The sequence below is a fragment of the Aedes albopictus genome, chromosome 2 (assembly GCF_035046485.1).
Source record: "Aedes albopictus strain Foshan chromosome 2, AalbF5, whole genome shotgun sequence".
NCBI lineage: Eukaryota > Metazoa > Arthropoda > Insecta > Diptera > Culicidae > Aedes > Aedes albopictus.
The window spans coordinates 396,975,121-397,119,299 of NC_085137.1; the positions used below are offsets into that span (position 1 = coordinate 396,975,121).

The following is a 144,179-nucleotide window of genomic DNA, read 5'->3' on the forward strand; positions in this document are numbered from 1 at the left end:
GATTAACGATGCGTCATGTATGAACGACATAAATAGTATTATAAGTGTATCACAATACATCTTATATAACTTGTAAGATGTTTTATAAGCCGCCATTTTTTGCGCTGTTTTGATTTTATAAGTGTCTAAAATCAAGTAAATAATGCAAGAAAAATACAGCAGATTATGTATTAAACGTTGATTTTATACTTTTATATAACAAGTGGTGTTACTTGGGTCAAGAAGTTTTTTCTAGAACTCTTCAAAGAGCTGCTTCCAAGATTTTTCCATTCGAGGATGCCACCTTCTGAGATTTCTCCAGAAGTTCTTTCTTGGACTCCTCCAAGATTTCCTTCACGGAAAGGTATTCCTTAAGAAATCCCAGGAATAGTTGCTGGAAGAATCTCAGAAGAAATTCCTAGAGCAATCCCAGAATGAATTTCTTGTGAATCTCAGAAGCAATTTTTGCAGAAATTTCAGAATGAATCTCTTGTGAAATCCTTGCAGGGGTTTCTCGAGGAATCCTAGATGTATCTCTTAAGAAATCTTAGCATAACTCCTGGGGAAAACTCAGGTAACAAATTTTGTATTATGTTCAAAATAAAAATTGGAACAATCCTGGAATTCCTGGAGAAATCCCAGAATAAATTCTTGGAGAAAACCCGGGGGGAATCTCAATCCCGGTGGGTCTTCCAAGTGATATTTCGGAAACATTTCTTGAAGGAATCCCATATGAAACCTCTTTTGGAATTTCCTCGGAAACTTCTGGAAGAATTCCAGAGAAAGGAATCTTAAATAATTCCTCGGATCTCATGAAGAGCTCCCTGAGGAATCTAGGAAAAAAATGAGGGAGAAACTGAGGACGGAAAAATATCTGAAGAGTTTCCAGAAGATATTCCCGGAGGGATTTTTAGGGGAATCTCGGAAGAAAGTCTACGAGAACTCCCAGTTGGAGCTCCTGGGAGTACCCCACCTGAAAGACGTAAATTATCACACTTCTCTACGCTCGCTAACCCATATTTTGAATTCATACGACTTATTGACTTCGCTCGCGAGTGAGTTTTTGGAGGCAAAGTGTACAGGCCGCTTTTTCGGAATTCAGTGTGCGGTGGACGCGTCGTGACTCGAGTCGGTTCCGAATTTTTCGCTTCCCGTCGGCGCTAGTTCCCAATACACTTTTAGTTAATAATAAATATTTTCTTTCATTTTTTGCATTTACACAAACAATCCGGGCGCCGACAAGTGAGTCGCGTTCAGTGTATTTCTGTGTGGAATAGACTAAAGGTTTCTGCTCCCTAGTGGAGTGGAGACGCGCGATAGAATTTTCTTTTTGGCTAGTTTTCGCGCCGAAAAGTGGTCGGTTGTTAACGGCGGGTTGTGTATATTGATCCATTGTCACCAACCATCACCAACCATAGGTGACTCCCGGACTGACAATGTACCCACCCCTACTAACAAAAAATTCCTTCCTGAGTCAAACGTGGAGATGCAGCGATTCGCGGTCTTTATAACAACGTTTGTCTTACTAACATTCCCTCCCATCCTCGATGACCGTAAGGACGTGGCCGGCGCCGTTATTGACCTTATTAAAGTTGAGGGCTCTCGAACTGTGTACATTGAGAATAGTAAGCTAGTCCCAAGCCCTATTCATTGATTCCTTGTGCAATTTCGATTGCTCTGGTCAATCACGGAGTAGAAACTACGAATTGTGCGGTCATCTATGCTCATGCTGCTCATGCTCATACGACTTATTGACTTCGCTTGCCTCCCTTATCGTTACACCTGGAGATCATCATAGCAGACGGAATCGCAAATGGACTACGTTCCAATTGACGGACGGCACTTCTCCGACGTTATCGATGTCAGCAACTATTGTGGCGCTAACATCGACTCCGACCACTATCTGGTGATGGTCAAACTGCGCCCAAAAGTTTCCGTAAACAACAATGTACGGTACCGGCGACCACCACAGTACAACATGGACGACTAAAACAACCGGATGTCGCCTCAGCGTACGCGTAAAATCTCGAGGCCCCTCTAGAGGACTGCTGGAGTACAGTGAAAGCAGCCATCAGCGACACAGCCGAGAGCACCATCGGGTACGTGGAAAGGAGTCGACGCAACGAATGGTTCGACGAGAAGTGCAGAGCGATTTTCGAGGAGAAGAACGCAGTACGGGCGGTAATGCTGCAGCAAGGAACACGGCAGAACGTGGCAGAAGTGGAAACATCAGACCCGCCTCTTTCGGGAGAAAAAGCGCCGCCTGGAAGAAGCGGAGTGCGAAGAAATGGAACTGCTGTTCTGTTCCCAAGAACACGTAAGTTCTACGAGAAACTCAAAGCACCCCGCACCGGCTTCGTGCCGCGAGCCTAAATATGCTGGAATAAAGACGGGGCGTCTTGACGGACGGACGTGAGGTGATCGGAAGGTAGAAGCAGCACTTCGATCAGCACCTGAATGGCGTGGAGAACGTAGGCACAGAAGACCACGGCAACGGAGGAAACGACGACGCCAGTGCAGCGGAGGACGAAAATGAACCAACTCCCACGCTGAGGATGCCATTCACCAGCTCAAAACCAACAAAGCAACTGGTAAGAATGGTATCGCAGCTGAACTCATCAAGTTGGGCCCAGAAAAAGTCTGCATCGGCTGATAGTCATGATCTGGGAAACCGAATAGCTACCGGAGGAGTGGAAGGGATAATCTGTCCCATTCACAAGAAAGGCGACCATTTGGAATGTGAGAGCTTCAGATCGATCACTATTTTGAATGCTGGCTACAAAGTGCTATCCCAGATCATCTTCCGTCGTCTGTCACCAAAAACGAATGAGTTCGTAGGAAGTTACCAAGCTGACTTCATCGACGGCCGGTCGACAACGGACCAAATCTTAACCGTACGGCAAATCCTCCAGAAATGCCGTGAATACCAGGTCCCAACGCATCACATGTTCATCGACTTTAAAGCGGTATACGACCGTATCGACCGCACAGAGCTATGGAAAATCATGGACGAAAACGGCTTTCCTGGAAAGCTGACTAGACTGATTAAAGCAACGATGGACGGTGTGCAAAACTGCGTAAGGGTTTCGAGTGAACTATCCAGTTCATTCAAATCTCGCCGGAGACTGCGACAAGGTGGCAAACTCTCATGCCTACTCTTCAACATCGCTCTGGAAGGTGTGATGCGAGGAGCCGGGCTCAACAGCCGGGGAACGATTTTCACAAAATCCGGTCAATTTGTGTGCTTTGCGGACGACATGGACATTATCGCTAGAACATTTGGAACGGTGGCAGAGCTGTACAGTGTACACCCGCCTAAAACGAGAAGCCGCAAAGGTCAGACTGGTGGTGAATGCCTCGAAAACAAAGTACATGCTGCTAGGCGGAACCCAACACGACCGGATCCGTCTGGGTAGTAATGTTACGATGGACGGGGATACTTTCGAGGTGGTGAAGGAATTCGTCTACCTCGGATCGTTACTAACGGCTGACAACAACGAGAGCCGTGAAATTCGAAGGCGCATCATCAGCGGAAGTCGGGCCTATTACGGGCTCCAGAAGAAACTGCGATCGCAAAAGATTCACCCACGCACCTAATGCACCATGTACAAAACGCTTATAAGACCGGTGGTCCTCTACGGGTACACGACATGACCCATGCTCGAGGAGGACCTGCAAGCACTCGGAGTTTTCGAGCGACGCGTGCTAAGGGGCTTTGGGACAGAAGGTCGAAGGACAAATGGTCGAAGGACAAAAGGTCGAAGGACAAAAGGTCGAATGGACAAAAGGTCGAATGGACGAAAGGTCGAATGGACAAAAGGTCGAATGGACAAAAGGTCGAATGGACAAAAGGTCGAATGGACAAAAGGTCGAATGGGACAAAAGGTCGAATGGGACAAAAGGTCGAATGGGACAAAAGGTCGAATGGGACAAAAGGTCGAATGGGACAAAAGGTCGAATGGGACAAAAGGTCGAATGGGACAAAAGGTCGAATTTTAGTAGACCAATTTACCAGCTGGTATTTCTCGCTTATAAGACAAACATGTTTGAGAAGTCTTTGTTGCCGCTCATTGAAAGAAACATTGTAGTGCTGTTATAGAAATCATATGCATTTCAGTCACTAACATTTCCATAGGAAATTTTTCCTTCTTTTGTTTGTAGGCTGTTCTTTCAAGTTCTGTTAATGTAGTATTTATTTAATGGCAATTTAGTTAAGTTTTTTGTTCAGGAATTTTTCCTTCTTAAATTTATAGGCTGTTCTTTTAACTTTTGTTAGTGAAATAATTATTGACTCCTTAGGGACTTATTTTTCAATCAGAAATTTTGCCTTCACTTTTCAATATCTGTTCTTTCTAACTGTACTACAGAAACATTCATTAACTACTTGTGCTTAGTGATCCTCCCCTCTTGGATTGATAGGTAGATCCTAATAATTGTACTGTATAAGTAAACAATTTCATTTTGTTTGCTCATACAGGCGTTACGCCAAAAATTGAGAATTTTCGATCCCCCTCTCCCTGTCGTATACTAACTATATTGCTTGTTACACTTTTGCAAACCACCCTCCCCCTATAATCGTGACGTACTTCATGGATCACCCCTATAATACCCAGAGATTTGTCCTTTTCTAATTTATAGACTGCTTGACTTTATTTAATCGCATTAATGATTGGAATTTCAAATGAGAATATTCCGATCTATGATTCATCCTTCTTCAACCCATAGGCTGTTCTTTCAAGGAATCAGAGATGGCATGCTCCTCAGTGCGAAACGTGTGAAGAGAAAACATACACTCTACACACGACTTTCAACGAGAGCGAGGATGAACTACGCAACTTTTTTCACACACAAACCACCCGCTCACCCTCAAAATGAGTGCTCAAACAATTGTTACCACAAACATGTTTTTTTCAGTTTCTACGTGTACATTTTGTGCGCGCAGAAAATGTGCACACAAACATTCGTATTGAGAGCGCACTCAGTCGTGCTTCCAGTGCAATACTGTGTGTACCACAGGAGTATAAAAGTACTTGCTTGTCTAAGACATCACATAAATCACAGACAAATAGATGTGACACTAACGGAATTTCAATCTCATATATCTCATGATCCTGATTACTTAGAAAGTTGGTGTCTTCGGCAAAGTTGTTTGACTGGTCAAGGACTAACCGATAATAAGATTTAAGATTCAAAATTCCACCGCTAGGCGGTGCTAGTGAGCTAAAAAAAATATTTTTCATAAATATCAGGAAAATTTGCCAACAAATGCAACTAGCGCCGCGTAGCTGTTGAAACTTGAACCAAACGGTAATGATTCTGAAAGCCCTTGATCTACCAAACCATATTGCCGAAGACACCATCTTTCTACAAATTGAGGATGCTGAGATATGCGAAGTTTAAAATTTGTTTGCTCTCTAGCGCCGCCTAGTGGTAGAATTTTAAATCTTAAGTCTTATTATCGAATAGCGCTTGACCAGCCAAACAACTTTGCCGAAGACACCAACTCTCTAAGTAATCAGGATCATGAGATATATGAGATTGAAATTTCGCTAGTGTCACATCTACTTGTCTGTGATTTATGTGATATCTTAGACAAGCAGATGCAACACTGACAAAATTTCCATCCCATATATCTCAGGAGCCTGATTACTTAGAGAGTTGGTTTTTTCGGCAAAGTTGTTCAGCTGGTCAAGGGCTTTCAGAATATGGGCCGTGTGATTTGTGATTTCACCGCTAGGCGGCGCTAAATAGCGTACAAATTTTACATTTCACATATCTCAGCATTCTGATTCTTTAGAAAGATGGTGTCTTCGGCAAAATTGTTTGGTAGATCAAGGGCTTTCAGGATAATTATCGTTTGGTTCGAGTATCTGCAGCTAGGTGGCACTAGTTGCAATTTTTTGCAAATTTTCCTGATATATATGAAAAACAAAATTTGGTAGCTCACTAGCACCACCTGTTGGTGGAATTTGGAACCAAAATATTCTTCAACTGTAAGTCGTTGACCAGCTTAAGACGTCTGCTTGTCTCTGACATCACAGGACTTGATACCCCTTAGCGGGTTTTGGACTTACTGGCATGCTTTCGGTTCACCAAATGCTCAAACAACACTGACCTTTTTAAACACACTGCGTGTGCACTGAGTTCTGTTTTTTCTGCGTGCGCGCAGAAATTGCGCACTGGGATTATGATCTGCGGGCTCTCATTGCTCCCACGCCGCACAAAAACTCTGCGTGAGAGAAACTATGTACATTTTATTGTGCGTTTTTTTCTCTTTCTCTTTTGTAAGGTAAATGAAACTGAGAAGTTCAGTGAAAGATGAAAGTAAATGGGCACAATTTCTGCGTGACATGCCATGCAAGGAATATTATTTTCCATATTTAATCTTAACTTAACATTACTTTTCATCATTTATGGGCATCTATTTCGAATTGCAATGCGGTAAAAATTGCTGCATATAAGCTATTGCAAGTTTTAGAAGATACTTTCCTATTTTCCAATAATGATTGTTTTGAAGTTGTTGAATAATTTTGCTATCACTCGTTCTATTTTTTAATCGTCGTTTTTCTGTCGAATTCTGATCACTTTTTCATGTCTTCCAATTTGTCTTTAGTCTATTTAACCTCTTTACCCTTTTAGACCTTTTGTCCATTCGACCTTTTGTCCATTCGACCTTTTGTCCCATTCGACCTTTTGTCCCATTCGACCTTTTGTCCATTCGACCTTTTGTCCATTCGACCTTTTGTCCATTCGACCTTTTGTCCATTCGACCTTTTGTCCATTCGACCTTTTGTCCATTCGACCTTTTGTCCATTCGACCTTTTGTCCATTCGACCTTTTGTCCTTCGACCTTTTGTCCTTCGACCTTATGTCTTTCGACCTTTTGTCATAGATTCCTCTACGGCAAACCCAGCATCCAGAAGGTGACCATAGCCGAAAGGATACGGGGGACTGGACATGTTGCAAGACTGCCGGACAACAACCCTGCAAAGTTGGTGTTTTCGACTGATCCGGTTGGTACAAGAAGACGTGGAGAGCATAGAGCACGATGGATGCTCCAGGTGGAGCGTGACCTGGCAAGCATTGGGTGCGACCGAGGGTGGAGAGTGGCAGCCACACACCGAATATTGTGGCGTACTATTGTTAATTATGTCTTAGGCGCTGTCCTTAAACTACGTAGACTCATTCTTGGCCATCTTGAACCCCCTGTCTCCCTTCGTAGACTTTGGTCCATACAAAAATTTAAAAATTTGTGTGGAGCGTAGACTTTGAGTCACGTAGTTTATGGACAGGCCCTTATCTTAAATGTGATGTTGAGCAAATAAATGTATGTATGTTTATATGTATTATATGTATATATTGAAATTTATTAAGTCTTGAGAATTTTAAAAGCGTTCCATGGGGTTGCTATGCTGAATGAAATTTTAACAATTCTCACGTAAAACTTCATGCACAATCCGTTGTAAGTAAACGCTTCTCTTTACAGAAAAAAAATGAGCTAAATCCCAATTCCAACAAAATCCCACGCATTACGCATTTGTTATCCGCAATATCCGTCCAGCCCAGCAGGCAGCCCAATTCCAGTGAAGGACCGTCATTTCTCGCACCTTACCACCGCCCCGACTGATTCAACAGCAACAGAGGCACCCCAGTCAGCAGCGGGAGCAGCTTTACGTTTGATGAGTGTTAAGTAGCCGTCTCTTCCCCCACACGACGATGAGGACGACGACGGAGCATTATTCTTCCTTCATTCAATCTCGCTGTTGCTTTTTGTTTGCATTTCAGCTCATAACACCAACTTCGCAACGGTGGCCTGGCCACAACGCCCGGCTTCTGGAAGCAGAAGGCGTGCGCCACGCAATGACTCTTCTTCGTCTTCGCTGCGCTGGCTGGGCAAACATCTCGTCGAGAAGACGGACAGGACAGCATCTCCCGCCGCCGTCGTCGTCGTCGTCCGTTCAATGTGGCTCCGATGAGATGGTTCGAAACTGGGTGGTTCTGTTAGGGGTGCAAATGGAAATCCGTAAGCTTCTCGGTCGCTTATTTATGCATAACATAGAGCGGTTATAAGTGGAAGCAGATCTCTTCCTGTGTGCCCTGTCCGTCCGATGATGAGGGGACGATGAGTTGGCTCCGCGCGGGTGCTTCGGAGAAGCTTCCTTTTTGTGGTGCTCGCCAAGTAGGATTATCGAAGTGACATGGAGACGATGGCGTTCCAGGAATGCCCGATGGCTGGCAATGAGAATGATGACGATGACGAGCATCAGCTAGGAGTCGGAGTGTTTTTTTTCGCTCAGCTAGATGGGTCACCCGATGGATGCAGGGTTTTGTCCACCCGGCTGCTAGGAAGAACAATAGGTAGAGGAGGGATTCTTCAGAAGAGCTCGTTATAAAATGCGGGTGATGGGCAATAGGATGACGAAATTAGCGCCGGACGGATTCCATGGATTCGAAGAAGGAGAAACGTGTTTTTGTTGTCAGCTAATAAATCATGATTAGAAAAAGAGATTATATGATTTACGAGTAAACATTCTTGCAAATCTCGACTAATTTCAATTATCTAAACAGTATTTTGAAGCAAATATTTTCAGGGTAACGTAGCTGTTTAAGTAACAGCTACCAACAAGTCTAACGGAGCTGAATTCGTTTTTTGGAATAATACATACATACATTTATTTGTTCAACATCACATTTAAGACAAGACATAATCAACATTAGTATGCCACAATACTCGGTTTGAGAGTGCCGCTCTCCATCCTCGGTCGCGCCCAATGCTCGCCAGGTCACGCTCCACCTGGTCCACCCATCGTGCAGTCTGCGCTCCACGTCTTCTTGTACCAACCGCATCAGTCGCAAACACCAACTTCACAGCGTTGTAGTCCGGCATTCTTGCAACATGCACTGCCCATCGTATCCTTCCGGCTTTGGCCAACTTCCGGATGCTGGGTTCGCCGTAAAGAGCAGCGAGCTCGGGATTCATTCTTCTCCACCAAACATCGTTTTTCTTGCACGCCGCCGAAGATCGTCCTTAGCACGCGTCGCTCGAAAACTCCAAGTGCTTGCAGGTCCTCCTCGAGCATGGTCCATGTCTCGTGCCCGTAGAGGGCCACCGGTCTTATTAGCGTTTTGTACATGGTGCATTTGGTGCGTGGGTGACTCTTTTTCGACCGCAGTTTCTTCTGAAGCCCGTAGTAGGCCCGACTTCCGCTGATGATGCGCCTTCAAATTTCACGACTCACGTTGCTGTCAGCCGTCAGAGGTAGACGAATTCCTCCACCACCTCGAAAGTATTTATCCCCGTCTATCGTAACATTACTTCCCAGACGGATCTGGTTGTACTCTGTTGTACTTTGCATGTACTTTGTTTTTGAGGCATTCACCACCAGTCCGACCTTCGCTGCTTCGCGTTTCAGGTGGGTGTACAGCTCTGCCACGCTTCCAAATGTTCTGGCAATAATGTCCATGTCGTCCGCAAAGCACACAAATTGACCGGATTTTGTGAAAATCGTTCACCTTGTCGCAGTCCCCGGCGAGATTTGAATGAACTGAACCCTCACGCAGTTTTGCAAACCGTCCATCGTTGTTGCTTTAATCAGTCTAGTCAGTTTCCCAGGAAAGCCGTTTTTGTTCATGATTCTACATAGCTCTGTGCGGTTGATACTGTCGTACACGCAGAAAAATAAATTGTAAACACAATTAAATTCTAGTTCAAATCAACCGATTTTTCAGTTTACTATAGCGACAAAGTGATTTCTAGTTTAAACTGAATTGTTCTATTGTTTGATGATACAAATATTTTCATTTGTCTAAATTTTTGACAGTTTGTTAAAACAAACAGAGATATGGTATTTTCAACATGAAAAAATGAATTGATTCAAACGACTGCACTTTTGCCGCTAACAAACCCGGAATGTGTTTGTGTTGGTGACAGCAGCAACTGCGACAGTTCGGAAATCTATTTTTAGACCGTCGGTAAGCGGATGGGGAGGAGAACGACTAAAAAAAGACAAAAAATGGCGAAACCGATCAACTTTTTGTGGATGCTGTCGTGAGTACCTGCACGTTATCCATCAAGGCCAAAGCTGCATTTGGAAGTTGGCGTGATGGATTTGCTGCACCTTCTTCGTTGTGGCGATGTTGGGGTAAGCATTTTATAGATGTGTGAGTGCTTTCGGGACCATGTTTATGGTTTTTATTTTGTTGAAACAAATGAAATTTTTGACATTATATGAAATGATGGTAATCGGTTGTTTTTATCGATAAACTCTAAATGAAAACAATTAAATATAACTTTGGAATAAGTTAATTCTCAGTTTAAAAATCAACCATGTGTTTTATTGTTTCAAACAAGCGCCATTTTTCTGCGTGTATGCCGCCTTGAAGTCGATGAACAGGTGATGTTTTGGGACCACGGCATTTCTGGAGGATTTGCCGTACGTTGAAGATCTGGTCCGTTGTTGTCGACCGGCCGTCGATGAAGCCGGCCAGATAACTTCCCACGAACTCATTCGTTTTAGGTAACAGACGACGGAAGATGATCTGGGATAGCACTTTGTAGGCAGCATTCAAAACGGTGATCGCTCGAAAGTTGATCGTTGATGGCTGCTTTCACTGTACTCCAGCAGTCCTCTAGAGGGGCCTCATTGAGCTCATTTGACAACGCTGCCTCGAGATTCTTCACGTATGCTACGACGACATTCGATTGCTTCAGATGCTTAAGGTTGTACCGTGGCGGTCGCCGGTACCGTAAGCAGTTGGTGATGGACACTAGCGTGCGCAGGGTTCTTGCTTAGGGGTGGTCAAAACATTTCAGAGAATTGGAGTAGACTCCATAGATTGAGTCAGAATTCCTAGATAGAAAATTTCGATCGGAATCCTTGTTGCAATCTACAGAGATTCCTCCAAGGATTCGTGCATGGATTCCTTCAGGAATTCTTCCGAAAATTTTCTTTCAGAAATTTTTTCAGAAAATCCTCTAGGAATTTCAGTCAGAATTCCTCCAGAGAATCCTGAAAGAATGTCTCCCGGAACTCTTTCAGGAATTCCGCGAGGATTTTCTCCAGGAATTTCTCCTTCGGGATTTTTTCTTAGATAAATTCCTCCAGGGATTCATTATTGAATTTCTTCAAAAATCCATCAGAAAACTCCTCCAGAAATTCTTCGAGAAGTTACTTCAGACATTTATCCAGAAATTCCTCCTAGATGCCTCCAGAGATTTCTTCCAGGAATTCTTAAACGGATTCCTCCAGAAAATTCCAAAAGAATTTATCCCGGAACTCTTGCAGGGGTTTCTCCAGGGATTCCTCCAGGAATTTTACCAGATTTTCTTTTTCAGGAATATCTTCAGGAATTTCTCCAGAGATTCATTAATGACATTCTTCAGAAATTCCTCATAAAATTCCTCCAGAGATCCCTCCTGAAATTTCTTCTAGGAAAAGTCCTCTAGGATTGTCTGCCAGAATTCCCCAAATATTTCCTTCAGGGATTCCACGGATGCCTCCATAAAATACTAAAGGAATTTCTAACGGAACTCTTCCAGGAATTCCTCGAGATATTCCTCCAAGGAATCCTCCATGGATTCCTCCAGGAAATTCGTCCAGGTATTGATCCATCAATTTCTTCAGAAATTCCTCTAAAATCCCCCTAGAAATTTCTGCAGGAATTCTTTCAGAAATTTGTCGAGGAAGAACTCCTCCACGAATTCCATGAGGGATTACTCCATAAAATCCTCTAAAAATTTCTGCCAGAAATTCCTCGAGAAGTTGCTTCAGACATTCCTCCAGAAATTCCTCCAAGATGCCTCCAGGGATTTCTTCCAGGAATTCCTTAAGAAATTTCTCCTAGAACTCTTCCAAGAATTCCTCCAGGAATTCCTCGAAAAATTCTGCGAGAAAATCCTCCAGGGAATCCTCCGGGAATTTCTTCAGTTTTTTTCAGAAATTTCTTCAGGAATTCCTCCGGAAATTTTATAATGAATTTCTCCATAAATTCCTCAAAGAATTCTTTCAGAATTGATTGATTGATTTGTCTTTATCTAAGAGACTTTCAGCTCTTGGCTGGTTTGTCTCTATCTCTCAGAAATTCCTCAAAGAATTATTCCAGAAATTCCTCCAGGAATTCCTTAAAAAAATCCTCTAGGAATTCCTTCAGACATTAATCCAGAAATTTTTCCAGGAAGCCTCATATGTTTCTCGAGATTTTTTTCCTCCAGAAATTCCTCAAGAGATTCCTCCTGAAATTTCTTCTAGGAAATGTCTGTCAGAATTCCTCCAATACTTCCTCCAGGGATTCCTTCAGCTATTGCTCCTCGGATTCCTCCAGATAATCCTGAAGGTATTTCTTACGGTACTCTTCCAGGAACTCCTCCTACAGTTCATTAAAAAAATCCTCAAGGGATTCCTCCAAGGATTAATTAACCCACGGTTAATCCAGGAAAATCTCAAGGAACTTCTTCAGGGATTCATCCATGAATTTCTTCAGAAATTCCTCAAAATTTTCCCCAGAAATTCCTCTAGGAATTCTTTTAGAAATTTGTCAAGGAAGCACACCAGAAATTCCTCCAGGATTCCTCCAGAAAATCCTCTGGAAATTTCTGCCGGAATTCCTCAAGATAATTCTAAAGGAATGTCTCCCGGAACTCTTCCAAGAATTCCTTCAGGCATGCCTCCATGGATTCCTCCAGGAATTTCTTAAGGAATTTCTCAAGGGATTTCTTCACAGATTCCTCCAGGAATTCCTCCACGGAATCCTCCACATAGTTCTAAATCAATTTCTCACGGAAATCTTCTAGGAATTCCTCCAAGGATACCTACATGCAATCTTCCAGAAATACCTCCTGTAATTCTCCCAGAGATTGCTGCTGGAATTTCTCCAGGATTTCTTCCAGAAAATTCACTAGGAATTTCGTCCAGAATTCCTCCAATATTTTCTCCAAGTATTCTTCCAAGAATTCCTCGACGGATTCTTCCAGAAACTCCTAAGGGACTTTCTCTCGGAACTTTTCCGAGAATTCCTCTAGAGATTCCTCCAGGAATTTCTTCGTGAATTCCTCCAGGGATTCATCCATGAGTTTCTTCAAAAATTCCTCAAAAAAATCCTTCACATATTCCTCGAGGAGTTCCTCCAGAGATTCCTCCATAAAGCCCTAAATATTTTTCCTGAAATTCCTTAAAGAATTTCTCCAGAAATACCTCCCGGAATGCAAACAGGGATTTCTCCAGAAAATCTACCATTAATTCCTCCAAAATTTGCTCCAGGAATTCCTCTAAAAATTGCTTCAGAAATTCTTTCTGAAATTCCTCCAGGAATTTCTACAGGGATTCCTCAAAGAATTCCCCTTGGATTTCTCTAGAAAATGCTAAAGGAATTTCTCCTGGAACTCTTCCAGGAATTACTCCAGGAATGCCTAGTGAAATTCTTTCAGTGATTCCTCCATGGATTTCTGCAGGAATTCTCTGGAATTTCTCCTAAAGTATCACCAGGGATTCCTCCCGGAAATCCTCTAGGTATTCCTGCAAGAATTCCTCCACGGATTTCTCCAGAAAAAGAAATTTCCCGGAACTCATCCAAGAATTCCTCTAGGAGTTATTCGAGAAATTTCTCCTGGAATATCTTCAGGAATCCCTCTAGGGATTCATCAATGAATTTCATACACTGATTGACGAAATAAAGTGCCCACCCCATATTTTTTTTCCAATATCTCCCATGTATTTGGTTGAAATTAAAGTAAGCACACTGTAGTTTTTTTTCTGGAACTTCTTTTTAATATTCTTTCCAAGTTTTACTTACAGAACAATGATAAAAAAAGAGTACGACTCAAAGAAAAAAAAAATCAATTGGTATTAAAGAAAAAAAACAGTGACAAAAAAGTGCCCACTTCGAAAATCATTATGTTTTCTATAAGCTTCCATCGAAAGACCCCGCGATTGTTTATGTTCTGAGATTTTGACATGGTTTGAAGCAAACGGCTTGATCTGGTATATTTGTTTACGTGATCGCGTTTGATTAGGTTGAAAAAAAAAGGAAAATGTAGTGGTTTCGAAAGCATTTCCCTTATGAATCCGAAAATTGGTGGTTCGTGATGTGCAAAACGGTGAATCGCACCAGGCTGTCGCTAGGAATTACAGCATTAGCAAGGCAGCGATTGGAAAAAAATTTCTGAAACAAAAAAAAAACATTCGGATCAGTGGTGGATTTTCCACCAAAATCATGCGCGGACACCAAAGATCATGCGCAAAGTAAAGAAAAATCCGAAACACAGACAAACAGACGTAACTCTTAGAGGAAATTCATCTAAAACTTTTGCCCGGTGTCATTTTCATGAGCACACTGCCACCTGTTGGTAGAACCGCGCGCGACACTGTCGGCCATGATGGATTTCGATTTGACGTTTTGCTGACACGCACACTACTACACAAATTGCCTGTAATTTGCATATGAATAATACAGCAACGTGTACACTGGCGAACGTCAAAGCGATTGAACGCTAGCGCCTCTGGTGCAACGATCCCGCAAATCAAATGAAATTTGAATTGATCGTTAAATGCATGTGTCGAGCCGTTTTGAAGAGTGTTACGTCTGTTTGTCTGTGTTCGAAAGTTACTGTCCGTGAGATCCAGGAAACCCTTCAGCTATCAGTTTATGGTCGAACCACGGGGGTGCTACGGTGTTTTTTGCCGCTTATCATGCGCAACCAGTGCTCACTAATACCAACATTCACTCAATACGGCAGCGGGAGAAAATAAAGAAAAACGCACTTCGCTGAACAAAGATTACGAAAAGAGGTGTTGTGTGTATTTTTACAAGCAGTTCCCACTCTCTGTAGGAACTTTACCTAAACATCGACACTCTGAAATTGAAAATTATCAATTTATGCCGCTTTTTCATGCACCCAAAATAATATTCACCTTAGGTTTACGTGAAAGCATACATAGATTTTTTCCACAGTACTTTTCACGTAAAATTTATTTGGGAATCCGGTTATGCAAAGCCAGCCAGATCCCAGTCCATTGTAAACAGTTGTCAGATAATATATACGTGATTTTCCAGTTTATTATAAATAGCTGTCAGATTATCATTACATGAAATTCGAATTAACCCTAAAAGGGATACCTTCATGGCCGCAGTTTCATCACCTCGCTGAGTGTGTTCCATCAAAGACGAGCTCTGAAAGGCGCCTGGGGTCCAATGGATCCCAGGTATCCCTTTTAGGGTTAATAACATTGGATTTCTGTCATCAGTTATCATCATAATGTATAATATTTTGTTGTTCATTTCATCCGGATTGACACACTTGCTAAATAAATAAAAGCATTCCGATTTATTGATCATTTTATGAATAAAAAACAAAATATACATAGTAACACTTTCTCATGCTTATTACAAAGGCTTCTCGTTTTTTTCAGTAACAAACCGGATGCCACCGCTTCCGATGGCATTTGAAGCGCACTTCTGTTGAGCAACATTGTGCATTCTGTTGGCATTCTGTGTTTTCTGAAAATTTAATTTATTTGAAAATTTAATTTATTTGAAAACTAAATATTTTACGCACGAGAACTTACGTTTCGTTCTCTCCGCAAGCTGATTGATACACGAAAAAAGAATCTCCGTACCCTTTCGCTCCAAGTATCTACTCCCAAATCCTGCAGGAACTGCGTCAACAGCTCATTAAGTCCAATATCGCACTCTGGAATAATTGGTGTAATTGGTTTAAAAGTACATTTACGATTTATTTCGATTACTTACGTTTGAAAATCTCCAAAATTTGCGAAAAATGTCCAGGTCCGCAAGGATGTCCGGCGCCATGTTGAGTTTTGGTATTTTTTCACACAGGAAGGTCACTTAAAATCGATATGCCACCCAACACTGAAGTTTTACGTGGCCAATCACGTAGCATGGATATGACAAAATGTGACTCGAATAGGAATATCACGTCGAGATTACGAATGAATTAGAGGCTTTTATCGGAATCCGATAAACTAGGAATAAGGAAGGCAAATTCCAATTCAAGTGATGAATCACGTACATCTAACGGGAATATTTTTATGCGTGTGATCAACACTTTTATGAGATGTATGATGTATGCGTTTTGCACCGATATCCCTCGTAAAAAGGTAAACATTCAAATTTCACGACAGTGTTGGTGAATATTTTGGCTGGAATATAAATTTGTGCTCCACGTAAGGAGGCACAATCTAACCTGTCAAACTCCATAGTGAAAAAATAGGTTGCCGTCCCCGTGGGTCGAACTGTTCGTCGCCGTCTTGTAGCACAGACGCCCATTTAATAGCAAGGCAAACAAAGCCAAACGACTCAAGTTTGCTATTAAGCATGCTGATAAGCCCGTTGAGTTCTGGAAAACAGTTCTCTGGACGGACGAATCGAAATTCGAGCTTTTCAATCGAAAGTGGCGGGTTTGTGTGCGGTGCAGATCGGGTGAGAAGCTTCAGGATCGCTTCATCCAAGGCACGGTGAAGCATGGAGGTGAAAATGTGCTGGTCTGGGGGTGTTTTTCTTGGAGTGGATTGGGTAGTCTCGTGAAAATCGATGTGATAATGATTGCAGATTCCTATACCGACATCCTGCGAGAAAACCTGGAGGTTTCGCTGATCCAGACGGGCCTTGAAGAGAAGTTTCTATATCAGCAGGACAACGACCCGAAGCATACGGCCAAGAAGACCAAGTCTTTCCTCCGGTTTTACTGGATCAAACCGTTGGAATGGCCTCCACAAAGCCCGGACCTCAATCCCATCGAGAATTTGTGCACGATTCTAGATGCCAGGGTTGACAAAACTGGCATTACCAACAAGTCCAACTATTTTGAAGCCCTCAAGCACGCCTGGGAAGAGCTTGATCCACAACACCGAAGGAACCTGGTGGAGAGCATGCTAAAGCGCCTGCGGCTAGTCCTGAAGGCCAAAGGAGGACACATAAACTATTAAAACGCTTTTCTTTTACCTAAATTTATTTTCCCGGGAGCCGAATTGAAGTGGACACTTTTTTGTCACTGTTGTTTTTTCTATAATACTAAGTGATTTTTTTTCTTTGAGTCGAATTATTTTTTAATCATTGTTCTGTAAGTAAAACTTGAAAAGAATATTAAAAAGAAGTTCTAGAAACGGGTATACAGGGCCCATATAGCCGAGGCGGTAAACGCACGGGTATTCAGCATGACCATGCTGAGGGTGACGGGTTCGATTCCCGGTCGGTCCAGGATCTTTTCGTAATGGAAATTTCCTTGACTTCCTTGGGCATAGAGTATCTTCGTGCCTGCCACACGATATACGCATGGTCATTGGCAGAGGAAGCTCTCAGTTAATAACTGTGGAAGTGCTCATAGAACACTTAGCTGAGAAGCAGGCTTTGTCCCAATGAGGACGTTACGCCAAGAAGAGAGAGAGAGGGAGAAACGGGTATACACAAGCTATCCTATTCCCACAGTAGGCCTGCCTGGTATCTCCTGCGCGGCATCGCTAAAGCTCATTCGTATTCTTTGGAGAGGAGCTGAGCGCCCCTCAAGCTGATTCTCAGACTATCGAGAGAGAAGTAATTTTGAGCTGCGTCGAGTAGGATAGACTGTCATCTGTTCCATGGAAATGTGAGCAAACATGGAAGGTGTGGGGGAGAAGTTGTGGGACCGAATCTTTCACCAACGTATACGTGCCGAACAGTCTACAGCCGAGACGCGTCTTCACTGCAACAGGTTCATCAAGCTTCCTTTGCGATCATCCAACACGTGCATCACCCTAGCGTTTTGTACGACGATCAATAACATCGGCTGAACGTTGGAGTAAGGTTCAATTGGCAAAGTCTTTAGATGTGAGTACTTGTCAGCCAGTTCTTTAGCTGGTAGCGATTGTGGCGAAAGCTTCTTCACAGTGTAGATTTCCCTTAAAGTACAGTCGAGACTCTTATAAGATCACTGGTCGGGGGGCGCAATAGGAATTCGCTTAATAAGAGACTAAGAGCTTATGGGATTTCGGCATTTTGGGAGTGTGGCCTATTATCTCGGGTGTGTTAAGAGTTAACGCAATACTTTCTTCGGCAAAGTTTTAGGGCTTGATAAGATCTACCATTTAGAACTTTGGTTCATATGATTAGTTGGCAATTTTGCCGCTAGAGGGACCATCAACAATTTGATGCTAAATTGCACTACAGACAGGAACCATATCAGGTTGTCAAGCAAACGTTACGATATGCGACAGCTCAAGATCCTGATAATTTGGAAGGATAGTGTCTTCGGGAAAGTTGTTGGGTACACCAATAACTTACTGACGATGAGTTGCGAAGTTCGAAATTCCTCCACTGGGCGGCGCTAGTGAGCAAGTAAATTTTCAAAACTTCATATCCCAGAATCCCGATAACTTAGGAAGTTGGAGTCTTCGGCAAAGTTGATCAGTATGACATAAACTTACATAAAAATAAACATTTGTTTCGCAATTCTGCCACTAGGTGGCATTTACCGTTTTTTTTTGTCTTTTTACGACTTTTTTGGGGGGTTTTTGGCTTGGCAAAACTAGTGTCGCTCCCCTCGATAACTTAGAAAGTTGGTGTCATTGGAAATGTTGATCGGAGTGACATAAACTTACATAAAAATGAACACTTGTTTCGCAATTCTGCCACTATGCGGCGCTAGTGAACTTGCACATTTTAGAAATCTCATAGCTCAGAATCCTGATAACTTGGAAAGTTGGTGTCTTCGGCAAAGTTGATCAGTATGACATAGACTTACATAAAAATAAATATTTGTTTCGCAATTCTGCCACTAGGTGGCGTTTACCGGTTTTTTTCGTCTTTTTTCGAGTTTTTTGGCGGTTTTTCGGCTTGGCAAAACTTGTGTCGCTCCCCCCGATAGCTTAAAAAGTTGGTGTCTTTGGAAAAGTTGATCAGAGTGACATAAACTTACATAAAAATAAACACTTGTTTCGCAATTCTGCCACTAGGCGGCGCTAGTGAACATGCAAATTTTAGAAATCTCATAGCTCAGAATCCTGATAACTTAGAAAGTTGGTGTCTCCGGCAAAGTTGATCAGTATGACATAGACTTGCACAACATGGGACACTTGTGTCAGAATTCTGCCTCTAGGTGGCACCAGTAATCACGCAAATTTTGAAAATCTCATGGCTCAGAATGCTGCAATCTTGGAGAGACTGTATTCTTCATTGATGAGATACTTGGTTTGAAATTCTGCCCCAGGGCAGCACACATATTTTATTAGTTGTATAACTTGATATCAGTCGGACTCGAAAGGAATCCTCTGTAGAATTTTTAAGAGTATGCCAGCTAAAACTACTAGACGAGTTAAATGAATTAAAAAATTAAATAATTGCGAAACAATTGTTTATTTTTATGTATGTTTATGTCATTCTGATCAACTTTGCCAAAGACACCATCTTTCTATGTTATCGGGGGGAGCGACACTAGTTTTGCTGAGCCGAAAACCCGCCAAAAAAGTCGAAAAAAATACGAAAAAAAGCAGTAAACGCCACCTAGTGGCAAAATTTTGAAACAAGTGTTTATTTTTATGTAAGTTTATGTCATACTGATCAACTTTGCCGAAAACACAAACTTCCTAAGTTATCAGGATTCTGAGCTATCAGATTTCTTAAATTTTCAAGTTCACTAGCGCCTCCTGGTGGCAGAATTTTGAACCAAGTGTTTATTTTTATGTAAGTTTATGTCATACTGATCAACTTTGCCGCTGACACCAACTTCCTAAGTTATCAGGATTCTGAGCTATGAGATTTTTAAAATTTGCAAGTTTACTAGCGCCTCCTAGTGGCAGAATTTTGAAACAAGTGTTTATTTTTATGTAAATTTATGTCATTCTGATCAACTTTTCCGAAGACACCAACTTTCTAAGTTATCGGGGGGAGCGACACTAGTTTTGCCAAGCCGAAAAATCGCCAAAAAATCGAAAAAAGACGAAACAACCCGGTAAACGCCGCCTAGTGGCGGAATTGCGAAACAAGTGTTTATTTTTATGTAAGTTTATGTCATACTGATCAACTTTGCCGAAGACACCAACTTCCTAAGTTATCGGGATTCTGAGATATGAGGTTTTGAAAATTTACTTGCTCACTAGCGCCGCCCAGTGGAGGAATTTCGAACTTCGCAACTCATCGTCAGTAAGTTATTGGCGTACCCAACAACTTTCCCGAAGACACTATCCTTCCAAATTATCAGGGTCTTGAGCTGTCGCATATCGTAACGTTTGCTCGACAACCTGATATGGTTCCTGTAGTGCAATTTAGCATCAAATTGTTGATGGCCCCTCTAGCGGCCAAGTTGCCAACTAATCATACGAACCAAAGTTCTAAATGGTAGATCTTATCAAGCCCTAAAACTTTGCCGAAGAAAGTATCGCGTTAACTCTTAACACACCCGAGATAATAGGCCACACCCCCAAAATGCCGAAATCCCATAAGCTCTTAGTCTCCTATAACGCTCACCCCTGTCTAGTAGGAGTTCGTTTAATAGGAGTCCGTTTAATAGGAATTCGTTTAATAAGAGACTCGACTGTATGTAGACTGCTACCATCTATTATTCAAAATTTTGAAGGTCATATGATATTCTTTTTCTCTTCAAGGGTCAATTACTCAAAGGACAACTTTAATCCCAAAAGTAACAGACATGCCATTACTCACATTGCATACTATTTCATTCTCCCCATTCAGTGGGGACCATCTTGTTGCTGACGTACTTTCTCATCGAGTACCGCGCCGGCAGCACGCATTACAGCAGCGGAAGCACATAACCCTTCCATTCGCGCGTCGTCGCAAGGCAGCAGCAGGTCCATAATGTGCTAAACATGTAATCTGTCAAAGTCTCGTCTGATAATCACGTACTTCCCGTCTGTTCTGTTGCTGCACGCAAACGACCGATTGTCCCCATTCCGCCCATCCCATTCCATCCCTTGCGGTGTATACGCCTCAATCTAAGGGTTGAAAACTTTCATTCTCATGCCCATTGTCGTCGTCGTCGTCAGCGTCGGTGGTTCTCGCGACAAATGCGGCATACGCTCAACCAACGTCGTCGTGTGTCATCCATTTACGCATTAGGACAAGTAGAACCAGGACGAGAACGACTGCGACGACGACGACGAGGATGGGAATCCTTTAAATGCGAAAGCAAACATAACTGTCACCTACCATTTCCTGTTGTTGTGCCATGCTGCTCCATCCACGCATACGGAGGTTCTCTCTTTGGGGATGATGGGATAGCGGTTTTCCCGCGTGACGTGTGCGTTTATCTACATGTGTACGGGATGGTTGACATGTGGATTAGGGTGGCCCAATTCGGTTGGAAAATACTAACTTTTCGTTGAGTTTGCCAGGAGGAAAATTGCTCTGGCAGTTATCTTGAAGCTTTACGGTAGCTGGGCAATCAGTGGAGAATGTTGAAAGCTTCCAATATCTTGGTAGTCAAATGGCGGTATCAAGATCAACATAGGTTCACGGATCAAGAAGGCGGGGACTGCTTGTGCGAGTTTAAGGACCAACGTCTTGAAATCCAGCTTCAGCAGTGCATCAGAACTTCAGACGTACAAATCTCAGGAAGCAAGCATCAAAGATCAGTGCATTGTAGGTGCCAAAGTCGGCCATTTTGGGATTCTAACAAGTCTGTCCCTAAGAAATGTATGGAAAAACAACAAGATTAGTCGACGCACTAAAATCCGAATTTTCAACTCGAGCGTGAAATCTGTGCTGCTATACGTCAGCGAAACCTGGTGTGTGTCAGTGGAGAACACCCCGGACAACCAGGAATCGCAGAAGGATTCACGCTGTACGTGTACATCGTATAAAGTACTATTTTAAGCACTATCGCATATATGTACGATTGAGGGACAATTCTCATCGCATATGATGTTATTTTTTGAACTTACTGCGATGTATCTGGTAAAATCATATAAGAGTGCAAATTTAATTTTATAATGTATGACTACATCGTAGTGGACGATATTCCGATGTTTTTTGCGACGAACTTTGCTTATTCGCAAAAGCGTTCGAGTGAACTCTTAAAGTGTCAATTGAAATCGCATAATTGCGTACTACGATGATTATACGACTTCGCTTGGTACTTTTCAAATTATGTTAGTTTAACCCGCATTGGTATACAAACTAAATCGCATCAAAGTAAAAATAAACTCGTTCAAATATACATACAAACTCGCATAAGCTAGAATCGTTAAGGTTGGCATATTGCGATGTGATATGTGATAACAATGAAAGAGGTGCTGTCAAAAAGCTACAAGAAAGTGAAAAGTCATCATTGTGGCTACAAAACAAGTTACAAAATCATCAATTTTGTTTGGTTGACCTCATGATTAACGATAGGTGGTGCTAGCAAGAGAAGAGTAGTGGTAACTGTGCGAAAATCATGCTACATCATTTTGATCTCCAGATAGCCTGCCAAACACGTACAGCGCACGGAAACCAAGTACATTCTAACAAGCGCTGAGGTGAGTTAGAATGTCATGACAATTAATCAGTGTGTTTCAGTGTGAAGTGCGGCTCGATAATCCAAAGGTTATTAGTTCGATACCTCGGAGACAAGATTTTTTTATTCCGAATATTTTTAAGTCGCATAAGATGCTATATTACGTCGCAATAGTGCATACCGTGCATCACAAAAAATATCGCTTCAAGTCATATGGCGTCATTATTTTTCCGTCAAGCACGTCAATCCACTTTTGTACGCATAAGGCACTTTTACTGCATCTTATGCGATGTAACTTTACCGCATAAAAGTACGTATAACCTGAACATAAACTTCATTATACGTGCAAATTGGTTGTCTGGGACTCAACGGCTGCAGGTCTTCATCAATAGATGCCTGCGGTATATAATACGTGCATGGTGGCCTCACAATTGGGTCTCCAACGTGGAGCTCCATCGTAGATGTCATCAAAAGCCGATAGCGACAGAAATTCAGGAGCGAAAGTGGAGGTGGGTCGGCCACACTCTACGCAGGGGCGGGAACGAAAACTGCAAACAAGCGTTAGACTGGAACCCAGCAGGACATCGCAGCAGAGGCAGGCCCAGAGGCTCATGGCGGCCCAGCTTCAACAACGAAATCAAGCAAGTCGACAGAAATTTGACCTGGTCACAGGTCAAGGGGATGACTGGCAAATGCCCAGGATGGAGATATTTCATTTCGGTCCTCTGCACCACCGTGGGTGCCCAGGACTGAAAGTAAGTAAGTAGTCTTTTTGAAAAACTTTTCAATAGTTTTTGTAAACAGTTGCTCCAGAAATTCTATCGGGGATCCTTCCAGGTGTTTATAAGGGTATTCGGTAAATTCTGCAGAGCTTTCCTTGACATTTCCTTTATCAATTCCTTTGAGAATTCCCTCAAAAGTTCCTTCGAAAATGGTTCTATGAGAAATGCAGTAATTTTGTTTGGGACTCCCATAGAAATGAATTCTGGATATCTACCAGAAACAAGAGGCTCCTCGGAAAATTCCAGAAGTTACTTCTTTAGAAATTTTTGCTATAACCCTAGAAGTAATTTGGTGAGCAATTTCCCGAAAAAAAAAATGTTGAACGAATACCTTAAGTATTTCCAAAATAGTTTCTGGACGAATTTTTGAGAAATTACACTGTTGAAAATGCTTTGACATCCATGTGCACAACAGAACATGTGCTCGATGAACAAATTGAGATTTGAAATTATGAAAAGAAATCCACGTACTCCGGTGAGACTCGAACTCACGACTCCCAATTCGCTAGACGGGCGCTTCTATTCCTTCAAGCTACGGAGTCACTCGACTATCTCCGTCGCCAGCAGGCCTAGAACTGAACTCGATTCCACATTCGCACATGGTTATCTTCTTTTCACAATCCAAACCCCCTTCGGATGGAATTAGATGAACATCTAACACATTGTCTGTTGTGCACATGTCGAGTCGAGTGACTCCGTAGCTTGAAGGAATAGAAGCGCCCGTCTAGCGAATTGGGAGTCGTGAGTTCGAGTCTCACCGGAGTACGTGGATTTCTTTTCATAATTTCAAATCTCAATTTGTTCATCGAGCACATGTTCTGTTGTGCACATGGATGTCAAAGCATTTTCAACAGTGTAATTTCCCACATGGCTTGGTCAGCCAAAGCAAAATCAAGAAATTGGAATTTTTGAGGTTTTTTCTTACCCAGTGAGCTTCTGAAGTGTACTCCGAAAGATCTTTATCCATAGTAGCCGAAGAAACTTCTGAAAACTTCTGAAACGGCTACGTACTCTCGAATTCTCGAATATACTCATCAGTAGATCCGCCAAAAGATTGTGAAGGATTGTCGAATATTTTCTTGGAAGAGTTTTCGATACAATTGATGGAGAATGTCCTACGGAACTCCTTTGGGAATGTCAAACAAACACACTACAGAACCCCTGAAAAAAATACCGAAGAACTAATAAACTCCTAGCCGAAATGCTTCTTGACTTTCCAAAATATTGTTTTTGAAAATTTTACGAAAAAAAAAACTTCTAAAGGTAAATACTCTTTGAGACATTTTCAATAATTTCTCGACTAACTTCAGAAGGAATTTTCAAAAGAACTTTTGGAGAAGAAATCACAGAGCAACTTTCATAGGAACTTCTGGAAAGCATTTCCGCAATTACTGCTGAAGAATTTCATTAAGAATCAGAAGACACCAGAGCGAAAACTGCTGGAGTGTTACACAGATAAATTTCTGAACAAATTACCGATACAACTTTAAGGAATTTTTACAGGTACTCCAGAAACAACTGGCTCGGAGAAACTTTTCTATGATTTTTTGAAGAAATTCTCAAATTCCGTAAGATTTCTTAGAAAACTTTTAGAATTTCTTTCTGGAGAATTAGTTGTTAAAGGATTATCATGAAGGAATTTTAAAGGAACTGCGGATAACATCGTGAAGGAACTTCTGTAAGTTCTTAAGAATTTTCAAGGAATTCTCCAGATAACTGTTTTGAGGCATAGTTGCAGGAACTTCTGTTAGAATCACTTAAAGATCTCCTGAAGAAATTTCCAACTACTAGCTGCTCCAAGTGGCATAATGAATACATGAGCAAGGTCTTGGACAGTGCTCGCGGAGCACCTAATGGGCAAATTCGTTGAACACTCTCAGAAAATGATCTGCATAAACTCTTCCAAAAAATATTCGGAACGGGAACGGGGATTTTTTAATCGAATTTCTTCGAAAATTCCTTTTGGAATTACTTTGGCCATTTTCAAGAAAATAGATTCAGTTATGCTTTTGATGATTCTCTGATCTTTTTTATTCAAATTTATTCGCTAATTTCGGTTATTGCAATTCTTTGGATATTGCTTCGGCAATCCCTTCGATAACTCTCTCTGCAAATTCTTGTTTTTTTTTTTCAATTTCCGCCTACTCTGTGTTTCAGCAGTTATAATAAAAATGTATTCCAAAATTCCCTTGAGAATTTCTTTTTGATTTCTTTTTGCATTTTTGTTGGCAAATTCATTGTAAAACTCTTGACATTTTCTTCAGTAATTTCTTCTACAATTTTAAATAAATTACACAGGAAATTCCTTTAGAATTAATTGGGCAATTCTTTCAAAGATTATATTGACATTAACTTTTGGATTTTTTCCGGAAATGCCTATGACAACGTATTTGGTATTCTTTTGGAGATTTCTTCAACAACTATTTTGGATAATTCTTCGGAAGATACATCGGTATGTCCTTCGGCTTTTTTTTTTGGATTCTGTTAGGTAATTTTTGTAGCAATTCCTTTGTAAAGTCCTTCGATTATTCGTTAAGGATGCCTTTAGTTATTTCTATGCAATCGTTTTTGGGAATGGTTTTGAAAACTTTTTCGTCAACCTTGATTTTTGAAATTTCCTTCATTCATTCCGTTGTAAATTCTTGTTTTTTTTTAATCGCAAGAGAGTATCTAATAGAGCTCCTAAAAAAAATAAACGGAATTTTCTTAGGGAAGGGAATTATTTTTTAAAGGTTTTCCAAAACAATTGTCAAGAAAACAAAAAAAGTTGCAGACAGTATTTAGAAAAAAATAATTCTGAAGCCATTGCCTAGGCATTTCTTTCAAGAATTTTTTGAAGAAGTTTCCAAAAGAAATGTCTAAGCATTTCTCAAAAGAAATTAAAAAAAAATACGCAGTTCCTAAAAATATGTTAAAAAAATCAAAAAAGAAATTGTGAGCACGTGCCCTCTTCCTGAACGACATAATTTTTGTTTAAATTCGATCCAACTCAAGATAATCAATAATTTAGAGTTCCAGAAAAATTATCTCTGTTTTCTAATAATTTAGGATTCTATCCATAATTATCGAACTTTTTTTTTCTCTCAAAAACCAAAAAAAATTTCGCCAAGTATTCTCATACAAGGAGCAAAAACTCCTGGGATTTCCATGGACACCTTCAGAAATTCCCCCAGGTTTTTGAAGAAAACCTTTCAATAATTTCTTAAGGGACTTCTCCAGGAATTTCTCCTTCGTGAATTCCTCCATGAATGTCTTGTCGATAGTGATTGTTTCAGGGCTTGTTCCACCAAATGCTTCAGAAATTCCTCCCTCTTTTTCTCCTGATTTTTTACAGATACTTCAACAAGGATGAATCAATATATTCCTCCAGGATTTTTCTCCCTAAGCTTCCTTCAGTGATTCCTTCATGGATTGTTTCAGAGATTTCTTCAAGAAAGAAAGGGAATTCACCAGATATTCCACCGGAAATTTCTCCTGGGATATCCTTAGAGATTCCTCCAGTGATTGGCACAGTGCTTTTCTTTTCTCGAAGATTGCCACAGGATTTTCCCAGGAATTCACAATGATCCTCTGGATTCACCATAGATCTGTTCTGAAGGTATCACTTCAAAGATTTTTTCAGGAATTTCTCCATATATTACTTCAGGAATTCTACTTGAGATTGCTCCAATAATTCCATCTGGAATTATTCCTAGTATTTCTGTAGGAATTCCGGAAATAACTGTAGATATGTATTCCTTCATTTTTTTTCAGGGATTCCTATAGAAATTCTGGAATTTCCCAAAGAATTCCTTATGCGATTGCTTTTGGGATTCCACATGTGGTTTTTTCAGGAATTCCTTTAGGTATTCCGATTTGGAGGAAGTATACGACTGGGAGGAAATGTTGAACAGTTGTGGCTTTCTCAATGCTCTTAGACTGAGAAATCCACAACTGTTCAACTTTAGGTATTCCTCCAAGAATTCATCCAGGTATTCCTCCATGAATTCCTCAAGGAATTCACTCAGAAACCTGTTTTGCAATTCTTTCAGGAACTCCAGGAATTATTTAAAATTTTCTCCAAGGGTTCAGGAACACTTTTTGGGATTCCTGTAGAAATTTCTCCTGAAAGTCTTTCAGAAATACCTCCAGGAATTAATTAAGAACCTCCTCCAAGACCTGTTAAGAGATTCTCTTAGGAAGTCCTCTTGGGATTGCTTCCGGGATTCCTGCTGGGGTTCATCCAGCAATTCCTCCAGGAATTCCCTCTGGAACTGCTACAGGTATTCCTACAAGAGTTCCTTCACGAACTCTTCTTAAGATTCCTTCAGGATTTCTCGACGAATCACTTTAGCGATTTATTCAGTATTTCCTCCTGGGATTCCTTTGGTAATTCTACCTGGCATATCTTCAGGAATTCTTTCTAAGATTCTTCATGAATTCCTCAACGGATTCCTCCTGAAATTCCTCCAGAGATTTCACCAAGGATTTCTCCAAGAATTCTTCCATAGATTCGTCTGGGAATTCCTGCAGGGATTTCTCCAGGATTTTCTCTAGAGATTCCTCGAGGAAATCCTCCAGGGGTTCCTGTAGAGATTCCTTCAGGAATTTCTACAGGCATTTCTCTGGGAATTCCTTCAGGAATTTCTCCAGAAATTCTTCAAAGAATTCCTCCAGAAATTTCTCTGGGGAACAAGAACTGTTTAGGGATTCCTTTGGGAAGTCCTCCTTTGGGTTCTTCACGAATTCCTCCAGAGATTCCTTCAGGAACTGCCACAGGAATTCCTCTAGGAGTTTATCTATGAACTCTTCGCAGAAGTCTTTCAGGATTTCTTCAAGAATCATTTCTGCGATTTCTTTAGTACTTTCTCCTGGGATTTCTTCAGAAACACCTACTGCGTTTCCTCCAGGAATTTAAAGGAATACTTCCTGGGATTTTCTCAGAATTTTCTCTGCGAATTCCTGCAGAGATTTCTTTAAGAACTCCTCCAAGGATTCCTCCAGAGATTCTTGCAAGAATTCTTACAGGCATGTCTCCAGGTATTCCTTCAGGCGTTCCTCCTAGATTCCATCTAGAAATTCCACCAGGGACTCCTCCGGGAATTCCTTACTCCAGGTATTACCACATGAAAAATTCATCCAGAAATTCAGAAATTCATCCTAGAAATTTCTGCAGCAATTTCTCCAGGAATTTTTCTAGGAAATCTTCCAAGAATTCTTTCAGAAATTCCCCCAGGAATTCTTTCATGAATTTATCCAGGAATTTTTCCAGAGATACTTTAAATAATTCTCCCAGGAATTCCTGCAGGAATTTCTACTGGAACTCCTATAAGAATCCTGATAGAAATTCCTACAGGAGATCTTGCAGGAGCTCCTCCAGGCATCCCTCCAACAGTGTTTCCAAGAGTTCCTCAGGTGTTTATTTCAGGAACTTCTCCAGGGATTTATCTAGCAATTCCTCTAGAAATTCCTTTATTTATTCTCTAGGAATTTATCCAATCATTTCTTAGGGATTTCATCCAGGAATTTCTCCAGGACACCTCTATGAATTTTTCAAGTGATATCCCAGGAATTTCTTTAGGAATTCCTTTGGAAATTCCTTCAGCAATTCCTCCAGGAATTCATCCAGGAAATCCTTGAGGGATTCCTTCAAAAATTCTTACAGGAATTTCGCCCGGAATTTCTCCAGGGATTTCTTTAGGAATTTCTCTAGGGATTTTCCCAGGGATTTCGCATGTGATCCCTCCAGGCATTCCTCTAGAAATTTCTCCAGACATTCCTCCCGAAATTTCCTCAGAAAATCCTCTAGGCATTACTCCAAGAACTCCTGTGTAGATTTCTCCATTAATTTCACTAGTATTTTGCAAGTTTTTATGGAATTTGTCTAAGAATTCCTTCAGGGATTTCTCCACGAAATTCTCCAGGGATTCCTTCAGGGATTCTTCTAGGAATTCTTCCACAAATTCGTCCAAGGATTGCTCCAGGAATTTCATCAGAAATTCCTACAGGAATACCTCTAGTAATTCCTTAGGATATTTCTTCAGAAATTTTTCCAGCAATTCTGCCAAAAGTTCTTCTAAGGATTACTCCAGGGATTCATCCAGGGATTTCTCCAGGAGTTTCTACCGAAATTCCTCCAGGTATACTTGCAGAAATTTCAGGGATTCTTCCAAGCATTCCTGCGGGTATTTCTCCGGTGATTTTTCAAGAAATTCCTCCGTGGATTACTCCGCGAATTCTTCCAGGGATTGATCCAAGAATTTCTCTAGTGATTACATCGGAAATTTCTTTCAGGATCTCTTCAAAAATTTATTCAGAGGTTCCTTCAGAAAAACTTTCAACATCTTTTCCAAGGAGGCAGCCAATAATTTCTCCAGAATTACCTGATTTTCAATTACCAAGGTTTTCTAGAAGAACTCCGCCTGCTGTTGTTAATTGGAATTCTTCAAGATAATTCTAGAGGGATGCATGCAGGAGCCAGGACATTTTCCAAGAAACCATGCAGGACACAATTGTCTCCAATAAATCTTTTAAGAGTTCATCCAATTTATTCAGGGATCGATTCATGAATTCCTTCAAGAATTCCCCCTACAGTTCTTGCAAACGAATTCCTTCAGAAATTCATCTTGCGATTCTTCCAGGATCCTGAGATTCTTTATTGTCTCCAAGAAACCATTTAACCTTTTTTTCAGGAACCCCTTCAGAGATTTCTCCACGAGTTTTTCTAGGGATGTTTTGACGGTTTTTCTATAGAAAGTCCTTCAGGGATTCATTCAAAAGCTTGTCAATGGACTCCTTCAGAAATTCCCCCGGGAATGAATCGAGGATTTCCTCAAACGATTGTTTTTGACCTTATCCTAGGATTCCTTCTGGTATTTCAACAGAGGTCCAGGGTTTCTTTCAGGAATCTGCTGGAAAATGCTGGAGTTTCTTCAGGAGTTTGTTAATATTAAACTGGAAGCTTCTAAGAACACTAGCGCTACGTAGTGAGTGGTTCTCGAACTAAATTGTTTTCTATGTAAAAGTTCTTAGCAAAGTTGTTCAGCCGAAGACAATTTTCTTCTGAATGGTCCAGAACGCGAGATATTCCACAACTACTGGCAAAATGTAATATTCATACAGGATACTTCAAAGACCCAGTGATGTTTTTCTCCTTGGATCACCCTACTATGGATCCCGTGCATGAGTGTGCCATTTTCTTTGTGTGCAAACGCAGTTCTTATATTTTCCTCAAATTGCTCTTCATTGTTTGGGCAACGTCAGTAGACACGGTGCGGCTCACAGCTCCAAGAAGAGTGCTAGAACCATTAGACGTGGGAAGGAACCGGCAAGAATGCAAACTAAACACATTCAGAAATTCGCACTATTTCGTGAGTGACACAACTATAACAACTCACACGGTGTACGTCAAGTCGTCGGTATTGGCACGGAGAGAAATACTGCGGGAATTTTCGTTATGTGTTAAAATCCTTTAAGTTCAACTCACTAAAAGTTGCCACGGTTTCCACCTGTTACGCAGATACGTTACTCATCTTTGCAACTTCGGCTCAGCATAATTTTCCCTCCGTGCCCTAAATCACACGCATCACAGATTTGCCGGAAGTAAACCATTCCTGATTCGAGTCATGTGCTTAGGCTGTTAGATGTTTGTTTGCTGTAGCAGCCGGCCGACCAAGTCTCCGAGCTGGGCTAGGGGTAGTCGTTTCCAACAATCGTCCGTCCTCCGTTCGGCTGACTCTGTGTGTAAAGTTCATGGGTGAAAATGAGACCGAAAGTCATCGAGCCGTGTCTCGCTGGCGGTGGTGGTGATGGTTCACCCTTCTCACCCATAAAGGTTGTTACCTTACCGCCGCAACACCAGACTTGAGGAGAGAGACCACGACTTGTATGTGCCTTGTTTCACTAAATAGGTCACTTCGTTCTGCCGCAGTTCCATATTACACCACACGGTACGGTACGGCACTGGCACCGGCACTGGTTGGTTGGCTGTCAGTCAGACAGTTAGTCGCTTAGGACTGAGAAGTATAAAAGCCACACGATTCTACCCCAACCATCAACGTGCGTCATCGTGCTGCTGCTAACCGGAGAAGTTTGGTAATAAACGCCAGTTCAATCGATTTCTAATGACACCTGTCAGAGTGAAGTGCCGGCCCATTCATAGCGATGAGGTGGATTTACTTGATGAGGAGGTGGGAATGTTTGTGTATGTGATGGGGAGTGTTGAACGCTGTGTTTTTCGCAGAAGTGCGATTGAAATATTCATGAATTGATTTAACCTGGTCAGAGTATTGTTTATTTGAAATTATTCAGTGTTAGTTTCTGATAACTGGCATTGCGCACTAACTGAGATATAACTCTTCTCTTCACTGTTGCCTCTCTATGCAGTCTGGCAGCCAAAAATATGTGCCGCGCCAAGTCACGCTCCACCTGATTCGCCCATCGTGCTCTCTGCGCTCTACGCCTTCTTGTGCCTACCGGATCAGTCTCAAACAACAACTCTGCAGGGTTGTTGACCGGCAGCCTTGCATCAATCCCTGTCCACCGTATCTTAGATAATTAAAACATAGATATGCAACTTTGGGAAGAAGCTGGCAACAAAACATCAGCGCCTAACTAGGAGCAACGGCAAATGGGTGAACTAGTGTTCATCTAGTGTCCCTGCGCATTTCCCACAGAAAAAAAACACTCAAACAGAACACAGCATGCCAACAACTGTCAACCGCAAATGCATTTTTTGTTTCATGAGGTTGCCACAGAATCACACCGCCGTTCTTAAGAGGAAATGGTGAGATTAAGTACTATTACTATTCGAAGAAATCGCCCGGGGGAACAAAAAAGTAAGATATCTTACTGTTCCACGTTGTTGAGTGTTATAGATTTGATTGGAATACCTGGGAGCCAACTAGCCATGCTCAAAGAAATAAAGCTCACCCCAAGTTCTCTCGAATTCCGGCGGTGTGAGTTTAATTGGAAAAGACCTGTGGTAAAACCGAACGTTGTTGCGGGTCGTATCCCGGAGAAGCCAATAGCAGTTCTCACGAGGTTCAAGGGCATCTACAGTTTGCCAGCGTGATTCCATCTCTGCCATACGGGGGTAGCCTCACTTTAACGCCCAAACGCCTGTTATTTGCCGGCCCCGCGTGGGTCGGTGGCACACCGAACGGTATCACTACTGTCGTTTCTGTTGCCGCGCTTGTCCAACAATCGAGCACCTATCTTGCGGCCGTGACTCCTCGTACCATCTAGTTTTGTTACAGATGGCAGGTGGCAGAATCAGAAGCAAGCACCTCAGCACTTCGGTCGGTTTGCTCTATCTTGCTGCTGTACGTCATCGCCACACTATCCGAACCACCACCACCAATACCATTGATCGCATATTGTAAGTCGTCAGCCATTATTATCCTTCAATCAATTTGATAGGTTTTCACGATCCTTAAATGTCTCCGCGCCGAACGCCCTGAAACCGGAAGCCAAAATTTCCAGACCATGTCATCCAATAGGATGTCAACAATAAATGAAAAAACAATCATTGTGCGCTGGTTACCCAAGGTTACCCATAACAATCATAAATGCGCCCGCCACAAATGCTCAGCGCAGGCTAGTACGCAGGGTGACTAAGATGAAAAATGCGCACTCCATTTCAACTGTATGACATTCTAATAGATGGCGACTAATAGATGGCACAGTCATCGTTGTTGCCGCCTAAATACAAGCACTGATGGGCAAGTGGGAAATCTATGTATTAATTATCTATGACCGTATCCTTCCGGCTTTGGCCACCTTCTGGATGCTGGGTTCGCTGTCAAGTGCAGCAAGCTCGTGGTTCATCCTTCTCCGTCACCCACCGTTCTCCTGCACACCGCCGAAGATCGTCCTTAGCTCGTGTCGCTCTAAAACTCCAGGTGCTAGCAGGTCCTCCTCGAGCATGGTTCATGTCTCGTGTCCGTAGAGGAGCGAGTCTTATTAGCGTTTTGTACATGGTGCATTTGGTGCGTGGGTGAATCTTTTTCGACCGCAGTTTCTTCTGGAGCCCGTAGACTTCCGCTGATGATGCGCCTCCAAATTTCACGACTCACGTTGTTGTCAGCCGTCAGTAAGGATCCGAGGTAGACGAATTCCTCCACCACCTCGAAAGTATCCCCGTCTATCGTAACATTACTACCCAGACGGATCCGGTCGTGTTCGGTTCCGCCTACCAGCATGTACTTTGTTTTTGAGGCATTCACCACCAGTCCGACCTTTGCGGCTTCTCGTTTTAGGCGGGTGTACACTGTACAGCTCTGCCACCGTTCCAAATGTTCTAGCGATAATGTCCATGTCGTCCGCAAAGCACACAAATTGACCGGATTTTGTGAAAATCGTTCCCCGGCTGTTGAGCCCGGCTCGTCGCATCAGACCTTCCAGAGCGATGTTGAAGAGTAGGCATGAGAGTCCGTCATCTTGTCGCAGTCCCCGGCGAGATTCGAATGAACTGGATAGTTCACCCAAAACCCTTACGCAGTTTTGCACACCGTCCATCGTTGCTTTAATCAGTCTAGTCAGCTCCCCAGGAGAGCCGTTTTCGTCCATGATTCTCCATAGCTCTGCGCGGTCGATACTGTCGTATGCCGCTTTGAAGCCGATGAACAGGTGGTGCGTTGGGAACTGGTATTCACGGCATTTCTGGAGGATTTGTCGTAGGTAAAGATCTGGTCCGTTGTCGACCGGCCGTCGATGAAGCCAGCCTGATTACTTCCCACGAACTCATTCGTTTTAGGTGACAGACGACGGAAGATGATCTGGGATAGCACTTTGTAGGCAGCATTCATAATAATGATCGCCCTGAAGTTCACAGCAAATAATTTTGTAATCTCTAGGCGCGTAGCTTCTGGCGATGTATCCATTTTTGAACGTAATTTTATTCGGTTACATCGTTTTCCAACATTTATCACACTCTCTATGTAAACCCTGGTTGGCACTGGAAAGTGTCAACAAACCCATTCCAGCAAACACTCAGAAGCAGTATGATATTTATCATCTACCTCCCAACTCGGTGAAATATCCGAGAGGCAAGGGATAAGCCTCACAATCAGCGGATCAGTGTACGAATCCATGCCAATATTTTACTTATATATGAATCATCTATCGTTCAGGTTCTAGCGATTGCTAGACTCACTTTCAAGCTCCGGCGGCTAATTTGCTGTGTGGAAAGAATGTAATTTGTACATCATTTTTACGACGCGAGTGATGTGCAGTGGAAGTGATGTGATATCACAAGATTTTTTGCTGTGTTCTCACATTCCAAATGGTCGCCTTTCTTGTGAATGGGGCAGATTACCTCTTCCTTCCACTCTTCCGGTAGCTGTTCGGTTTCCCAGATCCTGGCTATCAGCCGATGCAGACAGGTGGCCAACTTTTCTGGGCCCATCTTGATGAGTTCAGCTGCGATACCATCCTTACCAGCTGCTTTGTTGGTTTTGAGCTGGTGAATGGCATCCTTAACTTCCCTCAGCGTGGGAGTTGGTTCATTTCCGTCTTCCGCTGCACTGGTGTCGTCGTTTCTTCCGTTGCCATATGGGCTCCTGGGCCTACGTTCTCCACGCCGTTCAGGTGCTGATCGAAGTGCTGCTTCCACCTTTCGATCACCTCACGTCCGTCCGTGAAGAGGCCTCCGTTTTTATCACTGCATATTTCGGCTCGCGGCACGAAGCCGTTACGGGATGCGTTGAGCTTCTGATAGAACTTCCGTGTTTCTTGGGAACGGCACAGCAGTTCCATTTCTTCACACTCCGCTTCTTCCAGGCGGCGCTTTTTCTCCCGAAAGAGGCGGGTCTACTGTTTCCGCTTCTGTTTGTAACGTTCCACGTTCTGTCGAGTCCCTTGCTGCCCAAGTAACATACTTGTCACCGAAGAGTCACGGCGGCGCAGGTTTTTGTTGTGCAGAAGTAATTGTGACTTACTTCTAGCAAGTAAGTGTTTATTTGTTAGAAGTAAGTCACAGTGACTTCTGCGTAACAAAAACCTGCGCCGCCGTGACTCTTCGGTGACAAATGTGTTACTTGAGTGCAGCATTACCGCCCTCGCTGCGTTCTTCTCCTCCAAAACCGTTCTGCATTCTTCGTCGAACCATTTGTTCCATCGATTCCGTTCCACGTACCCGATGGTGCTCTCTGCTGCGTCGTTGATGGCTGCTTTCACTGTACTCCAGCAGTCCTCTAGAGGGGCCTCATCGAGCTCGCCCTCGTCTGGCAATGTGGCCTCGAGATTCTGCGCGTATGCGACATCCGGATGTTTTAGTCGCTCTAGGTTGTACCGTGGCGGTCGCCGGTACCAAACATTGTTGATGCCAGGGAGTATTGGGCGCAGTTTGACCTTTACTAGATAGTGGTCGGAGTCGATGTTGGCGCCACGATAGGTCCCGACATCGATAATGTCGAAGAAGTGCCGTCCGTCAATCAGATCGTGGTCGATTTGCGATTTCGTCTGCTATGGTGATCTCCAGGTGTAACGATAAGGGAGGCTGTGTTGGAACTCGCGTTGGAACTCGCGTTCGAGCTGCGCGTAAAATGCGTCCTTGTCATCGTCAGTACTTCCGGAGTGTGGGCTGTGCACGTTTATTATGCTGAAGTTGAAGAATCGGCCCTTGATCCTCAACCTGCACATTCTTTCGTCGATCGGCCACCATCCGATCACGCGCCTCTGCATATCACCCATCACGATGAAAGCTGTTCCCAGCTCGCGTGTGTTGCCGCAGCTCTGGTAGATGGTATGATTACCTCTAAACGTTCGCACCATGGATCCTGTCCAACACACCTCCTGCAACGCTACGATGCCGAACCCGCGGTCCTTCAGTAGATCGGCGAGTATGCGGGTGCTCCCAATGAAGTTGAGAGATCGGCAGTTCCACGTACCGAGTTTCCAATCGCAAGTCCTTTTTGTTCGCTGGAGTCGTTGCCGTTGGTCTCGGTTCGTATTTCTGTTGCTGATTTTCCGCTACAATGTTTTTTTACGGCTGGCTCGTAGGGCCTGACACCAACCCCCTACTTTCCGGAGGACCATAGTGCACAGTTGAGCTTAGAGTCCTTCCCTAGCACTCGGACGTAGATTAGCCGCCCTAACATGGGGATCAGACGCTGTTGTGAGCCGCTCCTCCTGGAGAACAGACGCTCAGGTTTGCCAAAGCATATCCCCCCCCCCTTCCCTGTCAGCCTACGCCCAAAGTTCGTTGGTTACCCGATCTTCCCTAAGGTTGCTCATTGTTTCCCGCCGGTACCGCGTGGAGGTAGGGATAGGAGTTGCTGGGCTAGTGGATCACAATGGGATCTGAATTGCGCAGCATACCCAGCCTTTACCGTGCCTTCATGGATTTATCTAGAAATTATTTCCGAGATTTCCGAGGTATCACTTTTCCACACAGAAAAAATATTCATGTAAAATTCAGCGAAAAATCATGCACATAAAGGGAATGCTAGAGTTGGTGCATATTTACATGAGATATCATGTAAAATTACGTTACGTTCGTGTAGATTTCCGCTAAGAGTCGCGTAACCGGTTGGAGTCCATGATTGTTTGCGCGATGGTTGGCGGAAATTTACACGATGGAAATGTAATTTTACATTATATCTCATGTAAAAGTGCACTAACTCTAGCACTCCCTCTATGTGCATGATTTCTCGCTGAAATTTAATTACATATTTTTTTCTGTGCACGCTTGTCAACCACTTAATTAAAGGCTTTGAACTATTGGGTGGTTATTAAAAACAGGCGATGTTTTTTAAATCCAAATCGTTAAAACTGCGATTAGAAAAAAATCCAGATGTTCTATGCGAGGTTATGAGAGTAACAGTATTAAACTGGTTTGGCAAAAAATCTCTGAAGTCATTACAGCATTTCGGATAATCATCGTAACTTCAAGATGTTTCCAATTTTTACTGAATTCTCTTATTCCTGTTCTTCACCAGGTATCAAATCACAAATTCTCGAAACCAGAGTTCAACGATCATTACCGGAATATAAAGCGAAACTTTTGCAATAGCGCTCTTATGTTATTGATAGCCCTAGAAAGACATCATTCTATTGCTCGCCTTGGATTGTTTCGCAGACCAGACAAACTTCAAAACTCTGCAGCATAATCCTGATTCTGCGGGTCAGACAACCAACCACAACTCAATCAATCGATTGCATCGACGGAGCTCTTCTCCTTCGTCCGATCTAACGGAAACTGACATGAGACTAGCATGGATTTTTCTGAGACTGGATAAAAAAAAACAAACACTTTCCAACTCGGCAGCGGTATTTACTCCCCTAGTGCCAATAAATGCCAGAGCAAACGGATGATTGTGGTTCGCTTTAGAGGAAAACTTTATCTTTCGGGTACATATGAGGAAAAATTGCACTTTGGGGAATGTTTATCTAGGACCGTGTACGAATTCCGTTCTTCATCCGTATTCCCACGTCGAGCGTCAGCTTCGAACCATTTTTTGATCGCGACAATTCCTCTACATTATGGCAAAATCGATATGCAACTGACTGCCACGTTACTTTTACTGCTTTGAGAAATCGTAAAGATATCACCTTAAAAGAAACTTTAAAGAAAAAAAAACCAGATTAATCCACCTAGTGGTGATAGCGCCTTTCTCGTCGAATATGTACTCTAAGATATTTCCGTCGCCATAAGCCGAAGTGTTCCTGAATTCTGAAAATACTCTAGAACGGAACATATATCATTTTCTTCGTTTGTCACAGTGCTCGTTTGTCAATGAGGGGGTGGAGTTTGTGCCCTTCCTCAAAATGTTGAATTCCGATCCAAAATTTCGAAGGGGGGACCCCTCTTGACTTGAGAGAAAATCGAAATTAGTGTCAGCCTTGTTCAGAAAAGCAAGAACCTTATTAAAGCCATAATCGATTTTGGAAACTTATTGATGGCTCATATTCCTATGTTATGTATTATGTTAAACGTATAAGCAGAGCTGAAATAGTAGTTTACGCAACAAAGTGTAGAATGGGGATTTTTACAGCACGAGTCGTACATTTATCCAACGAGGCTTGCCGAGTTGGAAAATTACGATGAGTGCTGTAAAAATCGAGTTCTGCACCGAGTTTCGTACAACGTTATTAGCAATTTCATAAATTACCACATAAGTGACTCGATTTTGCAAGCCTCTTTTTCACATTTTTTACTCTTTTCAAAGACTGAAACAGTTTTTCATACTTTTTATCCCTCTATGTTCTGCATCTCAGCAGTAGTTTGATGATAAAAATTACTAAATTGCAAAAAATGTGACCATAAGGTAATGGGAGCAAAAAGTTTTTTGCAAAATAGGGCTGACAAAATCAGGTCCTTACTGTACTTGAGGCAAGATTTGAGGATAATTTTAAACAAAACTTTTTCATCAAACTCCATTCTGATGTTCATAGCCACATGCATAGCCATGTTTAAGAAAGTGTGATCATAGCAGCTTATGCTATGTAGTTGTCAGAAATTTTTAAACCTGCGTCCAGAAGCATCAAGAAGTTGATCAAAACTGAAAACAGTGCTGTAATGGTTCATTACGCAACGCAAATCAGTGCTGTAATGAACCATTATCGCACTGCTAATTTGGTGTGGGAAAGTAAGCCTTTTTCTGTCAGATTTGCGTGAGGGAAAACAGGCTATTACGATGAGAAATTGCAAAAAATATTAAACCTCTCAGTTGACTGCTTGACCACCTTCACTAGCACTGGATGCCGAACATTATCAAGACATTACAGCATTTTTTTTCTGCATAGTTTAGCCTTTACTTTATTATCATTGGTTATACTGCCGTTCTACGCATGATTATTTCATGTTATATGGGATTCCCATATAACATGGGACAATTGGGCGTGGAACGGCAGTATAAGATTCATGTAAAATTTGACAAAAAAGTGCAAGCAAGTAAAATTTCCCATAATAAAACCCATTCAAATTTTAACCGTGTTACAGAGCGCGATGGCTCAACCAGTTGTATCAAAATTGTGCGCAGTAATTTAGGTGCTATAAAATTAAAATTTTCCCATACAACGTTGATTCATCCTACCTTACGCCTCAGGAAAATGGTGTGATTTGCAAGATCGCTTGAATTTATATCAAAATTTTGTTCTTTTGCGCATATGTATCGCTTGCATCGATTTTGTTTTGTTGTAATTTCAGCGATGCACCTAATCCTGATTCTGCAACACTGCCGGTAATCTTAGGTGTGGTCAGAGCTTGGTCAAAGACTATTTTACAACTGCCCGTTTATCTGGTTATCGAACATTTTTGATGATTTGATATTTCGCATGCATGGGTTTGGTTCACTTTTTAAACTGGCCACTTCCGGCTAGACATCTGGAAACGGTTCCGGAACACAACCGGTACAGATATGTTATTTAGAGGATTGATTGGTGAATATTGGTGATATACAGCTTGTTAAACGTTAAGCGTTTCGACCTACTATTCTTCGGTCATCATCAGAAGCATTCAGCAGGATTCATCCCTTCAACTTCGTCAGTTAACTATATTAGCGATTCAGATATGGTCTGAAACTATTTTCCTGCTTACCGTTAATCTGAATATCGATAAAGCCGACATTTGGTGTGTCGCATGTCTGGGTTCGGTTCACTTTTTTAATTGGCCACTTCCAGCGGGACACCTGGAACCGGTTCCGGAACACAACCGGTTCAGATATAGTCCTGCTTACCGTTCATCTGGTTATCAAAAAATTCGCTCTTTGATAAGTCGCATGCATGGGTTTGGTACACTATTATAGTTGGCCTTTTCCGGCGGAACACTTGGAACCAGTTCCGGAACACAACCGGTTCAGATATAAACTGAAACTATCTTACTGCTTACCGTTCATCTGGTTATTGAATAAGCCGCTCTTTGATGTGTCGCATGCCTGGGTTTAGTTCACTTTTTTAATTGGCCACTTCCGGCGGGAAACCAGGAACCGGTTCCGGAACACAGCCGGTTCAGATATGGGCTGAAACTATTTTACTGCTTACCGTTCATTTGGTTATCGAAAAAGCCGCTCTTTGATGTGTCGCATGCATGGGTTTGGTTCACTTTTTTAGTTGGCCACTTCCAGGGGCACCTGGAACCGATTCTGGAACACAACCGGTTCAGATATGGTCTGAAACTATTCTCCTGCTTACCGTTTATCAGGTTATCGAAAAAGCCGTTGTTTGATGTGTCGCATGCATGGGTTTGGTTCACTTTTATATTTGGCCACTTCCGGCGGGACACCCGGAACCGGTTCCGAAACACTACCGGTTCAGATATAGTCTGAGACCATTTTCCTACTTCCCTTTCATCAGATAATCGAAAATGCAGTGGTTTGATGGGTCGCATGCAAGGGTTTGTTGCATTTTCATATCTGGCTTCTTCCTGGGGTACCGGTCCGGAACACCTAAATGGCCATAACTCCGGAACGGCTGGACCGATCTGAACCATTTTCAATAGGAAACAATGGGGCAATATACCGCGTCGAATGAACCATCGGTCGTTGAAATCGGTTCATATTTACTATCTAAAAATGAGGTGACCTTTTTGTACACATACACACACACACACACATACATACACACACACACACACATACATACACACAGACATCATCTCAACTCGTCGAGCTGAGTCGATTGGTATATAACACTTGACCCCTCCGGGGGCTCTATCAAATTTCCGTTTTTGGAGTGAACATATAGCCTTTCGGTACACCTTGGTGTACGAGAAAGGCAAAAAATCAAAATTGATTCCACTCCAGTTCGACCCCGGACAGCAGCGCAGCATCAACCATCATCGTTCCCAATCTGTTGACAATAACCTGCATTTTACGAGTAGCGATTGGCTCAACACCTTATGCCGCGCAGCCAGTCAGTGCTTTGCTGTTTGCCACACTCAATGATACCACCCATTAAAATCCATCCTTTTATTTGGCCATTATGCGTTCCCGTTTCCGTCGGTCCGTCCGTCTGTTAGTCCACCTTCAATGCAGGGCCAGCAACGAGATACCTACGTTTCCGACATTATATTTTTGTTCTTCGCCGTTCAGGAGTAATCAAACACACCCTTGGCGGAAATCTACCGAAAGTGGAACTTTAGCGTAGGGTTACCAAGCTGACTGTCAAGTCTTACCTATATTTCAAACAGGACATACATACTTTTGTAAATAGGTACTATCTTCTTTCTTTAACTCCGCTAGCAATGATGGTTCTCCGTAGTTGCATGTCCGAAAGATTATGAAACTATTGAGAACTTGAGCTACAGGTCCTAAGCCCTGGTAAAGGAGGAAGGTTGCGATGGCTGTTATTCATGGCCATCGTGTAAAGCAAAAATGGATAAAACCCAATGCCAAGGTGTCAAGCAAACCGTGCCGAGGGTTGAATGGTTGAGGGGGTTTTAAACATGCTCATGCTCAACCGCGAACCGAGCCCGGGGTGCACCAGGGCAAACACCCCAGTAAGCAGCCCTTACTGCCCTACGGCTAAGGGAAAAGACCGGAATGAAGCCTTATCCATAATCCTGAATAAGTAGAGCGAGCTCACTTCCTCAAAACGCTAGAGAAACGACCTAGATAAATCCGCTACAGAGGACCCCAAACAAAAAAGGGTGAAGCACCATCTGGATCCGAGAGAGCGCGCCCAACAGTTCTTAAACCGCGCGCCTCACATAAACGTGTCTGGACAACAAAACCCACCCATGAGGGAAACAGCTGGTGTCAGCTATAAGTGATACAGTGAAAGCGTGAAGGTCGGGATAATACCCAAAGACTTTCCCAATTCATTACAGCCCAGCTAGACCTTCTACAAGAAGCACTCCTGCTCAGAGTAGTTCAACAGCGAAACGAGCCAATAAAACTTAAATTCAACAACCTCATCTACAAGTCCGGTTATATGGTTCTAATTTGTAAGGATCAAGAGACTGCTGAGTGGTTAAAGAGAATATTCCCATCCATGAAACCCTGGGAAGGTGCAGAGCTGCTGGCAATGGACGAAGTGGTGATTCCACGTCCAGAGATGATTCGAGCATTCTTCCCACAAAGCTCCAGCTATGACCACGACCGAATAAATGCTCTCATAGAAAGCCAAAATGACATTCTAACAACTAATTGGCGTATTGTGAAACGATCCATTCTGAAAGACATTCATGTCAAAAGGATCTTCATAGTAGAGGGTGCGTCGATGGAAAAAGTTGGGGAAGTCCAAATACCCTCAACTACCGATTTGGTGAAATCCAATTAAGGAACATTACAGATCAACCGACTGCCGCTACCGCCAATCCGACTGGAAGGCCGACCCAAGAGCAATCTGAGGAAGCCTCCTGTTCGGGCAAGGTTAGTAAATCTCACCCCAAAAGCACCTTAAAGGCCAACCTGTCCGCCTCTAAAGTAAAAGCTCGAAGCCTACATTCGACCCCCTGTCTAGTCCTAGTGGTACCAAACCAAAGGTATCTAAACAGGGCAAAGGGGGTGCAAAAAGTGACAGCTTGACCACAGAGGCGAGGTCTCTACAGGGAAGAGAAACAACCCGAACTTTAACACCAAACGACATCCTGATGATCCGCAACATTCAAAACCGGACAGTCGTCGCGGGTACCCCAAAAATGACGACTAAAGTTCTGCAAGTGATCCTCCACCATGCTGAGAGTGTTACGGGTGTGCTCTGTCGGAGGTTCACCAAAGAGAATTTAACCGTGGCCCTCATTCAAGAGCCATGAGTCAATAAATCCAGAATGCAAGGTATTCCATAACACTCATGTAAGTTGGTATATGATGACAGCCAGCTTTCTCCTAGAGCGGCTATTTTCTCACATAACAACTGTAAATACTTTCCAATTTCAGAATTCATAAAAAGGGACATCGTAGCTGTCAGGATGGAGGTATCTTCCGCTAGAGGGAGTAGAGAGATCTTGATGGTCTCAGCATACTTCCCAGGTGACGTGGACGAAATCCCTCCTCCAGAAATAGCTGCACTCGTAGCCTACAACCACCGACACAACATCCACTTCGTCATAGGGCGCGCCGCAAATGCACATCACACCGTATGGGGAAGTACAAATATAAACACCAGAAGTGAGAACCTGTTACAGTTTCTCTCTTCCAAGAACATTGACATTTGTAATGTTGGTCACAAGCCCACGTTTGAAAACTCCATTCGTCAGGAAGTTTTGGACTTGACTCTATGTAGTCGGTCTATCTCTGATTAAATAAAAAAAAAACTGGCATGTTTCTGAAGAAATATCGATGTCAGACCATAAACACATCATCTTCGAATGGGAAGGGGGTCTAACGATAGAAAAAAAAAACGTTTAAAGATCCTGAGAAAACAGATTGGGAATCCTACTCAGCTATCCTACAATCCGAAGAGTACATCATAGAAAATCACATCAAGTCCATAACACAATTGGTAGATGCATCCAAATCCATTAAAAACAATATCCATAACGCCTACCAAGAGAACTGTCCAAATAAATCAACTAGTTCGAGTAGAGACGTTCCATGATGGAATAAAACTCTTGACAAGCTTAGGAAAACTGCGCGTAGGGAATTCAACTGCGCCAAGCGAACCGGCGATTGGAGCCTATACAAAAAGCCCTGCGAACTACAATAAAGAAATAAGGTCAGCCAAACGGAAATCGTGGATTCTAATGTGTGAAAGCATAGCGAATACACCCGTAGTGGCCAGACTCCAAAAAACTCTTTCAAAAAATCACTCCATTGGTGTGGGTAGTCTCTGAAAGACGGATGGTTCGCTCACTGTAGTATATAATGTATATATAAGCATGGGTCATCGGATCTGTTTTCTCAGATCAAAGCTTTTTTCGGTCCGTCTCGGGTCCTGAATATCTGTGCAAAATTTGAGAACGATCGGTTGCGTCTACACTTTGCGCATTGCAGTTGAAATTTGTATGGAATTTTGTGTGGAAAACATACTCTTTTGGATGTTTGCCTTAAGTTAAAAACTTTTTAACCGATACTGTAAAATAATAGCCTAGGATGTTCTGAAAAACTTTGTTTAAGACCGCAAGGCGATCCGATGCTTGTGTAAATAGTTATAATCAACGAAGCGCATGCATGTGTTTATGTTTAATCATGTAAAGGAATAATAATAGCAATAAAATCATGCTGTTTTGGCAAGCAATTCAAACGCTTTAACTTTTTTCACAAGCATCAGATCACTTCGTGGTCTCCGACAAAGTTTTTCAGGACACTCTAGGCTGTGTTTTCACATTATCGGTTACAAGGTTTTAGTAAAATTCGATCATGTCATGAGAGAAATGCAAAAATTACTGAAGTTATTCCTGAATGAATCCCGTAAAGAATACCTGATGGAATCCTTAAAGAGATCATGACCGGAATGCCGGGCAGGCGCTGAGCAGGTATTCCTGCAAGAACCATAGAAGATGTATCTATGATCTAGGATTGCCTGAAAAAAATCTCGGAAGAAATCTATATTTTTTCATATTATTTTTTTTGGGAGGAACACCTTAAGTAATCACAGTAGGTATCCTGGAAGGAATCTTTGAAGGAATTCCAGCACAAATCCCTGAAGGAATGCAGAAAAAAATAGCTTAAAGAATCCTTTCAGGAATTTTCAAAGCAATCTCTGCAAAAATCCCTGAAGAGAACTCCAGAGCAATCAGTAGAGCAATCTCGGAAGTAATATCTGAAGGAATCCCAGGAATAAACCTGGGAAGATTCTCGAAAGGAATGCCTGAAGAAATCCTGGGAAGAATTCCTGAAGTTATCTCGAAAAAACCTCAGCTCATCTAATCTCATCTCAAATCTTCACTCTACTCTAGCCTCTACCCTACTGTCTTCTTCGCCTTTTATTACAACCCTCTATCCTACGCTCTATCATAACCTTCAACCCTGCCATCTGCCCTACCCTCTACCCTATCCTCTACTCTACCATAACCACTGCCCTATCCTTTACCGTACCCTCTAATCTATATTGTGCTTAATCGTACTGTGTATCCTTATCTATACCCTCAACCCTACTCTTAATCCTACCCTCTTCCCTATCGTCTACCCTATCCTCTACCCTAACCTTCTACTCCACTTTATCCTTCACCCGACCGTCTGCTCCACCGTTTACCCTACCCGCTACCCTACTCTTCCCTTATTCTCATAAAGCCCGATCGATAAATACCCATATTGCATGGTATCATAGCTCAAACTACCATTCCGTGGCCGCCATCTTAGATATGGTCTGCCATCTTGGATTTCCAAATGGCGTTAAATATAGATTTTTGGCTTCTACACATCATGCCCGATCGATAGATACCCATATTGCCTAGTATTATAGATCAAACTACCATTCCGTGGCCGCCATCTTGGATTTCAAAATGGCGTCGAATTTCAATACCCCTACTACCACCTCCACATCCTAAGGAATGTGTATGCCAAATTTCTTGACGCATTCCAGAGTTATGTCTATGTTCCGGTATACATATTTACATACGTACATACATACATATAAACATACAAATAGACAAACATACAAACATAAAATCTATATGCTCTGTTAACTCTTAAGCCCCCAACTTCTGGTCTCGGCCACGGAAGTCGTGTGGGGTAGGCTACATCCGCCTCTTTATCACAGGGTCGGCTTTTCTCGAGAGGCTAATCAAGGGCTCTATGAGAGTCCCCAGATAACCACATGTCGTATAACGAAGTGTATGAGGAATCGCATTTTCATTCGCTATAAATCAGCATCGCACAATACGCCAAAGTGATGCGACACGACATCTTAAACAACTTGTATATAAATCGCCGATGCGATTCTTTAACGACTAACTGGAATGTAAACAAACTAAGTCATAACAGATGAAATTCAAGTTCATTGTGAAGTCGGAACTATGAGAAAGATTATATTTCAGAAACAAACTAGAAAAACTTACATATTTAACATGCCTCCCGGGTTCAATTCACCTCTTTCGTCGGTTTCCATACTGCGACAAACGGCGGCGGCGCCAAAAAGTGTGGAGAATGTTTGCCACCTAACCAGACCCATCCGGCTATGCTACAAATGATCTGTTGCCTGCTTGTTCTGAACGACCAGACGCACCCTGCGAGGGCAATCAAACTGTACACATAATCCGGTTCTAGACTGAGGTTTGGACCATTAGTTACATACCACAGTTACAAACAACACCCCCGCTCAACATAATCACTGTGACACTGCATCGCTAGGTATCAACGGAACACTTTTCTTGAAGGTACTACGTGGTGGCGCACTGCCCAAGTAACACACATGTTATATTAAAGTAACGACAGCGCAAGTTTTGGTTGTATAGAAGTTTATTTTACGTTATTTCAACACAATGTTAGAAATACGTAAAATAAACTTCTATACAACCAAAACTTGCGCTGTCGTAACTCTATTATAACATGTGTGTTGCTTGGGGATTCACTCGGTGGTATCACACTTGATTTGGGCTTTCTTCTGCGGTGCAAAGATGTCCGATGCGGTGCCAATACACAGCTATTTTTTGGTCTCTCTAATAATGACAAATCAATCAAAGATAAAAAAAGCTATTTTTTGCCAGAATTCGATGATGGATGAGCGCGAGCGGATTTTATGATCTAAATTACTGCACAAGCGGAATATTTCGCGACACGACGTCGAATCCACACCGAGCGCGTTTGTTTGTTTTGAAGGAGACTGACGGACAAGACGAATTTCCAGAAACTGACAGATCGTTTATCAAGTCTGACAAGTTCCGAACAAAATCGCATGGACTTATAAGATTTGGTTTTCAAACTTTGTATGTGACGTTAAGCATATGATAAAATAACATGAGCATAAAATCAATCAACCTCAAGAGTGAGTTGTTGGTCGCCGTCAAAGGATTGGCCCCAGTAGAACGGGATTCCCGACTAGAAAAATATATCAAGTTTATAACACATTGTGTTATGATGTTATGAAGTTTTTCTATAACATATTTTGTTATAAACTAGATGCACACACTAAAAAAATCTCAATTTTAATAGTGACACAATTGATCGAACTGCCTGAAAAAGCTTTGACATAAACATAAGTGTGCCACATTTTTACACTTTTTGTGACGTACGTATTAAGTTTATATTGTTTGTGTTCTTCCAGCCATAATTTTAAATCACATAACTGATAATTTAGTTCTCTATGCTGTAAATTTAAGCGATATGTTACAGAAACATAATGATTACTGATGTTGAACTGTCAAACAGCACCTTACACAATCAGATGAAGACTGCAGTCGATTGGAAATTTGTTTATTACGAAGATGAAACAGCATGAAAACCGCTCATAAATTTAACACCGAGTTGAGCCACAAACCTGGAAATGACAATCCGTTGCCATCAGCCGATGCAGTGGTAAACGAAAACAACCACGCTCATTCAATCAGAAGGCGGTTTTGTCTGCTTGGCTGCGATGACGGCTGTCTCAGTACATACATACACGCCAGCAGTAGTGACGACGCGACAGCCGAACTGGCAAGTTCGTTTATGGTAGAAGTTGTTCATCTTCGACTGCCATCTTTTCAACGTGGTGAGTTGGCCGAGAGAGCAAGATCGAAAACTAAAACTGTGAGGATCGAAGTTCGATTCGCGAATGGAACTTTTTGTATTTTTTTTGTTTCCAATATTCGGTGCTATAAATAGCACAGTTCTCAATCATGTATACAAGCAGCCGACGCGCTGAGCTGTTGCGGTAAAATTACATGAGTCAAACGTTTTCCGTTTCCTGTAAAAATAAGATCGCACACAATTTTGCGTCAAATGTGTTGCTTTTATATGTCGGACTTATATGACACAATATTACAAGATTTTTTCGAAGTGTGCAGGATGATGTTAAAATAACTAAAACTGTAACAAAAAGTACACCGGTCTAATCAAAATAATAACCTATTTAGGTTATAATCAGATCAAAATTATAACATAATATGATATAAATTTTAGCTTTAATAAAACTAGTTTCTATCATACTTTGATACAATTGTGTAAAATGATGTTCTGAATGTCAAAGAATCAGAACTAAATTGATTCACAATGAGTTATTGAACAACATATATAACACAATATGATACAATTGAGTTACAATATTTTTAAACACCAATGATGTTAAACATGATTATATCACAATGAGTTATACATATCATGGTTTGTTATAATTATGTTATATTTTTGTTAGAATCTTCTAGTCGGGTTGGCGTCACTTTGGCTGTTCCTGGTTCGCTATGGCGAAACTTGGCTTGGATGTGAAACGTGTGAGCCAAGCGCTATTGGGTCCTAGATGCACAAAAGGATGTTAAGGGTTATGTTTAATGCGTTGCTCAGCTACTGGGTTAGAATTACTTTTAGATGCTCGTCTCTGTGCATAGTTAGCATACCTGATTCGTTGTATATATTATAATTAAACTCTTTCCTCAAGGCGATCTAATTTTGGGCACCGTAAAGATTTGCTCAACTTTGCTCTGCGGTTTTCAGCTAATATGCACGTCCACTCCCAGGTAACCACTAAGCACTGTTCTAAGCATTATAATGGTCATTGAACAGCTTTTCGGTGCTAAAAATCTCTATATAAGCATCCCTAAATGCTCTATATAAGCATCCCTAGGCACTATGAACAGCAAGAACTAAAATAAGCCCTGTATGCTTATATGAAGCCTACAAGCTGTAAATAAGTTTATCAGTGCTGTCACAGGGCTTGGAGTACATGAGGTTTATATCTGTCAAAATTGATTTCGACCAAAACAAACAAGCAAGTCAGTCAACTGGCTGGATAACGTTTTAATCCTGCTGATAAACCGTGAAAGATGTACAAGACGCTAATGAGACCGGTGGTTCTCTACGGACACGAGACATGGACGATGCTCGAGGAGGACCTTTAAGCACTCGGAGTTTTCGAGCGACGCGTGTTAAGGACGATCATCGGCGGCGTGCAGGAGAACGGTGTGTGGCAGAGAAGGATGAACCACGAGCTCGCTGCACTTTACGGCGAACCCAGAATCCAGAAAGTGGCCACAGCCGGAAGGATACGGTGGGCAGGGCATGTTGCAAGAATGCCGGATAACAACCCTGCAAAGTTGGTGTTTGCTAACCATCCGGTTGGTACAAGAAGGCGTGGACCAGGTGGAGCGTGATCTGGCGAGTATTGGGCGTGACCGAAGTTTGAGAGCTGCAGCTGCAAATCGAGTATTATGGCGGCAAATTGTTGATTCAGTATTGTCATGAATTTGATGTTAACTAAATGAATGAAATGAAACCGTGAATGCACTCAAAGTGGTTAATCCATTGTAATACGTCTTCTAACAGCTTCTAACATAGTAACCCTATTCTCTACCAAAATACACCGAAGTCGAAATCATTCCGCGACTAAGATCCGCACAAAAAGAAGATATTGCAGTTTTTTTTCTTGCTCTCCATTCCTCAGTCCCCCCTACCAAATGTTCAAAATGCTTCCAACCATCATAAACTGTGGAACTAAACTTACCTCTCGCTACTCCCCGTCCAAAGCACCCACGCCGCAATGCTTCGCTTCTTTCCTATTGAAAAACGACTTTTCGCGCCTCAAGGAGGGTGACCGGACCAACGACGCCTCGCCTCGAAGTCGTCAAAGTTTTACTCCTGGCGCGTAAAGTGGCGACCCACCGCTGCTCGCGTGACACTTTTGCTTGCCAGCAAAAGGCGAACTGAGCACAGGAAATGATGTTTATTTCTTTATTTTTATTTGGTTTTATCTTTTAAAATTGATTTTTCGGTGCGTATTTATTGCTCAATTTTTTTGCGCGAGGGGAAAGAAGCGCGCTACTGGATTCGCAACATATTGCGATCATAGCTACTTACTGAACTTTTTTCCGGCGAGAGAGCGGGGTGGCGGGGAAGGTTTAAAATAAACATTTGACTGACTTGATTTAAATTTGGCCACGTCCACCCGATTGCCAAGGGCGTTTACTTCAATCGCTGTAACCTCAGAAGAGATTCATCCAATTAAAACAGTTATTGCCCCATATCATGCAGCACTACATGGGCTGAATTTTAAGTGGAACTTGTCCTATCGCCGCGTCGCCCAAATGTCACATAAATGTTGTACATTAGTGTCCTTTTGCGGAGCTTGGTTCTATCATATCCGAACGCCACTGAATCGCCGAGTCCAGTGAGAAAGATTTCCGACGTGATCTTGGGACATTTCCGGCCTGAAGCCACCAACCACTGACTGCCGAGTAAGGCGAGATCTGATGAATGGCTGTTTTTTTTTTGTCGGGGATTTTTGTTCCCGCATGCACAGCGGAAAAGCCTGAGCAGATTCACGTTTGGTTGGGATCAGCTTTTCTTACGAAAGTCAACTATTTCATACCGAATAGCAGTCCCAACCAACAATTTTTGTAATTGATTTCCCCGTAAAATATTGCTGCTCCAAAACTATTCATCTCAATTTCAAGAGTCCGCCTTACGGCATAAGAAGAGTAAAAAAAAGTTGCAAGATAAAAGAACACCCAAACACGCCGGAACATCTTTCTCAGCAGCCTTTCGGCAGTGATTTAGGCCGTGACTACGGTATAGATAGGCGGCAGGCTACGCACAGTGAGAAAGACTATCCAACAAAAAATCATTGCGAAGTTCGGAAAAACAGACGTGGTTGGAGCAAAACGGTTTTTCGCAATTTTATCTATATAGAGTGAGAAGTGCGTTATCTTAATATTAATCAGTTTTCGAAAATCTTATTGATACTCGAATTTAACCTTTCAGTACTCGCGCCAATTTTTGTAACGCGAGCTGTCGCGCGTTGTACTTTGAACAACACCCATACATTCTGAAATATATAAGGATCCTGATTGTTTAGAAAAGGACTGTCTTTGGCAAAGTTGTTGTAAATTTCATGGGCTACTTGATGCTGACAAAGTTGATTCGTAATACGTCCACTAGGCGGCGCTAGTGATCAATTTCATGTTATATCTTATATCTCAGGATCCTGATGTATTAGAAAGATGGTGTCTTCGGCAAAGTTGATTGGTAGGTAAACGGCTTACAGATTATTGGCCGTTTAATTGGAAATTCCACCACTAGGCGACGCTAGTGAGCAAATAAACTTTATATCCTATGTATCTCGGGAACCTGATAACTTAGAAAGATGGTGTCTTCGACAAAGTTGTTTGGTAGGTCAAGTACTAACGGATGATTCGCAGTTTAATTTGAAATTTCATCACTTGGCGGCGCTTGTGAGCACGTAAATATTATATATTATGTATCTCTGGGCCCTCATTAATTAGAAAGATAGTGTCTTCGGCAAAGATGTTTGGTATATCAAGGGCTTATAGATGAGTGAGAGTTTGATTTTAAATGCCACCACTAGGAGGCGCTAATAAGCATGTAAATTTTTAATCTCATGTAGCTCAGGATCCCGATTAAAAAGGCACGGGACACCGTCTTCAGCCAGAGGCTGTACAGACTGAACAGAACTTAACACTAGACCATGGACACGACATACATTACATGCACCAGTGGATAGCATGGTGCGGTTACACACTTGGTAACGCTAACCGAACGGCCACGAAGCTCCACTTTACTCAGAAAGATGGTGTCTGTTGGAAATAGGCAAACGATTTCCTTCCGTGTTTAGTGAGTCCCGAGTTCTCCGTTGAATAGTATTTGGATTTCGTTATATTCTGTCACAGACAGAACAGATGTAGAATGTTGTCATGAATGTGATGTCATACACGAAAGTTACTTCGCTGAATATAGCTACGAGATAGTTACTAATGGTGCATAATTGAAGATGTTAGATGAATTGCGTTTTGGAAGACAGATAATGGAACTAAAATGTAAGTTGTAAAGCTAATATTTGTGCAATTCAAATAAATAAAATTGAACTATTTGCAGTCTTGAAGCTGCCAAAACAGTATGCTGCTTTCGAGAAGTTTCGCTCCTTCCAATAAATCGCGTTTCTAACAGTGTCTTCGGCAAAGTTGTTTGGTAGATCAAATACCAAATGGAGGAAAAGTTACCTCTCGAGCCGACCTTCTAAAAGATCGAAAACTTTCAGATAGTTGTCCGTTTGAATCGTAGTTTCACCACTAGATGACGCTAGTGAACATAAAAAATGTATATGCAATAGTTCTCAGGATCCTGGTTACTAGAAGAGAGATGGTGGTTTCGGCAAAGTTGTCAAATAGGTTAAGTGCATTTGGTTGATGGGTCGTTGAAATCAATATTTCGCCAGTAAGTGGTGCTAATGAGTATGCAAATTTTATATCTTATATATCTCCGAGTCTGATTACCTGGGAAGTTGATATCTTTGGCAAGGTTGGTTGGTAGATCAAAAGACACCATCTTTCTCAGTGATCAGGGTCCTGAGACATATGAGTTATAAAATTTGAATACCCACTAGCGCCACCTAGATATGGAGTTTCAAATCATACGGCTCTCCATCAGTTAGTGTTCGATCTACTAAACAACTTTGCTGAAGTCATCATCTTTCTAAGTAATCAGGATCTCGAGATATATGAGTTATAATATTTGAGTACTCACTTGCGCCACCTGGATGTGGAATTCCACATCATATTTGTCTTCATCAGTTAGTGTTTGATCTACTAAACAACTTTGCAGAAGACACCATCTTTCTAAGTAATCAGGGTCCTGAGATGTATGAGTTATAAAATTTCAATGCCCACTAGCGCCACCTAGATGTGGAGTTTCAAACCAAACGGCTCTCCATCAGTTAGTGTTTAACCAACCAAACAACTTTGCCGAAGACACCATCTTTCTAAGTACTCAGGATCCTGAGTTATATGGGATATAAAAATTACATGCTCACTAGCGCTGCCTATCGGTTGAAATCTGAATTTCTCAGATCACCTCGCGAAGGCCCTTGATATCCCAAGTAACTTTGCCGAAGACACCATATTTCTAGATCATTTAGATTTTGAAATACAGTAATTCACATTCAACTGTCTATCTTATCCTAAATATAGTACGTTTTTCATATTGCGATTTTCAATTTTCCGCATTATAAGGAGTTATACTGTTTTAAAAAGGTCTTATAATATTCCAAATAAGATTCCTGTAGAATACATTTGGGGTTGACATCGATAGAAAAGATGGTTTCAAAGTAATAGTCGATAATTCTCATGTGTTGTACATAGTACAACAGCGCGATTAACGGAAGGTTAAGTATTTCTCGCTCTACGTAAACGGTCCAAACATTTTCCTTAAAGAAATGGTTGAAAGTTTTGTATCGCTGTTGACACGAGAAGTTCAAAATTCTTATTGTTAATTTTAATAAACTCCTGTTAAGAAGTGAACCTTGGCGGCGAACCGACCATAAATATCAAAATCACACAGTAGTTACTAGAACTGGGAGGATCAACTTTACAGTTTTGTACTTTTTGATATTGATTTTTCATTGTTGTCAATATAATTCTCTTTGAAAATAGAATTTGTGGGAGTTCAAATGCAATAAGAAGAATAAGATATTACTGTATCCAGACGTTCACTGGATATGTTTCCACTACTGTGCACAGAAATACCAAGAAAAAAATACACTACCAACCGTTCGACAATTAGCGAATCACCTTACTTTTTGATTAAGAACAGACTTGTTAGAATCCTAAAATGGCCGCCACAATGGCCGATTTTGGCACCTACTCTCGACTTCGAGCGCACACATTTCTTCGTAAACAAAACCAGATTTTCCAAATTTATAACGATTTTCTAATTTCGAGCGCTCGAAGCTTATCAACTCAATAACTATCATGCGCCTCCTTGACCTTTGATTGATGCCGGGAATTTGTAGTTAGATGGTGCTCCCTGGTATTTCATGACTAGCAAAAGCCGATAATGTCACAATTGTAATGTGAATAATATAAACCAAAATGCACGCAAAAGTAAATAATTATCTGTTACACTTTCAGAAAATCCTCTAACCCACATTGAGAAATCCTCGCAGAAATCCCGGTAATATTATCCGCAGAAATTGTGTGTAATAAAAATTCTCAAGAAAAACTGTAGGAATAATTCTGGAGTGATCTCGGGAAAAATCGTCAAGCAGAATTTCAAAAAATCTGAAGGAATCCCTGAATAAGAGTATTACTGGAGTAATCATTTAACGAATCTCAGGAGGATTCAGTTAAAGAATCTCGGGAGAAGTTGCCTTGCTTATCAACCAATCAATCAATCAAATTCCTGAAAGAATCCGAGATCTGAATGAAATCGTAAACTCAACTCTTAAGAAATACCTGTATGAATGATGGAAGAAATCTTGATTGAATCCCCAAAAAAAAAACCGGAAAGAATCAATGGAAGAATCTAAGAAGGACTCAAGAATTCTATAAGAAATCCAGTGAGGAAGCCTGGGAGGTTCCTGAAGTAATACTGGATAAATCTTTGAGAACTCCTTGAAAGAATCTCATGAGGAATCATTAACGGAGAAAGCCCAAGTTGAATTACTGTGGGAATTCCGGGAGAAATCCCTAGACGAATCTCAAAAGGAATTCCTTAAGAAAAGCTCCGAAAGTGGAGGGAATCTCTGAAGATGACTGAAGAAATTGTAGATGAAATCCTTACTGTACTGGGAGAAATTTATGACAGAATTCCTGAAGAATACATCCTTACAGTCTGAATGGATCCAGGATGGGATCTCCCAAAGGAATCTTTTTACTAATTGTGGGAGAATCGCAGTAGAAATCCAGAGTGATTTCTTTTAAGAAGTCCTAGAAAGAATCTCTGATCAAATATTGGGAGAAATCTCTAAAGGAAACCTGGGAGAAATCAATGATGAAATCCTGGGAGGTATTACTCATGGAATATCTGGAAATATTCCTGAAGGAATTCCGGGAGAGTTCTTTGAGGAATCCCGGAAAGGGAAAGCGGATCAATTTAGATACCATCCAGTACACAGCGCAACATTTTTTTGTCTCAAGAGCAAACTTATGTGTCTCCGAAGGATTTTGGGCCGCTGAATCCGAATCCGGGCTCAGATTTGCTCCAACACGTCACAATTTTGAGTTATACCTCAATTTATAGGGCAAAATTTGCGATTTTGGGCTTTTTTGACTGCAAGCCATTAAGCTTGGAAATACTTTTTTCAAGCAATCAAAAGGTTAATTGGTCAATAACATCTAAATCAACGACTCATGCAAAATATTTCGTTTTACCTAATCAAATTTGATAGATTTAGGCATTTTATGTTAGTATGAAAACTTGCATGCAACTTTTGAAGGGTGACTTGTATGGGAAATATCGTACCTAACATAAATCGCTTAAAACTATCAAATTCGATTTGGTAAAACGAAATATTTTGCATGAGTCGTTGATTTAGATGTTAATTGACCAATTAACCTTTTGATTGCTCAAAAAAAATATATTTCCTTGCCTAATGGCTTGCAGTCAAAAAAGCCCAAAATCGCATATTTTGCTCTATAAATTGAGGTATATCTCAAAATTGTGACGTGTTAGAGCAAATCTGAGCCCGGATTCGGATTCAGCGGCCCAAAATCCTTCGGAGACACATAAGTTTGCTCTTGAGACAGACAAAAAGTTAATTTTTGTTACGCTGTGAAGTGAACTACTATAGAGAAGTTTTGGAGGTGGAAAAGATATCCCAGAGTAAATTTGAGCAGAACGTTGGAAAATAGACAACATCTGTTGCCTTCTGATTAGAATGACTGACATGCACCAATAATTGTGTGAATTGTGTAATTTCTTGCAGTCGAATAAACAAGTTCAGAATTCCTTTATGAAATCATCTTCGGGTTCCGTCCAAAATTGCTCAATAGAGATTATTCTAGGAATTTGATATTTGAATCTACCAAGGATTCTCTCAGAAACTCCTCCAGCGGTCCTTTCAGAAATCCTTCACGGAATTCTTTGAGAAACATCTCACGGGTTCTTTTCAGTTATTCCCTTAAACATTTTTCCAGAAATTCCTAACATTTTTTTTATGGTTCCTACTGAAACTCTACCGGGGATTGCTTTACAAAATTTCCAGTGATTCTTTTAGAAAATCCTTCGAAAGGTTTTCGGGGATTCCGTCAGAGTTGTCTACTGTGATTCCATCAAACATCTTTTGAAAGTTTATTTGATAAATTATTCCAGTGGTTTCTCAGAAAGTATTCCAGAGATTACTGCAGATTTTTTTCTCCAGATATTCCTCCACTAATGGCATTTCCTCATGATATTTCTTCGAAGGAAAACTCCATGGAGAAATTCACAGAGTTTTCCTTCGATGGATTACCATGAGGAAATGCCATGATTGGTTTTTTTTTTAAAGAAAACATTCTCCTTGGACTTCTACAGGAATCCATTTAGAAATATCTCACGAGTTTTTTCAAGGGAGAAATGATGATGATGATTGTGTACCCACTATCAGCGCAAGCGCAAGGATTATCTATAGCAGCAGAGTCATTCTGAAACGAGTTAAGGTTGAAGGATTCGTCATTGACATAATCGTCATCATTGAAAATTCAAAAGCAGTTTTCTCGTTCAAAACTATAATTTTCGCATTGAAAATGTATTCACTGGAGTGCGGATGGAGAATGGAGTGCAGTGAATACATTTTCAATGCAAACATTCAAGTTTTGAACGAGAAAACTGCTTTCGAAATTTCAATGATGACGATTATGTCAATGACGAATCCTTCAACCTTAATCTACCTGAAGGTTTGCTGTAGCAGGGTAAACTAAATTCGCTGGAGACCTTCGGAATACAACATGATGGTTGTTTTCTCGTGATGTTTTTTTATTGGAGAAATTTACAAATACTCCACATAGTAACTCGAAAAATTTATAAATATTGGAACTTTATCGAAAGTAGGATGATTGCTTAATTAACATGCCAAACCATAGAACAGTTGCAAATTTTCATGTTCTTCAGATTCCGAAATTTTAAAATAGTTTTGAAATACTGCAGGAATTGTAACACAAAGCTATGACGCTTAGTAGTTAAATACTCAAAAACATTTCAGTTATACTGGGAAATTTTAAACTATCTCACTATGGCAGGGATCTAGGCGAAACATGATACAGGGGATAGACAAAATGATCGGGACAGGCAAAATTTTCACTTTTAAAAAAATGTTCAACTAGCTGTAACTTTCCGTAAAGTGCATCAAATATTCTCAAATTTTTACTGCAAGTTCATCAACTAGTTGGGTATCAGTGGTCAAAATTTGAGAAAGATTGGGCCATTTTCCACGAAGTTATAAAAAATCTTAAAAAGGTAAAATTATCCGATAGTCAACTTTGAGCTATTATATCTCCGGATTTAATAAACCGATTGCAATGAAATTTTGATCATACATGACTTATATAATGAACTCTAGAAAACTTTTGACTAAACTTGAAATTTTCAACAAGAGAAAAAATTGTAGCGATTTTATTTTTTTCACGATTTTTTAGCAAATTGGTCTGTTTTTAATATGTATTCCATTACTTTTTCAAATTGTTGGCGGCTATGTTGTTACTTTCCTTCAAAACACGTTTATATATAAGTCAGTTAGCGGGAAATTAATTGAACTATAATTTGCATCTTGAATTTTGAAAAGATGTTGAAGTTTTTGATAATTTGGTGTTTTATGAGAAAAATAATCTAATCGTTATAATTTTCTTCCGTGTTAAGAATTGCAAGTTAAGTTAACGGTTTTTCATAGCTCATTATATAAGTCATAAATGGTCAAAATTTCATTGCATTCGGTTCATTGAATCCGGAGATATAACAGCTCAAATTTGGCTATCGGATAATTTTGCCTTTTCCAAGAATTGTTATAACTTCGTGGAGAATGGTCCGATCTTTCCCAAATTTTGACCACTGAAACACAACTAGTTGATGAACATACAGTAAAAATTTTAGAATATTTGATGAACTTTACGAAAAGTTACAGCTAGTTGAACATTTTTTGAAAAGTGAAAGTTTTGCCCGTCCCGATCATTTTGTCTATCCCCTGTATCTCAGGTATCAACTTTGAAATACAAAAAAAAACAAAGTTAAGCCAAAAGGTACATTCGAAATCTGAACTATAATACAAACTTCTTTCGAAAAATATTGAAATACAGGAACACGGAAAAATGCTGTAAAAAGTCAAAATGTTTAAGGAGCTTTCCGATAGAAACTCTACGAAATATTCGAAGATTTCAGCAAAAAACACTTCGCGAACTTCCAACACACTTATGACAATTAATTAGTAAAATCATTGACAATTGGGATTAGAAACGTTCCATGGGCCTTCAGGGGGTTTCAGAGACATTGCAGAAGCGTTCACGGGCGTTCCAGGGGGTTTAAGGAGTGAGCTTTCAAGTGTTTTCAGAGGAGTTTCAGAGGTGCTCAAAGAGGTTAAGGGGCTTTCCATGAGTTTTCAAGGGGTTTCAGGGGCGTTTCAGGAGTGTTTCAGGAATATTCCAGGAGGCTTTTCAAGAGCGTTACAGAGGGTTTCAAGTGGTTTAAGGAGTGTTTCAAGGGATTAGAGAGGTCCCAAGAGCGTTCCAAGGCTGCTCTTGGGGTCGCAAGAGCGTTTCAGGGGGTTTCAAGGGTTTCAGAAGTTTTTCAGGCGAGGGGAGGTCCCAGGAGGCTCCATGGGAGTTCTATTGTGTAACATGGAATTTTAGGGGTCCCGGAGGTGTTTCGCTTCAGGGGCGTTTCAAGGTACTTCAGAGGGTTTCCGGGAATCCCTGGTGCGGTCAAGAGGTGTTCCAAGTAGTTTCAGGAGCGTTCCATGGGGTTTCAGGGAATCCCAGGTGGGTTCAAGGAGTGTTCCAAGTGGTTTCAAGGCATTCCATGTGGCTTCATGGGGTTCCAGGGGTATTCCAGAGGGCCCCAGGGGTTTTGAGGAGCGCTCCATGTGGTTTCAGGGTGTTTCATAAACTATCCAGGGGTGTTATAATAGGTTTTCTTGGAGCTTCAAGGGGTTGACAGCTCTCCGTCACTTAACGGCTGATGACTCAGAAAAAAATGCATGATCAAATGAACCGCTTGTTAGAGTTTCGTCTCCTAATTTTGAGTTTCAAAATTTTCGCCTCTTAGATGGAATTTTCAGCCCCCAGGGAGGCGATTTCGCTCACTTTAGGTATTAGTGTTCCAGAGAATCCCTCGTAGGAATTTCAGAACCCTTTTTCAGGGGGTATTATTTTACAATTCCTTCAGAATTTCTTTAAAAATGCCTGAGATTCCCAGATAATATTTATTTGCGCAACATCCCAATTAGGAAACACATTATCAAAAATAGTACGCCACAATACTCGAAGCCATTTACCTATTACTCTGCACTGCACCCTTGGTCACACCCAGTTCGCCAGTTCACGCTTGGCCGCCAATCGTGCTTCCTGCTCCCTGAAATATGGATATGAATATTCATACCTGAATGAATCTCTGGAGTTTCTGAATGAGCTCTTGGAAAACAAAATCTGAATATCTTAAAAAAAAACCTAGAATGAATGCAAAAAAATCTCAGATTCTCCATGAAAAAAATCTTAATTTCTGTTTCGACCCTTGAAGGAATTTCATGAAGAATTCCTGAAAATTTTCTGGCGGAATTTCTTAAAAAAGTGACGTACTAAATACAAAATAAATCTATTGTGAAATTTCACGAGATATTCCTGATGAAGACACAAGGGAAGTTCATGAAAAAAACTTGAAATACGTTAACAGGAATGCAATGCGTTCTAAATGGATACATGAAGGAATCTTTTAAGAAAATTTTGTTGAAATCATTCTAGAAAATACTATGTAAAACATCCTTTCAATAAAAAAATCCAATATTTTCTCTTAAATTCTTAAAGAATTTCTGGTGTTCCTGGAGGTAATCATAGAGAAAAATCTGAAGTAGTACAGTAGAACAAAATTCCAGAATAAAATGCTGAAGGAATCCCAGAAAAAAAATTCTTGAAGGTAACTCTGAAGGAAACCCGGAAAGCACTAATGGGGGATTCCGAAAAAGGATACTGAAAATAATCCCGGGAAAATTTCTGAAGAAGACCATGGAATTCCGGCAGAATTTTATTTTATTTTTTATTTTTTTTGTTTAGAGAGACTTTACCTCTGGGGCATTCCTCTCTGCAAGAATTTTATTATTGAATTATAATTATGGGAGGAATAAATTAGGAATGTTGATGAAACCTCTGATAGAAATCCAGGATTTTTTTAGAGATATCCCGAGTAAAATCAATCAATGAATCCAATCCCGGGCCGGGAGGAATCTCCTGTAGAAATCTTGGGATAAATCCGTACAGGATGCTCGGGAGGTAAATCCTTGTCGCCTACGGACCAGATCTCTTCACTGATGAATCGCACTTGAGTAGGGAATGTGGCAAGATTGCTGGATATTGATGAAAATGTATTCTCAAGATATCTGCAAGTTGTACCAAGTAGTTCATATTTCCCACTGTGCAAGCGTATCAGCTTTACTCCGGCCGACAGCGAACGACACACTGACTCTCACGCTGACTGCCAAACCCCCAGATAAACCCCCGGTCCTCCAATCTATAATTCTGGAATGATGTCTTTTCGCTACACGCCTCGATTCGTTGAATATGTCTTCCGATGTTGTTGGGCGCTCGAGCTCGGGCCGCATCGCAGACAGATTGAGGCGGTACCCAAATAGCGCAAGGAGGAGGTCCTCTTACCCCCTTTTCCCCGGTATCCTGGTTTGGGCGCTGGCTTCCGCCGATGGAAAACTACATGCGGAATCGGGTTGGCGGCGGCGGAACTAACGGCAAGCAACAGAGTACACATTCTGCGCTGTGATTTGGAATTGCTTTCAAAGACATAAATAATCGTGATTGGAGTAGCAGCCCAGCCGCAGTGAGATGGCGTTTTGCTGCTTGGGAGGGAGAGAAAATATGTGGAAAACGTAGATGAAATGACAGGCCGGAACGGGACCGGAATACGGAATCGGACGGATTGGTTCAGTTTTGGTTCGATTTACATCATCATCATCATCGTCGTCGTTTGTGTTGCTGGCAACCAGTCAGTGTGATTGGGAATTTTAATCGAATGCTGACTTACGGTTCGGTGACGTTATACACTGAACGAAAACCCCCGCCGCGCAGAGTATGATTTGTCATTCAATGCGATGCAAATTGGCAGAATCGGAATTTTGAATGATAAAACAGCAGAATGATTAAACTTTGTCCGACTGCATGAAAATCATCCTGTTAGAAAATTAGAATTGACACAAATTATAAATGATTTTTCGCTTTGGGTTTGTTGTGATTGAATATCATCTCAAAACCAGCTGAAAGCATTTCCCTCTATGCCTCATGCCGAAATTCATTCAATCTGGTACTCAACATTCGCTCTTCGTTGAAAACAGTATGGCGGAGTTTGTGTGCCGCAGCGCAAGGCCGGAGAAATTGTTCCAGAAAAAGATAATCATATAAAACAGACATCACGAAAGGTAAGAATGAATTTCTGTGATAATAAGATCGGTATTTATTTATCTTGTAATTTACAGGATATAAACTTGCTTGGTTCTTCCGACGTAGAAAGTTCCTCCGCAAATGGAATTTGGAATATCCCTGATTTTCTCACGAACGCGTTGGAGCTAAGGTCAGGGCCCTGAACAGAAGTTACACAGTAATGATTATGTGAATCCGTCGACCTGTTTTCGAATTAAATCGTGTTCAGGTTTGAACAAATGTTTATAGTTAGTTAAGCATGCATATAAATAAATACACAGCATCTTTTAGAATATGATGTATTCATTTGGTTTTTATTATTTTTATTTAATATAAATTTTAACTTAAAACAGATCCCCAGGCTTGACAGAAACTCCCTCGCGAGAAAATGAGGAAGCGATTTCGGCGATTTTCTGAGGCGTGAAAACAAAACTCACAAATCACAACACAAATCCTCAACAGCACCGAGCGTGAGTTTGCCGCGCAGCGAGGAGTTCGTCCAACACTCATAATTGCTTGTTGTGATTCTCACGTCCACTCACACTCAAAAAGCTCTCGCGAGTTCCACTCCCATACAAAGAAAGACTCTCGAGGCGAAAATCGCACTCAAAAACCCGAAATAATCATCGGCTCTTTTTTCGTTCCCCTCTTCCTCGCTCAGTTTTTATTGCCTCTCTGTTTGGGGTTCGTTCGCTCCCTCGCGACGAGGCAAAAGCAAAACACCGCTCTAGAGCATGTTGCAAAACTCTTTTGATTTCGAGGAGGATTATCAAGCCTGCAGATCCCACATCAAATAAAACCGAAGTGGAACAAAAATCATTCATTTATTGACTTCCTAATAGGTGATGAAAATCATCCATTTTTAAAATTGTCACCATTCAAATTGTTTTGATTTTGAAGGAGATTGCATCAAATAAAAATCATCCGAATCTTGTCTGAAAATAGGCATGGGGCTCGGATGAAGCAAAAATCATTCTCTTTATGGCGGGGGTTTTCGCTCAGTGTAGGTTTCTTTTCGATTAGGATTTGTATGCAAATTGCGTGCGTTCTCTATAAATATCCGTGCGGCTTACGGGGGTTGCTCACATAATGATTTTTTTAAATGCCCTTGACTGGAGTTCATCGATGGAAACGATAAGGCTCGGATCAAGTGCTGCTGTTTAGAGATTTAATGTGAGAACATTATGAAACATATTATTATATGATGCATGTTTTGAATTTGTCATACGATTATGTATGTGAAATCACTGACAATACTTATTATGTTTCCAGTTCAAAACCGAATTAGCGACATTTTTTCTTTGACTTCCGCTGCTTTTGCCTTGCGTTAAACACAATGTCGGAAGTGGGGCGCTGTATAGAGCACCAGGTGTACAATACAGCGCCCCACTTCCGACATTGTGTTTAACGCAAGGCAAAAGCAGCGGAAGTCAAAGAAAAAATGTCGCTAATTCGGTTTTGAACTGGAAACATAATATTAAGAACAATGCTGTCAATTAAAGAATCCTTGCTGAATGACCGATTCCTCAACCTAACACTTCTGTTGAATTATGTGAACTTCTTCGGGTACTCCTACGATGCAGATGGTACGACAATTTATATGATTTTACCTCAGATACCTTTTTATATTCTTTTGCGTGAGGGACTTTTGTACAACATTTTAGTTGGTACTTCAATTCAGGAAAATTAGTTTTGCGGTCTAACAGGTTTTACTTCTGGGTGTTTAATATAGGACCACCGAAGGTTTGCAGGAAGAGTTTTAGTGGAGTGTGAAGTTCGCTGGAAATTCCCTGAAAACTTCTCTAAATCCCAGATTTTCCTGGAATTATGTGGGTTTCGGGGAATTACCTGGACTTTTGAGGGGTCCAAAGGGATTTCTAAGGGTATCGTGGAGTTTCAGTGGTACTACAAGGAGTTCGAGTGGTTTTCAGAGGCATATCAGAGCACAGATAAAAATTTTCATGTAAAATTACGCCATTAATAATGCACATAAGGGGAATGCGATGGTTGGCGGAAATTTAAGCGTGGGATGAATTTTACATGATTATTTTTTTTTGTGAGAATGAAATTTACAAGTCCTAGATCAAATTTCATACAGCGCGTAATTTTCATTTAAAATTGTTAAATGGCAACATAAAATGGAAATCTAGACGAACATTTGAAAAAGGCCTATCTGCTTTGCGTAAACAAACTTGTTTTTGTCTCTGTAGGGCCCATCCGCATTCACCCACGCACATCAACACCCTTATCAGAAAGAGTGTTCTCAAGCTATCTGTTAAGGGTGTTGATGTGCGTGGGTGGATGCAGATGGGCCCTACAGAGACAGAAACATGTTTGTTTACAAAAAGCAGATAGGCCCTTTTCAAATGTTCATCTTGAAATGACGGTTCAAATGCAATGCTGTAATGGAAATGTGTAATCAGCATTATGTGAGAAAAATTATTTTCGTTCAATGTAAAATCAGCTGAACTCACATTTAAATCACAGCATTGCGGATGGAGTTTTCTATGCAACGAAATAAAATAAGTATGTTAGTTTTAAACATTTTATTGAGTTTTAGTTCGATTTACTTAGATTTCTCAAACATTTCAATATTTCATATTCTTTTATTCCATTAAGAATCACGCGTATTTTTGTTTTAATTATCTTTTACGTTTCTCTTATTCCGAATGTTCACTACTATAAAGGTGCTTCGACTTATATTATATAGTCTAGAATTCGTGACTCGACAAATGGTCAATAACTTTTTGAACAACTCGCTGTTGATTTCCCACGCGATATGCGTTTGATTTGGATCCGGATGATGGAGTTATCTTTAAGAGGTATTGCTGCATCAACTCCAGGAATCAGTAGATCCTGCAGGGCGCAAATGACATCATCCGTGCCTTCGGATAGGCGGACCTGGTCGACGTAGACATAATACATTGCTGTGTCTTGTCCCATATCTGTAAAAGAGAGTAGATGTTGACATATTATGATAAAGGCAATATTGATCGCATGGATATTATCAATATAAGAGAAATTAGGAATTCGGCAGTTCCTTATCCTATTGTCGACAGAGGAAATTGTGAGGTTACCGAGGTTTAATTTTTGGTATAATAAAGCACTGATATGCTATGATTTTACATTAAAAAAAGCCGTTTCATTCATCGTCATAGGTTAGAAAACAACCGAAGCCATAATTTTCTCTACAGTACGAGTTAGTGAACATTATTGGAGTTTTAAACTAAATATGTATGTAAGAACCACAGACAAACAGACACGAAACGTTTTGAAATTCATTGCCTAACATTGTGTACGGTGAAATAGGAAGAAGCGTTTTTGATTGTTTTTATTTACATGCTTATGATCCGTCGAGTCAATATTTGTAGTAATGAGCTGGGGAGATGATAAATAATTTATCAAATTATTTTCCATTTCCTCAATGAAATGGTGCAAGTGGCAGGGGTATTGTGATTTCTTGCCCAATTTACAGCTGTTTTAGCAGAACTCTCACTGTGCCATTTAAAAAAAATGGAGAATACAACAACCCAGTGACTCAAAGTTAAGCCAAAACAGCAACATTAGGCATGAAATCATAATACCCAGACTTCTTGTATCATTTCATTCAAAAAACGGAGAGTTTACAGTCTTCCATACAAAAATTCACTACAACTCAGTAACAAATTTTGAAAACGACGCATAATCAATGCTACACCACAGACAAACAGACGTAACACCTAGAACAATTTTCGTGAAAATCCATCGCCCACTTCACACTACCATCACCTGGTGGAAATGTTTCACGAAACACTGCGTTGTGCGAAATCGTCTACAGAAGACGCTAGTGTGAAACGTCAAATGCAAATAAAAACGATGCACGCGCCTCTGGTTGTGAAAGCTACAACTATGAAGATTTAAAATGATCGTTAAAAGGGTGGTCGATGGAAATTTTGCAAGTGTTACGTCTGTTTGTCTGTGGCTACACCATTGATTATACGTCGTTTTCAAAATTTATTACAGAACTCTTGTACTTATGCGCGACGTTAGGCATAAGTACGATAGGCATAAATTCCATAGGCATAAATTCGATAGGTATAATGGACGATATGTATAATTTGCCAGACAATGACAATGATGTTTCATAATGGCCTAACTGACTTGATCGATTTCTCTTCGCGATTGCCTTTTTCGTTAATACATTGATTAAAACAAACTAAATCGTCATTCTTTTTGTTTCTATAGCAAGATAAAGTCGTCTCCTACGTATTTTAACCAAAAAATCTTTGGGAAACTTAGTACACATTCTGTAATAAGGCATTGCGAGGATTGATGAAGAGAAATCGACAGTGTCATTTAGGCCCTAATGAAAAATCATTGTCACATTCTTTTGAAAGCTTATTGTACCAAACGTCCATTATGCCTAACGTCTGTAGTGCTTAATGTCTTTATGCCTTGCGTACCAATGCTAAATGTCCTTACACCTAACGTCTTAAGGCCTAATGGGGTATCTAATAAGCATGTCCTATTATAGTTCATGATCACAGTATGCCCCAAATGCAAAGTAACATGTCTATTTGTCTGTGTCAATAGTTCGATGTATGACAACTTACCAACAGAAACCAGTAACGGTCCGGGCGAATCCAAATGAACTTCATCGATGCGGGTTCCGATCTGTAATTATGATATATGTTAGTATAAATATTTTTATTTGTGTATGGCGCAATCAAGATAAGGATTAGATTAAGAGAAACAAGTTTTGTCAAGCAGGAAAAGTCCCGAAAATAGTGAACCATATCCACTCAAGAACTGAAATATAGACTAATTTTTTATTGTTTCAGCCTTTCCTATCGGCGTCTCTCTGACTATCTATTTTTACGCTATTTGCCGTGTAGCTTATGTATTGTTGTATACCTTAAACTTATGCATTACGTACCTCTCTGTATGTAACTAAATCATCTATTTTCTCGCCCACCAAGCAAGCTAAGAACCGCAGAACTTCCAGATCGGTGCAGTCGTTGTTAAGTTTCTTAAACTTTCGGCCAGCTGTTTCTGAATAGTTAACGATCTTCGCTCTTTTCTGGTCATAATATTTGCGCAGCTCGTCAATTGATACTCCCGTGGCCTGTTCAAAATGGTATTTTAGCAGCCCTCTACGTCTCAGCACTGGATACTCCGACATTAGCTGAAGAAGATCTTTGCTGTCGTTTAGTCTGTGTCTCACATACGCTTGTGATGATTTGAGAAAGTCCTCGGTTAGCAAAGTCGGTTCGTCGCGACGAAGCTTAGCTAGTGTTTCATTTTCACAGTCCTTCTTCCAGTTTTCCCAATAACATTTAAGCGTGCCAGCTCGCACATTTCGACCTTTGCTAGCAGTCGGAGCTTGCTGCTCTGATGACTTTCGAAACCGATTTAAATACGCATTATGGTTAATCATTTTATGCTTCAGTGCGATGTGGCTGATACCGTTTCTGTACCCGTCATCATCGACTTTTTCGAGACACGGGAATTTGCGAAGTAACTGCTTCGCAACCATTTCCATGGTACTAGCCTTTATGTCGGTGTCAACGGTTCTCAATTGATCAACTATGCTGTTGACCAGGCTTGTCGTGTCCATCTTCGTTATTCGTAGATCACTTGGAATAGCAGTATTGGGATTCGTGGCCTTGAACTCCTGCAATTTGTCCAGCTTGGACAGGACATTGTCGCTTAGTTTGCTGTAATTGACTTCGAAAGAGCGAAACTTCATGTCGGAAGAAGCATACTTCTTGGAACTTTTCTGGATCTCAATAGCTCTTGGTCGCTTGGTTTTGGTATTTGGAGACTGGTTTTCGTCCACAGGGTCGTCTGTTTCCATCATCGTCATATGATCTGCGATTTCTGCAGTTTCCTGAATTTTGATCGATTCCGTTACATGTCGCGAAGTAGATGGCTGTTGTAATGATTCATCTTGATTCGACACACCGCCGGTCAACAGCTTCATTGATAGTGGTTCCGCCACAGAGATTCGTTGATTTGGAAATATGGCCATAACGGCTGGATCGATGTTCAGCGTCTGCAACACTGTAGATGTTGCATCGTCAGAATTCGGAGTGTCTTGGATGGCAGAAAGTACTATCTGACCAGCCGATGTGTTCTGGAGTCCTGGGATAAGGAAATTCAGTAATACATTAGTTGATAACGTAGACATTTGACAATTTGCATGCAGAATGAGGCATTTTGGAACTCTGAATTTCGGTTTTTGTCTCATTGATTGTGTTTTTTTTAACTGTAGTTACCGTGAGGTCATCATTCACCGCTAATTTTTTGTCAATTATGCAATAATTATCAAAAGTTAGTTAACTATCGCCACAAAAGTGAATGTTACATGTTGCCACAATTAAAAACTATAATTTCATCAAGTTTTTATATAAGTGTACTGCGAATCATGTTGCCTAGAAATATTTCTCACACTGCGACGCAGGGTAGCATGGGATACCCGCTGGAAATGTGTCGGACGAGCAGCCGGAGAACTATTCTATATACTAATTTTGACAAAACAGGATGAACCAAACTCCATGAATCGACAAGTACTTTTGTAAATTGCAGTTATTTTGGTTTGAATAATCAATAGTTTGTAATAACCATGCAAAAATTAATAAGTAAAATCTGAGAAGTAAAATAAGAGTGAGCGGTGAATGGATACTTGAGCGGTAATGGTAGCCAAAAGGTGAAACTCTTTATGTTTTTCCAGTTTTAAACTTATTGTTACGATTATTTTATATTTTTTTTTCTGAATATAATAACAATATAATTACTTCAAATTAATATACAATATTTATGAACGTCGAATTTTAACGTCACAAACTTAACAAAAATGTCGTTAGGTGACTGGTGACTGGAAACAAGTGAAGAAATTATAATATACTATGCTAGAGTTTTTAAGTCACATCCTCCATTTAAAAAAAAAAATATGATTTTAACATAATTAAAAAATATTAATAGGGTAAAAACCCTAGACTTCGTCCCCTAAAATTCTTGCTCTAATCTTGAAGAAACATAAAAAATGGAATTTGTATGGAGGGGGCGAAGACTAGAGCAGTGCTTTTGCCCTATTTAGGCGAATAAAAACTTTTTCATAAACTGCATCTTTAACCAATAAAAATGTTATTTTTATTATTGATCAGAACGGTTACAAATGAGGGAAAACATGTAATCCTGTTAAAACCTACAACTGTAGGTTACAACTGTAGCTCGGAATGCACAATTCCTCTTTAGATAAACTTAATTGGGTTCTTTAGGGGTATTCAGAATGGAATAATCTGAATCTCCGTAAAAAATAGTCGAAATCCAAAATTTCATCATTTTTGGTGCCCGGGAACTACATATTTTTAAAATGCATTTCAAGTTTGTATGCGAAAATTTGTTTGTTCGGGATAAACTGTCATTTCACCGATTGAACTGTCATTCTATCCACAAAAATAAAAACTGTTTTGCTTATTTAACCATCAAAACAAAGGTATTGGAACGCAATAAAATCATGTTACACTCAGAAAAATGAGCTCTTTCTGTTAGAATATAGAATATACAAATATTTTGTTCGCTAAACAACCCAATTATTGACATTCATTCAGAAGCATTTATTTATTTGTTAATCAGTCATAAATTTTTAAACACTTACATTTTTTTGTATTTAGAGGCAAATCGATTGTCGCGTGTGGGGAAACTGGTTTTCAACCGCGACGACAATATTAACCCTCGAGCGATCGCCGATTCACCCTCGCACCAAATGTACCATGTACAAAACGCTGATAAGCCCACACAGTTAGAAAAAAAAAATAACCGGCTTCGGCAATCTTTTACCGAAATCTCAACCGTTAAGTTTGTTTTACAGGAAAAACATTGGTAAAGGTAGCAACTTTTACCGAAATTCGTTAGAGTTTGACAGATAAACGATAACATTTTACCGAAATTTGGTAATTTTTTACAAAATTTCGTTAAAACCCCATTACCGAACGCTCAGCGGTTGAGATTTCGGTAAAAATTACCGAACGCGATTAGCTGTGCAGTAGTTCTCTACGGGCACAAGACCTGGACTATGCTCGAGGAGGACATGCAAGCACTCGAAGTGTTCGAGCAGCGGATGCTTAGGACCATCTTTGCTGGACCATTAGCTGCTGCGCGCACTTTCTTGTTTACACCTTTCGTGAAGCTTTGCACGGTGAACTTGTCGATCTACTTCCAAGCAATATGTCACTGAGAATGAAATTATAGGATCGTGGACACCTCTGCACTGCTTTTTGAGGTCTTCCTTCATCATAGACCAGTAATAGACCAATCTGATTTAACTGTGGACGGTTTGGTGGACAACAATCCTTGGCTACATAAGCAACTCTGTTTTGATGGTACCAAGTGATTGTATCTTTAATGTAATGGCAAGTGACCAAATCTGACCAGAACAACGTCACATGTTTTTTTTTTGTTCAGAAAACGTAAGAGACGCCTTTGGGTGCATTCTTCCGGAAAAATATCAACGTCTATGTTGTTACAAAAATCTGAAATTTTAGCTCTCACAAACATATTGCTTGCCATACTTAATATCTTTCAAGGAATTTGGTTTTAAATGTTCGTTTCAGACGTTCAGGATCTTCTTTATGGTAAGTTTGTTGTATCAACTCAACGGAATTTTGGGAAAAATAGTTAATAAAGAATACGAATTTTCAAAGCTTTTGTGCAAGACAGATTTTCTACGTGCTAACTCAGATGATGCCATCCTGAATATGAAAGCTGATTTGGAGAACAGTGTATTTTGTTTTCGTTCGTTTATGTATCAGTCTTCAGCATAGAAACTTTCATCCCATTCCGTGTTAATTTGACTAAGAAACAGGATAAATCGACATTGATTTTTCATTTAGGCCTAACTGACATTTTCGAGTTCTCTTCATCGATCCTCTCTTTGTGTTAACACAGAATGTGTACTGAGTTTTCCGAAGATTTTTTGGTTGAAATGCGAAGAAGACGTCTACATTAGGGATGTAGTACCGGTAGTACCGGTACCGATAATACCGGTATTACCGACCAATTTTTGGTACCGAAATACCGGTACTGCCTGAGCATTGGTACCGGTTCTTTCGGTACCGCGAAATCTCTCCCAAAGTACTGAAATCCGATCATTAGTATAGCCAATATACAATGGAAACATTTAGAACCAAGTACTTCGACAAACAAATATTTTTTATGCAGTTCAGTGTCATAATTTTTATTTTATACTAATCATTTCAGTATCATAATGGCCAACTTTTCCGTACCGGTTCATAATGCAACTGAAATGGGTTACATAATGAAAAATAGTTGCATAATGTTCATAATGCAACTCGTTTGAGTTGCATTATGAAAAAAACATTGCATAAAATTTTGTATGGAACTCGTTGCAAAACTCGATTTTTTCAGCACTCTTCGTATTTATCCAACGAGGCAAGCCGACTCGTGCTGAAAAAATCAACTTTTTGCAACTCGTCACATAAATAACTAATATATGCAACAATTCTGCAAATCCAGGGTAAAGAAAGTCTCTTAAATAAAGACAAATCAATCAAAAATCCAGGGTATCATAGCAATGATTGGTTTGATAAACGTTGAATGTTGGAATTGGATTTACTTGCTTAGAAGAAAGTTTGTTAGATCAGGGTTTCTTGTTATTTCTTCAGTTTTTATAATCCGTTGATAGCATCATCAAAAAAAATTATTTATATCTTCTTCTGTCTTCACCTTGCAGCTATTTTATTTTTGTACATAGGTTGTTCCTGTTCCATTTTAAACTGACCAAAATACTGCTTGTGAAACTGCACAGAAGCTAAACAATAGCTCCAAAATAAGTTTCATGCAACTAATTGCTTTCTATCCTTTTTATTTATTTATAATTTTTGTTTAATTTATCGTTTTCTGGATAGCTTTTTATGACATCCCCGAAAACCGTAATGCACAAATGCCTGGTAAATTGTTGATTTTCTGTGCAAAGTAGATTACTCTTCATTTTAGTGAAAAATTTCCCAGTACCTGTAATTTACCGGTACTACCGGTACTGTAAGCCCCAGTACCGAAATACCGGTACTCACCAAAAGTGGTCGGTACTGCGACCCCTAGTCTACATGTTGCTATAGAAACAACAAGAATAATGATTTTGTTTGTTTTGATCAAGACTTGAACTTAGTTATTAGTGAAAGAGAGAGTCGACGAAGAGAAATCGATCAAGTCAGTTAGGCCCTTATGAAAACTCATTGTCGAAATACTTTGTTCGGTCCGGATTTTGGTGTGAACGGCCTTTATGATTGTAATGTAATGCTAAATGAATGAATGAATGGCTCCTCATTTAGCAAAAGCAAACTAACTTTGATTGGTGTACCATGGAAAGGGTCTGAAGGACTATTTCATGAATTTTAAAATTACTACACGAAAAAAAAATCGCACATATTAAGTATACTTCGTCGGTATTACTACTTTCCAATATTGAGACTATGAGAAAGTTGACTGATTTTGAGTTGTGTCTTCATTACTCAAAATTTACAGGGATTAACAACCACTACATCTTGTTTAAAGAATAATGCATGTCAAATGTATCGAATATTATGAAATCAAAACATATCAGAGGTCGTCCATGAAATACATAGCGAATAAAAAGTTTTGAGAAATCTTACATGCCACACAAAAGTACTAACGGCTTCATACATCAAAATCTTACAAGAGTCGATGGGCGTCGAGAGGCAGTATCGGTGAATTGTCTTACGTTAATGTGTTGGCTTATAAAACAAAAGCAAATTACAAAATTATTTTTTAACTGTCTTTAGTTCTTATTTCATTTTCTACGTGATGTAGCATTTAATCTTCAATAGATATTAAAAATCAGTTTCAATTCTCTCGGAAAATGGAGATCGTGTGTCATGGCACAGACTGCATTCATCTTTACACTTAATGAATTCATCAAAGTATCTTACGATTTTCTGCCAATTACCTATAATCTTTACATTTGATAAGAAGAAAATCGCAAAAAATGCAGACTGAAAACAATTAATTACCGTCGAGATCACTAAGCTTGTGTTAAACCCACACGGAATCTCGGGATCGTGAATAAAACTGCGATTTTGCATCGAATCGTGTCGGTGTCTTCTGCGCACTTATGCGTTACAAAGTGCTGAATAGGGGCTGTCCATTTATTACGTAAGGCAATTTTTCCGAAATTTCGACACAACCACCCCCCCCCCCCCCCCTTTGTATGCCGCGTAAGATTTTCCAAACCCCCCCTCCCCCCAAAAATCCTTACGTAATTAATGGACAGCCCCATAAGTGCGCAGAAGACACCGAAACGATTCAATGCAAATTCTCAGTTTTATTCACGATCCCGCACTTATACTAACTGCGTAAGGGGTCCAGTTGGGTGGGAACTGCGCAATAACAGTTACAATAACTGTTCTCCTGCATAGAACAAACTACGCATCCAGTCAAAAAATATCGCAGTCTCAGACGTCTTACTACAAATTTTGCCATTTTAAAGACAGCATTTGATACATCATGCCTGCACATAGAGTTGGCTTATTTCAATGTGTGACAACCGAGATTACAGTAGTGAATGTTAATTGGGTTCTTTAGGGGTATCCGGATTATTTCGTAGTTGGATTCTCTGCCCAAAATTTAGTCGAAAACAAAAATTTCATATTTTTTGGAGTCCGGGAACGATTTTTAAAATGCATTTAAAGTTTGTATGGGGAAATTTTTTTGTTCGGGTCGAACTGTCACTTTATCGATTGAACTGTCATTTTATCTACGAAAATTAAAACTGCTTTGTTGATTTAATCATCAAAACAAAGGTGTTGGAATCCAATAAAATCACGTTATACTCAGAAAAATGAGCTCTTTCGATTAGGCTATAGAAAATAGCAATATTTTGTTCACTAAACAACCCAATTGGGTTGCACCGTGTATCAGGAGTTTCGACTGTACTCGGACAGAGCCCTGAATCGCTTGCGATAAGACCTCTCCTCAGATCAAGACATGGCAAGGTGGTAGCACTTCACTATTCCAACTCTTTTCGATGGCAAACTTCTGATGTCACGATGAACAAACCAACACACTCCATGCTAATCAACCACAACATAAGTCCAGCTAGTAAAATACCTTCTTCGTTTATTGAATATTAAGCAATCGCATCCATAAACCACTTTCTTTCCCTATTTTTTCCAATAATTGTTGATTGGTAATTTTTTTTTCTTGCACTAGCGCACACCAATAAAAACAAATCCCAAAATTGACAGTTCTGCTAAAAGAGAAGGGTACACGCACATTTGCCGTTTACTGTTATACCGACTCTTTATAATACACCGAAAAACCCTTTCTTGCCCTTACACGGAACTACGAATCAACCCAAATTTAAATTGTTTTGACGCAATCCCGGTCTTCCGTGGAAAAACTCAAATTTGCGTCAAACAGCGATAGTAGTGAGTAAAGCTGTTAGTACACAGGGTCAAATATTTGTCGAAAAAGAAACCAATGCTCAAACATCTTGTTTGACTCGATCGAATTTTCATTAGTGTCAAACCGTGTGTCAAACTGATCTTGTTTCTTGTTTGCTTTCTTGAGTTCTTTCAAATATACTATATTAACTTAATTAATTAATCAATTAATATAGTATATTTGGTTCTTTCCTTGTCAAATATTTGACCCTGTGTACTGGCCTAAGTAGTTCTCGTTTGAGTGCTGCAAAAAAAATACCCAGTGGTGAGTTTTCACATACACATGCACAAAACTGGACCAATATTTGACAAGGAAAGAACTCAAGAAACAACATCTGTTAGACACTAATGAAAATTCGATCGAGTCAAACCAAACCAAAAGTCAAACAAATTACCAATATTGGTATGGTAAGCCTTTGAAGGGTTTTATGGAAAATCAAAGGCTTTCATAGATATTTAAGGTCATAAAAATTGTTTTCGCATAAACTTTAGTTCGGCAAATGCACATACGGGAAGGATACTATACGAATAGCACAGACAAACAGACGTAACTCTTAGAAGAAATTCATCAAAAAAATTTCCCGGTGTCATTTTCATGAGCACACTGTTGGTAGAACTGCACGCGACACTATCAGCCATGATGGATTTCGATTTCACGTTTTTCTGACACGCACACTATTACACAAATTGCCTGGAATTTTCGTTTGCATCATTCAGCAACGTGTACACTGGCAAACGTCAAAGCGATCGAACACTAGCACCTCTGGTGGAACAATCGCGCAAATCAAATGAAATTTGAATTGATCGTTTAATGCATGTGCCAAGCCGTTTTGAAGAGTGTTACGTCTGTTTGGCTGTGCGAATAGTATTGGCATACAAGAAACCTATGTTTTGACATTAGAATAATTAGCCACAGAAGTCCAATGTCGCGACTGTTTGTGTGACTAACATCTAGTATGCCACGCCCTTACAGCGTCAGTAGCGGTACTAGAAGTGTCAAAAAAATTTTGTTTGCCAAAACAAAAGGTCTTCTACAAGTTGGACACTTCAAAAAAGTCCATTATTACAATTAATGTTATTAAAATAATTAAATGGGAAAAGTGACTACAGCGCCATTGGATTTCTAGTGTATTTCTTATTCGTTATTGACTATCCGGTTGGAATCAAGACCGACATTCAATAAAAAATTGTCATTTTCTTGGTCCACAAGTGTCGCAACTTTTTCGCATCTAGTGCGCTTTGTTGCTGACAACAACGGGAAGGATGCGCACTACTTTTGACATGATTATAAAACGTCGCGAGTTGGGTCGCGTCGCGACTTGATTGTGCGAAGTCCGGTTTGGTGGCGGCCCGACAATACATCCAAATTCGGATTGATCCAAATCTGAAAATCTCGTGAAAAGCGCAAATATCATCAAACATCTTTTTCCGTGTACGACACATATTGGCCTGAAGCAGTTTCACCACCGACGAACCGACGTGACAGTGGCGATCCAAAACTGTCCCCCCCTAATTTAACGGTCGACCAGCGAAGCGAGCGATCGCTTCTGTCAAATCAGCACAGACGCGAACCGTTTCCTACACGGTCAGAAAATTCACTCATTTTCGAGCTAAAGTGGGACAACTCAAAATTGAGTAAATTTTTTTTCCAGCGATAGCGCTGGCCCAAGTGCGAAAATCTCATCAGTTTAAGCCGTATAATATTCTTGATGATGCGAAGAATATTATACGGCTTAAACCAGTTGGATTTTTGCACTTGGGCCAGCGCTATCGCTGGAAATGCAATTTACTCATTTTTTGAGCTGTTCCAGTTTAGCTCAGTTTTGTGTGAATCTTACTCATTTTAGAGTAACATTTTCTTAGCGTGTATATGAATACATGGGGGTTTAGTGTCGAGCTATCAAATCATCGCGAGCCGTTGTAGAGGTGGCGATAGCGTTCGGCTATTTTTCATCATGGCGTCGCGGACAACAAATTTGAATTTATTTGTTCGAGCTGTCACGTCGGTTCGTCGGTGGTTTCACTGTGCTTGACCAATGACTTTCTGGCAAATGCACTGTCGGTATAATGCGTAGACCCGCCTCACTAACACCTGTTTTCATTGTCTATGATCCTATGCGTCCTATGCACATTCGCTCCTTTGACTGTTAAGCGGTACCATGTTATCTAGTCAGCATTGGAAACGAGGTAATTTTCCGTAAACACGTCTCCGCTCAAACGTCAAATAAGTGAACTTATGCATGGTCCATTGCACGAATTTATTCTTGCCTGCTTACTCTCACAGAAAATTTGACGTTTGAGAGGTGCCAGCACCAAACGTCAAATATTCCATGAGAGTAAGCAGCACACATTCGTGCAGTGGACCATTGAACCATCAGATTGGACCTTAGTTCCCCATGTTTATTTACAAACAATTCGCGCACCTGTTCATAGTAAAGAAAAAACCTGAAATGCAACGAAACAGTTCACGGATTTTAGTCCTTAAGAAGACCGTATTTAATAAATTTGTTCGTAAGATGTAATGTGATGGATTGTCCCTGGTTACCTACACTGCCGTGAATCGCATATCTGTCCCATTTGCATTGGAAATTCAGCTGGGACTGATAGTATGCTATATACTACCTTCGAAAAGTCGATGATGCTAAGGCCAGGACCAAGCTATTCAGGTCGTGAAGTATAATACGGTAATGCCTATAACCGTAAGTATTACCATTTTAACATTTTAACACAGAAATTGTTCAAAGGGTACTAGTAGGACACGTCCTACTAGTTAGTGGCTTAGGGTCATACGACTCGACTCGTACATCAATGTGACAAATGTTGCTGCTGAGAAGATGACTTCAATTTTGAATATTTGCAAGACGAGTCAAGCTTGGTCACTCTGATATACAAGTTTAGCAGTTCTACTCCTCTACGCTTGAGGAAAATATGTTCAACGTTTTGATTCAGAATCATTTACATACCTTCAGCGCTGTCCTGTGCTTGGGTATCGGTTGCATAAAATCCTTCAGGAATCCAGGTTTCTCCGGACTCCAACATCATAAGCAAGTCTTTGCTAAACGCTGCCAATGCCATGTCGCTTGATAGCTCGCATCCGTCGTTTGCAAGCACGATGTGCTGGAACGGTCGTTGAAATTTGATGGTTGCTGGAACAGATAAAATTTAAATAACAGTTCTAGGAGGATTAGGGGCATAATGGACACCCCTGTTTTTGCCGAAACCGTTGACTTTTATGTAAAATTTTTAATGCATTAGTGTAAAGGAACAAGTCATGGTTCTATTTTTCAAAAGTACTATTTATATTGCACCAAAATAACCAAAATATCATTGAAATTGAAATTTGTTTTTCATATGGTGAAATTCTTATAATTACGAAGCAGCATCAAATAAGGTATTACGAGTGTTTGAGTGTGTCCACCATAAAAACAAGCGAATTGTCACCTTATCTACATGTATACGAAGATTTAGCAATGGATGAAGTATTCTATTTTTGATCAAAATTTACTTAAAATAGCAATTTTAATGTGGTAGTCGGTTCGGGGCGAAATGAACACTGGCAATTACGAATGGATGTACGCGCGTTGCATACTGTTAGGCGTTTTAGAGAGTTTGGAAAAAATCAATCCGATTATTTTAGCCTAAAATTTATTTAATTAACTTTGATGTTATGTAAACTCGTCTAAGATGGAGTGTTATATCTGTGGTATTGATCTCCGTAGGCAAATTACTTAACTGGTCGATATTATCAAAGTTACAGCATAAAATATGCAGGGGTGTCCATTATGCCCCGATGGGTGTCCATTTCGCCCCGTACCTTTCCTGCCAGCCCCAAAAAACACACGGTTTACAATTCATCATTTCTTCACAATAATGACATTCTACCTGCTGTAAATGATTGAAATACATAGGAAACAAGTTAAAGTTGTAAGCCAACTGATAATATATTTAGATTTTGTCTGTTATACAGGCCTCACATACTCATTTGCTTAGGGTGTCCGTTATGCCCCTAATCCCCCTACCTATTAATATCTGAAACTAAAATAATTACCTTGTTCGATTAGGCCGTTGATCGTTCCCGTTGCGAAGATTACATGTCTTGTTTGTCGCGACGAGTCGCAAACTTTAAATGGCAGTACTGTATTCATTGTCGTTATCTATTCAACAGCTCTCTGCCGTCGGAGGTATCGAATGTTTGATGAAGAGGTATACCTTGTTGCTTTCCACAAACGGAAGCAAAGGAGCACGATCAACAAAATCTTCTATTGATAAACATATCAATTTTTCCGGATGTTCATTGGATTCACTTATCTCTATAATCCCTCGTTCGAAAATGTTCACCGCGATCAATTCATTCCCAAATACAGTGACGCTTTCAGTTTTTGGATTCAACACCAACAATTTGATTTTCACCACATAGAACCATTCACCATATTCATCATGACGCAGAAACAGATAATCTCCGGCAGAATATGTGTATCCCATAAACGTGCCTTGCTCCACAAATACGTTCTGATCGTTGTCTAGACAAAACTCGTGCAATGCAGTTTGAGAAGACTTCGGCAAGCTCGAAATACTTTCTACATATTTTTCTAACAAGAAATTATTCTTCAAGCGTTCGGTTTGGGTATTTAAAAGGCCCTGGTAATACTGGTGTTGTTCACTAGAAAATTTTACCACGTTCTTAAAGTTTATAGTAGTTCTGATACACCGCTTAAAAAAACAATGCTTTCTTTCGCAAAACAGGGTACAGTACGATATAATCGGCCCCAGCCACAGTATGTAACGCGAATAATGAAGAGTGTAGTGATGTTTTGGTCTTAACGCTTCTTTGAAGTGGGTTGTTCTGAGTTCAATGTATTCTTCCAAATCTGTTTCCAAGATTTTTATTTGGGCAGTGGACTGTATCGGAGACGTTATTATATCTGTAACTTTTTTAATAAGAAGCAGCATTATGATTTCTGGTTGACTGTAGTTTATGTCTTTTTTCAGAAAAATGAATGGTATGATCTGCACGAGGTGCCACACGTCACATGCTTTGGCCTTAATATTGCAAGCTTTTCGGGTAAAGTTTAACTCAATTTTTGTACTTATTTTGAGCTGCTTGAATAGGCTGTTGATTCGACCTTGCAAATAGCATCTAGATACGATACCACTTTTGACAATTCTCTTGAAAATCATGAACAAATCATAATTAACCCATCCTTCGAAAAGGTCGTGGGCAACACACGGTACTGCACCCAAGTCAAACATCTGAAAATACTTTAGTTCGTCAAAAATGCAACTAACTTTGACGCCACGATACGGAACTTTACATTCAGGATCTGATTCAATAATCCTCAAATCTTGTTTGTTTAGCTCAGGAGCTCTCGAGACTGCTATTTCATATGGATCCCTACGAAACGATTCCAAAGTAGAGTAGCATGTGCGACAAAAAAACGAATTTCTCGAAAAGTTTTCTGATAGACCTGCAAGCTGATGTGCACCCAAATTATCGTTCATGGTAGCAAATACTGATCCGTAAATGGTTTCTTCTGCACCACCACCATGAACAACTACCCCTTCGTCTTCTAGCACTCTTAGGTCTTCGATCAGTCTTCGAAATATAGCACTGGCTCCAAAAAACGTAAAATCTTTGTTTCTGCACACTAGAACCAACTGGACGTTATCGGTGAGGCATCGCAAATGAGGTGGGAGGTTTCCAAGTACCATATACACCAGAAGAAGTTTATGTCGACCAGTGGCGTTCCCTAATTGATTTGGGACTACCTCCGCTGCATCCTGGTATATGAAGATATTTACTGTTTTTCGATCGAAAAACGAGCTTTTCTGGAATTTGAGTCCATCTGTGTAATCACTTATATAACCAGGCACCTGCATTTTTTCCCCAAACATTGCTTCATATACTATTTTATCGTTTAGTAACCCCCGTATGGTGTCAAGAATCGGAACATAGAAGTAGAAACAATTAATGTGATCTTCATTTCTTTGGAGACTAATCTCCACTGGAGGGACATAAGAGAAATTTTCACTGAAAAACTTTTTACGCATATATGCAGATCGGAAACTCCCTCTGACTCGAACACTGTGCCCATCAATTGCCCATTACGTAATTCACTTTTTAGCACGAGACCGGATACATCTGACATGTCCAACCGTTTTGTAAGTTCTTCCACTTTTTCGGATAGATATTTGTCCTGCACTCTCGTCGCTTCACCAATAGCTTCTACAATCTCCTGAATTGCACTATTCGGTACGTGATGTTTGGAGAGGAGTTTGAGGAACAGACACCCAAAAATTTTTTCCACTATGAGTATTGGAGGCGGATCACCGTCATCTCCGGCTCCATCACGCTCGTTTGTCTCCCCTACTGAATCTTCTTGATCAAATGTGTTAACACTGCATTGGCCCCCCTCATTTTCTTCACAGTCACTTTCTTCGTCACCGTTGTATGAATCTTCCGGACGACGTTTCATGTCAGATTTCTGCAAGCCTGCCCTATGAGCATACATTTTATGTATCCGAAGGCTATTGCTGGTCGCGAAGGGCTTCTTTGTCGGACACTGTAGCGGACAAAACACGGGTTGCCCGCAGGATATATGGTTTGATGCATGTTTCATAATCTTTTGAAAACTTGTTTCCGTAGAATCGCAACCAGCTAATGAGCATTTAAATGAATGAGCACTCTTTTTCGGTTCCACATCCGGACCGATGTGCCGGAACCGAAGATGTTTTCGGAACGACGCAAACGAGCCGAATTTCTTCACGCACTCGGGGACTGGGCACTGAAACAGTTGGCTGTGCCGATGAATACGGGTATGCACTAGAAACCGCTTAACATTTGAGTAATTCACGTCGCATATAGCACATTTTAAACCCATTTTTACCGAACATTTACCGGAGGAACGCAAACGATGCAAACAGAACAAATTGCACTTGAACTGAAAATGGCTGCCGTACTCCAGCTCGACTGTTCGGTCTGCTCGCAACATCGGCGTTACACGCAAGGTCGTTTAAAAATAAGATAACTTCGCGTAAAGCGCGCAATGGGCAGCACAACATTGTGAGAAATGTAGCGTAATTTTCAGAATGGAGCTGTAAATTTGTGGTATTCTTGGCATTCCCCATATGTGCATGACATCAAGCGTAAATTTCCGCGTGTATTGTAGTTACACGATGCCAATTTAAGCGATAAAATGGAATGCGGTTCAGTTAATTTTAAGATTTTTTTTCTGTGAGGATTTTACGAAAAAAAATCAGCAAATTTGCTACAGGGGGTTTCGAGGGCCTATCAGGTGGTCTAAGAATGCTCCAGGGGATCTCGGAGACATTTCAATGAGGCTCAGAAAAATTTTAGGGAGTTTCAGAGGCGTTACATAGAGTTTCAGGAGTGTTTCGGAGAGTTCATTGTCGTAATAAGGAGTTTCAGGGATATGGGTGGTTTTCGGAGAATTTTAAGCAAGGTTCAGAGGCAACCAGGGAGTTCAGGTACGTCAAAGATGGTCCGGGAGAGATTGATGAGGATGTTTAGGGTATGAGGCGTTACAGTTTGTTTCAATAAAGGTATGTATTTCATTTCGTTTCGCCACTATACTGTTTCCGCTCCTCGAGGACGTGTGTATCGAGACCAAGAGGGGAATCTTTTTTTTTCGGTGGCTGGAATCGGAACCCGTGAAGTGGTCTTTTGGGCCAGACGGTACTTCCGGCACGGTGAACTCTCAGCAGGCTTACAGGCTTCTTCGGTGGGAGAGAGCTTCGTAGTCCGCATGCAACGTGGTGGAAATGTCGGGTGTTGTACAACAATAGCGCTCACAAAGTGAGGCGGCCCGGGTTCTCAACGGTGGTGTGTACCCGGTGACCACGTGCGGCTGGTGGAAATATCGGCCAACGGCGAATAGGGTGCAAAGGCAGCGCGCACCGCAACAACAATAGGACTCCGGCGGGTATTTATCCACGACAATTCCGGATTATGCATGAATCAACGCTCCGTCCACAAGATGGTAAGAAGCGGTATGCAGCTGGGTACACGCGTTTCCACAGTGGTCGTTTAGGAACCGGGATAACTATCCCCAGACAGGGCTGTCGTTGACGACCGGGACAACAAATCTAATTGCACCGGACACCGCTAGGCACTTTGCGACCTCCACCTGTATCCACGGAAAACTCTTTCTTCGGTCAACTGACTCAACAGGACTTTTCGTTCTTCACGGTGTTGCCACTTTGACGGTCGAAACACAATCAGTTCACCGTTCCATCGATCTATCTCTTCACAGCCTCATCAATTTACCTCACACTCGCCATGAATGCGTTTTTCCTTCCAAGATCCGCTGCATGGCCTGTCATCCACCCAACCTAAACTCCTCCCCTCATTGGTAGTGCTGCCCAGAGCGATAGGGTTCTCAAATCGCCCCCCAAACCAGGAACACTAACTAAACGATGAAATCGCAATTTCAACCAACTTTCTCTCGTTTAATTGTTATTCATTTCCATGATTACAATACTTCGCTTCATTTTGTATCATTTGTGTTGTAACCATATTTTGAAATATGTTCTATTAAGTCAAACTTATTGAGGGCTTCACTGTGGAAACAGAAACATTGAGCTTTTCCAGGCCAAAACACAAACAAATCAAATTATACGTTCTGACTCGATATTTTTTCAGTTAGAATGAGATTTTGTTCATGACACGCCCGTGCCCAAGGGAGAGGTTTAAGCCTTATTTCATGTACTAGCATTTACACCGAGAATGCGTCAACTTTACTTTATCATCAACACAAAACCATTTTTCTCACCTAACTTTAGTAAAAGACGTATGAAAAAACCTCCTTTCCTTGCTTTAAAAACTAAAACTAGAAATGAGTTTATTGGATTGAATAATGCATCAAAGTATTCTTTTCACTGGTTTTATTTTTAACGGTTTTCAAAACAAGCAAAATTAAACATTTTTTGAGAATTTTTATATCAAAATCACATACTACGTACAAGCTTCAATGAAAAATCTAAGCATATTTTATTTTCTTACATCCAACCAAAATTAAAAGGATTAACTATTTCTTGGATATGTGAATTTTCTGACCGTCTCGAGTAACATTTAGCAAAATCCAGAACCACAGAAGCAATTTCAAAATTATTCCTTGCAAATCTGTCTAAATTCCTGGTGCAATTGTCTCACTGAATTCCCGGAAGAACAGTTGGGGAAAATTCCGGAGAAATCTGGAGAAATTTAAAAGGAGTTCCTAGAGCAGGGGTTCTCAAACTTTTTCAGCTTGCGACCCACTATTGATTGCTATATAATTTAGCGACCCACCAGCAAGTATTTTCATAGCATGCAATATTTCAGAAAATTTGGACTGACTTTTGTAATAAATACATGGTATTGCCTTCGTAGGGTTTGATTAGCTAACGTTAGTAGCACTTAATCTCGCAAATTTTATAGTTTTTTTTTTAATTTACAGTAATTGTTTAATTATTTGGTGAAAGTAAGGTTAAGGTACCCGAGTGATCTTTGTTTTTTAGCTTTTAAAGATATTTTCAAGTTTCTTACTCAAATTTAATCAGTCTGGCTTCATGTAACACAATTAAACACCACACATTTTTGGCATATTATCACACAGTTTAGAAATAGAGTATTGTGTTGTTCTTTGCTGTGCATGCATCGCTCCTGTAAAGGGTGAGTATGGCAGCATAATCGATCGCGTTCGCTCTTGTCTCGAGTGAAAATCAAAACAATAGATGCGCGGGTGTTTAGTGTTCAGTATTGTGTTATTGTTATTGTTATTGTTATTTATTTTTAACTAAAAATTTTGAAAGAGGGAAAAGCCCCTTTGAGTGATTTCTTCAGTATTGTGTTGTTCTTTGCAGAGTATTGTGTTGTTCTTTACAGAGAAGAACATTAATCAAGGCAATTAGATGATCGGCATTGAACCACAAAAACCCCACAACAATTGGTGAGATCTTTCCAATATTATTTATTTATAAATAATTCTACTTCAGTATATTTACTTTATAACTGCGTATAAGTTGAAAATTCGCTTTTTTCAACATCCTTTCATCTATTGGAAGATGCTTCAGTTCTGGGCTCTTTCTAAGTTGATGAAGGGATTTATAAATGCTTGCAAGGACTTGGCCAGGTGTGTGGAGCTGAATGAATCTATGACATTGTAGATAGTAGCGACATCAGCAATGTCAATGGAAATATTCAACTTTGCAACTCCATCCAAGATTTGTGCAAGTATTCATGCTATGCTATGCTATTATCACACAGTTTAGAAATAAAGAGAACATTGGATTAATACAAAGCAATTGAAAAAATAGTTTTAATTTTATGCTTGTACAGAACTTTTCAAACAGATCGAGTTGAAAATGTTGTCCATATTTTGAACAATAGGAGCATAGACTAATTTCAAGACCTCGATGTACGAAATAAAACCATTAAATTTTCTGTGTCCAGCCCGGTACCCAATAAATATTCATTACCGTGTAAATAGCCTTTTGTGAAAATTATATTTAGCGTGTTACACCGATCTGACAGCTCTGACGGTAAGGGACTAAACCTAGGGGCGGGATGACCGGGATTATTACCTCCTAATAAATATTAGATCGCTAATCCTCATCAAAAGCTGTAGCGGTTTTTCTTTAGTATGTCATGACTTATCCTCAATCCCACACTTGTCAATGAAATGGAAACACCAACGTTAATTTTTTTTCTCATATTTCATATCTGGATAAAATATAAAGAATCATTAGTTTGTTTTAGCAACGATTTTGTGCGATGCAACGCAGCCATGCTTCGAAGTTAACGATGTGCCCACCACCGATGTGTGATAAAGTTATATGTAGTTCTTCTCGGCAAATATCGGTGTTCGACTCTTGGAGCACACAGTAGATGTAGAATTCAAAACCGTATACCTGCTTAGCTTACGATTAACCGATTAACCCTAGTGGACGTCATCAAACTCAAATATAAATTCGTTTTCGTACAGCTTATAGAAACTGCTGCAAACTCATTTTACATGCTTTTACTTTCCATTCGTGTAATTTAAATACAGAGAGCACGGTGTGTCTAAAACCGTTATTAACAAAATAAAATACCCATCGAAAGATACAGTATCCAGGTATCATCTCTGAAATTTTGAAAATGTTTCATGGAGGGAATTGATAGTTTGAGCGATTTGAAATTTTAGGGCGATTTTCAATGAAATTCTCTTTGAACTACATATTAATATTCAATCGTGGCTGTATCATGTTCGTGACCATCAACCAGTCCCTCAAAAATTTGGAATCCAACATTCGAAACGTATGGTATTCGAGTATTCTTACTGAAAATTTGAGAACAGGGGTATTCACTAAACAGATTAAATTGCTGCGTAATGGGTAGTACGCAGATCGCAAGAAATTTCTTGGCCTATCTCGATGCGTGGAAAATTCAGGCAAGGAATCGCTCAAGAAATTGGAAAGCGTCGCTTTATTCCGGATCCTAGTACGGAGCTGAAACGAAACGTCAAATCAAATGGGGCTTGCTGTGTTAAATTTCTTGACCATTCCGGTCACGGAAAAATAGTGCACTGAACGGAAATTACTTGAGCGATTCCGTTTGAAGTGCATACCTCGCATAAGCCATGATTTTCTGCTTATTTTAAACGTTGCATGATTTTGCGAATGAAATAATCAAAGATTGCCTTGGTAATCGCGACGTTTAATCAGTTTAATCAGTTTACGCCAAGTGAATCCCCCTAACATTTTATCTTTGAAATCAAAAGTTATTGTGGATTTATAATCCAAATCCATAGGTTTTTACAGTATTTATAGCAATTAAACAGTTAGTATTTACTACAAATAACCAAAACCAATTCAAATGCCCGCTATTGTAGTCAATCACAGCATTCAACAGCTGGTTGAAATAGGATTTAGATGTCTGGAGCGTACGATATCTCTCCCATGTTTCTGAAAAATTGCTGGGAACGCTCTCAGTAGCTTGCTCTTCGAGCACACCAAGAGATTTCTCAGTGTATTCTCAGAACTGCTTAACGTGGAACCGCTGGATATGAAACTTTTTGAAAATTGATACAAACTTTACAATCAACGTGGTATATGAATGGTCAAAGGACGTCTAGCGAATCTGTAACAATTCTTACCAGAAATTGAGAAGGGAAATCAGCATTTTTTGTAATATGTAGAAGCGAGTCAGCAATTAAAGCAAATTGTTGGGCGATTGTTATTGGCCTCACGGCCTCACGGCATGGTGAAGTAGCGTTGTAATCATTCTTGCACGCGAAAACATCTAAGTTTGTAAGCGAAACTCTATGTTTGTTGTGTAAATGACACCCCTAGTTAACGGTATGGATCAGCAGTTGATATTGAGTGCCATTCCCCAACCTGCTTTGCACATAACCCTTGGAAAGCATTGTACAAAGCCGCCAAAAAAGCAAGTCCTGAAAAGGTACAGCTGTGGTCCATGATGGCTGTTGTGCGACATCAGCAACGAACGTATGGTTTCACAGGAAAAGCATGTCACAATTTAAAGGACGCTTCGATGGTTCTTGAAGGACGTCCTGAGCTACACGGTCTTTTAAACGTAAGCGATTAATTTATTGTGGTGGTTAATTATATTTCAGTCATTAAAAGTCTACAAAGACATCTGCAGAGCCTGTTTTATAGATGAATTGGATCCAGACTATACCACGTTGAAGGCTAGGTTTGGAACGATATGGGAGACTCTTGATTTGCCGAATTACTCAAAGTTTCATATTGTGCAGTTCCAGTTGATGATACATACGGTAAAATCTCTTGGTTCGGAGAGCAAGCTACTGAGAGCGTTCCCAGCAATTTTTCAGAAACATGGGAGAGATATCATACGCTCCAGACATCTAAATCCTATTTCAACCAGCTGTTGAATGCTGTAATTGACTACAATAGCGGGCATTTGAATTGGTTTTGGTTATTTGTAGTAAATAGTAACTGTTTAATTGCTATAATTACTGTAAAAACCTATGGATTTGAATTATAAATACAATTCACGATAACTTTTGGTTTCGTAGATAAAATTTTCTCAAATTGTCAGTAAGAATACTCGAATACCATACGTTTCGAATGTTGGATTCCAAATTTATGAGGGACAGGTTGATGGCCACGATCGTGATACATCCGCGATTGAATATTAATATGTAGTTCATAGAGAATTTCATTGAAAATCACCCTAAAATTTCAAATCGCTCAATCTATCAATTCCCTCCATGAAACATTTTCAAAATTTCAGAGATGATACCTGGATACTATATCTTTCGAATGGTGGGTACCGCTTAGATGGGTATTTTATTTTGTTATTAACGGTTTTAGACACACCGTGAGAGATTATGATGGCAATACCATGTATTTTCGTGTGGACTGCTTTATTGACCTGTAGCCACGAATCCCCCAGGAACCTCTTCATTAGATCTATCAATCTTAGATGCAAAATACATACAGCATTCTATCGGTACGATAGGGTCAGAACAATAAGAATAGACAAAACTCAAGTAATTCATGGAGTTTTGATGTCACGTTAAGACATATATGTTGATTTATATTTATATAGAATGATAACTACACCGGAACCTGTACACAATTCCTAAACAATATAGCTCCAAGGTAGAACTATACGAGGTTGGGCTCTGGTAGGTGTTTGTAGAAATTTGACATTGGTTAGTGTTTGTTTGTCAAAGGTTTTCGCGTGGCTTACTTGATTGAAAAGCATTTGGCTCTAGGATTAATACTTTCTAATACTGCTAATATCATTAATAATCATCTGAACTGTCCCGCCCATAAATTACGTAAAGTGGGTACCGAGGATTGTTCACAATCTGCGAACTTGACTGCGGAAAAAATCGCGACCATGATGCCGCAGATAGGAGTTTTCAAAATTATAATACTGCTAAAGGGTCAGATGAGTCAGATGAGGTTCGAAATTTCTAATAGGTCAGATTTTCGAAATATAGCAAAATTTAACCGTAATTAAGCATTATCGAAGTTTGGTTGAAATAAATAGATAGTTCGATGAATATTACCAAACGTTCGTTGATTTCTTGTCGAGATTTGATTTTTTTGAGATTCTAACTGGGTGCGTAAATCTAACTAAAAATTCGAACTGCAAGCGAATACTTATACTCATTATTTTCCGGACTACTAGGAAAATCTGATGTTTAACCCGAATCTTTCACCTTCTTATTCCAATTTCTATAGTTTCAGAATCAATTTCAGACCACAGAAAGAAGTTCAATATTGAATACAATCTAGACTAAGACACATAATATAAAAGTTTAAATAAATTAATGAAGGAGAATCCTGATTTCTAGAAATATTATTTGAAATAAGGCATTTATTACAATGTTGCCCAAGTATTCGCGACCCTCCAAAAATCAGCCCGCGACCCCTCCAGTGGTTCGCGTCCCATAGTTTGAGAAACACTGTCCTTGAGGGATTTTTGAAACAAACACATGGAAGAACTATTGAACTCCTTGCTGAAATTTCTTCAGAAATTCTAAAAACACTGAAGCAGTTCTGATGGAATTGGTGAAGAAATTTAAAATGAAATGGGTTGAGAAATTGCTGAAAAATTCTCAAAGGAATTTCTAAAGAAATCTGCTGTAGAAATCCTATTGAAATTCCTAGAGACATTATTGATAGAACCTCTAGAGGAATCCCAGAATCTTGTAGAAATCAGGAGGAATATCTGAATAAACTTCTTGAGAAACACGTGGTAGGATTCGTGGAAAAAATATTGAGAAAGTATTGTAAGTTTATTTCGAGTAACACCTACAAAAACTTTTTTAAGGATGACTTGATACATCTCTTTCGAAATTGCAGAAATTCATTAAAACAATTTCTGGAGAAATATCTGAAAGAATCACAGATCGAAAAAGGAGTGTTAAATTCTGTGACATATGATGCACATGATTGGAGCGTGGGTTTTCACAGATGTTTACATGACATATCATGTAAAAGTAATAAAATATCATGTAAACTTCCATTATATGTCATGTAATTCAGCATGAATCTGTTTGTTTACATGACATATAACACAAATTTACATGATATATCATGTAAACCATCATAACACTAAGTTTACATGACTTAACTGAAGTTTACATTACGTGCAACTCTCATTATTTTTATCTGTGATTTCTTAAATAATCCGTGAAGAAATTCCTAGAGATATCCATTAACAAAATCCTAGTTATGTTTAGATGATACAACACACAGAGGGACTTTTGAAGGAATCTCTGTCTGAGTTTTTTGCAGGTTTCTCTGGAGGAATGTCTGCTGAATTTTCAGGACGATTTCCTAACATTCCTGTAGGAATTTCCAATAGAATCCCTTAGGAGGTTCCTAAAAAAATCTTTGAAGCAGTTAACGACACTTACCCTACTCGCATTTCTCATACAGTTTGTTTAGGATTTCCTAAATAAATCGATGGAAGAATATGTGAAATAATCTTTGAAATAATTTTAGAAGGAATGCTTGTAGAATTTTCTGAAGAAATCTTTAGAATAATTTGTGAAGTAATGCATGGTAGAGTTTTATAAGGGTTCCATGAAAATCTTCCCGATTTTTTTAAAGAATGCCTGGAAAAATTACTGAAGAAGGAACTGGAGCAGTTTCTGAAATAATTCCTGAGAGAATTTCCCAGGAATGAAATTGTTGCAGGAAAGTTTTGAGACGAGTTCGAAACTTTTATGGAAGATTTTCTTAAGTCGAAACTGGAAGCATTTTCTCATTTTTTCGGTTTTTGATTTTTTATTAAATAACGATGCAATATTTTCAAAATCGGTTTTCGTGCACATGTAGAGAGATCAAGATATCTTCTGATTTTTTTTGAGGTAGAAAATGTTTTCCATTTTTGCAGAAACCATTTTTTTGTGAAACTTATTCAAAAGTAGTTTCTGTAAAAACGAAAAACATTTTCCACTACAAAAAAAAAAACAGAAGATACCTTGACCCTCTACATGTGCACGAAACCCGATTTTGAAAATATTGCGTTAATTAATAAAAAATCAAAAACCAAAAAGTGAGGAAATGCTTCCAGTTTCGCCTTAAATAATCCCCTTGAGGAATTTCTTAAGAAAACTCTGGAGATATTTATGATAAAAAATGGGCAAATTTCTAAACCAATCCATGGACGATTTTCTTTATGATTCTATGGACAACTTTTTAAAGGAATCCGTGAAAAAAAATGTCGAAAGGAACCTTTGGAAGATTTTTAAAAGGAATGCATGGAGCAATTTCAGAAAGAATTCATGGATTACTCATAATGGAGTTCTTTGTTGGATTTCATTCACTTTCCATAGATATATGTGAATTTTTAAAGGAGTCTCGGAAAGAATTAATGAGAAAAATCTTAGAGAAATCTATGAAGGATTTTTTTAATTCACTGGAAGATTTTTCCACCCATGGATTTCTGAGAAAATCCATGGACGGAATTCCACATTTGAGTGAGAAAACCCTAAGAATTTCTCAAGAAATCCATATAGAATTTCAGAAGAATTTAATGGAGAAGTTTCGATGGAAATTTGAATTTAAGATTTACGAAAATAAATATTTGAGGGTATTAGAAGAAAAGTAGATAGTTTTGAAATAGCTCTTCAAAGAGACATCGACGCGACGCTCAGCGCGCCATTGTGATCCAGCCTGAATAATTTGAATCACCACATGGTACAGTGCTAATCTTAAGATCAATGTTCCACACATATTTCTTGTTCGAATACCGATTTTCATTCGCTTCCTCTACAACTTCTCAAACAGTACAGCCAAGCCACACCTGTACCTTCCCGGTATCAATACACATGGGTGGGATCCATTCCGTTCGAAACCGCAAAGATAAAGACGTCGGTGCTAAGTACAAATCTACATATTTTATGAGTTTAATTTGAAACAGTAACCACCCCCTTTTCGTTCGACCTGTCAAGACTGGTAAAATATTGATTCTACCAGTTTCTTCGGTTTTTGCACTTTCTACGCTGGTTCTCCAATCTACTCACTCACGTTGGGAATCTGCAAGGTGTGAATTCGTAATTCGACAGGTGATTCAACATAAGAAAGTATTCCATTTGAAAAGGGTTCTTCTCTTCAGGGAGGTAGATAACTACCAGTTGAGCAGTATCGATTTTCATGAGATTTATTGAAACTATGTGCTGGCATGGCGCGCGGTCTGCAGAGTATGGGAATGTCGGTTGCACATGGTGCCTTTTGCAGTGCCGTATTTCACAACTCGCCACCAATTGACCGCGGAGTTAATGCCCGTCCCAACAACCGGATTTCGTGTTGTACACACCTTTATTTACGAACCATGCTTAATAGATTATTTACATTAGTTTATTGAATACCATTTTCGCTGTTATCCCCATCGTTAATTGTTTGTACTAGATCCCTGGTTTTCCCCTGCAAAGCGCGTGTCTCTTCCTGCCGGAGCCATCGGAACCATGTTTTGGGAAATCCAACAACCGACACCGGTTATCCGAGTGCTGTTCCCCTCTTCTTCCCGTCCTGTGACGACGACAATGCCGTCGATGCAAATGCTTTAACCTTCAAACGCTGCACCCCACACGGATCCCAAAATGCTGGGGGATGGTATTTGGAGAGTCGTCGGTACACTTGTAGTTTAGCAAGTTTGGTCGTGTGTATCTAGCTAGGTGTGTATACCCACAGATACCTGTTATGGCTTTGGAGGCTTCATAGTTTTTAGCAACAGGACACCTACTGCTCGAACCAGGGGAAACAGAACAAGGGGGAGAATGGGGGAAACTCGGTTTGTGTTTTATTATTTGTTGATAATTTACAATCATGGTTTGCCGGTTCTGGTTTCCCGAAAATTGTCGACAATAAATTTTCTATTACCACAATGGAACCACGCTTTGGCATGGGTACTGGATGCAGCTACAATGGGTTGGTGGTGGGTGCTTGTGGGACGTTGGTTGCATTCATGTTTGTGCATATATTTTTTTGATGCAGTGTTAGGCACTTTTTGGGGGATATAAATTAAACAAAAAATAAAAACAAATTCATCTGGAACCTGGCTGCATTTTTCTTAATCTACATTTTGGTTTATTAGGTTTTAAAGTAAAACTTAAAGGTGGTATCGCCGTACTCATTGAAACTTCTTAAGCAGTTTCCATAGTCAAATCATGAATGTTTGTAATGAGCATGTATTCACTGTTGTTCATTCTGTATCTGCAATACAGTGGTTACATTTTCATTACAAACACGTTTGTTTTGAACGAGAGAACTGCTTTCGAAATATAAATATCCATGATGATTATGATAGTGATGATGACGACTGATTCAGAATTAGTATGAGTAACTTTTGGGTAATTTTTTACCCATATCGTTCACTACGTCAGCGAGCTGTTGTCAACGTCATGCAAAAGGAAGGTTAAAGGTAATTTAACAAAAAAAGTTCTGCCTTTTTCAACTGCTTATGAGTAGGAAAGAATAATTTACCACTTCAGTGATTGAAGTAACAAAGCGTATTGTTTTGCCAAGTGTCCCTACTCAAAAGAATAATTTTTGAAAGAAGGCTCGGAGGGTCAGGTCACACATACACATAACATAAATTTTACGAATTGAACAAATGACTGTTTGTGTATATGTATGTATGTGTATGTGTATTTCTGGAGAAATTCCAGGAAGGAATCCGAAAAGGAATTCCATGATGAATCCCTGAGAGAATTTCAGGAGGAATCCCTGAAGTAATTTCTAGAGAAATTTCTGAAAGAATCCCTGGAGGAATTCCGAGAGGAATCCTTGGAGAAATCCCTAGAGGCAATCCTTAAAGAATCCTTGGATGAATTGCTGGAGGAAGCTCTGGAAAATCCCTGCACGAAGCCCCGGAAAAAATCCTGAATGAATCCGTGGAAGAATTCCAGGATGATTGCCTGCACGGATTACATTGTTTTTTTTTTTATCTGAATAAACGAGGAAATTAGCCCTACCCGAGTAGTTGAAAAAATCTGATGAATAGTATACTTGATTATTATTGATTGAATTACTGAAGAGCAAAAACTGATATTGGTTTGATTGATATAAGAGGTAAAAAATCAAAAATAATAGCAAAATCCAATATGGTGAACTACTCAATAATAGCTCGTTAAGATATTACAAGATCAAAAAAAAAGCAGACAAGATTTGTCATTTTTTTTTCTAGAAAAAAAATACAAAAAAATGTCAGCATCTAGCATCGAACCTACGATCTTAGGATTCACAGGTGGCAATGATTTCCACTCAACTGTGGCTCACTGTTGTAAATGACTTGGGAATAAGAGCATGCAACTCTTCGTTTCCACAGCTCAGAAAGGGACACATGGCATTTTACTAACATTGAGCCATCTCGTGCAGAAGAGCTAAACTTGTTCTTATGTTGAAAATTTCAGCTATTACGACAAGAACAAAAACTGATGTCATATCACTTTGAGCTATTCGTGCGATATTCATTAGATTTTTGAATATCACATCAAAACCACATCGCGCTATGACAGCAAAAAATGTTCGATTTGAGATATGATTTAAATATTCTCGTATACCCGGGTAGGCTAGTTCATCTCGGGACCCAAGTTTTACTTTACTTCCGAAGGAAGAACTCACATTTTTCCGAGTGTGTCGGGAATGGGATTCGATGCCAGGTCCTCGGCGTGATAGTCAAGTGTTCTAACCATCACACCAGGTCCGCTCCACAAAAAAATACACGAGGAAGCCCTGAAGGAATCCGGGCATGATAAACTGAAAAAAAAATCCTTAAGGAATATCTGGAGGGATGCTTCGAGGAGTTTCTAGAGGAATTCCCGGAGTAATCCCTGTAATAGCCCCTTTGAAAAAAAAAAAACGGGAGGAATCCCAGAAGGAATTGTAGAAGGAATCGTTGGAAGACCTCCTGGAGGTATCCGTGGAGGAAATTCATTTTCAAAAAATTTCTGGAGGAGATCCAGGAGAAATTTCCGGAGAAATCCGTGGAAGCATTCCAGAGGGAATTCCTGGAGAATTTTCAGGATGAATCCCAGGAAGAAATACTGGAGGAATCCCCGGAGGTGGAGGCATTTTTTAGAAAAACTGGAAAATGCTATGGAAAATTCATAGAGAAATCTCTGGTGGATTCCTTTGAGAAATTTCTGAAAGAATCCCTGAAGGAATTCTAGGATGAATTCCTGGAGAAGCTTCTGGAGGAATCCCTGAAACAATTTCTGGAAGATTCCTTGAGGAAATTCCTAGAGGAATTCCTGGAGGAATTTCTGAAGGAATTCCTGGACAAATCCCTGGAGGGGCAGACAATTAAACGTTCCATAATAAATACAAAATTTTCCATAAATAATTCCTAAAGTCCCAGTGAAGAAACAGGGGTGTAAGCAGTAATAAATAACAAAAGTTTCATAAACAAATAGAAAAATGCATAAATAAATCAAAAGTTTCCATAAATAATTGATTTTTGAGCAATTAAAAACGTCAAAAATGCAATGAATAAATTAACTGTTGCAATAAAAAAAGCCATTTTTCCCACCAAATAACTTCGAATTTTCCATAAATAAATCCGATTTTTCCATAATAAATTAGAAAATTCACAATGAAAAAATGTCGAAAAAGCAATAAAAATTTGAAAGAATGCAATAAAAAATGACGAAATTACCCATGAAAAACAAATGCAGGAAAGTATGAGACAGTGAAATGCTGAATCGCACTTATATGACTGAAACAACTGAAAAGCTTGCGTAACTATGATTGCAATTTACCGAACGATTGCTTGCTGTCCGAACTCGCTATCGCTCGTCGGACCTAAAAAAGGGATAACATAAGGGGCCTGCAACTCTAAACTTTCCCTAGTATTTACTAATAGTACCGTGATAGTATTTGTAGTATTTCCAATATTTCCCATCCAAGCAACGATGACTAGCACGGTTGCTATGGACGATCAAAGTGTCATTTTGTTGTGTACAAACCTGAGACGTGCAGGTGGAGAAAACGGTGGCTGACTGATTTTTAAAAATGCCCATTTGAAAAGGTAGGGTATCGCGCTACTTGGGCGGTGGCTTCTATATTCGTCTGTTTTCCACTATAACTCAGTCAATTTTGAACCAATTGACTTGAAATGTTGTGCACGGATAGATACTATACCTATCTCACCACATTCCAAAAGTTGTGTCAATTGGTTCAAATTTGGCTGAGTTACAGTGGAAAACAGACGAATATAGCAGCCACCGCCCAAGTAGCGCGATTCCCTACGTTCATTTTCTTCAATTTCAGTGTCTAAAATCAATTGCTTTTATTACAGATGATACATTTATCGCCGTCAAGATCACTCTAAGGACGAGCTCAAATCAGAAGATTACAGAGACAAAGCGAGTAGCGACAGTGGCCAATTTTCCAGAGTTTAATCTACATCTGTGTGCATCTTTTGTAAACGTCTGAACTAATAAAGACTGTAATTATAACTGCAATTTTGGGCTGTGATTAAAACTGCAAATTTTGGAGTTTTTTTTAATGTAATCGATAAAATTGATTCCATTTCTCTCTACTTCGTCACCCTCGGTATTGTATGTCCTTCATGTTCTTTCGTTCATCCGAAAATCTCAAATTAAAACATTTGTGGCCACAAACAACGACAAAATGCAGCCGAAATCTGGCCACTTTTTTGCCTTCAGTCCGAACAAGATCATGATGTAACAATCCGGAAAATAACGAAAAAAATATTAATAAATTTGCGAATGCCTCAAACTATTAATCATCTAATATCAATATCGTTGATTGTTCAGCATTCCAATCTGGATCGTCGTGTTCGCTATCGGTCTCCGTTGATCCCATCTCATTGTGAGAAAGATTGCCTAGGTACTAAAGATCAGGATTGAAGCTTAACGTTGTCGTTACAAGCGGTGGGTGGTTGGATGGTTGTCATCCAAAACCAAAACTTTGAAAAACCAGAGCTCTTTGATCAATTTTCCGTTAATATCCTACAAGTATTTCTCTAGTATTTGTTAGTATTTTGCGAAACTATCAGGAGTTTAGAGTTGCACGCCCCTTGGATAACATCTATGTTTGCATTATACCGGGCAAATTCTTGAATCTGTGGTTTGCCTAGAACCGAAACGATGCAGTTGCGGTGCATCGGATATCGGAAACTTCGGCGGCCTTCTGCCGCCTCAGTTCCTCAATCCTCTATGCGGCTTCGCCGCATGGTCTATGTATTTTTTTTGGCTCAAAATGCATTTACGTTTATTGCTCGTTTTTTGACATTTATTGATAATTTATTTTTTTGTTATTGCACTTTTTGAATTATTTATTGCTTTTTTATATTTTTTTATTGTAAATTTTCTTATTTATTATGGAAAAATCGAATTTATTTATGGAAAATTCAAAGTTTTTTGGTGGGAAAATTGACTTTTTTTATTGCAACAATTGAATTATTCATTGCATTTTTGACGTTTTTAATTGCTCAAAAATCAATTATTTATGGAAACTTTTAATTTATTTATGCATTTAACTATTTGTTTATGGAACTTTCGTTATTTATTACTGCTTACACCCCTGCTTCTTCACTGGGACTTTAGGAATTATTTATGACGAATGATCACTTTCTTATGAGTCGTTTATATTTTAGCCCCCTGGAGGAGTCCCTGGAGAAATTCCATGAGGAGAATGGGGAATCTCTGGAGAAATTCCTGGAAGAATCCCTGTGAGAATTCCTTTAGATATTTCTGGAGGCATTCATGAAGTATTTCTTGGAGGAATTTATGGATGAATCCCTCGAGGAATTCCTTAAGAAATTTCTGGAGGAATCCCTGGAAGCACTCCTGAAATATTTGCTGGAGAAATTCCTTTACGTTTTTCTGGAGGATTCCCTATAGGAAATCTTGGAGGAATTCTGGTAGACATTCCTTAAGGATTTTCTGGGGGAATCCTTTAAGAAATTTTGAAACGAATAACTGTTGGAATTCCTGGAGGTATTTCTAGAGTAACTCTTGAAGGATTTCTTGTATGAATTTGTGGAGGAATCCCTGGAATAATTTGTGGAATGCCAGGAATGTCAGATTTTCTGAAAGAATTCTTGGAGGCATTTCTGAAATAATTTTTGAGGAATTTCTGGAGAAATTCATAGTTGGATCCCTGGAGAATTCCTTAAGAAATTCCTGGAGAAATTCTTGATGAAATACCTGGAGGCATCCTGGAGCAATTTCTGGAGGAATCTATGTAGACTACAACAAGGATTCCGATAGATTCTGTCAAGGAATTCTTACTCAATCTATGAAGTCTTCTCTAATTCTAGTAACACTCGATCCAAATGTTTATAAGAAAACAAACTTGTACTGAAACTGTTAACAAAGTTTGTTATTATTTTGTTAAAATATGAAAACTGTAATAATTTAATTTTGATATAATCTTCTTATTCAGCCATTCCATAGAAAAACGATATTGAGGAACTCCGATTGTCGTGAAACTGGGTGGGGTTGTAGTTCATCGAAAATAATAAGACCCGTATTTTTTTTAATTTCATCAATAGGGTGACCAATTTTCACATAGAGAGGTCCTAAAAATCAAGTGTTTTAATAACTAAAAATTTTTTTTTGTTTGAATGTTATTAAATTGTAGTCTCGATTGTAGTTTTCAAAATTACGTTGAAGGAGCCAAATTGTGTTAAGATGCAAACAATATACATTTATTTTAGTTCTTTCACGTTTTTATGGTTTTTATGGTCTTGGGACCAAAGGAGTACCCTGGTTTTAATATTAAGCATAGCATAGCATGAACACTTGCACAAATCGTGAATGGAGTTGCAAAGATGAGTATATCCATATCGCTATTGCAGTTGTCGCTACTATCTAAAATAACATAGACCCACTCATCTCCACACACCTGGCCAAGTCCTTGCAAGCATTTTTGTTAAATCCAATCATCAACTTAGAAAGAGCCCAGAACTGAAACGGCTTCCAACAGATGGCAGGATGATAAAATAGCGAATATTACGATTTTTTGAAAAAAAAAATAATTTTTAAAAACCTTGAATTCAAGGAACACCCAATCGGAAAATTGGTCACCCTAATGACGAAATAAAAAAAAAAACGGGTCAAATTATTTTCGATGAACCACCAAGTTTCACGACAATCGGAGTTGCACTATATCTTTTTTCTATGGAATGGCTGTATGATTATATCTCCTTTTGTTACATTTTATTTTAATTGAAGGTAGATAGATCTTCATGCAGAATTCGTGGCTTTGGATTTCTCCAAAGCTTACGACAGAGTTTAGACTCCAGGGGTACTACGACAACGCATCAAGTAATCGATCACTGGAAACATGGCAGAGTTCATAAAAGGATTTCTATCGAATAGTACTTCGCAAGTCATTATTAGAAACGACAAATCAACTGTTATGGATGAAGAGACGGGAGTATCCCAGAGTTCTTCTGCTTCTTCTTTTTCTTCCTTATAGCTCTACGTCCCCACTGTGACTTGGCCTGCCTCGCTTCAGCATAGTGTTCTTTGAGGACTTCCACAGTTATTCGTTGAAGGGCTTTCTTTGCCTGCCATTATTGCATGAATTTGTATATTATGAGGCAATGATGGTGAGAATATTCTTACTTTTCCTAAGTGTAGATTATTTTAGTGCCTATATCATGATATGCGATTGCAAACATGATCAACTAGTTAAGGAGGCTTAGAGGTGAACGATCATCTGACTGAAAGCCACTGTAAAGACAAAAAAAACTCTCACAGACAAGCTGTGTCTCTATAGAAACAGCACGGCAAGAACAAGAAAAATAGCTATACACATCCTATAGGACTAGTCTGGGTGAGCAGAGCACACAATGATATGATTGCATTATTTATTCGAAAATGCTCATGTCGCTCTCTGTTTGCATAATAATTAGACGACATACTTCCCTCAGCCCATAGCCGCCGTCTGGCTTCCCTTCGCGAATCGCGGCCGTGTGCCCCTTTGCTGAATTATTCACAATTCCCGTTCTGACGCGTCACGTCGTCGTCAGTCGGTGGGGCTTCAAATTTTGCGCTCCTCTATGACTCAGTTGAAGGGCGTCAAAATCCGGGAATGTATATTTAACGAAAACCCGCATTTGCACACTTTCAGGATTTAAACTTGGCGCAAGACAGCTGGCGAACAAATTTTATTTTCATGTTTGCTGACGGTCGTGTCCAGTGTTCGAATGCATTCAAGCATAACCTCGATTTGCCTTAAGATAAGGGCCATACCGATTTTGTTGTTTAGATTTCAATATTTAAAATAGCCATCGGAAATCATTTATTCTATGCAATGCCTACATTTGAATCATCATAAATTAGCTGCAGATATCTAAATGCTAAAATACCTCTAGAAGAAAGTATGAAAAAAATACATCAGCGTCAAGTCCAACAAGCTAATAATCCTATCTCATTAAAATCAACCTGTGAACAAATCCTAGATCATCGCAGCCCTGGAGGCGGAAGCAAATACACGCAACCAGACGCAGCCACACTGACCAACGTCACCGGCGGCGATTGAAACGCAAATCGACAAAACAACCAGACAGAATCAGCACAGACATAGCCCAGCAATCGAGAGAATCGCGCTCAGCTGGGCAAATATTAGCAAGCAAATATGCTTTTTCAGCGGGAAGTAAATATGGGTCGGGTAATACACACACGCATATATGTAACGAGAGAGAAACTCGCTGTTGTTTACTTGGGGAAAACAAGCAGCCCCCAATTGTGGCGTTTTGAAATGGTTCGCTTAAAGGTGCTGTTGTAGAGCTGTTTTTTTTTTTCAAAATATATAGTGTTATTTTATTCTATTTTTATTACTTTCCAACACTACTAAATTTTACTATCATATTCGGCAATAAACTAATGAGTTCGCAACAGCTAAGCTTCGTAGAAAGAAGAAGAGGCGGGGAACTTTTATCCTGGTAACCTTGAGAGCCCGATGATTACTACTTTCAAAGTTGTGTGTTATGCCTCGAGCATGTGTGCTTGTCAACAACGCAATCGTAACAATTGACGTATCTATGGGAAACCATTTGATGTTCTGCCGTTCGATTCATTTATCGTAAACGGTTTGTTGGGTTGAAATTATGTCTTCGAAGATGTCTGAGGATATTTGAAGGACTTAAAAAAAACACACACACACACACACTCCGAGTAATATTCATCGCCGATCTATGTAAGATGTCATATAATTTCAATTTTCCATAACCCTTACCATTCGCTTTTTTATTTTTATGCATGCCTCCATTTAAGCGCATATAAAATGTACGCATATCGCCTCCACTTTAACTTCTTAAGCAGCATCTTATACGATCACTGGTTGACTGGGAAGCTTCCTATCGCACCATGCTGTGGGGTGAGGGTTCGATTCCCGCTCCGGGCGATGGAACTTTTCGTGAGAATAGTTTCTTCCCCATATCCACGGGTGCATGCTCCGGGTGTCCGTTGTCTAGTGTTGTCTAGTCTATACAGCCTCTGGCTGAAGACGGTATTCGTGTCTTTTTAATATCTTCAAATGAATGGGTTGTTCGTAATGTCCTTTTACATTTTCTCCAACATAATGGAAACCCATCAGAATTTTTTTTGCAAATGTATTCATTATGTCTTCTATGACTAATTGTTGAGTTTTTTCAGTAAATAATCATTCAGTTTGTCTATGCTTATTAGCAATCTTGGACTGCATTGGATCAGAATTCTTTTAAAAATAAACCTTCAGTGCATACTTGCTTGCATTTCCTTTTATATCCTTTTATATACTCATGTACTGCCATATGGGTCATTCCACGCCAAGTGACCGACCGCTTGCAATCGACCATCACGGATTTGAACCAAATTTGGCTGAAACATTTGTTTAGATGGAAAAAGAAAAAATCCAAATTTTGGTGCCGATCGGATCACCCCTCGGCCCGTGGCAGCACCCCTCGTTTTGGCCGATATGAAAATTATCCTCTCTTTCTTTTATTTTTATCGTTGAAACGATTGCACCTACACATTTTCGACCTTCGGATTTTTTAAAGGAAATCGATCAGGGAATCCAGAAAAAATATTATTTTTTTGGTACAGTGTTGCCAGATATCATATTTTTCAATTTTAAAACTAAAAATCGATTTTTCTCAAAATACGTATATTTTGATTTTAAAAATTTTGATTCCATCGTGTTTATCAGACGTTTTTCTATCGAAAAAGCTTAACTCCCCAAAGTAATTTGCGTCGTTCCTGAGATATAGCGTTTTAAAGAAAAAATATTCATTTTTTTCATATAAAGTATCATATAAAATCAGGTGCAGTTTATAAATTTAGTAAAAAAAAACATTGTTCGATGCCATATAATCACGTTTTGTGCTGATTTGAACAATATCGAGTATAAAAAGGATTAAAAAATTGTGACAGTGTTGCCAGTTTACCTTTTTTATTATACCATGAAACCTAACCTTCAAGTGTTTGACAATGTACAGGTTATTCTGAAAATGCGCACCATGTGTGTTGCAAGATGTTCGAACAGGATAAAAACAATACACTTCTTCTCTAACGGCCCTGCTGTTGACCTTTTCTTCACAGACAAACAGACGTAACACCTAGAAAATTTTTCGCGAAAATCCATCGCCTAGTTCACACTAGGTGAAACGTCTAACGCTTAGAAAAATGATGTGCGCACCTCTGGTTGTGAAAGCTGCAACTATAAAGGTTTAAAAAGATCGTTAAAACCGTGGTCGTTGGAATTTTTTCCAATGTTACGTCTGTTTATGGTCCTATCTGACAAAATTACCCGATAATTGACAGTTATTGTTAGTTTGATAGTTAGCAATAAAAAAATTGGTTTATTGGAAAAGATGAGGATTAATTGTTAAAATATAAAATGTATCTATTGTGAAATTCATTTCAATTGTCATTTTATTCATTTCAACGATGTTGTAGATGGAAGTATTGCCACACATGTCATTTTTATTGTAAACATCTAATTTACACAAAAGCTTTCGTAAATAGATAACACCAAATAAAAACAAATGATTTCTGTTTTTATACATAACGAGCACATTTGGCAACACTGCATGAGTATGAGCATAGATGGCAACACAATTCATAATTGCTACTCCATGGTTAATCGCAGCAAACGATTGTCGCTATAGTTTGTGTGTTTGCTTATCAGCGACGACAGCAGCTACTTCGATCACTCACCAGCATTCTTCGCCATTCGCCATTCATTCATTCGCTTGCGATCAAAACTGCGACGAACGGCAACGAATATCCATGTCAAGCAACTTGCGCATGGCTTTCCACTGGTGATGGGGTTACGTGCTTGATCACGACAATCCGTTTGCTGCATCTTTCTCGATTCGATTCAGCAAAAAGGAGTGAATATGAATGGAGAGAGGCGAATATACCGATCCTTAATATGATACTATACATTGTCGATCTGGGAGTCATCTATAATTGATCGAACAATCGATTTGATTTATCGGAATTAACATTCGCGTACAACCGATTTCTTTTCCATGCAAAAAAGCCTAAGAAAAGTAGGCTCTAGGGAGCAAACGCCACTAATCCATTTCACTCAGAAATTTCTGTTCATTCTTCGCCACGAAGAACAAACAAAAACTCATACCATATGCAATCACATCAATAGACAACACAATACCCAACACTGATCTTCACTTCTCTGCCTGGGACAATAAAAGACATGATCTATTATTCGGCAATCCAGTAAGAGTAAACGCAATACCCGCACCTATTGTTTGCGTTTCCGCTTAATATTAGCATACTTGGCAACACTGCCGTAAAAATCAATCAAAAGATATTTTTACAGGGATTTTTATAAGGAGTTGGACATTCGAATATAAAATAAAAATACTGAAGTCTGAGCTACCAGTTGCGCGACGATGCGTAGTATCTAATATTATCTAATTCCAAAGGATATCATACTTTATATTTTATCAGGTTCAGCTTCTGAAATTGGGTCATTGAATGTAGTTATATCGAAATTACATTTTCAGCACTGTTGCTTATGAATACACTCATCAAATGTTTTCCTGAATATATTTTACGTCGATGTTGCCAAATGTACTAAACCTGAATAAAAAAATACTTTTCATACTAATGTTCTAGTAAAATAAAGATTTCTACAATAAATATTACATATTTGGCAGCACTTCTGTTCAGATAATGTTAAAATATATGAAATTTGTTTAGAATTGATGATCTCAATCTCAGATACATTTTTTTAGTTCAACAGGTTATGCTAGTCCATTACGATAGACTCATAATTGATGAACTGGCAACACTGTAACATTTTTTAATCCTTTTTATACTTGATATGTTTCAAATCAACACAAAACGTCTTTGTATTGCATCGAACAATTTTTTTTTTGCGAAATTCATAAACTGCACCTGATTTTATATGATAATTCATATGGAAAAAATGAATATTTTTTCTTAAAAACGCTATATCTCAGGAACGACGCAAATTACTTTGGGGAGTTAAGCTTTTTCGATAGAAAAACGTCTGATAAACACGATGGAATCAAAATTTTTAAAATCAAAATATGCGTATTTTGAGAAAAATCGATTTTTAGTTTTAAAATTGAAAAATATGATATCTGGCAACACTGTACCAAAAAAATAATATTTTTTCTGGAATCCCTGAACGATTTCCTTTAAAAAAGCCGAAGGTCGAAAATGTGTAGGTGCAATCGTTTCAATGATAAAAATAAAAGAAAGAGAGGATAATTTTCATATCGGCCAAAACGAGGGGTGCTGCCACGGGCCGAGGGGTGATCCGATCGGCACCAAAATTTGGATTTTTTCTTTTTCCATCTAAACAAATGTTTCAACTAAATTTGGTTCAAATCCGTGATGGTCGGTTGCAAGTTTTCACATTTTCTCGGTCACTTCATATGGAATGACCCATATGCAACTTAGTTGACCCATGTTCTATGGGAATACCTTTTAACATAAGACAAACAGCTATGCTGCACATGTGCTTATTACGACCATATACTGCGGAACGACCCTTAAAAGAATTCTTAAGAGTAATCTGGTAAAAGCCTTTAAGGACTGTTCATTAAAGAAAGTGGACATTTGTTTACCAATAGTTTAGAGTTATAACTAAACAAAAACCCAGATTAATCCACCTAGTGGTGATAGTGCCTTTCTCGTCGAATATGTACTCATGAACGCTTCGTAGACGTTAGCCAAAACATTCCTGAATCCTGAAAACACTTTACATAGAAAAGCAACAATTTCGATTTTAAAAAAATATTGGTGATATTTCGATGTTATGTTCAACAGCAAAACAGAGCAGAAAAATATCAGACCTCTCAGTTGACTGCTTGACCACCTTAACCCTAGTCGTGTATTGGGGTCATTATGACCCCATTCCATCCACTACGGCAGCGGGGTGAGGGTCAGCTAATGCATGAAGAAGGTTTACTTTATTCACAATCACAGATCACTTTGCGATCTTCGGCAATGTTTATTTCAGCACACTTTAGGCTATATTTTATTGGTAACACGATTCATGTAAAATTAGACCTTCCTACGATAAAAATGCAGAAAATATAAATTTGCTATTCAAATTTCAATCGCATTGAGAAGAGTGAGGGCTCAACCAGCCGCACACAAATTGTTAGCAGTAATTTTAGAAGCATAAGGAGAGTGAAGATTGAAAAACTGTATAAGGTGTTGATGCGATTAAATTATATTTTTCCATAAAACGATAATCCATCCTACTATACATTAACACCGCAGGAATTTGAAATTGGGTGATTTAAAGAGATCGCTTAGACCATTTCTTCACTTATAATCTTACCCAACGTTTACATGATATCAAAAAAGTCACAATTTGATTTATCGCTTTGACACTTATTTTGTTCACTTTTATAATTCCGCTATTTGATGTGCAGCTTGCATGGGTTTTGTTAAATTTTACGTTTGACCACTTCCGGCGGGACACCTGGAACCGATTCTGGTTGTCTCAAATATGGTCTGAGACTATGTTTTTGTCAACTGTTCATCGGGTTACCTGAAAAGCCGAAAATTAATGTGATCTGAGGCTATTTTCTTGCTAACCGTTCGGCAAATTTTTAAAAAAGCCGGGATTTGATGTATCGCATGCATAACTTGGATTCACTTCTATTAAATCACTTCCGATGGAACACCCGCAACCGATTCCGAAATATTATTACAAATTCTAGATGTGGCCTGAGACTATTTTTTTGTTGACCGTTCATCAGATTATCAAAAACGCCGTGATGGTTTAGTTCCCTTCTATATTTTACCACTTCCGACGCGTTACTCGTCTTGTCACTAGTTCTGGAACACTACCGCTTCTCCCAAATATGGTCTGAGATTATTCGTTGGTTAACCGTTAATCTTGTTACTAAATAAGTCATTGATATGTCGCATGTATTGGTTGTCTTTTACATTTCACCATTTCTGGCGGGACACCCGTAATAGGTTCCGTAACACACTGATATGGCTATTTTCTTGCAACTGTTCATCATGTTACCTAAAAAGCCGTGATTTGAAGTATCGCATGGATGGGTTTGGTGTCACTTCCGGCCCGGAACTGGTTGCGGAACACTACCGATAGTCTCTTGAATAGTCTGAGCCTATTTGCTTGCTAAAGTTTATTAGGTTATCAAAACAGCCATGGGTTTGGTTCAATTTTATATTTAGCCGCTTTCGGAGGGAAACCCGGAACTAGTTTCGGCACTACTGACAGTCCATAATGTGGTCTTAGCCTACTTCCTCAAGAACCGGTTGTCAAGTTGTCGGAAAAGCCGTGATTTGATGTGGCGCATGCAAAAGTTTTGTCAACTTTTATATACGGCCACTTCCGGCGTATTAACACCCGGAACCGGTTCTGAAACACTTCCGTTTCAGATATGGTCTGAGCTTTTTTCTTGCTAACTGCTCATCAGGTTATCGAAAATGCCGCAGTTTGATGTGTCGCATGCATGGGTTTGGATCACTTTTATATTTGACCACTTCCAGCGGGACATCCGGAACCGGTTCCGATACAGTACCGGCTCGGATATGGTCTGAGTCTTTTTTTATGCCAACCTTTCATTGGGTTATCAAAAAAGTCGCGCTTTGATATATCGCATGCATGGATTTGGTTCACTATTATATTTGGCCACTTCCGGCGGGACATCCGGAACCGATTCCGGAATACAACCGGTTCAGATATGGTCTGAGACTGTTTTCTTGCTAACTGTCCATCAGGTTATCGAAATTGCCGGAATTTGATGTGTCGCAAACATGGATTTGGTTCTCATTCATATTTGGCCACTTCCGGCGGGACATCCGGAACCGGTTTCGGAACACAACCGGTTCAGATATGGTCGGAGACTGTTTTTTTTTGCCTACTGTTCATCAGGTTATCCAAAATGCCGTAGTTTGATGTGTCGCATGAATGTGTTTGTTACATTTTTATGTATGGCCCCTTCCAAGGGTACTGGTCCGGAACACGTAAATGGCCATAACTCCGGAACGGCTGGGCCGATCTGAACCATTTTCAATAGGAAACAATGGGACCAGATTCCGCGTCGAATGAACTGTCGGTCATTAAAATCGGTTGAGGTTTACTGCCAAAAAGTGATGTGAGTTTTTTTGTCCACATACATACACACATACACACATACACACACATACACACATACATACACACACACAGACATCACCTCAATTCGTCGAGCTGAGTTGATTGGTATATGTGACTTGACCCTCCGGGCCTTCTATCAAAAAGTCATTTTTGGAGTGAACATATAGCCTTTCCAGTACACTTAGTGTACGAGAAAGGCAAAAATGTGAATTTTTGCTCAGTGTGTAAAAACATTGTTTACGATAGCAACACACTCAAAAAAAAAAACGGAAAAAAGTGAGAAATTTCGAGCGATGGGTTAGATTGGCTTAGTGACTAGCTTTTAATTCAGCACAAATGGTGTTCCAAAAAGTTGCGTTTCGAGAATTTGCATACTAGTACACCTCCGGGACCGCAATTGTTCAACGCTGAGCAGGGGACAGATGTTCCGGATGATGTAGGGTACATCAGAACCGAAAAAAAAATGGGAAAAAGTGTTTATGTGGCAAGCTAATTTTTCATGCGGCTGAAAGAGTTCTTCGTATTTCACAACGGGAACAATCAACGGTGAAAATAACAGAAAGGAATGCATCAAAAAACGACTTCTACCCATCTACCGAAAACATACGGATCCTCCATTGTTTTGGCCAGATCTGGCATCCGCTAATTACGCTTCTTGTACTCTAGAGATGCTCAAGACGGAAAAAGTCGATTTTGTCGAAAAATGGCAAAAACCACCAAACTTCTCTGAACTGCGTCCTGTGGAAAGATACTGGACAATAATTACGTGGCATCTCAAGAAAGATGACAGAGAAGCAAGCTCTGTTGATTGCTTCAAGAAAATTTGGTCTGCGGCACAACGAAATGTTACAGAGAAAGTTGTGCAGAATCTAATGGGAGATATCAAGAGAAAGTCCGAGCGTTCTTCAGAAATGCGAAATAAATGTTCACACTCACGTGAATTCGGTCACATGGATGTTGATTGTCATTTATAAAAAATAAACTTATGAATTAGTTCAAAAATAAATATTTTCTATTGAAAAACAGGTGTCTACTTTCTTTAATGAACAGTCCTTAAACTATCTTTGGAGGAAATCTTAAAGTTATAGGTATCCCTGTAAGAAATCCTGAAGAGAATCCCTAGAAAAAATCATGAACTCACCTGAAGGAATTCCAGGACGACTTGTCGGAATATGTTTCAGAAGAAATGTCTAGAGGAATTAAGACAGGAATTCCTAGAGGAATTCCTGGTCCATTAAAAAAATCCAGGAGGAATCCCTGAGAGAATATTTGGAAAGGTCTTCTCTGGATGAATTCTTGAAGAAATGTCTGAAAATACCTGGAGGCATTATTGTAAAAATCAGTGGCGAAGCCAGAAATTGTTTCTGGGAGGGGTTTTCGACGGTCAATGATACCTTTTTTGATTTGTCACTTACATTTTGTAAACAGTAATGAGCAATTGTATTCGCAGTTTAAAAACAGCGGCGCAGCCGAAAAAAAATTCCGTCACAAAGCACTTTATACTGAAAATTTGTTCCACAAATTTTGGCTCTAGGGGGGGGGGGGGGGTTTAACCCTAAACCCCCCCCCCCCCCGTGGCTACGCCAATGGTAAAAATTTCTGACGGAGTCCCTGAGTAAACTCCAAAAGAAATCGCTGGAAGGATTCCCGAAAGAATCCCTGGAAATTTTTAGGCAACTTCTCGGAAAAAATCGAAGAGAAATTTCTGGAGAAATCCCTACACAATTTTCAGTAGCAGATCCCTGGTTAAATACTGGAAGGAATCCTTGAATAAGTCCTAAAACAATCATTGGAAGAAAGCATTGAGGCTTAGTGGAATCCCTGGAAGACATTCTAAACGAACACCTGCAGAACATCCCTGAAAAAACTTCTAGCGGAATCTCCGGTCATCACTGGAGAAATTCTTGGTTGATGATGGAAGGATTGTTAAAATTTCTGGCCGAATCCCTGAATAAATATTTGAAAGGATACCGAGAGGAATTACTGAAAGAATCACTAGAGGAATTCCTGGAACAATCCCTGGAAGAATTCCCCGAGCATTCCCTGAAGAGATTCGTAGAAAAAATCCCTGAAGAAATACCTGAAGGAATTTCTGGAGGAATCCATTGAGAAATATCTATGGGCTGTGCAAAAGAACTGTCATCGTTTGTTCAGCTCTTAAACATCCAATTTTGATGATTTTATTCAGCTATAAGTTGATTTAATCTCTCCGGGTGGCTGAATTAAGGCTGAAGAAGCGCTTATATCCAGAATGAGAATAATTTATTATCCTATTTATAGAACAGATAAGAATCAGATGAAGCATTGGAGTGGATTAATCATCTTTAATTCAGCAATTAAGCATCACTTATGCAGCACTAACAAAAAAAATGAAACTTGTCCCACGAAGTTCTAGTCAGAATTACCATTAAGCTCTTGTAGCCGTAGATGTAGGATACAGTTCGTAGTGGCTGAAGGAGAAATATATAAATTTTTATCATAATTGGGGATCGAACTTGGATGTTTTGATTTATAGTCACTTACCTTAGCATCTGCACAGATAAAAATAATGATATTTACACGTCATGTAAACTTCATTTTACTCATGTAAACTTAATGTTGTGATGGTTTACATGATATATCATGTAAATTTGTGTTATATGTCATGTAAACTCTCAGAGTCATGCTGAATTACATGACATATAATGGAAGTTTACATGATACTTCATGAACATTACATGATATAACATGTAAACTTCTATGATATCCCATGCTCCAATTATGTGCATCATATGTCACAGAGTTTTACACTCTTTTTTCGATCTGTATGCTCCACCTGGAATGGAACGGGCATAATGATTCGTGGAAGAACAAGTTATATACTGCCATGTCTAATTAAAGGTTGAACGACTTTGAACAAAGGCTGTGCTAAGGTTGAATAAGCGATGTAAGTGCTGGATATGCACGCATACATTGGCTGTCAAAACATCATTGTTTTGTTCACAGTTCAGTGCTTCTCGATTTTGATAATTGTGAATCTCTGGTGAAGTCATGCAAAATGAATAAAAAATACAGGTAAATATCCTTAAAATACTACTAAGGGGTGGATGGATACATGTTCTTTTATCTATTTTTAGGGAACGCTGGCAGTTTTGACGTGAAAACCCCACATCTCTTTCGTCGTCTCGGTATTGGTGTTTTATAACCCGTAATCTTTTAATGCATGATGCCTAATATTATGATCAATTGGCAGTTTTTATACTTTTCTTGTTAATACATTGTAGAAGTTTGATTAATGGTCAAGAACTTCTGACAAACAATCTATTTCCTCTTCCGACGGTTCATCAAGTTGTGCATCACGAACCATCTGCCTTCACTGCCCAGGGAACTGGAACCTGCCGATTCTCTTTCCCTTGGTAATTGTTTAACACTAGGGACATCATTGATGCCTTACAATTATTCAAATAAAAATATTTAATCAAGCGATATCATTTGCATATTCCGTGCAAGTTGCTTTTCGATATGGTGGCTTCTGCTGCAGTTATGAAATCCAGCGTTCGATGATCGGAGAGGACAAAATCCTTTTTCTAAATATGTTTTTCGAAAAAAACACTTTTTCACATTCCTCTGATATTTTTTTTCAGGTGGTGGTACTGAGTGCAATTTCTGTTGTTTTTTTATATTTATTTTATTTAATGCTAAACCTTCATTATTAAAGATAAGCTGAATAAAGAAATGTAGAGTAGATAGATAATCTTCTATTCAGTATCATATTCAGCATACGATGATAGGCTGTACAAGAGATACGTTATACACTCAACAAGCTACTATTCAACTTGATATTCAGCTTCCAGCTTATTCAGCTATTGGCACCATTAACCAACCATTGTTCAGCTATGATTCTCACTATTCAGCTACCATTGTTACTTGTTAAATACCTGGAGCAATTCCTGGAGGAACCCCTAGAGGAACTCCTGGAGAAATTCCTGGAGGAATTCCTGAACGAATCCCTGGAGGAATTTCTGAAACATTTCCTGATATGTCTTGAAGCACCCTACTAACAAAAGTAGCTGCATAAACGCTTATGGACCAAACACTTTTGAAAGAAAGCTCATTTAAGCTCTTATTAAGCAAAAATGTTAGTTGGGCATTTCCCAGAGATATCTGTGGAGAAATACCTGGATCAATACCCATAAGAATTCCTGGAGGAATATCTGATTGTACTATCAGAATATTCCAGGAGGAATCCTAAGGGGAATTCTGGGAGGAATCCCTGGAGGAATTAAAAAGAATCCCTTGAGGAATTCCTACAGAAATCCATGGAGGAATGCCTGGATTAATTCTTGGAGAAATTGCTGGAGGAATTGCTGTAGAAATGTCCGGAGGAATCTCTGGAAGAATAACTGGAGCAACCCTTAGAGACATTTTTGTTTAATTACTGTTGAAATTCCAGGGCGAATCCCTGAAGGAATCGAATTCCTGGAGGAATCCCTGACACAATTGTTAGAAGAAACTCTGGCGGAATTCCAGAAGGAATGCCTGGAGGAATTACTGGAAGAGTGCCTGAATGATGTCCTAAAAGAACTCCAAAAGGAATATCTAGAGGCATCCTTGGAGTCATAACTAGAGAAATCTGTGGAGGAATTCGTAAAAGAATTCCTGTGGGAATACCTGGAAAAATTCCTGGAGGGATTTCTGAAGGAATTCCTGAAGAAGTTACTGGAGAAATCCTTGGAGAAAATCTTTGAGGAATTCCTGGCAAAATTCCAGACGGAAAAATTCCTGAAAAAATTCCTGGCGAAATCTCTGCAGGAATTCCTTCAGGAACCGCTTCACAATGGCCCGTGGGCCGTGTTTGACTGGAAAAAAATAATAACGCCTGAATTATTAATTTTAGCTATATGGTGTCTTCGGGGAAGTTTCTTTATATTTTTTGAAATTTTTTTCAATACTGTGAAATTAGGGTGGTCCAAATGGTTCTCAAGATCAAAATGTCAACTTTTCATTGTTACCGTATAGAGCAACAGAATGTTCTACAAAGTTGAAAAACACTTAATTCTGACTAACTTTGCTGCAGAAACCATATTGCTATCTTTTATGGTTTCAGAGATATTATGTTTTAAAGAAAAAAAATAGGGTGACACCAAAAAAAAAATTTATTTCCAAAAGCTTTTCATACATTGATTTTTTGTAAAAACTTTGTTCCGGGCAATTTCCGTTTATTTAATAAGCAATATTTAATATCCAACATTTGGTGTTTTTCGTTTAAAGTGTTTAATTTTTTTTTAGTTTAACGACCTTTTAACCTCATAGGTCATTCAGGTCCAGTTAAAGTGTTTAAATTATTTTTGAAAATATGAATTTTTTAATAAAAAAATGGCTCTAAGTACTAAATATGAGAGGTACAAATTTGTCGTTTTTGACAAAAATGTGTGATATTAAAAGCATAGAGAAACAGACGTAACACTTAGAACAAATTATAATAAAAATCATCGTCACGAAATCGTAATCGCCCAATGCTAACCATGCTGTGATTGGCCGAACCACTACTAGATGGCGGTAGTGAACAAACGTCAAGCAGGAGCGAAAACTATGCCAGCGCCGCAACTGGTCAATTGACCAACTTCCGAATATTTGAATCAACTTTACTTCTCTCAAATGCTCAAAGCGCTCAGAAACATAGGAAAGAACATCCAGCCATAATCTACGACAAATTTCCTCCGATTAAAATAACAGAAATAATTTTTAATCTCTTCTGGCGGTTCTGTCTGTCTCTCATCATCTACCATCGCTCGTTTGCACCTTTTATCTCGGCATAACTGCTCGGTTAGAATGTATTTTTTCTCCCGATTCCCAGAACAAAGCCAAACTTCAGCATCCCGAAGTTCCGGAGGGCTTCCGCTGCCGTCATCATCATCACCGTGCCCTGTATGAATAGAGGTAACCCATGGAGGAGCTGGCTAGGGTAAGTGCGCCTGACTTGCTTCCAACAACTGATGCCCCGGACAGTAGACTGACATTTGAGTTCTCTCGTGGCAGTCATCGCATGTGGGTAGGTGGATCGTACAGTCGAATATTCTTCCACCACACCTCGTTCAGCAGTCACAGTGTCAGTAGTGTGGTGGTGATGGGGAGAAAACTTTTCATCGGACCGTTGAAATTCATCTGTCCGATTCCGGCGATGATGGTTCTGCTGACACCAGAATAACGGGGAAACGGTATACTATCCGTCGTCAGTTTGGGAAGGGTCACCATCTTCATCAGTCCAGCCAAAGAGTGCCGGCAGAGGGCAGCGGTTTTTTGTTAGGTTCTACAGTCAGTCCGGTGGTGGTGGCGTTACGGTAGAAAATGAATCTGGAAGCGGAAAACAATGGCACCCGGAAAAAGCGATTTCCATGAATGGATGGTTGACGGAAGTGTGTCCGTTTGGTGGTTTTGGAATATGTGATGGGTGCGATTTGGTCTTTGATATTGGTTACATTGTATTATTTGCATCTTTCAAGAACGGTTTGAGGTACATGTGCGCTCCTAACCTTAGCTAGTACACTCGGAGCGCACACTGGGGCAGGATTGAAAATACATGGAAAAAGCCTCTAGCTCGTCGAGATGTCGAGATCGACACTTGGTGTCTTCAGAGAAAATATTTCTTTGAACAAGGTCGATATTCTGAACGGTAGCATATTTTTCTTGCGTTATTCGCATAAAAGTCCTATAAGTCATTTGGCCATCTTTCATTTTAGCGGTATGGTGTCTTCGGCAAAGTTGTTCGGCTATTGGTCGGGGTTCTGCTAAACCGAACCAAAGACCATTTTTTGAAAAATTGAGTTTTCTTAACCATTAGATGAAGAATATGATGATCTTCTTTTCGTGTAAAAATCCAGTAATTCTGACAGCTCTTCGTGGAGTTAATTCAAAATTTGTTTGGCAGAGCATACAAAAAATAAAATTGCATCCAACCAGAGTGAACTGTAAACCATTCCATAGAATCAGCGAAATATTTTAGTTATGGTCCAAATGATGAACATTTCAAGTTTTCCTCATCGCTGTCAGATTTCTAACTTCTAACCGACTCATAGTAACAATCTGTGAGAGAATTTAACACGTAATCAAAAAAAACGGGTGTTGGAGGATCGATTTGGATATCGATGGCGTTGATCGCCATTTTTCCAAATCACAGTCAGCCAGACCGAACCAAATCCACTGCATTTAAAAATCAATTTATTCTCAACAATACAAAGATGAACTGGCTTTGAATACATGCGTTATGTTGATACACCTCATACTGATTATTTAACCCAGGAGCCGTCATTGAACAACAAGGCTAATAAGAATAATAAAGCTTGAAAAAATCAAACACTTGGTTCGCTTTGGCTGATCAAAAAATGGCGTTTTCACGAAAACCATGCTAGAGAAGAATGTTTAGAACTTGATTCAGACTTAACAACTGACCTCCAGCTAAGTAAAATGACCTAGAGGTAACGTGCTTGGTTATCACTTAAAGGACCCAAGTTCGAATCTCTGTAATATTTTCGAATTTTTTTTTGTCTTAGTTCACTTTAGCAGATCATTTTCATGGTTTTCTTCGACCAGTATAAATTTGAAGTACACAAATTGCTCCATTTTCACATCTCAGGACCTCAGGACATGCAAGGACATCATTTGACATAATCACTCTTGTTCTGTGCCTGCACATGCACCGCCTATAAAAAAAACATAGATGGGAAGGGCTGAGCTGGGAGGGCTTCCACCGTTTACATTTCACACTATTTTGAGACCTTTGTGCTACCATACTACGCGTCCTCTCTGATTCATGTAAAGGATTGTGAGTGATATCGATTTCAACTTCATAGATACTGAAAAATCGAGATTTTTTATCACATTCCGACTGGTTTTCTCTGAAACAAAGAAACACAGTCAGCCACACTGAACTATAAAGCATATTCCAATGTTTTTGTTCAGCCAGAGTGAACTGAGTGCAAAGTACTGAGAAATTAAATGGTATTATATCACTGATTTTAAATAATTTACAAGTTTTCTTCATCTCTGATGGTTAATAAAGGCTTGTAAGTTACATGTGTGCGAAAAAGTTTCAAATAATCTTAGCTGTTGTTTATTACTGAGTGGTTGAACTTGAAGCTTAATTATCTCGGAATAAACTTTTTGGCGCTTAGTTCGGTTTAGCAGAACCCCGGCCATTTATGCTAAAAAAGTTTGCGGAAGACGTCAAATTTCCAAAGCCTACTGTTCTTGAGATATTAATCGTTTTATAAAATACCTATCTAAAATCAAGTTTTTTCATTAAATTAAGTTTGTAAACGAATTTTATGCCCGTTTTCGAGTTATAATAATGAAAAATACTAAAATAAAACATATATCAAAGAAATTAGTTGGAAAAAACAAAATATGTATTGATTTTTTATAGAAAGTTCCTGAAAATCACGCAAAATGTATATAGGACGTTCTTGCAGTCGGGCAAGTTCGGGCAAGTTTTTTCATCGGCGAACACCTAAAAAATACATAAGCTTTCATGTAAATTTTTTTCACCGACATGATATTTGATGATTTTTTTCAAATAGCGTTCAAAGTTTACTGTTTTGTGTGAATTAGTACAACATTTTTGCAGATATTTTACCATGTTGTATGTTGCCAAGTGAGTTATGAGAAGTATAAATGCAATCTAGTCACAGGTTTAGTTATTTTTAAGCTTCAAACAAATTGTAAAACACAAAAATGTCCTAAACACGCCATTTAGCCTTGGTTTTATCATTATCTTATATAATTTTATTTAATAGAAATATTTTTTGTGTGTTCAATGATCTAAAAACTCACTTTTTTGGAGTTTCGGACATTTTTGTGTTTTACAATTTGTTTGAAGCTTAAAAATAACTAAACCTGTGACTAGATTGCATTTATACTTCTCTTGGTTCACTTGGCATCATACAACATGGTAAAATATCTGCGAAAATGTTGTACTAATTCACACAAAACAGTAAACTTTGAACGCTATTTAAAAAAAATCATCAAATATCATGTCGGTGAAAAAAATTTACATGAAAGCTTATGTATTTTTTAGGTGATCGCCGATGAAAAAACTTGCCCGAACTTGCCCGACTGCAAGAACGTCCTATATACATTTTGCGTGATTTTCAGGAACTTTCTATAAAAAATCAATACATATTTTGTTTTTTCCAACTAATTTCTTTGATATATGTTTTATTTTAGTATTTTTCATTATTATAACTCGAAAACGGGCATAAAATTCGTTTACAAACTTAATTTAATGAAAAAACTTGATTTTAGATAGATATTTTATAAAACGATTAATATCTCAAGAACAGTAGGCTTTGGAAATTTGACGTCTTCCGTAAACTTTTTTAGCATAAATAGCCGAACAACTTTGCCGAAGATACCATACCGCTAAAATGAAAGATGGCCAAATGACTTATAGGACTTTTATGCGAATAACGCAAGAAAAATATGCTACCGTTCAGAATATCGACCTTGTTCATAGAAATATTTTCTCTTAGACACCTAGTGTCGATCTCCACATCTCGACGAGCTAGAGGTTTTTTCCATGTATTTTCAATCCTGCCCCAGTGTGGAGCGCAAGACCAAAATGCATAAAAAGAGAATACTTAGAAAAAATTCCGGTGTTATTTCTGGGCGAATACAGTAGAGGTGGGCAAAACGGCTCACTTCTGTGATCGGATTCGAGCCAGATCCATCACATTAGTGAACCGGATCTTCTGAGCGGATCAACGGCTGATTCCGCTGAGAAAGTAAATCATAATTAAAAGCGAATTTCCCCGAGAGGGTAAGCTAACGGCGCATTCCTCCGAGTGGATAAGCTGATGGTGGATTCCTCCGAGAAGGTAAGTCAATGGTTAATTGCCCTGAGAGGATAAGCCATAGTCAAAAGCGAATTCCCCTCAATGGGTAAACAATAAGAAATAGCAATAAGATATAATGATGAGAGAAAAGAGGGTAGGCTGATGACGATGATAATGGTGATGAGAGTTGAGAGATGATGATGAGATGAGCATAGATGACCGTACTATTCGTAGTTGCTACTCCGTGATTGACCAGAACAATCGAAGTTGCACAAGGAACCAACAGACGGAGCTTGGGAGTAGCTTACCGTCCTCAATGTGCATCTTCGAGAATTCCAAACTTTATTAGGTCAATAACGGCGCCGGCCACGTCCTTACGGTCATCGAGGAAGGAAAGGAATGTTATTATGACGTGCGTTGCTTACTAAAGACCGAGATCACCTCTGCGTCTCCACGTCTGTCATGGGAAGGACTTTTTGTTAGTGGGGAGGGGAAAGGGCGCATGATATGTGTTCACTTTGGTAAGTGGAGTGATTCATGCAACCCTATTAATATCAAACCACTTATTTTCATTTGGACTAAAACAAAACACATGCCGACATCGAAGATGACGAACCATTCAGATAGTTTTCGAAGTGCGAAAATTAACGAAAGAGAAAATAAAGTGATTTGAACCAACGTGGCTTTGGAAATTGGGCCGACACTTGACGTGACGAACATTTCAATGTCTGTTGACTAAAATCGCAAAAAATGTTGTTTGTTGCATTTATCGTATCATAAATCGCCTCGAACGAAGATGAGCAGTCAAATAGACGACGACGACGACGACCGAATGAAAACGCGGCCTGTACACTTTGCCACCAAAAACTCACTAAATCACCCCGTACGAAGATGAGCAGTCAAATAGACGACGACGACGACGACCGAATGAAAACGCGGCCTGTACACTTTGCCACCAAAAACTCACTAAATCATCCCGTACGAAGATGAGCAGTCAAATAGACGACGACGACGACGACCGAATGAAAACGCGGCCTGTACACTTTGCCACCAAAAACTCACTAAATCACCCCGTACGAAGATGAGCAGTCAAATAGACGACGACGACGACGACCGAATGAAAACGCGGCCTGTACACTTTGCCACCAAAAACTCACTAAATCGCCCCGTACGAAGATGAGCAGTCAAATAGACGACGACGACCGAATGAAAACGCGGCCTATACACTTTGCCACCAAAAACTCACTAAATCACCCCGTACGAAGATGAGCAGTCAAATAGACGACGACGACGACGACCGCATGAAAACGCGGCCTGTACCCTTTGCCTCCAAAAACTCACTAAATCACCACGTACGAAGATGAGCAGTCAAATAGACGACGACGACGACGACCGAATGAAAACGCGGCCTGTACACTTTGCCACCAAAAACTCACTAAATCATCCCGTACGAAGATGAGCAGTCAAATAGACGACGACGACGACCGAATGAAAACGCGGCCTATACACTTTGCCACCAAAAACTCACTAAATCACCCCGTACGAAGATGAGCAGTCAAATAGACGACGACGACGACGACCGAATGAAAACGCGGCCTATACACTTTGCCACCAAAAACTCACTAAATCACCCCGTACGAAGATGAGCAGTCAAATAGACGACGACGACGACGACCGAATGAAAACGCGGCCTGTACACTTTGCCACCAAAAACTCACTAAATCGCCCCGTACGAAGATGAGCAGTCAAATAGACGACGACGACCGAATGAAAACGCGGCCTGTACACTTTGCCACCAAAAACTCACTAAATCGCCCCGTACGAAGATGAGCAGTCAAATAGACGACGACGACCGAATGAAAACGCGGCCTATACACTTTGCCACCAAAAACTCACTAAATCACCCCGTACGAAGATGAGCAGTCAAATAGACGACGACGACGACGACCGAATGAAAACGCGGCCTGTACACTTTGCCACCAAAAACTCACTCAGTTGAGAGATGATGATGAGATGAGTAATAAGAGATGGTGATGATAATGATCATGATGATGATGTTGAGGGGTCTCCAGTTAGCCTAGTGGTTAAGTTAAGACTATGGATCGCCAACCCGGGAGACGGCGAAGGAGAAGAAGAAGATGATGATGATGACAATAATGATGATGCTAATAATGATGATGATTAACATGATGATGATGATGATGATGATGACAGATGCAATATGAGGGATGACATGAAAAATGCAAGATGAAAGATGAGAGATAGCAGTATGTAAAAAAATCGAAGGTTGAAAGTGAAGATTGACATTCTCATTTTTTCAATCGTGTTTGGCCACATTCATTGTCAACTGAATGCCTCTCTTTTTTCATTCAATTCTCTGTCACGAATATTTTTTCGTACGTCGTAAAATGTATAATTTCTATTAACAGACGCACACTCCGACTTAATTTCATTCATGGAAAATGAAAATTTTAAACTCTGGATGATAGACGATAGATGAGAGATGATGATGAGAGATAAGATACGGTAATGGTGGTGACGATGATGATGAGAGAAAAACGAGAGGATAGACTGATGACCATGATGGTGATGAAAGGTGAGAGATGAAGATGATGATGAGATGAATGATGAGAGATGGTAATAATGATTATGATGAAGATGATGCGATCATCTGTTAAGATGATAGATAATAGTGATGAGAGATGAGAGTTAAGATTTGCTTGACTGTGGTAAGTGATAAAAAAATGTGAAAATGTGATGGAAAATGTAATAGAAGTGGCAATGACGGTAATTGGAAATAAGGACGATTGTGATGGTAATGAATGATAATGATGAAACATAGGAGACAACAGGTGGGATATGATTGATGAGAGATGAAGATGAGAACTGAGATATAAGAGGTAAATGATGAACAACGATAGATATGAGATGAGACATGAGATATGAGTTAGGAGAGATAAGAGATGATGAGGGATGAGATGAAATATGACTATGGTAAAGGCTAATAAAAAATGTCTTGGAAAATATAAAAAAGTGACAAAGACGATGATTGGATATGTATAACGGAGATGATTGATAATTATGATGGATGAGATATGAAAGATGAGTGATGTTTAATCATGATGTGGGATGGGATATGAGAGATAGAGTTAAAATATGAGAGAAGAGAGTTAAAAGATGAGAGATGAGCGATGAGCGATGAGATATGAGAGATAAGAGATGAAAGATAAGCGATAAGAGATAAGATATATGAGATAAAAGATAGGAGAGAAAGGAGAGAAGAGAGAGGAGATAAGTTATATGATAAAAAAAGAAAAGAGAAAAGATAATAGAGATAAGAGATGATAGATGATGATGATGAGAGATAAATGATGATAGATAATGATGATGATTATGCTGGGAGATGAGATAGTAGATTGGTATGATTGTAGTAAAGGTTAAGAATAGATGTGAAATTGACTGGAAAAATGTAATAAAAGTGACGAAGACGATGATTGGAAATGAGGATGATTGTGACGGAGATGAGAAGGATACCGGATAAAGGATTAACAGAATTTTGTGCAGGAGTCTTACAGAAAATTTCTTGTAGAACGCTGGAAGAAATTCCTGAAGTATCTTTGAAATTTTGGAAAAAAAACAGGAAGGAGTTTATGGGGAAGAATTTCCGGAGTTATTTCGAAAAGAATTCCTAAAATTAATTGTTAACTTTTTATAACAAAATTTTTAATTTTCCCCTGAAGTTGGCAGTAAACATTGCCGAAACGTAGGTACGAATTATAACCGTTGTCATTCCAAGGGGTTTGGTGACTTCATAGCCGAGAAATCCTACATCCAGTGCATCCAAACAGTCGAACTCTCAAACCTCCAGCCAACCAGAATTCCTAAATGAACTAAAAGATGAAGTTTAGGTGCCTCCTCATGAAGAGGTTCCAGAGGATCGACGGCAGAAACTCTCAGTTGAATATTCCGAAGATCTTTGGAAGAAATATCAAGAAGAGTTCTGAAATGGAATATTCAAAAATATCACCTCTAAAATGAAGAGTTTGTTAAAAAAAATCTAGCTGGTTATTCCCGTTAGAAAACCCCGAAGGACATAGAAGAAGACGCAAGAAACTTTGCAAATAATTTCCACATATGAATTAGCAAAAAAAACCACATAAACTGATTGAAGGAAAGTCCAGAGGAGCTTCTAGAGCAATCGCTAAAAGAATCCCATAAGAAGCTCTAAATAATTCTTTGGATGAATCCCCTGAGCAACTTCTGGAAGAATCTCTTAAGGAATTGCAGGAGAAATCACATACGGAACTTATGATGATTCTTGAATGGTAAGAAGTCCAAGTGAGAGACCTGGAGAGACATCTAGAGCATTCTTCATAAGAATATCTGGAGAAGATCTACGAGGAAATGCCAGGATTTGGCTAATAGTTGCAGAAACTCCTAGAAATTGCCGAAATAATCATAGAATCACCTGAAACAACCTCCAGAACTATATCTGTATGTAGTTCTAAAGTGACTCCCGGAGACACTTTTGGAAGGATCGCTGCAGGAATTACTGGAGGAACATCTAAAGTAGACCCCGGTAGAACTTTTAGAGCAATTTCAGGAGGTCCGCTTGAGAAATCCCAGTTGTAACATCTGAAACACCCTGGAAGAAACTCCTAGAGGAAATCCTGTATGAACATCTAGAACAATTCTCGGAGCAACTTCTAAAGGGACACCTGAAGAAATTCTCAGATCCACTGAAATTTAAAAAAAAATCCAGTAAAAATCTTCTAAGTTAGCCTCGGAAACTCTTCCAGCTGTTCTTACAGGGATTCTTCGAGAAGTTCTTACAGAAATTGCTTTGAGAAATTCGTCTGAAAATACCTCCTGGAGCTTGTGCGTAAGTTACATCTGAAGTTCTTCCAACAATTTTTTTTCAGAAATTTCACAAAACCATCTTGTAGATTTGCTCCAAAAAATTTCTTAAAGATCTTTCTCCAGAATTTCGTTCATAAACTTTCTCTAGAAATTCTCACTGATGTTTCTTCAGGAATTCTTTCGGAAGTTTCTTAAAAAATATTTTTTGAAGTTCATTTTTTCCAAAATGCCATTCAACACATCTCCCAGAAATTCCTCCTGGAACTTATCCAAAAGTTTTCCAGGAAATTAGGTGGCTATTTTTTCGATTCCTCCCTGAGAACCCTTGCACAAAATCCTCAGGAGATTATTCGGGAAGTTCCCAGAACAATTTTCTAGGAAATTCCTTCCAAAATCTAAAATAAATCTTCCAAAAATTTCTTCGGAATATCCACCATCAGTTTCTCTGGGAATTTTGTAATGTAACTCCTTTTGTTTTTTTTTTTTCAAAACTTTCTTCGGAATCTTCTCCAGAGCTGGCAGTAGAAATTTTCCAGAAGATTCTTCAGGAATTCTTCCAAAAGATTTTAATGACATTCCGTAAATTTATCGGAGAAATCAAGAGTCAATCTGAGAATTTCCTCAACAATTGAAAACACCTTGAGCCTATTCCGAGACTCGTAAAGAAATTTTCCAGAAGTTCCTTAGCAAACTTCCTCCAAAAATAACTGCAGAAGTTCCTTCGAGAATTATTCGCAAATTTTCCGAAAATTAGTCTAGGAAGTTACTCCTGATGTTCAACTGGTAATTCCTCTAAAAGTTGCGCCAAAAATTCTTTTAAGAGTACGTTTGGAATTTTCTTCAGATATGCCGCGAATACAACGTGCCCACATCTCACTTGTTTATTGAGTTTAAATCGGTATATGATTCAATTGATCTGTGGGGGATTATGCCAGAATACAAATTCCGGGATAAACTAATACGATTAATCAAGCCGACGATGGATCGAGTGATGTGCGTTGTTCGAATATCAGGGACACTCTCGAGTCCCTTCGAATCTCGTAGAGGGCTACGACAAGGTGATGGTCTTTCGTGATTGCTGTTTAACATCGCCTAGAAGGTGTGATAGGGAGAGCGGGGATAAATACGAGTGGGAATGATTTTCACTCAGTAAGTTCAGTTGCTTGGTTTCGCTGATGATATTGACATTATAGTTCGCAAATTTGAGACGATGGCAGAAACGTACATCCGACTAAAGAACTGGGGATCAAAAGGTAACAATTTGATGCTGTACAAACGTTTTTGGAGCTATTATAAATAAGCCTTAATTTGAACAAAAGCTGAGCGCAAGAGGTATAATCATTTATTCAGCCCCTACACGCTCAGAAAACCGTTCTGATAAACGTGAACAAACAAACGCAAATATGAGAACAAGCAAATATACACCGTGAACTGGAACTAGTTCCAGCTGTCAATATGGGCGTTCTAGAAAACGTGAAATCTAGTTCACGGTGTACATTTCTTATTGTTGTTACCAGGCTTGTCCGCACTCAGCGCATGAAAATTCTGCTCTTTTGATTTACACCACCAAAACCATCGTATCAATGCAATCTTCCTACCTTATCTGATAGAAGGATGTTGAAATATCCTAAATGTCATTTGGAACTGTCAAAAAATTGCACCGCAGTGCCACACTGTGCGCGCAAAGAGAATTTCACCCGGGTGAATTCACCCCAGTGATTTTCTCTTTGCACGCTCAGTGCGGCACTGCGGTGCGATTTTTTGACAGTTTGAAATGACATTTTGGATATTCAAACATCCTTCTATCAAGTAAGATAGAAATATTACATAAATACAATGGTTTTGGTGGTGTAAATCAAAAGAGCAGAGTTTTCATGCGCTCAGTGCGGACAAGCCTGGTTGTTACCGTTGCCGTGATTGGGAGTGCACGTATATCGGAACGGATTTTTTTGCGTGTAAACATCTAATTTTGGTGATTTTTTTCAACATTTATCTGATTTGAGGTTTATTGAGAGGCTAAGGCTTATATGCGCTTAATCAGCAGTCACATTTATTTGTTGTGTGAGAATTTAAAAAAAAAACACTTTCATATCAATATATCTTCCATTTGCGGCTTTTTATTCCCAGAGGAGATGTTTAGGAATGTGAAAATTAATCTATGGGAAAACTGGGAATTGAACTCTATCCTCCTGATTTACAGTCACTCACCTTAGTATCTACATCACACACCATTGTATTGAGGCTGAAGAAGCGATGTAAACTCTTCAACTTGTTTGGGTCAGCTGTCAAAAAAATATTTGATTAAAGGTTGAACAAGAGATGAATAATTCTACATGTTGGTGTATATTTAACCCGTAACGTGGGTAGATCACCTTAGAACGGTGCGTTGCGATCTACCATATCAAATTTTGATCTTGATATTTATATTATTTACAAATATTCCAAGATCAAAGTTTGATGTACTTGTTTGTGTTTATTCAGTATTTGTGTTTCAATGTTACTGCTAACTGACATTACCCCGTAACGTGGGTAGATCACCTTAGAATGGTGCGTTGCGGCGTAAGATCTACCACCACATCAAATTTCGATCTTGTTAATGTTTTAATGCCTAAAGTGGCCGATCTGTGGTTAGCAGGCATTCCAGGATCGAGATTTGATATGCTTTTTTAATGTTTTGTTACTAATCCACATTTTATTTCAGGAGTAATCAGGTAAATGTTTCGCATATTTTACAAATGCTTATTAATCATGATTATGATTGTTTTTCATACAAATGTATAACAAAACATACACAAGACACACTTACATACATTACATATACATATCTCATCATGTACAGTAGACGTTCGGTCGGTGCAAACGGTTTAACTGCAATGCTTTTTAACTGCAAGTCCGGTAAGTGCAACAAATTTGCAGTTATCGCACCGCCAAACGTCAAAATGGTGCACCATGTTAGCCCAAATGAGCAGTCGGATCACGTTCACGGTTATTTTTTGTCGTTTGACAACTTGTTGACACCTGTCAGTCGTTGCAGTTATCGAATTTCGTTCGCTAAGTGAAACGTAAACATGTTGCAGTTATCGAACGTCTACTGTATTGGGAAAGGGAGGGACCATCAGGGCACCCGATTGAAGCGATTTGGACAGGAGCTTGGAACTGCCTCCTCCTTGTTGTTAACATTTCGTGGATTGAGGGCGGGCTCTTCGACCCCATCTATTGGGAGTATTCTGTCAATCGAGGGCTTGATTTTGCAGTTGTTCGTGAGAACTTTCTTCTGGAAGGAGATTCTTTTCCCCTGACGCGGGTTTCGCGCAAGTGTCTCTGCTTGCGGGTCCGCACAACCCTTTTTGGCCCTTCATACAGGAGAATGACTGACAACTAACAACAGCACAATCTTGATCAAATCCAGGGTTGTTACAACAGCGCGGATTTCGCGAATTCCGCGGATTTCGCGATTTTCGCGGATTTGGCGCGGATTTACCCATGGAATTTAGTCCTCGCGCGGATTTGGCGCGGAAATGATTTTTGTAGTGTGTACAGCGAAATATTTGTAGAAGACCATATCATGATAAAACTTAATTTGGTTGCGGTTTTAGCCAGAGAAACCAGGATTGGAACATCTTCCTCCGTTTACTCTCGGTTGTTATATGCAGCATGTGTTGGTCGGCCGTTGCTTGCGCGCTACAACATAGGCAGCTATCCCAAGAAACATTTTTTGCTTTAAGAAATGTTTCTCAAAGCAACGTTATTAAACTGGAAGTCGTATTATATTTGAATAATTTTGAAATAAAACTGTTCTTCAACTCTTGTTCGCCCAAAAACGAGAATCTATTCAACGTCAACCGTTCTATAAACACGATGAAGTGAATGTTTATCCAATGATCGTACATCGGTTGTGAAACTCTTGTTCAACGTTAGAACCATCAGCAATTTACACAAACATCATAAACTTTACTTCAACGCTTATTAAACAATGCTGTATGACGCTATTTATTTAATCATTTAAGAATGGTTTTAGAAACCGTTATTGTGCACTAGCAGCATAGCGCATAATAACATGCTTTCTTCGATATTTATTCCACCATAATACAATCAAAACATGCTGGAGCCGTGATACAACTTACGAAATTAATTTCTATTTATAGATACGATTTTATAATTGCTACAAAAACGATTCTTAAACGTTTCTTCAACATCATGTTACATCATGTAACAATAAAATGAGAAAATGATTTAACTTTCAACATTTCTGCATTTGTGTCTGGAATAGCTCTCTCTGATTATGTACCCCCAACATCTTTATTTTATTACATTTCATGGGATAAATCACATCAATGGAAAGACTCGAACTCTGGATCTTTGGGTTCACACTCGTCTGCATCCGCTCTGCTTTAGTCTGAATTACATGAATCGGCAGATTTGAAGCAGTTTATAAATATTCAATTCCTGAGTCGAATACATCACCGTACATATGCTGCTTAAACATTGCTTACATATTTTATTCAACTAATTGTCTTCATAAACATTGAAGTTGATCAATGTTTTAGTAATTGTAACCGCAACGTTTAATCATAAGGCATGCATGCTAATTATTTTTCTAGTCTGTCGGTAATTCACGGTGTTGTGTTGTAAGATTGGTATCGCTTCGAACTTTTTTTTATTTGAACGTCCAAATAAGTGAACTTTATTTATTTTCACTGCTCCTGTTTTGTGTCGGAAGGAGAATGTGTAAAACTTGTGTATATCTCCAAGCAGCTATAAGATATGGACATAAGGAAGATAAGCCCGGTTTGACCGGTGGCAACAAAGTGGATAGAGTAGATTGTCAATACCAAACAGAGGAGCCGCCCAGGATCCACTTCAGCTGCCTTTTCTGGTGTTTTTGTTACCGATTTTGCTGCCGTTGGAGCGTGTAGTGTAAAAAGTAAGTCAAAATGTTCTTAAAAGTGTGAAGAGTGTCATATTTAGAGCTGCTGCAAGAAGTTTGTTTGGTCTTCAAGCTTGTAGCCGCGGTTGCTCTTTTTAGGCTCCTAATCAGCAATCGTGTTTACAAAAAGGGGCAGGGCGAACATCGATAATTAAGTGACACAGTACCACTGCTAATCAACGTTGCTTGAATGAAAGTGTAACATTTGTATTAAAGAAACATAGTGATATCTTGTTGTTAAGCTATATCAGTGTAGTTGAATAAAATGATCAAGCAAAAGTTGTTAAACTTTAAATAGGCTACTTGTTCCATTGAAGATCACAGCCACCCCAGGATGTGTACGGTCGGCTATGCTATGCTATGCTATGCTATGCTATTTTTAATTTATGCAGTCCCAGCCATGTGCATAAAAAGAGGTTCCAGTGTAGTTTGTTCGACTTTGACGTGCCTGCACCCTCCCTGAATCGAACTCGCCAAACCGGCGTGCTGTATGAGAGACTGGAGGTCATCCAATTTCCCATATAATTGGACTGAACATCCCATACAAACCTTCAACTCTTTTGCGCCAGCTCAGTTTTCAACTGATTGAGCTGAATCTTTCACAGATTGCTCTTCTCATCCAAAGGCACGATTCTAGAGGGTGCCCCGTGAATTTTGAAAACTATTTTTTCGCTTCATACAAATGTGGGCCGGTCTGTGGACACACTTAAACACTCGTAATGAGCCATTTTACGAGACGTTTCGGATCAGCTGATCGCTCATTTCATGAATGAAAATTTGACAGGAGGTTGCGCCCAAGCCCGTGAGTGTTAATATCAATATAAACACTGTTGTCGTTCCGTAAAATAGACTATACCTTATTTGATACTGCTTCGAAATTATAAGAATTTCACCATATGAAAAACATACAGTAGACGTTCGGTCGGTGCAAACGGTTTAACTGCAATGCTTTTTAACTGCAAGTCCGGTAAGTGCAACAAATTTGCAGTTATCGCACCGCCAAATGTCAGAATGGTGCACCATGTTAGCCCAAATGAACAGTCAGATGAAGTTCACGTTCATTTAAGGACAAACGTCTTGAAACCCCGCTTCAATAGTGCATCAGAACTTCAGACGCACAAATCTCAAGAAGCAAGCTTCAAACAACAGTGCATTTTATTATTCTGTTCTTGCTCACTTGTAATTAGCTTAAAATAAGAAGATCAGATGCGCTGGTTTTGTTTACGAAGAGATTTGTGCCCTCGAAATAGTGAGTAGGTCCCAGAGTCGGCCATTGTGGCGGCCATATTGGGATTCTAACAAGTCTGTCCTTAACGTCAGTTGATGGTTTGTTGACATTGTCAGGCGTTGCAGTTATCGGATTTTCATTCACTAAGTGAAACGTAAACATGCCCAGGTAACCAATAAGCAGTAAAAATTGCATTTTTTTAGCACTATATGCGTCTTTACTGCAGGTCATTAAATGCTAATAAGCCGTATATGCGCCATAAGTGCTAGTTAAAAGCAGGTTTTGGCCCAATATACGGCTGATTAAATGCTTATCTTTCCTATCCCCAAAAATCGATCATTATCAAAAATATTTTCCCCTGCGCATTTCAGTCGCTTCATATTCTTCCCCTTCTATTTTTACTCACACTCTCCTGTGCGACATTGGGGCTGTTGTTTATTTTTGCAGTTGTTTTTTGCTGTTCCCGCTGAAATTGGGATTCGATCCGACAATCCTCTGGCAGATGATGATGCTGAGCCGCGCTACAGGATGAGCTATAAACGATCAGATAATGTGCGTTGAATTTTTGATCTATTAAAGGCATGAGTACCACACCGGCAGTTATTTTGCTGTGCCCGGACAACGGCTCGGACAAGTGCTGATAATTAAATCATCCACATAATACACGATGGCATAATTGGTTTCTTATTCCATGCGATTTATTTGGAAAATATTTGTTCTCTCATTGATTTACTTTGTTGCTACCAGTAAATGATAGGACATCTGGAGTGCGTTGGAGATGCTCGGAAAGTGCGGTCGGTTTTTCGTGGTGGTTGTCGGCGTGCTGAGTGTGTAGTGACGGCTCGGCAGCTGAAGACCGGAATTGCGCGCGCGTTGCCTTGCCTGGTGTTTCGATTAATTTTTTTCCATTAGCTTTTTGCGCTTTTTGGTTCAGTTGATGGCAGAGGAAGAAGACCCGGCTTCAGTCAGTGTGTGTAGTGACGGCTCGGCAGCTGGAGACAGGATTCGCACGCGCGTTGCCTTCGGTACTCCGATTTTTTTTTTCCTTTCGCATTTCTAGTTCGATTGATGGCAGGCGATTATCCGGTGAGTTTGTTCCTTGTTATTCTCTTTCTATGGATTCTATATCAATTATTATATTAATTCAATTTTATACCATAGGTGATAGTTTGTAATCCATATGTTTATAATATCCTCTTTTTAAATACTTTTTTCATTGACTTTGTATAGTTCGTCACCATGAGTGTCGACTTGGATTTTTGTTCCGTTTTGTCACTGTTCGGGATGGCATCTTACAGATTGTTTATTTTCCTTGAATTTCTTTTTTTTGGGCAATCTCCTAACGACATACTGTTTTTCTATGTATCTGTCTATGTATATTTGTTGTCTGTATTTTTTTGAATAAATATTGAGCAATCACCTTACGTGGGTGGTAGATTGTTTGCTTTCCGCGTGAAGCGAGCAATAGCGCATCAGATGGCATGTTCTGTCACGTCTTTTGTTATAAATCTTGAGTGTCCACCTGACGCGGGTGGCTGATTGTTTGCTTTCCGCGCGGAGTGAGCAATAGTGCTTAAGTTTGTATATGTTGTCGCGTCTTTAATTGTAAATATTATACGATCACCTGACGTGGGTGGTCGATTGTTTGCTTTCCGCGTGATGCGAACAATAGCACTTCCGTCTGAATATTTTGTTGCTTCTTTTGTAGCACATATTGAGCGACCACCTGACGAGGGTGGTTGGTTGTTTGCTTTCCGCGTGAAGCGAACAACATCACTGCAGTCTGCACGGCTTGCTTCAACTTCAAAAGGTCTTATCACTTATCAAAGTTAATCCTGACCCAACGATACCTTCCCTACTAACAATCACTCCTTCCTGCAGCCTTTGGTGGAGATGTGCGGTAAACGCCAACTTTCACATAACAAAGGTTGCTATTAACAATCCTTCCCTCTTCCAACCTGACTGCAAGGACGTGGCCGGCGCCGTTATTGTACCGTTAAAGAGAGCCTCTGAAGCGTGCACAGTGAGAATGTTGACCACTCCCAGTCAATTATTCAGTTGATTCATTGTGCAACTGTCATTAGTTCGGGTCAATCACGGAGTAGCAACCATAGATATGTGCAGTCAGTCTAAGCTCTAAGCTAAGCTAAGCTTCAATGTTACTGCTAACTGACATTTTGTTTAGGAGGATCCAGGTAAATTTATCGTATAATACATACTAGGGCAGTTCAGACTTTAAACATGTTAAAAACTCAAAGCTCCCATATGTTCATTACAATCCTTGGTGCAAAACTAGAGTCCTGTCAAATTTTCAGCCATTTCGGTGGTGATTTAATGGTGGCCCAAAACCAAAATAGGTTTATATGGGGATTACTATGGAGAATTTTTGAAAAAGGTTCTCCGCGCTGTAGAGCATCACCACATGGATGAAGGCGTTGGGTCAAAGTCAAATTGAATTCTTCAGATCTCAATGATGAATGTTGCCGAAGACCGCAACTCGTTTCGACTCACGAGACAGAAGTTATTAATCAATATTCATTCATGCATGCTTGAACAGAAGACCACAGCTCGATCGACACGCTTGACACGCAATCATAGTATGCGTGCTACCTTCTTGCACACCTTGCAGGACATCGTGTATGAAGATGCGCATGCGAGTGAGAATTTGTTTAATAACTTTTTCCCCGATTGTCGAAATAAGTTCCGGTCTTCGGCAACATTCATCATTGAGATCTGAAGAATTCAATTTGGCCTTGACCCTATGACTTCATCCATGTGGTAATGCTCTACAGCGCGGAGAGCCTTTTTCGAAAATTCTCCATAGTAATTCCCATATAAACCTATTTTGCTCTTGGGCCACCATTAAATCACCACAGAAATGGCTGAAAATTTGACAAGACTCTAGTTTTACACCAATGATTGTAACGAACATATGGGAGCTTTGGATTTTTGACATGTTTAAAGTCTGAACTGCCCTAATACATACACATAATATTGTAAAAATATGTAACTGTGGCGAGCGTATCAGTAAGTTGTAGCTTATTCGAAGTACGATGTTAACAATACTTTATTCAGTATTGTTCCGATTTTATCACGCCCCTTTTCGAAAATGTTTTTTAATATACTACAAAATCTATACGCATTTTTAATATTTTTATCGTAGCAAAACGCGCCTTTAACATTCATTTTGAAGAAGAGGGGAACCCCTTGCTCTCAAATGTAACAGCAAATGAATGAAAAAAGAAAGACTGACGCGCGGAGACCGTGATAAAATCGGAACAATACTGTATTTCAGATTTTCAACCGAAGAGTCTAGTAATTCAACCAAATGCCATCAAGATGACAAGAACACCAGAATAAATTGGACAGACAATTGATTTGCAGCAGATTAACAATGGTGTGTCTGAACGTTGACCAAACGTATCCTTTGGAGTTAAACCTTCCACTAACAACACCCAATTCCTGTGACGCCTAGGCCTGAGAGATCGTAAAGTTGTCTACATTTTTCATAGGTGTCCAAAATTAACCATCCCTTCCCATTCCTCAGCAGTCGCAAGGACGTGGCCAGGACAGTTCTCGACCATTGGAAGATTGCATCAGTCTTGTCTAAGAGTCAGAGATTAGACCCAAATCTCTGTGCTTTGGTTCGGAAGAGAAAGAGGCAACCCTCATAACAGCGGTCTAGGACTGTACCACCTACGAATTTGTGCGACTCGCTCAATGCTAATGCAAATACTAATGTTGGAATATACTTAAAAGCTGGTACACAGATGAATAATAATCTATTCAACTTGATTTCAGCCATCTATGTATTGCTGACTAAAGAGGTTGAACAAGTCATACTTCAGATCAATATTCAGCTGTCATTGTATTCAGCCTCTGACACCATTAACCAGCTCATTATCAGTTATTACTCTCACTGTTCAGCATTCATTGTCACTTGCGGAAGCCAGGCAAATCGGGTTAGTCATTAATGTGTCGAAGACAAAGTACATGATGGTAAAGGATTCTAGGAAGGAATTGCCGCGCCCGCCAAAAGGAATTTCGTGTGACGGTGATGAAATCGAGGTGGTTGAAGATTTCGTGTACTTGGGCTGACAACGACACCAGCAGAGAAAGGCGGCATTTTGGCATAAAATTGAGCTCACTTTGGACTTCACAGAACAAAGTTCGCCGTAACACAAAGTTAACTATCTTCAAAACACTAATTAGACGGGTAGTCCTCTATGGGCATGAAACATGGACCCTACGTGCAGAGGACCAACGCGTCCTTGGAGTTTTCGAACGGAAGGTGTTGCGTACCATCTACGGCGGAGTGCAGATGGAAGACGGGACTTGGAGAAGGCGAATGAACCACGAGCTGCATCAGCTGCTGAGAGAACTAACCATCGTCCATACCGCGAAAATCGGGAGGCTACGGTGGACGCGTCACGTCATCAGGATGTCGGATAGAAACCTGACTAAAATGGTTCTCGAGAGTCATCCGACGGCCACCTGTCTGCATCGGCTGATAGTCAGGATCTGGGAAACCGAACAGCTACCGGAGGAGTGGAAGGAAGGGGTAATTTATTTATTTATTTACACATAAAGTCAACAGATAAAATGTTTACCCCAATGACATAAAAAAACGAAAGATACATTATTACAACTAAATTTAACAGAAGATACGCTTAAAGCTACGCTTATTTACTAAACGTGACACATTAAAATCAAATACAAAATAACAAGTATTGAACAAACGGGACATATCACGAACCGGCTCATGTAGGCTGTAATTGGTGTTTGCAGGTGGAAGATTGAGAAACGGGTGAGATCTTAGACTACGGCGGCGTGTGTTTATATGCAGCATTCCTAGAAGATCAGGGCAGTCTATGTTGCCTTGCAGAAGATCTCCTACAAAGCAGACTTTGGCCACATTGCGTCTAGCACTGAGAGGTTCCAAGTTAATAAGTTGACAGCGGCTTTCATAGCTAGGCAAAGTTAGCGGATTCCTCCACCTGAGATGGCGTAGCGCAAAACGAATGAATTTGCGCTGGACTCTTTCGATGCGGTTAATTTCATTGTTGTAGTAAGGAGCCCAGACTACTGCCGAGTATTCCAGGATGGGGCGTACAATTGAACAGTATAGCGACTTCAAGCAGTAGATGTCCTTAAATTTTTTGGCAAAGCGAAAGAGGAAGCCAAGCTGCGACGATGCCTTGGCGACGACGTAAGCGACATGGTCTTTAAATGTCAGTTTAGAGTCAAGCAGAACTCCGAGATCCTTGACTGTCGATTCGCGTTTCAACCGCACACCTTCCAAAGCGTAGTCGAAGTGGAGAATGGACTTCTTACGGCCGAATGATATGACAGAGCATTTAGATACATTTAGTGACATTCGATTTGATGAGCACCAAGCAGCAAAGATTTCAAGCTGGTGCTGTAGAAACGCTGCATCGGGACGTTGCTTAATCGAGAAATACAGCTTCAGGTCGTCAGCATATGAAAGTTTCATGCATTTAATGATAATGTTGACGTCGTTCATATACAACAGGAAAAGAAACGGACCAAGATGACTGCCTTGGGGAACGCCGGACCATACTGTGAACGGCGAAGAGATGTGGTCACCAATTTTTACAGACATACTGCGTCCAGTTAGATAGGATCGAAGCCACATGAGGAGGTTGTTGTTCATACCCAGTTTATCGAATTTGGCCAGAGCGATTTGGTGATTCATTTTATCGAAGGCGGCAGAAAGGTCAGTATAGATGGCGTCTACTTGATGACCACTTTGAAACTGGCGTATCAGGTACGACGTGAAACACGTCAGATTAGAGGTCGTCGATCGTTTTGGAACAAATCCGTGTTGATCCTCAGAAATGTAATGTGCGTAACTTTGAACTAGTTTGTGTAGAACGATCAACTCCAGTAACTTCGACGTAGCGCACAGTGAAGCAATACCTCTGTAGTTTGAGACAGTTCTTTTGCAGCCTTTCTTGAAAACGGGAAAAACGTGCGACTCCTTCCAGCAATTCGGAAAAACGCCGGTTGTCATGGAAAGGTTGAAAACCGTTGTAAGAGGCGCGGCAATAGAATTCAAGCAACGTTTAATGACAAGCGACGGGATGCCGTCCGGTCCACATCCAGTTGAGGACTTCAAATCTTTGGCGGCAGCAATAACGACATCGTTGGTGATAGCGAACTGCACTCCAGATGCAGGAAAGCTGAGAACATTCCGTGTGGCTTCGGTGACATCCTGTGGGTCAAGTTGCTCATTGACGAAGACGCTGCTGAATTGTGAACGGAACAAGTCGACTATAGCGGTTGTTGTATCAGCTTCATGGAATCCATCAGTCATCGTAGTCGGCAAACCAGATTCTTTACGTTGGTCGTTGACATGCCGCCAAAAACTCTTGGGATTAGTTTTCAGGTGGCATTGTAATCGGCTTAAATGGGCGCTGTAGAGACTATCGTTGAGGTGCTTGTATGCGGTATTCGCATCCAAATAACTCGCTCTCGTGGTGTCGGTACGGTACTTACTGTGACGCCTCAGAGCTGCCTGTTTTGCTCTTTTGAGATTTTTGAGGGCGGCATTTGACCAAGCCGGCTTAGTCGGTTCCCGCTTCGAAATGACTGGAACAAACTGGTCGATTGCATAGAGCAATACTCCGGAGAGAGTCGAAGCAGCAAGGTTCGCGTCGGATCCGCTAAGAATCTCGTCCCAGTTCACGCGCTCCAGGAACTCATTCATTTCACCGAAATTAGCCCGACTGAAATCATAGGAGACACTTTCTGACGTATCGTGAAAGGTACGAGACGGACTCGCTTCCAGACACATTAGCAGAGGCGGGTGATGTCTACAAATTTTTACAAGCGGAGCAGGAGCATGCATAACCGAGCAGTTTACTCCTAGTTCCTCGCTCACAAAGAACAGATCAAGTGAACGGTTATTTTCATTTTTAACTCCGACCAACTGTCTGAGTCCAGCGGTGCTGTAGGCATCAAGCAGCTCGCGCGATGTTTGACCCATCGAGGAGCGAGTAGTGCACGGAAAGAAGAAATCAAAAGAACTACACTGCCAAGCAATGGAACTCAAGTTGAAATCTCCGAGTATGACAACATTGTCCTTAGGTTCCAATTGCGACACCACCCAGTTGAGCGAATTGATATGTGTCTCAATCACGTCTGCATCATTGATTCGGTCGGGGGGAATGTAAACGACGCAAACAAAAATGGTCGCGTCATCGGTCGAAATTGCGACCCATAATTGCTCTACCGATGCACAGTTCGGGGGACTTACCAAGCGGGATTTGAACCTGGAACGCACTGCCAATAGAACACCGCCGCCGGTGGTCTTGTTGCTGTTTAATGGTGAACGGTCATGTCGATAAACGGAAAACGAATTGTCGAACAGCTGGTTAGACGATGTGCCCTCGTTCAGCCAGGTCTCAGTGAACGCATAAGCATCGTAGCACCCGTCGCTAAGGGCCAGCTGGTATTCGGCGATGGATGTGTTGATTCCACCAACATTTTGGTAGTACATGAGGACGTTTGAAGTGGGCTGTGCTGTATCGTCCCCACGAGGAACGGACCTAGGAGGCGAATATTCATCAGGGCGGGAATTGACGCTACGAGCGGTATACATGCCTTGGATGGCAGCTTGGAAGACCCCATCGCCAGCACTAGACTCAGGGCCGGGACGACTTGGATGGCAGGAACGAGTTGTTAGAGGCAGGTGATAGGTCGTCGTAGAACCAGAAGGCGCGACTGAGCTAGGTGGATCCGGGGCTTCCATGCTACTTGATGTCGGGCGTCCCGGGTTGAGTAACGATGGCCTTGAAAAGTTGTGCGAAGATGGTGCGCCGATAAGCGCTGGACTGGTAGATGATGACACAATACGGGAGAAAGTGCTCGCAGTGGGGCACGGTCTGCAAACGGAATGGCGATCAGGCAGGGAGGGAGTTTGATATTGATAGTACTTGCCTGTAAAAGCAGGCTGGAGGGCCCCAACTACAGACTCGACAGCAGGGCCACGACGGCTGTGAAGAACGCTGGCAGCAAAAGGCAGGACTGTGACGAGCTGAGCGGAGCCCTCCATAGTGCTTTCTAGTGTGCGTCGTGGTACCCCTACTCCGTCATGTAGCATTCCTGCGCCGGTGACAACATGTTGGGTGTAGGGTTGGCTGCAACTACGTTGGTGCGATTCGGTGACAGAGGTTTCCAAAAATTTTGGCTTGATCTGTCATCCTGGAACTCTCGAAAAAGAATCCCTCTCGGCCAGGTCGAATTGGACATCGCTTTGTCTTTTACGCTACTGCTCAATCCAACTTTAAAGGAGACGAACGATAAAGTGCTTACGTCTCGATTTTTTGCAACTAGACGGACAACGTCAACGTCGTCGGTGCCCAAACGATGCGAAACCAAAGCTCGAACTTGCTCAGAGGTAACATCACGGGAAATACGAGAAAGATATAGCCAGAATTTGGGAATCAGCGCGGCAGCAGCAATATTTCCGATTGACGGTGATACGGACTCAGAAGTCCCGGGCATAGCAGGTTGTGACTGCAATTTTTTTGGTTTTCCAAATAGGCGACGACGACGAGTCGAGATGATTGCAGAAGCGGGGCACTTAGAAGACCTGGGAGTCATTGAGCTAGAGTTGATGAGTTTTGAAAAATTCGATTTAATTTCATTTTTCAATTCGATCAAAATCTCTTGCTTTAGACTGGCAACAATTCCGCTGTTAGCGGTAAGCACTTTTTCCTGACCGGATTCGTAGGCTGCGCGTACTGATTCCCTCATACGGATGTCGTTCATTAGTTCCGAGCACTTTATGCACATCCAAAAAAGCTGCTCGTTATCCATCACCTCGTCGAACGCAGATGAAGCGATATTGCAACAAGCTGGATGAAATGTTTGATGGCAGAACCCACGACAAGTTACACGCGAGCCGGTGATTTCGTTAGCGCATGAATGGCAAGTTGACGTCATCGTGGTCAAAAATTTGTGCAAAACACGGTGGTGAAATGGCAGTAATGCGACTGGAGGTCTGCAACAGTAGCAGTCCACGGGATCGTATGCAAGAAATTAGCAAACAGCAGCAGTACGGTCGGGGTGCGAGGAGGTGGTGAAGACGGGGTTGACAAAAACAAATAGTAGAATAACAAAATTTCCACTAATGATATTTATCACGTAGGATGCCGATTTCGAACACTAAGACACACGAATTAACACAATAAAATTCACAGTCAAACGATTGGATTGATTTTACGATGGGTATGACTATGCAAAAAACGTAATTGAAATAGCGGCGGTAAAACTCAATGGCAAACGCGACAGTGATGCCAGACTACAATCTGCCCCATTAACAAGAAAGGCGACCATTTGGAATGTGAGAACTTCAGGGCGATCACTATTTTGAATGCTGCCTACAAAGTGCTATCCCAGATCATCTTCCGTCGTCTGTCACCTAAAACAAATGAGTTCGTGGGAAGTTATCAAGCCGGCTTCATCGACGGCCGGTCGACAACGGACCAGATCTTTACCGTACGGCAAATCCTCCAGAAATGCCGTGAATACCAGGTCCCAACGCACCACCTGTTCATCGACTTCAAAGTGGCATACGATAGTATCGACCGCGCAGAGCTATGGAGAATCATGGACAGAAACGGCTTTCCTGGGAAGCTGACTAGACTGATTAAAGCAACGATGGACGGTGTGCAAAACTGCGTAAGGGTTTGGGTGAACTATCCAGTTCATTCGTATCTCGCCGGGAAATACGACAAGGTGACGGATTCTCATGTCTACTCTTCAACATCGCGCTGGAAGGTGTAATGCGACGAGCCGGGCTCAACAGCCGGGGAACGATTTTTACAAAATCCGGTCAATTTGTATGCTTTGCGGACGACATGGACATTATCGCTAGAACATTTGGAACGGTGGCAGAGCTGTACACCCGCCTGAAACGCGAAACAGCAAAGGTCGGAATGGTGGTGAATGCCTCAAAAACAAAGTACATGCTGGTAGTCGGAACCGAACACGACCGGATCCGTCTGGGTAGTAATGTTACGATAGACGGGGATACTTTCGAGGTGGTGGAGGAATTCGTCTACCTCGGATCCTTACTGACGGCTGACAACAACGTGAGCCGTGAAATTCGGAGGCGCATCATCAGCGGAAGTCGGGCCTACTACGGGCTCCAGAAGAAACTGCGGTCGAAAAAGATTCACCCACGCACCAAATGCACCATGTACAAAACGCTAATAAGACCGGTGATCCTCTACGGGCACGAGACATGGACCATGCTCGAGGAGGACCTGCAAGCACTCGGAGTTTTCGAGCGACGCGTGCTAAGAACGATCTTCGGCGGTGTGCAGGAGAACGGTGTGTGGCGGAGAAGGATGAACCACGAGCTCGCTGCACTTTACGGCGAACCCAGCATCCAGAAGGTGGCCAAAGCCGGAAGGATACGGTGAGCAGGGCATGTTGCAAGAATGCCGGACAACAACCCTGCAAAGCTGGTGTTTGCAACGGATCCGGTTGGCACAAGAAGGCGTGGAGCGCAGAGAGCACGATGGGCGGACCAGGTGGAGCGTGACTTGGCGAGCATTGGGCGCGACCGAGGATGGAGAGCGGCAGCCACAAACCGAGTATTGTGGCGTACTATTGTTGATTATGTCTTGTCTTAATGATGTTGAACAAATAAATGTAATAATGAGTCATCCGACGGGTACAAGAAGGCGTGGTGCGCTGCGGGGTAGGTAAGTAGGTCGTCGCAGAGTGCGGAACTGGAGACGCACAGTCATGCACCGAGTAGTGTGGAGACGACTGCTATGTACAGCAGAGGACACTAAGAACAGAAGACGGCCTTAGTCTGTTCGGTAAGTTAAGGAAGTTATAACACAATATTTGTAAAAGCATATGGATATGAATGGTAGTTTTAATCTCTTGTTCCCTTGCAAATTCAAGCAGCGGTGCCTAGTTTTCTTTCCACTTTTACGATGCTACCAAAGTGCAGCTAGAATGATGTGATTTCATAAGATAAATCGCAGAAATTGTCTGAAGGTGTTTCTAAAAATATAATGTTTGTCTAGCTACTCAACCCCAAACCTCTGTATGCAACTTCACCTAGTCTTTTTTCATTTTTCGTTCTCCTCCTTTTTAAGATTTCGAAAAACCCACATACCAACCAACCAACAACGAACAACAATGATGTACATCGGCATCTATCTACCTACTCCGACAGTGAGACACATCCTTCGGTTAGGAGAAGCATCACCACAGCCAGACTGGTGAACTGTTTACACACAAAACTTAGTCGTGTGGAAAATCGACTGAAGAAATGAAAATGTTGACCACCATCACCTCGATTTGCCATCTTTACGCTTCGGTCGGTGCTGGCTGCTGCTCGGCAGCTTTCTTCAGAACGAGTCAAGCAACAACGTTCACATCCTAGAGATCCTCTTGTTGAGCGGCATTTCTTTCCCTTGCTCTGTGACTGACTGTGTTTATTTCTCTTTTCATAGGGAGTGTGAACTCGGTGTGCACTGCAGCTGGTCTCCAGTCTGTCCGGATGACGTTCCTCCCAGTTTGCGTCTTGTTATTCTTTTTCTTTGAAGAGCTCCCATTCTCAAGTAACCGAATGAATGAATCCAAATGAGGAGGAGGTCATCCTTGGACGGAGCTGGTCTTCTTGTTCGTTGGAGCTAACAGTAGTGCCAGGACGTTACTTGTGGATGGGAAATCTTGGACGGCTGTCGTCAGCTGTGGGTGAGGGGATGATTATCTTCGCAAGAAGGTAACAAGTTTATTTTCTATACGAGATGGACCAAGACCAAAGAGCAGAGTGGCTTTTGGGGTTAGCAGCTGCTTATCGATGCACATATTCAATGGTTGGACGTCTGCACCTAGCTTCAAGATGTGGGGAGATGCTTTTGCTGTTTCTCAGGCGTTCTAAGTCGAGCTTCGATGGGATCGTTTCCTGGAGAACCACAAGCAGGTCAAAAGATGCAACAAATGAAGAGTCAAAGGCCAGGTTTACTGGTTTCGAATAAATTGATTTTCTCACAAATCACCTAATACTGTAGTACTCATACCCAGCAGTATGAGATACGACGTACCGTCTCTGGTGAACCAACGCAGCAGGAAACATTCTTCTTAATTAACAAACGCTCGGGAATGACGTCCTTATCATGTCATAATCACTATCCGTTAGAAGCAGGGACACGTTCCTATAGAGCGCATCGGGGTTTTGTGGGCTCCATCAGCGGTACATAATCGCCTAAACTATCGCCAAAGAACCAATCTCACTCGCTCCCGTTACATTATCCCGAGGATAATAGTGCATTTGATGACGAGAATCCTTCCGCTTCCGGGCCAACATCAGCAGTGGCAGCAGCGGTGAGGGTGCCAGGGAAAGCACAGCGAAATGTCACAAACTATTTTTTGCCGTAAATTTTCGATGTTCCTCCGTCTTGGAAATGAAAGCTGAACACGAAAAAGGCACGGCTGAGAAAAGGACAAGTTACTAGCAGGAGCAGCAGCAGAAAGGATCCTCCAGCTGTGCGCTGTGAATGAGGAGGAAGTGAGTCGATGCGAAGGAGTGGTCTGGTAAGTGTTTGTCTAGGGTGATATCCTTTATCTGGGCTCTTTTCGTCTGTTGAAATTGCGCCAGCACCTCATATGTATATAAACACAGCAACATTCACACATACACGACCGGAGTTCTATCTCTCCCTGTGGGGAAGTTGGGGAAACCTGGCTTTGAGATTCGGATACCGAATGATGGGTTAGCATTGGTTAGTTTTAGTTATTGAACGTTTGGTACAAAAAATAAAGATCAAAATAAACATTAGAAACTGGAAGGAGGAAAGTTAAAGTTTTGGACGACCAGCACTTCTCGGAAGTCATTGATGTGAGGACCTTCAAAGGACTCAAGAATTCAGCGACAGTTGTGTTTTAATATCCTGCGCTTCTCGGCAGAAGGTGTAGCAAATGGGTACCGCCAGAGCGGATAAGAGACGACAATCGTTACAATCTGATGAATCTATAGATACTGAACAAAGACAACCTAGAAACGATTGGTTCGATGAGGAGTGCCATAATGTGACGGATGAGAAGAACGTAGCCAGAAACCGAATGTAAGTGTCAGGTGCCCGGCTGAATTGAGTGCGGTACAAGAAAGCAAGAGCAGTAGAGAAAATAATTCAGCGCACAAAAAATAGTAAGAAGACAGTTCCATTACTAAGGTGCAAAACAGTATGGAACAGATTGGCGTGCAACTTCTTTCCCCAATCAGCCTAGATAGCTGTGTACCCAAGTAACCACAAGCATTATATCATTGCACGAATTAGACTGAATATCAACCTTTGCAATGCTAAATGCAGTAATTCCACACTCGTCATGCAATAATCCTTTAGATTGGCATTATCAATGTAATGATGCATTGCATTTTTCTTTACATTAGGGCTCATTAAAAGGTTATATAAGATAATTCAATAACTCAACACTTTAAAAACTGAATAAATGCAATGTACAAACTAGCAATGTTGGCTCTAACAATACAATTATAAAAGCTTGACTCTAATGGTAAACAAATGAAATCAAGAAGATTGAACAACTTTACGGTCAACTCTAGCCGTCTTCAACATTTCTGATTCGACTCCCGACCAACTTAATCCCCGTTTGAGCCACCGATCAACGACAGCTAAACCTTTTTAGAGATGACCTATTCTGTAGGCTGCTATCACATGCCAATAATGATGGAAATCACAATTAGCATATGAGCAGTGTGCAAAGGGTGTTTTAAAGGAGGTTTTAATTTTCTTATATTGATTAAATATCTTCTAAAATGCATTACGTATTTATCAGAATGTGATAAAGAATACTGTATTCTATTACATATGACATAGTCGTTTTGCCCTCTACTGCAATCATTGAGACAGAAGAACAGTTTCCTTTTAGTTAATGAAATATCTGTTGTTTTCACTGCAGCAGAAACGGCCCGAGGCGCCAGCACGTATGGAACTCATCTTAGCGGTCTTCAACACTTCTGGTTCGACTCCCGACCCGGCAACAAAAAAATGATGGTTAAAATATTCATGTGTGGGGGCATCAGTGCCGTCGATAACGGAACGGTGCTAAAAATAGATTTTTGTTTTGGTTTTTCGTGTTGCACGTATTAAGCATGTGCAAATGCAAATGTACAGCACATGCATTTATGTCACTTTAGCAATGGCTGTCAACGTGCTGCAATATGTGGCACTAATTTGTTTTTAGTGGGGCCCTTTTCGACTTTAATATTGCTTCAATGAGGTGTTTAAAGTAATGCAGCATTATACACACAATTCTAAATATAAATATATGGCAAAATTGATGCACTTGTATACGGCTTCGTGGTTACTTGGGTAGTGTCTTAGGGGGGTCTTATAAAAACATAATCGCAAACGGAGCCTGTGGAGTACCAGGGCACCCTCCACAGTATTTGCCCTTACTACGCTAACCGGAGCAATAACGCGGTGAACATTGTGTTTCTCCGAGACAATCAGCTGCCCTCCTTCAATTTCATACTTGAGGCTGAATAAGGGTGGGACATGAAGATGTGATTAATAAGTTTAAATGTTCACCTATATGGTTTCGCATTATGTATTTTACACAGTGTATTCTGGGCACCCTCGCCTTTGGCGCATTCAAATCAATACTGATCTGGCTGTATTGTTGCTTTTCTTTTTTGTACTGTGATTGTTAAGAGTTTAATCTTGCCTAGTTTGGGTAGTGGCTACGGTTAGGATAGCTCAGATCAATCTTCAGCACAAAAAAACAGCAACGATCAATCTTTGTAGACTTATGCTAAATAGTACAGCCCAAGTTTCAATAGTAAAAGAACCTTACTTTCGTAAGGGGAATTTCTATCTAAGAAACCTTGTGAATCCGGTGTTTGCTACTTTCAGTAAAAATGAAATGGCAAACTGTCGTGTCATGCCTCGAGCATGTGTGCTTGTCAACAACTCCAGAGTTGCAGAGCTTCAGATATTCCTATTGATATTTTTTAGAAGTTCTTCCCGAAATTGTACAAGTACAACAACATATTGGTTGAGTTATTGAAAGCATCCGTGAAAGAAATCTTTATGAATTCCCTGGAGCATTGTCTAAAGGTGTCGCTGAAAAAACTCCTGGAATACACGATAGATTGCTGAACAAAAAGTCCTGGAGCAATTTCTGAAGTTATCCTTGCAGAAACTCCTGGATGAATGCCCGAAAGACTAGTGATTTGCTTATGATGCCCCCTTAATTCCTGGAAAAAAACCCCTAATTAATCCACGTAGCGGTGATGGCGCCTTTCTTGTGCCTTCGAAAACCCATTTCAACAAAAAATAAGTCACATGTTGATGAATATCGCACTTTCATACGTTTAATAAAAATCCATTTCATGGCACCAGAAATCGTATCGTTTATATTTTTTTTAGTTTTTATTTCTAATTCTACAATTTATCGTTTATCTGGCGCTATATTGAAATTTGAGCCGTCACTTTGGATTTAATTCCGCAATCTTGATTATTCTGGTCGCCATTTTTGGACTACATATTTCTTCCCCACAAAAGATAAACCCATTTTGCATGGTTTTCGAATCTAAAATTTCACTAAACCGCAGTCATCTTGGATTTTAGACCGCCATCTTGGATAATCTGGACGCCATTTTTGGACTCCAGACCTCTTCCAAATACAAAATATACTCATATTGCATGGTTTTAGAGCCTAACCCAAGCAACACACATGGTTACAAAACAGTTACGGCAGCGTATGTAAGGGTTGCACAGAAGTCACTGTGACTTACTGCGCAACCCTTACACACGCTGCCGTCACTGTTTTGTAACCATGTTTGTTGCTTAGGAAAACTCCATCAAATAGCCGCCATCTTGAATTTGGAGCTGTCATCTTCGATTTTATGCCGGTACCTTGGATATTTGGGGTCGTCATTTTTGGTGTTCCCGATCGTCGGAACAAAACACCGTCTTATAGTAGCCAACTTAGCAACTTCAAGCTGCAATTTATTAAATTTCATGTTAGAATATAAATATCAGGTAAGTATACATTTTCCTTACATTTTCAGTGTTTTTCTGTTCCCTATCTAGGTATTACAGCAACCGGTGAAAACGTGGAATGGTCTACAGGTAAGTAATTCAAATTTCAGGTTATACACAAACTATCCGATGCGCAGTGATTCAACAGAAAGGTAAGAACAGATTTTCAGTTTACAGATTGAACGTACCTCGACTGACTAAACGTTTCTCAGACAGAACCGCTCGATATAGCCAACGACAGAACTCAATATAGCACTAAATAAAACGGAATAAATTCAGTAAACTGTTTAAACTGGTTAATAATCCTTACTTTATACAAACGAAATCTTCCACTATTATTTCTGCTGCTGCGGATCAAAACTGCTGACTAACTAGAGTGTACACTTGTATGCTATGAATGAATCTGTCTTCCCCGTTCTGTCTGTGTCATTCCGATCGGTCTGTCGTAGACGCCCATCTGTCATCCCACTCGGCGGATCCGCTCAATCGCGAGGGAAATGACAGTGGTTTCACCTCCGTTTCGCGGTCAACAGTGTTGCCGGTTACATCCCCCGCCCCGTGAACCACTTCCGTTTCCTGAGCGGCTTCTCCGGGCTCCTTTCGGTTTTCAGCAACATCAAGAACTGCCAGTTTTACTGCGGGTCTACCAAACACTCCTCGAGCCGTCTGCACTGTCGCGCGTCGCACTTGTCCTGATTTGTCCGGAAAGACTTCCAGAATCCGTC

The 144,179-nt window shown here is 40.2% G+C and overlaps 2 protein-coding genes across 2 annotated transcripts in view; both read right to left on the reverse strand.

Annotated features, from left to right (window-relative positions):
• Positions 1-17,668: 17,668 nt before the first annotated feature.
• LOC109409509 (uncharacterized) lies at positions 17,669-78,859 on the reverse strand. Its single transcript, XM_062848517.1, has 7 exons — positions 78,035-78,859; positions 76,950-77,132; positions 66,441-67,648; positions 66,118-66,178; positions 64,364-64,470; positions 21,130-21,230; positions 17,669-17,867 (listed from the first exon to the last, which is right to left on the reverse strand). Exons 1-7 carry the CDS (start codon positions 78,129-78,131, stop codon positions 17,669-17,671), a joined length of 1,956 nt encoding a protein of 651 aa, XP_062704501.1. The 5' UTR covers positions 78,132-78,859.
• A 64,502-nt stretch (positions 78,860-143,361) lies between these two features.
• The window catches only part of LOC134288421 (uncharacterized), a 4,935-nt gene continuing 4,117 nt past the window's right edge, over positions 143,362-144,179 (reverse strand). The window contains exons 1-2 of the mRNA XM_062853258.1: positions 143,765-144,179; positions 143,362-143,709 (exon numbers count right to left, since the gene is read on the reverse strand). The exon at positions 143,765-144,179 is cut by the window's right edge and continues 4,117 nt beyond it. Of these exons, the coding sequence (XP_062709242.1) occupies positions 143,881-144,179 (299 nt within the window). The 3' untranslated portion in view covers positions 143,362-143,709; positions 143,765-143,880. The remainder of the gene's footprint in view (positions 143,710-143,764) is intronic.

Bases quoted from the DNA above. Each gene is read 5' to 3' on its own strand.
- LOC109409509 (XM_062848517.1), bottom strand. From the start codon at position 78,131: ATGAATACAGTACTGCCATTTAAAGTTTGCGACTCGTCGCGACAAACA. The intron at 67,649-76,949 runs GTATGTAAATGA...TCCTTATCCCAG, and splicing joins AGCACAGGACAGCGCTGAAG to GACTCCAGAACACATCGGCT. The intron at 21,231-64,363 runs GTTGATGCAGCA...GTACACATGTAG, and splicing joins AGGATCTACTGATTCCTGGA to ATAAACGCACACGTCACGCG.